This window comes from Pelobates fuscus, chromosome 8 (assembly GCF_036172605.1).
Source record: "Pelobates fuscus isolate aPelFus1 chromosome 8, aPelFus1.pri, whole genome shotgun sequence".
Lineage (NCBI taxonomy): Eukaryota > Metazoa > Chordata > Amphibia > Anura > Pelobatidae > Pelobates > Pelobates fuscus.
In genome coordinates, this window is record NC_086324.1 from 55,747,646 (window position 1) to 55,881,966 (window position 134,321).

Genomic DNA, 134,321 nt, shown 5'->3' on the forward strand with positions numbered 1-134,321 from the left:
CACGTCACTGGCAATGCCCATAAAGGTCAGGTCTAAACAAAAGAGGGACTGCCTATCTGAAAAAGAGGCATGATCACCTACTGAAGATGCCTGTCTGGCTGGTCCCCAACCTGCAGGACCATGCAGACAGCAAAATAGATAGAGGTACTCTCTGCAGGGTCCTAGTTGAGCATGTCTAATTATACACTTTTACCATCTTTCCCTGGGACATTAGGGAACTAAATCGAGATGGCAGGACAGATCCCCAAAATCGGGACGGTTGTGGACCTATGCACAGGTCTTTTATAACCATAGCTTCTGATGTCACAATAAGCTACCACAATTAGCTATCTACTAATTCCTAATTTAGACTGCAGAGTTATTTTTTTTTTTTTGTTATTGTTTTATTTATGATCATAATATTGCAAACCTTAACCCCTTAACGACCGCTGACGGTTCAGGACCGTCAGCGGTAAAACGTGCGTTTGGACCGCTGACGGTCCTGAACCGTCATAACGGTTTTGGGCTACTTACCTGATCGCCGTCGGTCCCACGGCGGCGATCAGTGCTCCACCCGGTCCAGGGGGGTTGCCTGTCTGCCCAGGCAGTCCCCCTTCGGCAGATCAGGACCCCACGGCCATGTGATCACTCGATCACATGACCGCAATAGGTGTCCATGTGTCTGCCTGCAGGGGGACTGTCTGTGCTGACAGGCAGTCTCCCTGCAAGTGAAAAATCCAAAATAAAGTGTAAAAAAAAAATCTGTGTAAAAAAAAAATAATAATATGTGTATATATATGCTATATATACATGTATTATATCTATATATACCTATATATAATATATGTATATATATCATATATATAATGTCACACTAAGTGTATTTTTATATTTATATATACGTATATAATTATAAAAATACACTTATATTTAAATTACACACGAATATATACAATATATATAATAACTATATATATGGTATATATATATTATTATAAAATACAAATAATATGTTAATAAAAATAAATAACAAAAAATAAAAATAATTTTTAATAATTAAAAAAAAATTATATATATATATTCAGTTTTATTCTAACAGTATTTTGATATTGATATATATATATTTATATCAAAATATACTTAGAATGTAATGATATATATATCTATGTATAAATAAATAAATAAAAATAATACGAAATATACATATGTCCACATACATAATTACATAAATAATTTCATAAATATACACGTAGACGTCAAATATATAAATATGTATATATATTAAAATTCTACGTGCATATTTATGTAATATTTTTACCTAATTAAGTAATTTTAATGATTGCAATTTGAGGGACCTGCCTGCCAACCCAGGCCAAAAGTCCAGATAATTTAATTTGCTAGCACTGTGTTTAACCCTGTAACTTTCTATGACACCCTAAATCCTGTACATGGGGGTACTGTTTTACTCGGGAGACTTCGCTGAACACAAATATTAGTGTTTCAAAACAGTAAAACATATCACAGCGATGATATTGTCAGTGAAAGTGAAGTTTTTTGCATTTTTCACACACAAACAGCTCTTTCACTGAGGATATAATTGCTGTGATATATTTTACTGTTCTGATACACTAATATTTGTGTTCAGCGAAGTCTCCTGAGTATAACAGTACCCCACATGTAGAGGTTTTATAGTGTTTGTGAAAGTTACAGGGTCAAATATAAGGCTTGATTTTACTTTTTTTTTTTTTATTGAAATTTGTCAGATTGGTTAGGTTGCCTTTGAGAGCGTATGGTAGCCAAGGAATGAGAATTAGCCCCATGATGGCATACCATTTGCGAAAGAAGACAACCCAAGGTATTGCAAATGGGGTATGTTCAGCTTTTTTTAGTAGCCACTTAGTCACAAACACCGGCCAAAGTTAGCGTTTTTTGCATTTTTAACACACAAACAAATATAAATGCTAACTTTGGCCAGTGTTTGTGACTAGGTGGCTACTAAAAAAAACTGGACATACCCCATTTTGAATACCCTGGGTTGTCTACTTTAAAAAATATGTACATGTTAGGTGTGTTTCGGGGATTTATGACAGATAACGGTGTAACAATGTCACTATTGATACATTTAAAATATATATATATTGAAACAGCAATTTCCTACTTGTATTTATAGGCCTATAACTTGCAAAAAAAAGCAATAAAGCATGTAAACACTGGGTGTTTTTAAACTCGGGACAAAATTTTGAATCTATTTAGCAGTTTTTTTCATTAGCTTTTGTAGATAAGTAAAAGATTTTTCAAGTAAAAGTCCAAAAACATGTTTTTTTTTTTATTTTTCACCATATTTTATTATTTTTTTTAAATACAATATATGACATAATATATATACTGGTATGTAAAGAAAGCCCTTCTTGTCGTGAAAAAAACAGTATATAACTTGTATGGGAACCGTAAATGAGAGAGCGGAAAATTACAGCTAAACACAAACACCACAAAAGTGTTAAAACTGCTCTGGTCCTTAACGTACAAACATCGCAAAAACAGGCCGGTCCTGAAGGGGTTAAATGCCTAATCTCATATACTCTCTCCTACCTAGCTTTATTTTCAAGCTAATTAATAGATCACACAAAATGCTTTTTAGTTTTAAATTCTTTTTTTCCCTTTATTGTCATGATGCACTGTAGAATGACAACCAAGATATTCACATTCAGTAATTTAAAAAGTGGTATAGTAAAGACTCATAAGGCAATATACATGTTTAATTGAATGTTTGCTAAAATTAGGTGCTAAATCCAAATGAAACAAAATGTTTTTTACTCATTCTTAAGTCTTCATTACACTTTTATTGACATGTAATTAAATATCATCAAAGGGCTAGATGGTGGTTTTAACATTATAGGGTCAGGAATAGAGGTTTGTGATCCTGACACTATAGTGCTCCTTTAATATATATATATATATATATATATATATATATATATATATATATATATATATATATATATGTGCCACGTTTCTGTTTTGGTATTCACACTCTCAGTAACTGTGAGTATATTCAGGCGAATTATAATATTATATTTTGTATATTGAACAATGTAGGGTCAACAAAAGGCACATGCAGGACTCAGCAGCATAATTTGACAAATGCAAGGACCAAAAATCACAGAATCTTTGTTTCCAATGCTTTAAAACCAATTTAAGAAAAAGGTTAGGGTAGAAATATTGCTCAACCCGTATTGCTCAACACTGTATGCTTTATGGACACACAGGGATATATTCACCAAATTAGTAATTGTGGGCAATTGAAAGGGATTTGAAATTTTAAGACCAGCTGAAATGGAAACATTATTAAACAAAGCTATTTTCCAATCTGGCTGTTTTGTTCTGTTATCTTCCGTGTTTAGTGGGAGAAATCTATGAGATTTGCAGAGATTGTTGAACTTTCAAAAAATTAAAATCAGCCAGTTTCTCTTTTTGTAATTGAGAATGCCAATACTGGTGGTACTTTGTATTTGTTGTAGATGCCCACTTCCCTCAGCATGTTAGAATTGTATTATAGTTTGCTAGAGAGAGTCATCTTCATAGGGTAATTTAGATCATTATAAATTAGTATGAGCACAACAGAATGTCCGTGTCAGGAATGTATTGGATCAGTAAGATATACACTGATCAGCCACAACATTAAAACCAACTTTCTAATATCGAGTAGGTCCCCCTCATGCTTCCGAAACAGCTCTGATGTATCAAGGCATGGACTTCACAAGACCTCTGTACATGGCCTGTGTTACCTGGCACAAAACATTAGCAGCGTATCATTGAAGGCCTGCAAGTTGTGAGGTAGTGCCTCCATGGATCAGATTTGTTGTTTCAGCATATCCCACAGATGCTCATTCAGATTAAGATCTGGGGAATTTGGAGGCCAAGGCAAGAACTTGAATTCTTTGTCGTGCTCCTCAAACCATTCCTTAACAATTTTGTGCAGTGCGGCAGGGTGCATTATCCTGGTGAAAGAGGACACTGACACCAGGGAACATCATTGCCATGATTCTTATATTCTAATAGCTGACACGGAATAGTCATTTCTGGTGGATATTCTTACACTTTGATATTTCACTGTTGTAAGAGTTCACAGTTCTCAGATATAGTAGATGCCATAGTTAATGTTATTTTTCAGACCTAACAAAACACATATTTGTTAAATGTGGGTGATTAGTCAACATACTATTAAAAGTCAGAAATCCTGGAATGTGTCATATTCCTTTTAAATTTTAAAATGTTTTTCCTAAAACACCATATTTTCTTTGTAGAGATAAGGAATTACAAAAAAAAAAAAAATATTTTAAGTAATGGATATTTTCATAAACAACTGCAAAATTTGCATAGATGAAAAAGAGACATGCGTTCATCATGTTGAGCCTTTCTCGTATTTATTTTTGCTGTTGATTTCTCATGATTCTCCTTGGGCCTGCTCCAATGGCTCTGTTGTCTGTGCTGGAGCAGGTAAAATCAGCTGTTTGCGAAGTTCTGATTTAAATGATGGCATTTGTTTGACATTCTCTTTCAGGAGTTTGAAATCTTTACCTGATACTTTGTCATTCAGATAAGTAAGGATTGTAATCAAATCTGTATCACTTGAAAGAAAACAAAAATACATAAATAAATAGCTGTTAATTATATAAAATAAAAACTGAAAAGCTTTTCATTAGAAAAAGACATATGTAAATGGTGAAAGAATAAATTAAACTAGCCTATATGTTTATTAAATATAGCTATATTTACATAGTTTAAGCTTAATCAGAAAGTTGCCATTTAAAATCTGGTGTACAATTATATACGATTAACATGAAAATCTTCTTTTAGTCTACAAACTTTTCACCTATTAAGAAAAGCGTAAATTTAAAAGTATAATACAAATAATACATCTAACATAGCCTTATCTAGCATTCTCTCTGCTTTCTATCGAAATTAATATGTTCCACTGTCCATTAAACTCTCAAAAACTATAATTTGTTGTAACTATTCCGAGTGTGTGCTTACAGATATACATATTGCAAAGCATTTGAAAAGCAGCCATTTAAAATGAATATTGAACATTTAGATAAGAACCTAGATGAAAATTCTGAAATTAACTTTAAATGTAGTGTAGCACTTTAATAAAACAGTTTTACTTATTCCTTAATGGAATATTTATTGAAGCACTACACTGCATTTTAAGATTATTGGTTTTATAAGGTGTTTTAAGTAAGCACTTAAGAGTGGATAGCAGATTGTTACATTTGCACACAATTTAACAGTTTTAAATAGAGGTTCTAAGCACCTTTTATACTTTGCACTTTTTTTGAAAGTGCTGAAATGTATATAAATCTGAATGAGTGAGAAGTTGCAGTGGTGGATTGGACCATCTGGATAGGAGGTGCAGGTGAGTAATTAAGGACCAAGTTCATCCCTTAAATAAAGGCTAATTCATTAATCTTTATACTGGTCTTAGTTGTCATAATACGAAAATTGAGATGATTTGTGTTCCTGGCAATATCCACAATATTCACTTACTGGCGAGTCTGTCCAGAATAGGGACCGGCCTACCCAGAAAAGGGGTAGACCAACCCACTGAAGTGGCCTGTCTGGCAGGGCAAGGGCCCCTCCCTGCAGGACCTTGCAGAGACAGCTGCTGAACTTCTAGTGCCTGTGCACAGCATGAACTCATCTAATAAGGCGATCATGCTGTGCTGCACGAGGACAGTACTCTTTTGTCCCCAGACACTAGAGGAGAGAAAAAAACAAACAAAACTAATCGGGAGGACAAGACAGCACCCATAAATTTGGACTGTTCCACCAATATTGGGACTGTTGGTAGGCATGGATATTCGTATGGACCCATGATGTTTCAGACTGTCCTATAACAAATCAGTGTCAGACAGACAATGGAATTACATTACATGCAATGTTACATAACACTGATCTGTGAGACCAAGAGGAAGAGGAAGCTTGGGCTGTATGATTCTAGAATGGTAAGAGTCTGTGCCTATAGAACATAGGAAACTCCAACCCTATAGCTAAGAGGATCAAACTACAAAGACAGTTGGGTCCCCTGCGTTAAAAAAAGTTCTGATCCAGTGAATTAATACTAAAAAGACCCCCCCCCAAAAAAAAACATAAGTCATAATATCATCACTTAGAAGTTTGACAGTAACCCAGCTAGAACTAATTATGATACCACCCAGCTGCATGCTTGTTGAACAAAGAATATAGAACCATAGCCAGGGCCGTCTTTAATATTGATTGGATCCTGAGCAAGCATGTGCTTGGGCCCCCTTGACCCCGCCCTTCTAAATAGGTAACTGTGCAAGGTGAGTGTGTTAGGGCAGAGGTGAGACAAAGTTGGGAGGTGAGTGTGATAGGCTTGGGGGAGGTTAAATTGACGCGGTGGTGTGACATGGTTCCGGGGTGAGTGTTACAGGGCTGAGGTGAATGTGGCATGGTTGGAGGAGGAAATGTGACATGGCAAGGGGAGGTAAGCGTGACATGATTAGGGGAGATTTATGTGACAGGGTGTGTATGACATGATTAGGAGGCATGAGTGTGACAAAGTTGGAGGGGTTAATGTGATTGGGTGAGAGTGGCAGGGTGAAAGGTGTGTGTGGCAGAGTGATAGAGGATGAGTGTGAGGGGTGAGTGTGGCAGAGCGAGAGAGGGTGAGTGTGACAGGATTCAGGAAATTAATGTGAGTTTTGTAGGGTGCAAGGTGTGCCATTGTGTGGAGGGTGACAGGAGTGTATGTGTGCAGTGTTGAAATTGGAATGCAGGGGTGTATGTATTGCCACACATAGGTACAGATGCAGGGGCGTATTTGTGTGCAGTGTTGGCATTGAAATGCTGAGATGTATGCACTGCCATATGCACAGATATGCACACACACACTCATAAACACACACATACACAGGAGCAAAAAAAACTGACACATAGATACACATACACACTAAAGCAAGTATACTGACACATAGGTACACATACACATTAATACAAGTACACACACAAACACATACACACAGGTATACACTCAGACACACAGGTACACAGACACACAGTACATATACACAGGTGCACATACACTATGACACAGATACACAGGTGCACATACACTATGATAAACAGGTGCGCATACACTATGACACACAGACACACAATCTCACATACACATAGGTACATACATAAATAACAATTTATGTTTCCTTACTTTTGCGGCAGAAGTATGGCTTCCCTGGGGTCCAGTGGGACCTGGCTGACCTAAGGTGATGGGAGTCAGCCTTCCTCAGAATGCCTCCTTTGTGTGTGCCACCACCTCTCCCTCCTACTCCCCACGTGGCTCTCTGTTAGCTGGCTGGGAGGAAGTGACCTGAACTCACTGCCTCCCAGCAGGCCATGGATGAACAAAGACACATGGGCCTGGCCACGGCCCGCAGGGAGACTAATAGAGAGGGGCCCGGCCACGGCCCGCAGGGAAACACTCAAAGAAGGGCCCGGATGCGGGGGATCATTGTGATAGGGACCCGGCCGTGGGAAACATAATGAAAGGAGCCTAGTCCGGTGAAAAATTAAAGGGAAGGGGTCTGGTCCGGTGAAAAATTAAAGGGCCCGCAGGGCTCAAGGGGCAGCTGCTTTGGGCCCCCCAAGAATAAATGAACCCGGGGCAGCTGCCCCTTTTGCCTTGCATTAAAGACGGCCCTGACCATAGCAATTTAATTGTCTAGTTACTGTACATAACCATAATAGAATGTGTTTATTAACAAGGAATAATAGTATGTATGTCATCCAAATAACAGATAACAATCAAAATGCTGTTAACCCAAAGAATGTGTAATATTATGCAATATTAGCCCAGAGAATTACTCACCATACCATAGCATATGCAATATGGTAAAGAATATGTAAAACTAACAGTATCGGAGTTATTCACTAAAGTCCAAATGGGACAAAACTATCCCACTGCATACAGGGCCATTCGGACTGCAACATTCGGACATTGTCCAGATTTTGTAGTTCAGGCCCCGAACAGATCTGAATTTGTTCCGGATTTCAGTTGGACCGAGAGCTGCCGGATGGCTGAAATCTGGACCAAATTAAATAAATCCGAGCATGGAGGCTTCAAATCAGGGTCCGAATTTAAAAAAAGAAATCAGAATCTTTTGCCTGCTGGCAACGCTAGCAGCCAGCGTGAAAATAGTAAAAAAAAAAAGAAAAACCTCTGTGGCGGCTGGTCACAAAATAAATAAATAAAAAGCTTGATTGAGCAAGTGTGCTGGATCTTGTATGAGCGAGTGCGCTGGATCTTGTATTAGCGAGTGCGCTGGATCTTTTATGAGCATGGTGTTAGTTTTATTGTGGAATACAAAACAAGAATACAACATTAATTGACTATAATTAAGGTCTCAGGGCCGAGACATCATATTCTTGTTTCGTCCTGTATTCCACAACAAAACTATCTGGTTCACCAGAACAGCCTGGGGCTCTTCACTTGTGGATATATTTTGTCTACCAAAGAGCTCTGGTGCCACTGATACCACTGTGCAACACTCTACTACATGTCTATTGTTTTAGGTATTAGTACTTTTTTTCCCAAATGCAACATTCAATAGTGTGTTTGGAATTGTAACCTCAACACCCGGCATATCCTTCTTTATGATTTAAAACAAAAAAATCCTCCCCCCCCCCCTTTTTTTTTTCTCTTCTCCTCTTTCCTCTTTCTCTCCCCTCCCTTCTTCTTCTCTCTCAGCCTCCCTCCCCCCCTTACCGCGCATGATTGACCCTACACTAACGTAGACCGGACAGATAATGGCCCCTGACATGTCACCGCAGAATGTGAGGCCTGGACCCCAGGGCTCGTACTTGCACCATCTATGACTGCATTTGGGTCATTACCCCAAGCCAAACACAGATGCGGGACGTAGGCGGGGGAGGAATTGAGCCCCTCCAGGGGAAAGAGAAAACACGATACCCCCTCCCTACCTTCCCTTATAAGTAAATATAGAACACGTTCTAAAGTTCAGTTTGCGCAGTTGCGCTTGGTTGTTCAGTTAACCACAGAGACGAGGTGGGGATATACAGGTGGGAAAATGTGAGTGAGCATTACTATATGTACGGTATTAGACTTGGCGTTTGTAAGAGCTATGCTTGTTTATTCTCTGTATACATGTATGTTGTGCTTCAATAAAAATGAAGATTGCCAAAAAAAATAAAAAAATTTAAAAAAAATATATTGGGGAAAATGGCATCTAAAAAGAAGGTTAGTAGATTCTGGCTTTGATTCACCAGATGTTTAATGCATAATTTAGAAATAATTAGCAATTGTTAATACTCACTAGTACTTGGGATCCTTTAAGGCCGTGCATAGGTGTTGAATATAAATGGAACCATTTTGGGGACTCCTTAAACAAGCATAATTTTCAACAGTGGCGAAAACAGTTAGAAAGTCTGAATGATATGGAAGAGACTCTGCCCCACGATCACATGCATATTCAGTAGAACTGGAGTCAGTATCATCAGTATAAACTGGTCTTTGTATATCTGAACCTTGGCAAGCTTGAATGAAGAAAATCTTTGGTTTGCCAATCATAGATCTGCAATGCTTGCCATCAAAATGGCTGAGAATTGTATTGAGTAATACAGATTCTCCATCTGTACCATATATGATTCCTGTGTCCCCATGGGAGAGGATGAAGCAAACAAAACTATCTTTCTCGTTGTGGTTCTCTTTGGCATATCGTTCTATGACAGACAAAATTTCTTTCCCAGTTAAGTTGTCGTGCTCTTCTGTGGTATAGTTGCGTGAGTGAAATACACTTTTTATCGCTTCTGGAGGTAGAAAAGTGCAAAGAACAAAAAGGTTTGTAAAACAATAGCTAAAACATGTAAGAAAAGACTTCCAATAAATAAAATAAATAAAAGGGGTACTTTACTGCTCAAACACAAAATAAATTAAATAAATAGGTATATATACCCCAATGCAATTGGGGTATATATACCTATTTATTTAATTTATGCAAAATGTATCCAAAGTAGATGCCAGTAAATGTTACCTTCTAAAGTTTACACAGGAGAACCCCAACCCCTGAAGTAACCCAATATTTTGGTAAAATAAACCAACCACCATAAAAAGGAACAGTTTTTCAGTATTTTTCTTGCCAATTACAGCCATACTGTCCTTATGTAATCCTTATAAGTGAATTACAAAATGCCTCTTACTGCTGGTATTTTCAAATGGGAAATCATGCCCTTGATAGGCATTGTGTACCTGCCTATTGAATGGTATCATATTGGTACACAGGTAACGGGAGCCTAGATAGCCTCTCACCTCCATCCCTACCTGTCTCAGTGATGTGTGTGACACTGACAGTTGTGTTGAATAATTTTTAAATCCACCTAAAGTAATGTGTATAGAGCAGGGGTTCCCAATTAATTTTTCCCGTGGAAACCGCCCTGCCCCCGCCCCCCGCCCCCCCCCCCCCGCCGGAATTTTTTTTTTTCAATTGCACCATTTTAAAAAAAAAAATTGTATGTGCCGGTGTGTGTCAAGGTGTGTATATCTGTGCTTGTATGTGCCAGTTGTATATCTTACACACAGATACACTCACACACTGGCACACAGATACACACACAGTGTGTATCTGTGTTTGTATGTGTCTGTGTATCAAGGTGTGTGTGTGTGTCTGTGTTTGTATGTGCCTGGTAGATAGTGGCACACAGATACACACACTGACATTTACACACACCTTGACACAAAGTGTGTATTTGTGTATGTATGTATGTATGTATCTGTGTGTCAAGGTGTGTGTATTTGTGTTTGTATGTGCCAGTGTGCATGAATCTGACACACAGGAGGCAAGCGAGCAAGACGTGCTCTGCTGGAGCTCCCGCCGATCGGTACACTCACGGCCCAAAATCTGAGGGTGATACGCAACAGGACCCGCACACTGCATTTCAGCAACCTGGGGAAACCAGCACGTACCTGCAGATACCCGATATGCCTCTCACAATGCTGGAGAACCGAGATGGCGACTTGGGGCCTACGAGATTAGGCGGGCTGGGAAGGCGGCCGCTCCCAGCTCCCAACTTCGGACCACAGACAAGCACCAAACCCTCCCTCCCCCTACGGACCGGGGGGGACATCCCGGTCCCCGCCACATGGAGCTGGCCCTGCTGCACGCCTGCAGTCAGAGCCGACAGCCGAAACCAGCAGGCTGGGGGTGAGGGCCTCCAAAATGGCGGACACTAGCGACAGTCGAACTCGAGGCAATCAGCAGCAGCCTGCAAAACCCATTCCCACCTCTAACGCAAACAAGATGAAGGTGAAACAAAGCGGGGCAGCAAATTCACATACCCTGTCAACAATGGCCACACAGCCTAAGCCTGAAATGCAGAGCACCAGCCTCAGGACACACAGGTCCTCATTGGAAATCTTTGATTGGCTCTGCACAGGCCTCAGGGAGGCTTTACACAACCGGGGAGTGACTCACCGCCAAGCTACATCAATAGTGGCCTCATGGATACGTCCTGCAGCGAGGCGCAGCCACGATGTGCAGATACCCCGTGCCTCCAAGATGGCCGTCCGGCACCACAGACTCCGCCGGGCCTTGAGGCGGGAAGTGGCACCAAACCCTCCGTGCGCACGAACCCAACAGCACACACGGCACAAGGGGGCACCGAACCAAACGACGCCCACACAGGCCCAACCTGACCGAAACGCCGGCGACAAGCGCAACACGACAAGCATCTCCCTATACCAGACAACACCGCAAGCGAACGCACGACCGCACCACATGGGGGACACCGCCGAAACAGAACCCCGAAGCGGAGACATGGCCCTGTGGAAGCAAAGATGAGCCCAGCGGACACAGAGCACAGGACTTACCATCAATGGGTATAGGCTGAAAGTCCTATAACACTGCCCCACAGGGGTATCCATAGTCTGAACTGCTTTGAACTCTCATTCCATCGAAGTACCCAGACGCAGAAATGTAAAGCAGGCCACAAGTGGGCAATACCCCTTTGATAACGCAGGACTCACTGCACAATGCTCTTGATGGTTTATTTATCTTTGATTTATTTTTTATCTTTTATTTATTTATTTTTTTTCTCACCCAGTTGATTAATGGCAAAGCAACGTTTCAAGCATTATGTTTTATGTTTAGTCACTCATGATTAGGACAGCTAGGATAGCCGGTATAAAAATTCTGACTAGCTAAACGACTCCACGCACTGCCACTCTGCACCTATGCAGATATAGCTAAATGATATGCATTTACGTTACTTGAATTGTTTATAGCGTGATTATAGCACCGTTCTAACATACTTATAATTCCAATGTGTTTAAAGCCAAATGTTTAAGCCTGATTTAAAACTAAAATATGTGTCACACACACACTAAAGCGAGAGATAACCTGTCACACACACACTAAAGCGAGAGATAACCTGTCACACACACACTAAAGCGAGAGATAACTTGTCACACACACACTAAAGCGAGAGATGACGGTACCAAGGCGAGTGATAACAATATTAACGCGAATCTACCTAGTATAACCTTGAACGTAGATTGTATGCTCAAACCTTGTTCTTCTCCTTTGTCTCTCCTCTACCAACTTTTCCATGATATGTACGTTTTAACCCCTTAAGGACCAAACTTCTGGAATTAAAGGGAATCATGACATGTCACACATGTCATGTGTCCTTAAGGGGTTAATAAGCAAAACTTTTAATAATTAGCTCGTTGTTAACGTTGATTGCACGTACTAGTACGCATACCTACTCACAAAAAATGTGCAGATTAAACCTGTCATGACGATGTTAACGTTGATATACCTGTGACTGCTGTCGTGGCATAACAGGATTGCTTGTAACTCATAAGGCACAACAAAAATAAAGAATTATAAAAAAAAAAAAAAAAGAATCTGACACACAGATACACACACTGACACAGATACACACACCTTGACACACAGTGTGTATCTGTGTGTGTGTATGTATGTATCTGTGTGTCAAGGTGTGTGTGTCTATATTTCAAAGTGTGTGTATCTGTGTTTGTATGTGTCTGTGTATCAAGGTGTGTATATGTGTTTGTCTGTGCCAGTGTGTATGTATCTGACACACAGATACACACACTGGCAGATAGTGGCACACAGATACACACACCTTGACACATAGTGTGTATCTGTGTGTGTATGTATGTATGTATGTATGTATGCATCTATGTGTCAAGGTGTGTGCATCTGTGTTTGTATGTGCCGGTGTGTGTCAAGGTGTGTATATCTGTGTTTGTATGCGCCGGTGTGTGTGTATCTCTGTGTCAGTGTGTATATGTATCTGACACACAGATATATACACACACTGGTACACAGATACACACATTTTGACTCACAAATACACACACACACACACACACACACACACAGATACACACAGTGACATACACACACTTGCACCCACAGACACACACACAGGCACATACACATACCTTGACACAGATACACACACTTTGACAGACACACATACACGCTCACTGACAAACACATACACTCTTTTACAGATACACATACAAACACATATACACTCTCATTGACAAAAACAGATACATTCTCACTGACAAACAGATACACTCACTGACAAGCACACATTCACTCTCACTGACAAACACATACAAACTCCATAACAGACACACATACAATTTTCTTTTTTTTTTTTTTTTACATTTTACTCCACTCAGCCCCCCTACCTTTAGGAGTGATGGCATGAAGTCCCTGGGGCGGCGAGGGAGCAGTGATCTCCCTGCTCAGCTCCCTCACGCGCGCCTCTTAGTGATGCTGGAGCGACATCATATTCCGGCTCCAACATCACCCCTGTGCGTGCTAGGGAGCTGAGCAGGGAGATCACTGCTCCCTCACCGCCCGCGGCCATTTTATTTTCAAATTTTTTGGCGGAACCCCAATAAGTTTTCCTTGGAACCCTAGTGTTCCGCGGAACAGCAGTTGGGAAATGCTGCTATAGAGTATATACACAACGAAAATCTTGGGGGTCTGGGGAATAACAGAGGTGGACAAAGTCCCTCCATGCCTCTTGGGTAGGGGACATTAGATTTGTAATGGATGGTGAACAGTTTACTGCCCACCCCCCGTCCCTATCCATGCTGCAAAAAAATAGTTCAGGCCCGCTGAAACCTGGCTTAAATTCTGACCAAACTCAGACCAGTTCTGGCAAACTACGGACATTGTTAAATAGTGTGAACAATGTCCAGGCTTTGCAGACCGAATAACCCTGTACACAGCAGAATGTTTTTTGCCGATTCAGTACAAGGCCATTCAGACTTTACTGAAAACCCCCCAAAGAGTTTAATCCCATACTGCAACATATCAGTCAAACCAAGTACGACTAAGAATATACTATTGTAATTGGTTTACTTTTTCAATCCTAGTTCCCTCCTCTCCCTTTCCCTTGCTCTGTTAGGTCCCATTTGCACCACCTCTACATATCGGGCATGCTGTACTTGAGTTGAGTTTGTCCAATATTTATACTTTTGTGAGTGAGAAATGTTCTCTTATGCTCATCATCAGCACCCAGCTCTGACCTTATTTGTATATGATTCCTTGTATGTCTTTGCTACCTTACCTACCTCTGTAATTCCTAGAGAGAACATTATTACAAGGTAGGGCCAGCTGGTCACTGAGTTAGATTTCTTTTCAGCCTTTTCTTTCAGAGTGCAGAAGCCTGTAACAGCACCACAGCAAGGTAGTGGCACTATAAGGTACTGCACCATACTGAAGAAATCAGAAAACTCAGGGGTATACATGGAATCTTGACAGAGGGCCAGTAATAAAATCTTTAACTCTAATATAATATAGCTGGTGTCCCTGTCCCAGTGATCTCTCAGCTAAACATGATCGCTCTCTTGGAAAGAAGCTGATATTTTATTTTGAGTTAGAGTTGCAGATCATAATAACCACCAAGAGTTGCAGATCATAATAACCACCAATACTTTATTACAGACACTTATTTTTAGTTTTGTACCTGTATCTTTATGTGATCCAAAACGGTCTTCCATGTTAAGTTTGAGAGACCGGGCTGCTTTGAAATTGTGATTATTTATTATCAAGCACTTGCCATGTGGATTTCTTTTTAGTTCATACACACCAATATCCTACAAAGTGAAATATTTGTTACATACTGTTTATATTGTAGTATAGAATACCTTACACAGTTTAGACAGTCTTACACAATCCATTGAAAATTACAGTTCTATAGCAGCAAGTTACCGTCTGAGAAGTATCCTGTTGGGATGTTGATGTTTTAGGTGTAGGTTTCATTTCTGACTCTACAATAGATATAATAAAGAGAAAACATTTTTGAAACATAGTATTGTTCATAGAGATCTTGCCAGACTTAAAATTATACTTTAGGCACCAAAACAACTTTAGCTAAATAAAGCAGTTTGGGTGAGTAGACCATAACCCTGCAGTCACACTGATCAATTTTCTGCCATGTATGAATTAAAACATTTTGTTTATGCAGGAATAGTCACCCCCTCCTGCATGTGACTCACACAGCCTTCCTAAACACTTCCTGTAAAGAGAGATCTAATATTTACACTTCCTTTATTGCACAGTCTGTTAAATTTAGAATTTCTTATATCCTGCTTTGTTAATAACATTCTGGACCCTTCAGGAGCCACCTGTGTGTAATTAAAGTTCAATTTACAGATGAGGATATAAACTCTTTTAACCCCTTAAGGACCAAACTTCTGGAATAAAAGGGAATAATGACATGTCACACATGTCCTGTGTCCTTAAGGGGTTAAAGTAAGTTACATCTGACTGCGTCAGTCACAGACATAGGAAAATGGGGTTAGGGCTGCATAAACAAAAACAAAAGTGATTTTACTCCTAAATGGCATAGAATTGAGCAGTGAAACTACAGTGTTATGATCTATACACAAAAATTGCTGCATTGAGCTCAAGTTGTTTTGATGTCTATAGTATTCCTTTAGGTTTTTGAATAAAATAAAAAATGAAATTATGGGCTACATAACAATCTACCATCACTAACCGCGTCAAAGCATTTTCTGACTTTTAGCCAGTATCATGTGGCAGCAATCTCAATTACATTAACCTTGTTTCTGACAGTAACTACGCCAATGTATTCAAGAAGTGGTTTCAGGCACTTACAGGGTTTAAATCCAGAACGGTTTTATTGTATAAAAATTTTATGAATCGAGTGTGATCCTTCCTCCTTGAGGTACATTTTGATCCAATAAAACTGCTCTGTATTTGAACCCTATGATTGCCTGACAGGGCCGTACTGGAAAGAAAATTTGGCCCAGGCATTTTTTAATAACATGCTTGCACTGTGTTTGCTTGAAATTTGTCTCTGGTGTCTCCATAGATGGGATACCAGGAGACAAAAATGTCAGGAAAGAGTATTGTGCAGTATGTGTGTGTGAGGGTGCAGTGTGTGTGTGTGAGGGTGATATGTGTGTGTGTGAGGGTGATATGTGTGTGTGCGTGTGGGGGGGGGGGGTGCAGTATGTGTGAGGGTGCTGTGTGTGTGAAGGGTGCAGTGTGTGCTGTGTGTGTGAAGGGTGCAGTGTGTGTGGGCTGTGTGTGAGTGAGGGGTGCAGTGTGTGTGAGGAAGCTGTGTGTGTGAGTGAGAATGCTGTGAGTGTCAGGGCTGCAGTGTGTGTGAGATGCTGTGAGTGTCAGGGGTGCAGTGTGTGCATGTGAGATGTGAGTGAGGGTGCTGTGTGTGTGAGTGAAGGTGCTGTGAGTGTCAGGGGTGCAGTGTGTGTGTGTGTGTGTGAGATGCTGTGAGTGTCAGGGGTGCAGTGAGTGAGTGAGGGTGCTGTGAGTGTCAGGGGTGCAGTGTGTGTGTGAGTGAGGGTGCTGTGTGTGTGTGTGAGTGAGGGTGCTGTGAGTGTCAGGGGTGCAGTGTGAGTGATTGAGGGTGCTGTGAGTGTCAGGGGTGCAGTGTGTGTGTGTGTGTGTGAGTGAGGGTGCGGTGAGTGTCAGGGGTATAGTGCGCCTGTGTAAGTGAGGGTGCTGTGAGTGTCAGGGGTGCAGTGTGTGTGAGTAAGGGTGCTGTGAGTGTTAGGGGTGCACTGTGTGTGTGAGTAATGGTGATGTGAGTGTCAGGGGTGCAGTGTGTGTGTGTGAGATGCTGTGAGTGTCAGAGGTGCAGTATTTGTGAATGAGGGTGCTGTGTGTGTTTGTGAGGGTGCTGTGAGTGTCAGGGGTGCAGTGTGTGTGAGATGCTGTGAGTGTCAGGGGTACAGTCCGTGTGTGAGTGAGGATGCTGTGTGTGTCAGGGGTGCAGTGTGCGTGTGTGTAAGTGAGGGTGCTGTGAGTGTCAGGGGTGCAGTGTGTGTGTGTGAGTGAGGGTGCTGTGAGTGTCATGGGTGCATTGTGTGAGTGAGGGTGCTGTGAGTGTGTGTGAGGGAGGTTCTGTGAGTGTCAGTGGTGCAGTGTGTGTGTGAGTGAGGGTGCTGTGAGTGTCAGGGGTGCAGTGTGTGTGTGTGAGTGAGGGTGCTGTGAGTGTCAGGGGTACAGTGTGTGCGAGTGAGGGTGCTGGTGTGTGAATATGTTTGGAGGGCTTGTGTGTTGTGGGGGACAGATTATTATCAATATATATTAATTAAAAATAAATGAATAAGCATTGATTGTATCCCTCCTCCCTTCTTACCTGGGAGGGGGGACTGTGCTGCCATCCCTGGTGGTCCTCGTGGTGAGTGAACTCTAGCCTATGGGGCTAGAGTTCACTCTTGCGAGACCCGGAGTGTTGCCATGGCAATGCTCCAGATTTTGTGAGAGGAACCCAGTGGAGCTGCAAGATAGAGCTCCTCTTGTCTCCTTCCCTCCCAGAAGGCAACCGCATGTAACTGCCGGTGGGCTGGTGAGGGAGATCTTTGAGGGAGATCGGTGGGGCCGGCGCTCAGATAGCATTTGCCCGGTGTGCCCGATGGCCAGTCCGGGCCTGGTGCCTGAAGCCTCTTTATGGATATATCGTATACTAAGGATTTGCTGGTCCTGCTTCAGTAAGTGAGTGTGGTCCTTCCTCCTTTTGTAGTATGTCAAAATAATGTTTTTTGTCCTATAACCAAACCTAAACTTTGAAAGCAGGAAAAATGAGCAAGTGATAAGATCTGAGTTACTTTGACAAGGGCCAAATAGTGATGGCCAGACGACTGGGTCAGATAATTTCCAAAACGGGAAGACTTGTGGGCTGTTCCTATTATACAGTAGTTAGTACCTACCAAAATGGGTGCAAGGAAGCTGGTGAACCGGTATCATTGATGCATGCGGGGAACGAAGGCTAGTCCATCTGGTCCGATCACACAGAAGAGCTACTGTAGCTCACATTGCCCAGCCCAGCCTAGTGGACCTGGTGTGGGCCCACTACCTTGGGCCCAGTGTGGAGATGCTGAAATCATCATGGTCTCCCTGCAGTGCTCCCTCTCGTGTCTTTCAGTGATGCCGGGGCCGGAGTGATGCCAGATCCTGGCATCCTGGCAGAGCGCTCGAGGGAGCACAGCAGGAATAGCATGAACATCAGAGTTTCCTTGCGGCCTGTGTACAGCCCCCTGGAAGCAGTTCATTTGGGCAGAGTAGGAACATGCCGTCCAGGTAAGCCAGTGTCTACTCTGCCTTACCGCCTAGCTGCCCTCCTTTGGGGGGCTCTAAGGTGGCCAGACGGCCATTTCCTTGGCCCCCCAAAGCAGGCAGAACACAAAGAGCCTGGTGTCACTTGCAACCTTAGCGACCCCTGTTCCGCCACTGGATGTAGGTTGCCTGGTCCCTGACGTAGAGCTAACTATATATACCAAATTTTGCGTGAATGCGATCTCTAGAGGGATCAAGAATTTGACAGGTAATTATAAAACAATTATTTTGGCAATCTCCTGACCCTATGATATTATTACCTGCAGGATTGGTTAGGGGCTACACACGTTATGGTGAGGTTTTGATTACATGCTTTTTTATTATTTATTATTATTTTTTAACTGTTTAGAAATACAATGAATTTCCACTAACCCTGCACGATGAATGCAACTGCCACATGGGGAATAAACTTCCTTGTTTGGAAAGGTGTATGGTGCCACCGAAATCAGCATATTTTATCTAAAATGTTTAATCCATAATAGGTGGCATTGCCATTCTTTATTTGAAACACACTCCATTGTGTGTTATACTTACATAGCAGATATATTTCCCTGTGATGTGAACTACACTTTCTCTAAATCTCTATATTCTGAATGCCAGACAGAACAAATTCTTATAATAATTAGCATTTTTATAGAATTGTGTAGCATTTACATTTTCTACAGTGCTTTGCAAATATACAATTGGTTTATTTAAAGGGACACTAGGGTCACCAGAAGTGTTGTTCTGGTCTGTTTAGTCTGTCCTGCAGGCATTTTAATGTAAACTCTGCCTTTTCATAGAAATGGCAGTGTTTACATTGGTGCCTAGGAACACCTCTAGTGGCAGTCACTCAGATGGCCACTAGAGGTGCTTCCTGGGTCAGTGCTGCACATTGTGATATTCAGTGTCTTTACGTTTTTCATGGAGATGCTGAACTTTCTCATCGAGATGCATTGTTTGAATTCCAATTAGATATGCCATTGCTGGGAGGAGGTCCTCAGACATGACCTCCTCCAAGAATGCATTCTCTTCTACACTTATCAAACCTCTGATAGATAGCTGATCACACTATTTTCAGCACTGCATTCTCTACTTATTTGTTTAACATTCTCGTTTTTACAGTTTTCCCGGATTTGGACCGTGTTCTGAACTGGTCACCCACCAGTAGTTATCTATTGCTCCTTTTATCGCATACATCTTAAACTTGTTTGACCAGGACTCTCTTCAAACTATTAATTAACTAATATAATTATAATCTATGCCTACCTTCCAAAGATATCTTCTCAATTTGTGCCTCAATCTCATTCTTCGAGAAGTCTGTAACACAAAATGTTAATGCAGTTGATATAGTAGTACGTTTTCCCCCTCTTATCTTGATTATATGATCATCACCTCTGTAGCTAAACTTCTTCAATTCCTACTTTATTCCTGGAGACATAAAGGATATACAGTAGTCATAAAAACACCAGACAGCCTATGTGCACCACAGAGTTTTGGTCTAGCAACCCACAAATAATTATGTAGGTAAAGGCGGCTTTCCTGTAAACATTCACACACCAATATTTTTTTTTATCTTCCTTGCTATCACAATTTGGTTTTCCCATAGGTCAAGGCAGACACCAGCATGGAATTATACCATTAGGGAGACAAAGGACATAAATCTGTGTTTTTTTATTTTGCCTCATTTAGTTGCATTTAAGCCTTGATCACTTGCAATAATGTCACTCAAATTTCCACTAATTGCTAACCCCACTTTGTCTGTGCCTTATTGTGATGTCTTTACGTATTATGGGTGATTGAGCAGATGTTCAGAAGTCAAAAAAGTGGGGGGCGTGAATTGGCCATATAATAAATCCTTCTGAGAGCGTGATGTGCATCATCATGTTTTATTAAATCAAAAATATTAAGTATCCGGTAAAAAAACTATCAGCTATCTACAACCCCAACATGGCAAGTATTCTTGGTCAATTAGGCTATATAAATCAGGTAGTGACCCCAGCATAAGCATCTGAGATGGTCTGCTGAGGAGTAAATGGGGTAATATTTGCTGTATCCCATATGTGGGCCGATATGGTAGCCCATCGTGACCCACTTTGCCGCAGAGAGTCCGGATGAAGGCCAAGGGTCTCCAGGAAAGCCACTTCTCCTTGCAAATCTTGGACTGGTAATGAGGAAATACCACAAATGACCATGAGAGTCCGGGATAGGCGCCATCTCTTGCGGATACCGTGTTTCCTAAGAAGTGAGGTAAATGGTTTCAGAGACCTCCGCCACAACAATGTGCCACTGAGAGCTCTAGATAAAACGTAACAATACACACTAATAGGAGAAAGTTTTCATTCAAATAGGGTGGAGCACCACCAGGGCCAGCCTTAGGCCTTTAGGTGCCCTGTGCGGAACATCTTTGCAGCGCCCCCCCTCCCCCGTCATCCATGTATAGTGTGTGTATAGAAGTGTAGTGATTGTATAGGGAATTAAGTAAATACATTTTGATGTAAAAATAAATAGTTACAGGCAGACAGTCACACACACACACACACACACACAGTTACAGGCAGACAATTACAAACACACACAGGTACAGATGGACAGTCACGCACATACAGCCAGCCAGTGTAACACACACACACCGCTACAGGCAGACAGACACACACAGGCAGACTGCCACACACACACAGGCAGACTGCCACACACAAGCAGGCAGACTGCCATACACACACACAGGCAGACTGCCACACACACACAAGCGACAGCCACACACAAACACACACACACAGGCAGAGAGCCATGCACACAGGCAGACAGCCACACAGACGTAAACAGGCAGATGACCACACACACACACAGGCAGACAGCCACACACACAGAGGCAGTCACACACACAGAGGCAGACAGTCACACAGAGGCAGACAGTCACACACACACAGTTACAGGCAGACAATTACAAACACACACAGGTACAGATGGACAGTCACGCACATACAGCCAGCCAGTGTAACACACACACACTGCTACAGGCAGACAGACACACACACAGGCAGACTGCCACACACAAGCAGGCAGACTGCCATACACACACACAGGCAGACTGCCACACACAAGCGACAGCCACACACAAACACACACACACAGGCAGAGAGCCACACAGACGTACACAGGCAGATGGCCACACGCACACAGGCAGACAGCCACACACACAGGCAGTCAGTCACACACACAGAGGCAGACAGTCACACACACACACAAACACAGACAGTTACACACACACAGGCACAGGCAGACAGTCACACACAGAGGCAAACAGTCACACACAGGCAAAAAGTCACACACACATACAGGCAAACAGTCACACACACACACATTCAGACAAGCACACATTGTTACCTCTATTCATTATGGAGGTGGAAGTAGTGCAGCTCCTGGATTCTGCTTGTTGGGGAAGCAGGGACTCTTTCCTGCTTCCCATGCAGCAATTGCCCGGTCCGGAACTTCTAGCCCCGCCCCTACCGCACGCTAAGCCCCACCTCCGCCGCAATGCTTTTTTTTAATCCCGGGTGGGGAATAATGTAATCCTCCACCCGGGCAGCCGGCAATGTGTGAGCTGTGTCGACCACAGGGCGCCCCCTGCTCAAAGGCGCCCTGTGCGGCCGCACAGCTCGCAAACCCCCAAGGCCGGCCCTGAGCACCTCTAATATCTAAGTATGACTAAAAGTAAAAAACTAATTCTTTATTGGAATAAATTAAAGTGAAAAAGAAAGACAACAATTAATGTGAACACAAAGGACTTTTGTTGGAGCTAAACAACCCAAGCCAATAAAGCTTAATGATCTTTAAAGGGACACTAGACCACTTCAGCAAATTGAAGTGGTCTGGATGCTGTGTCCCTTTTGCACCTAGTGCTGCAATGTAAAACATTGCAGTTCCAGAGAACTGCAATGTTTACATTGCAGCTCTAAGTCAGCCCTCAGTGGCTTTCTACCAGACAGCCACTAGAGGGCTTCCAGAATCCAAACGGACTTTTGATCCGTTGGTTATCTGACGATGGACGTCCTCACAGACCTCGAACGTCAGATTTTCCCCATAGGAAAGCATTGAATAATGCTTTGCTATGGGGAGGTCTAATGCTCGCGCGGCCATTGATGTGCATGTGCATTAGGTCTCCCCCGCCGGCTGCTGGCAGTGGGGGAGGAGCGTGGGAAGAGCCTGACCCAGCGCCGAGGGGTGGGGGGGGTGCGAGGGAGGGGGGCACTCCAGGAGTCTATAGTGCCAGGAAAACTGGTTTGTTTTCTTGGCACTAAAGGATCCCTTTAATCTGTGCAGACAGATAGAACTCCTATAGAAACAATTCTGATACAGGCACATGTATCCAAAATGTATTCAATTGGTAGGACTATCTATATGTGCTACAAAAAAAATCAGGTATGCTTACAACTGTAGCAAATAGAAGCAACCACAGACTGAGCTATCTCCACCTGACACTCTTTATAATTTAATATGTCTCTCTAGCAGATAACCAGGCAACCCTGCCTACTAGGCTAAAGGAAATGCTTGCACTCCCCAGATAGCTATAAAAAAAGAATTAATCTCTAGAGTGGTTTCTTAGGAGACCTTGTGAGAAAAATAAATAACTCCTAGAAAGAAAAATGCAAAGTCAAAAAAAATGAACTATCGACTAAATGTTGCTACTAAAAGAGTATTTCAAAAACCAAACCAGGAGCTGCACTCTTCAAATCCATAAACTTAGCTGCTACCGAACCAGAGGCCAGCACCAAGCCTCCAAATGTAATTAGAAGTCAAAGAAAGGTCCAGGCAATCCAAAGTATAAATAGGCAAATTTATTGGACTCAAGTGTCCAGCAACGTTTTGACCAGAAAATGCTTGAAAAGACCTGAGAATTTACACCTCTCTCTCTCTAACAGATATCCAGGTAACCCAGCCAAATATGCTGAAAAAAACCTCACATTCTCCAAAAAAACTAAACCTAAAAACTAGTTTGCCCATTGAATCTCTAGAGCAATATCCTAGAAGATCTTATGAGAAAAAATAAATAAGTAACCCATACAATAGAAAATAGCTTAAAATTAAATTTCTCCTTGTATAAATCAAGCTATGAGATATCCAAGGTCTAATTGGCCTGATACATACTTTTAATTATTCCATTTTTTTTTCAAATTGTAAAAAAACAGCATTCATGCATTGCCCTCATGCAGTTATAACTAAAAGCACCCTAGTGAAAATAGTGCCCCTTAGGAACAAAAAGAAGCTAAACTGGTCTAAGTCATAGCTACATATTAGTGGTGCTACTCCCTATTTGGAAGAACACTTTCTGCTACTAGTGTGTATTGTTCATTTACCAGGGTTACCCCCTTATTGGTTTGTTCTATGAGGATTCACACTGTTCATGTAGTCTCTTTATTTATCTTGCATAAAGGGTAAGTTCCATAGTTTCAAAAGTGAAAGAGAAGTCCACTTGAGGGTGGCCTGGACTGCAGGTTTTTCTCTGCTGTCTTGAAAGTGCACCACCAGATCTCTAGGTACTGCATCTGGAGTCTTGAGTGATTTGGGGATATAGAAGACACCTTTAAATATAATATTCTTGGCATGTCATGGTGACCGTACGGCCACCATCACTCACCTCAGAAAATGTGGAATCTCTGCCGCTGGTTTGTCCTTCATATACTCTAGGGTTGCAAAATGTTGCTTTAATATTTTCTGTTGCTGCTGCAGTTCTTGAACCATATTTTCAAGCGAAACAATCTTCTGTTCTTGACCTTCAGACCAGGCCTCCAAAGAACACAGTTGGGTAATAAGGCCTGTGAGATTGTTGCGGAGCAAAGCCACATGAGCATGGATATTTAAATGGTAATCTACTAACAGCTCCTTCATGGCTGCCATCATCACTGGCATGGAGTCTGAGCTCCGGGGGATCAGCTGGGAGGGTAAGTGAGCAGGTAGGTCCGTGTTCCCCTGGCCAAGCAACTACTTCTCCGAGGAGTCGTAGTAATCATCTAGATAGGTGGCCATCTTCGGCCAGATGCACAAAAGGCCCAGACACCCCCCCACAAAGGCAAAATCTATAAGATCAAGCACATAATCACATGTACCACATTGTTTGTGATATATAAACTTCAATACACAAGTGGCTTAGCATATATTGGTAAAAAGAAATGTAGAAGCAAAGTAAAGAATAAGAGGACATTGTTCCTTGATTTGAACTGCCTATCGTGAGGGACAGTTGGACAAACCAGTGGCCAATCACTTCCTGGAAACAGGCTACACTACCATTCTTAATATTTGAGACTATGCACAATATCCCTGAAATAGTGATATGTGTAAATAACTGTATCGATCTACTTAAATTTGAATGTTGTTTGGATTTTCAGTTTGGACGTTGTGGTCTCTAGGCAGCTTAATGAAAGGAATAACCTGAGCTGTTTTCTAGAAATGTACGTAATTTTGCTCTATGTTGTTGTAATAAAGACAACTTTAATTTGCTGCATTAAGTCCCATGAGTGCTCTCCTTCTGTACTTTTATACTTGTGGCCAGAGATTTGGCACCAGGGCAAATATCTTGAGTAACTTTATGTATAAGTTCCTACCTCCTTGAATTTATTCATAATTACCAACAGTAGGGCGGCAGTGCTACTATAACTCTGAATAAAAATGAACATGTAACAAACTATTTAGTAGTCTCACCTAGATCTCATCTTCTGCTGATGGAAATATGCCATAAAACAAAAAAATATTAAAAAAAAACATGACTGCAAAAATAATTTAAATATATCCACAGTGAAAGAAATTAATCTTGTTCTTCCTGCCCTGTTGCTGAATTGTGTTTACAAATGGTAACAGCATATGTCTCCTGAATTGTGATTAGCTAGCTGTTCATTGCATAACTAACATACTGCAAGTGTCTTGAAAAAGTCCTCCAGCTAGGACGAAACGCGTAGACGTGCTGTCTGCTACCTCACCACACCGCCGACGGATTTGAACTTCCCAGCCGATTCGTCCTTTACGACCCGCCATTGATTTTCGGCAAGCGACCTGGCGAGAACGGCCTTTTTCCTGCAGCCCTCACGGTTTGGAGTTTATGTGCTCCCAGTTTTCTCACCCGATGGTCGGACGGATAGGGTAAGTTGCTGAAGTGATATCCCCATAGTTTTCCATATCTGGATGTGATTTTTCACCTTTGGGGCCATCCCTATCGCTTCCCTCTTAGTCTTGACCAGGGTGTTTGGCTGGTGTTTGAGCTCCCTCTCCGTAAGACGGCTTGGTCGTCTGGGCACTATCCGTTTATCCACTTATATATTTTTTCACGGACTGGACTGGAGCCTACTGCTTGAACTTTTTTGAGTTCACATATAGTTTTTATGCTAATGTGCACATCTCGGATTTTTTACATCAGTCCTTTGTCGACAAGAATATGAATAAGGGGCCCCTTACTATTCATCACGATTACATCTGATACTGGACGTTTTGAGATGTTGTTTCATTTTTTATGATTGGTTTATTATACAATAAATGATATTTTGTTATACTCTTATATATATGTGTAGAGTATTCTGATTCAGATAAGACTCACCCAGTACATTCAATTGTGGTTTATGGTGGTCATTGTGGTGATCTCGGCGAGATTGGTCATTTTTAAGTTTATTGATATTTTCATCTTGATTTTTATGTAGATCTGCATAATTAATTGGAGCGCTCACATACCAGTTATATCTTTTCGGTTTCATTTAATAAGTCGCTCCCTTGTATGTGACGCAGCCCTACTGTTATTTCATCCCATTGGGTATATTTATTTCTCACTGTCAGTCCATATTACATTTACATTTTGTCTAGATTTGTTTGCCATCATCTATTAGTTTATCTTCTTTTTATAAAAGACCAAACAAACAACGTTGTGGAATTGTTTGGTATCTGTTCACTTACTGAATCACTTACCACGACATTTCTTTTCAAATTCTTCAATTTTCTGCACAATGTCATTTCGCTGTCCATTTATAAAAACAGTTTTCAGACATTTCATGTTATCTTCGCTTAAGTCTCCAGCCTTTTCCATTTCTACAATTATTTCCAACATGCTCACCTAGTAAAAACAAACACAAAAAAAAACACAGATATTAAAATTATATATTCTCACTTAACCATTTATATGGCTATTTTCAGGAAAGCTTCATTTATGTTCTGACTTACACCCTTCCTTATCACTTCCTGTAAAAATCTAATGTTTAGGCTTCCTGTATTGCACAGTTTGCTTACTTTAGGATTTCCTATCTCCTTCAATATTAATAGTCTGCTAGACCCTGCAGGAACCTATATGTGGGTATAGTTCAATTTACAGAGCAGTAGATACAAACATCTAAAGTAAGTTAAGATCAGATTTAAAAAAAGAACCACGTTATTTTCATTCAGGCTTTGTGAGTCACAGCTGGGGGAGGGGAGGTGGGGAGATTGGACCAGGACTGCATAAACAGAAATAAAAACTATTTATCTCATACATTTCAATGAATTGAGCAGTGAGACAGCTGGGGCATGATCATCTATACACTAAAACTGCTTCATTAAGCCAAAGATGTTTTGATACCTATAGTATCCCTTTAACCATCACGCAGACTGACTGTCTTAACTGTCTAGCTCTCCTGCTTAATTTGACGCTAGTGATTGTGAGCATAAGACATCATATTATTTTATCATATTTGTTAATCTATTTGTAGAAGGTAAGACACAGGCATATTTAAATTAATTATTAAAAATAATATACAGTTACATAAAATGTATATTTGTATAATGTAAATTCCTTACTGCTTTTGCAACTCTAGGATTTCTCTTTTCCAGCAAGAACTTTGCTGACTCAACATTTTCCTGGGTTGTTTGTTGTGAAATGGTGTACAGTAGAGACCTACAGATAAAAAATAAAAATAAAGGTGTTCTTAGCTCTGCTTTAGTAAATCTGACCACCAGGGAGCTCACTGGACCACCAGGCAGCCCACACTGGACCACCAGGAAAGAAAAGGTATGTTGTCTCCCCCCTCTCCCCATCATACCCCCCTTCCTCAGCATCACCCCCCCAACTATCACCCCCTCACCACCCTCAGCATCACCCCCTCAACTATCACCCCCTCACCACCCTCAGCATCAACCCCCCTCAGCATCACCCCCCCACTATCACCCCCCCACCACCCTCAGCATCACCCCCCTCACTATCACCCCCCACTATCACCCCCCCTTAGCATCAGCCTCCCACTATCACCCCCTCACCACCCTTAGCATCACCCCCCACTATCACCCCCCTCACCACCCTCAGCATCACCCCCCCACTATCACCCCCTCAGCATCACCCCCCCACTATCACCCCCCCTCACCACCCTCAGCATCACCCCCCACTATCACCCCCCCTCAGCATCACCCCCCCACTATCACCCCCCTCACCACCCTCAGAATCACCCCCCCCACTATAACCCCCTCTCACCACCCTCACTATCACCCCCCTTAGCATCACCCCCTCACTATCACCCCCACTCAGCATCACCCCCCACAATCAGCCCCCCTCACCACCACCCTCACTATCACCCCCCTCAGCATCATCCCCCCTAACTATCACCACCCTCAGCATCACCCTCCCCTCACTATCACCCCCCTCAGCATCACCCCCCACTATCAACCCCCCCTCACCACCCTCAGCATCACCACCCTCAGCATCACCCCCCTCAGCATCACCCCCCTCACTATCACCCCCCTCACCACCCTCAGCATTACCCCCTCACCACCCTCAGCATCACCCCTACTCACCACCCTTAGCATTACCCCCCTCCCTCAGCATCAACCCCCCTCACTATCACCCCCTCACTATCACCCCCTCCCTCACCATCACTCCCTCCTTCACCATCACCCCCTCTCACCACCCTCAGCATTACCCCCTCACCATCACCCCCCTTCCTCAGCATCACCCCCTCACCATCACCCCCCTTCCTCAGCATCACCCCACCACCACCACTCCCTTCCTCAGCATCACCCCCTCACCATAACCACCCCCTACCCCATCAACCCCCCTCCTCACTATCACCCACCCTCACCACCCTGAGCATCACCCCCTCCCTCAGCATCACCCCCTCCCTCAGCATCACCCTCAGCATCAGCCCCCCTCCCTCACCATCAACCCCCCTCCCTCTCACCATCACCCCCTCCCTCCCTCTCACCATCAACCCCTCCCTCTCACATCCGCCCCCTCACCCTCACATCACCCACCCTCACCCTCACATGACCCACCCTCACATCAACCCATGTCACCATCAACCCCCCTCCCTCAACATCAACTCCTTCTCACCATCACCCCCCACACCATCACCTCCCTCTCCCTGTCACCATCACCCTTTGTCACCATCCCCCTTTGTCACCATCACCCCCTGTCACGATCACCCCCTCTCCCATTCACCATCATCCCATCTCACCATCACCCACCTCTCCCTCTCATCACCCGCCTCTCCCTCTCACCATCACCCCCTCTCCCTCTCCCTCTCACCATGTGAATTTGTTACAAATTATTGTTCATATGTCTAAATATATTGCTGATTTATTAATGGATAATTACGAAAAAATAATATAACTTTATAATCAGAAGCGAAAATTTACTAGGCATGTGCATGGGAAAAAAAATTGGTTCGGTTCAGCATTCCGAAATTCGGGATTTTCACAATTCGGGACTTCGGCAATTCGGCACTTCAGAACTTCGGCACTTCGGAAATTCGGCAACTTCGGAACTTCGGCAACTTAGGCAACTTCGTCACTTCGGAAATTCGGCATTTCGGAATTTCGGGACTTCGGCACCTTGGGACTTCTCTTGCAGCCGCTTGGTAGATAACTCCCTAATTCCCACGGTATCAGGGAGTTATCTACCAAAAGGCTGAAAGACCTAAATTGGTCTTTCAGCCAAATTTACTAATACTAAGTAAACATTACTTAGTATTAGTAAATTTTGCCCCTACTCGCTATACCGCGAGTAGGGGCATGTCTAGTAAACAGTGAGCAGCCTGTAACTGCTCACTGTTTTAAAAAAAACAAAAATAGTGCCCCCCGGCTCCCACCCCTGAGCGGCGGGTGGGGGCCCTAAATACTAATAAGGGGGGGACCTCAGGGGTGGGGGCCAGGGTGGAGGTCATTAGGTCCCCCCTATTCTAGTTTAGGGCCCCCACCCACTGCTCAGGGGTGGGGGCCAGGGGGGAGGACATTAGGTCCCCTCCTTTTTATAATTTAGGGCCCCCACCCACCGCTCAGGGGTGGGGGCCAACGGGGAGGACATTAGGTCCCCCCCTTATTCTGATTTAGGGCCCCCACCCACTGCTCAGTGGTGGGGGCAGGACATTAGGTCCCCCCTTATTCTGATTTAGGGCCCCCACCCACCGCTCAGGGGTGGGGGCCGGGGGAGGACAATAGGTCCCCCCCCTTATTCTGATTTAGGGCCCCCACCCACCGCTCAGGGATGGGGGCCCGGGGGGAGGACAATAGGTCCCCTCCCCCGGGGAGGGCTTATTTTTTTTTTTTTGGTTGCAGTGAGCAGCCACAGGCTGCTCACTGTTTAATAGACATGCCCCCACTCGCGCTATAACGAGTAGGGGCATAATTTACTAATACTAAGTAATCTTTACTTAGTATTAGTAAATTTGGCTGAAAGACCAATTTAGGTCTTTCAGCCTTTTAGTAGATAGCTCCCTAATACTGTTGGAATTATGGAGTTATCTACTTATTCATTCCTGTCATTAAACTGACTGGCCAAGTAACTTACATTTTATATGAATGTATGCTACTTGATTGTTGTAAGTGTTGCAAATGCTTACAGGTGAATCCTGGCTATGTTTGTATACTTTTTATTTAAAATTGTATACAATGTAACATTCTTCTTCTTTCACTGGGTAAGTATATTAGTACTTAGGCAATACTGTCCTTCGGAACTACGGCAACTTTGGCACTTCGGTAATTTCGGAACTTCGGGAAATCGGCAATTCGGCACTTCGGACATTCGGAAGTACCCGAATGTCCGAATTGTCCGAAATTCGTCCGAATTCCTATTCGGACCGAAACGAATTGCACATGTCTAAAATTTACACATTTGTAAGAGAATAGTTGGTTATATGACTGTAAATATATATATATATATATATATATATATATATATATATGTAGTCTTCCAGATAAATAAAGGGAAATAAGATTTGGATGGATAGGTGTGACGGACCGCCTGGCACCCCGACCTGGTACCTCCGTCAATCGCTGCTTCCTAGTACTTGCGAGCACCATAAGCACTGTACTGGAACACCATAACCACCGTAGACCCCATGAACCGCCGCAGCTTGGTTGGGGTCTCGCCGTCCTCCACCCACCCTGAACCCAAGACCAGGATCCAGCTTCCAGTGGGTAGATCTTTCCTAGTCCAGAGAGCGTAGCAGCAACAGCTCTTATAGCTAGTGATTATACTCAGGGGAGTATAGTGATTATAGCAATCCCCAGAGTGAATGCAGTTCTCCAATCCCCCAAACATTAGCCAAAACTTCATGAAGGGGTAAACAAATCTCTCTTTAATGGGAGCCACACTTGGCCTTTTATGACAATCCTCATGCAAGGGGTACGTCCACATGGACCTTGTTGGGGACTCAAACACAATGACACAGACCAATAAGAGCAGTGATTATTAAATGCACGATACTCCCACATATAGCACACAATTCCCCGATCTGCTTGGGAGATAATTGGATCAGTAACTGTACTAATTCTAATCCAATATATCTACAAGCACAGAAAAAAAACAAATTTTTTTAAAATACCCCAAATGTACCCTATAAATACATAAAACCCCACAAATGTTACATCCCCTGATAGCCCTGGATGACCAACATATCCAAAATCACCCAGATCAGTTCAGGGGTTCAGAAATTTTATGGAAGTCATCAGGGCCGGACTGGCCCACCGGGATAACGGGAAATTTCCCGGTGGGCCGCATTAAGCTGGGGCTGGGATGACAGCCCTGATGATGATTATAATAAATCCTCCCCTCGGACTGTGCCAGCCTGTCAGTCCGAGGGGAGGGAGGAGCTGGGGACTGGTGTGGCTGCCAGCGACCGCAGGGAGACCTGTCAGTCTCCCTTCACAGTCTGAAACCATTTCGGCCGCATGCCCCACCCCCAAACGGAAGCTCCGCCTCCTGCCCACAAGCTCTGCCCCCACACATGGTGCTGGAAAGCTGCCCACCGGACCAACAGGAAACTAAAGGTGTAACGGACCGTTTCACTTACAAGAGGATAAAACCCAGTTTAGGCGATATCCCCCTTTCCAGATGCACAGGCAGCTACTGCAAACACCACTCTCCCGACTGGAACCACACGAACTCTGGAGTTAATTGGAGAAGTAATCCAATTATCCAGGACTAGAGGCAGACTCCATTAACCACATGGTTGCAAAACGACATAAAACACTTTAAAATACAGAAAGTTACTTTTAATCCATAACACACAGACATTTCACATATCCCCAGATAGCTGGGATCTGAGCGCATAAAACTACCGAATAGCGCGCAGATCCTATTCACACAGTACAATTGCCATGGAGCAAAAGTCTTTCCCATAGTCTTTCATTATATGAATAGGCTCCATGCTATAGCTATCTGGGGTATCACATTCCCATAAAGTCTGGTCCATAGTCCAAAGGCAAGAGGCGGGCAATCAGCCCCCTCCAAGGACACGTGGCGAGGTCGGTTTCGCCACAAAAGGTATTTACTTTTTTACTGCCCCCTTCCCATACCACAGCCCCCCTACCCACTATACTGCCCCATACCCACTATACAGCCCCCCTACCCACATCACAGCCCCCCTACCCACTATACTGCCCCCTTACCCACCTAACAGCCCCCCTACCCACATCACAGCACCCCTACCAACTATACAGCCCCCTACCCACCTCACAGCCCCCCTACCCACTATACAGCCCCCTACCCACTATACAGCCCCCCTACCCACTATACAGCCCCTACTCACTATACAGCCCCCTACCCACCTCACAGCTCCCTTACCCACCTCACAGCCCCCCTGCCCACTATACAGCCCCCTACTCACTATACAGCCCCCTACCCACTATACAGCCGCCTTACCCACCTCACAGCCATGCTACCACTATACAACCCCCTACTCACTATACAGCCCCCTATCCACCTCACAGCCCCCCTACCCACTATACAGCCCCCTACCCACTATACAGCCCCCTACCCACCTCACAGCCCCCTACCCACCTCACAGCCCCCCTGCCCACTATACAACCCCCTACTCACTATACAGCCCCCCTACTCACTATACAGCCCCCTATCCACCTCACAGCCCCCCTACCCACTATACAGCCCCCTACCCACCTCACAGCCCCCCTACCCACCTCACAGCCCCCTACTCACTATACAGTCCCCCTACCCACTATACGGCCAACCTACCCACTATACGGCCTCCATAGCCACCTCACAGCCCCCACAGCTGTTTATTGTCAGAGAAGCACTTGACAGGTTCCCCTATCCACTCATACCTCCCCAGGCCTTGTAGGCGGCCACTATGGGATAGATTCCAAAGAAATGTTGACGAGGAATGGAAAGTTGTTTTTTTTTTTGGTTTTTTTTCAAGAGTCTCAACTGGCCAGGCATCTCAGAACCAAAAGTCACCAAATTGGCTGTGAAATCAGTGTGTGGACGCATTGGTTCATGTAACTGGGAAATGGTGCGATATGGTGGGAATAACCTGGCCTCCTATTCCAGTGTGGTATGAACCTGAGCCATATGTGTAGGTCTGCTTACAACTAGTGCCAGAATGCAACTGTCGGTGGGAAGAAGACTCAGTGGTCAGGAAATAAATGTGCAGAATAATTCTCATGGCGAACTTCAATGTGCCCAGTAGGACTGTAGATCCATTCTCCCCCCCCCCCCCCCCGCTTGTTCTTTAGAAGGAAAGGTTCCCAGGACTCTGATGCGCTGTACCTTCTCTGTAGGTGGACATGTTCTGTAGCTTATTAGTGTCAAGATGAATGCCTAAGAAGGTCAGTTTGTGAAAGTGGAACCCATAGTGAGGAAAAGTGCCATCATCTTGTGAATACTAACCAGAGCGGATTGAGGGTGTTCTATCGCAAGGAAGTTGGTGACAGGTGACTGCAGGACATTCGCTAATATTGAGTGTTAGTCAACATAGTGTGTTAGCAAATAAGAAACAGCTTGGGGTTACTCTTTGCTCTAAAAGTTACACGTGTGGGAAATTCATGACAATCCCTCCATAAAATGCCATGAACATGCCCTCGGGATGGCTGAATAGGTAGAAGCTTGGAGGCATAGGAAATGTCTGTCTTGCCCACCCAAGCTCCAGTGAACCCCTTTGGCATAGTGCTGGGAGAATTCCTTAGAGGAAATCAATGAGTTGAGGCTAGGGGTGGGTAATTAATATGGTTGAATACATTCTTAAGCAACGTGATTGTGTTGCGGGGTCTATTAATGCGGACTGAAGGTTCTGACACTCGTGAATACCAGGCAGGAGTGTGACCAGACCTGTGTGGAACTGGTGTGTGGAAACCTTGATGTAGAAGTCGACTGAGTGACGGAAAGGATGTGCTTAGAGGTAAAACTCCAGGTTGTCGATGCAAACCTTCTCTATGGTGAGGAGAAGTAGAGGCACTTATGTCACGAAGGCTAGGATGAATTCTGGCATAGCGAGTTTCTGATTGAGTCTGGGATTCTGGTGTATAGAACGATGTACAGATCATCGTAGTAGTAAGACTTGTACTCGTGGGAGGCAATCAGTGAGGAGACTAAATTAACCTTTCCAGATGTCTTTGTGTATGGTCAGGGACACAAAGTACGAGGGAGTAATAATGTAAACCGATGTGCTAGGGGCGGGATTTAAAAGAATAACATAACCATGAGAGGGATTTGGGAGTCCTGTGGCTGGGATGTGCGTCAGTGCCTGTGGAGATTCCAGTCTCTGTAGTCCATCGTTGATGTTATGTATGGAGGCAAGTAGAGTGGATATCAACTGTTTGACTTCATGTGATTTGGCCTAGTGAGCAGGGGCCACTGAAAGGTGTGGCAAGAACGTTGGCCTCTCGGAGACTATAAAAAGAGTCAATATAAGAGGCCATGCTGGATGAGGCCATAACTCGTAACCTGGAGAGGTTGATGTGAGGCGTTAGCAATGTGTTGGGCCGAGGGGCGTATACCTCCAAATGCGGATGAAGATGGGTGTTGGCCTCACGGGTTTGATAATGATGAGGCTAGTTACTGGCATAGCTGGGAACCAGGCCACCAGTTGACATACCGGATCCGAGAATGGGATGGGTGATGGGTAGTAGCGAGGTGGGTAAACATACCTTGCTTGGGGTAGAATGTGGTTTCCTTGCCCGAGGAATGAGATATTGGAGAACCTAAAGGGAAATGATGGTGGGAGGCAAGTTGGAACTTGAATTGGGCTTGACTTAATGTGAACGAAATACACATAATCGGGGTGGTTGTTCTTGAGGCTGGTATATGAATAGGTAACCTGAGGACACAGTTGTTAGAATCCTGACCCTACGATGGTGGGTACAAGATTCATAGGACATAAATCAAATATCCCTATAAGTGAGTAGGGTGAGGATCCTATGCCACTACCAGAGACCATAGGGAGTGTTTAACCAATACTGCGACAATAATGGGGGATAGGCAGAGTCATGAGTGACTGCTAATTGGTCCTGTGACTTCTGTAGCTAAATACATATAGGGGGATATGGAATACCAAGCTATGAGGGCTGTTTTGAGCTATCCCGGTAGGACTTAATATATTTAGTTATGGTCGTGCCAGCATGGGAAGGGGGGTGTATGTGTGGGGAATTAAGGATCCCCGGGCGTGGGCCTGTGTACGGCCTGGCGGAGGAATTGCGTGCCAGCGTTGGCTGATGTAACATAGAACAGTTAGGAGTAGATTTGCTGTAGGTTTGGTGATACTATGATGCAAAATAGAACAAAAAAAGGTTGCGCCTAAAATATACAGTAAAACATATAAGAGTGTATATAATAAATAATATAAAATAATACAATTTAATATAGAATATTAAATGAAATATAAATGGATAATTGGCAATAGTCCAGAGCACTTATCATAAGTCCATAATGGTAGATGCCGTGTATAAGAACAGGGATCCTGAGGCGTAAAATGGGGTGTGTCTTCACAAATGGGTACTTGCAATCCAGTGAGGTAATATGTGAAGAAAAAAAACAAGAGGAACTCCAATGGCACAGTATATAGATGAATAAAATGTTAAATAAAATAAAATAAAAGTAGTCTTACTCACACTTTTCAGAGCTAGAACCTAGCTCTGATATAACGCACGTGAAGTGGAATAATCCCCACTCAAGGATATGCGGCGTAATATTGATTGGCGAGTATCTGGCTCAGATTCAACGTCCAAGTTGGTATTATTCGACCCAGGGAGATAAAATAAAGTATATAGTGCTCTCTGTATAGTAATTAAAAGGTATAAAAAGAGAATAAATATACTACTCACAGTATATAGAGCAGGCTTGTACTGCTCAATGTAGGCGCTTGGGTGGTATCATCCCCACCTAAGGATTCTTTAGGCTTCTCGTCAGGTAGATAGTATATGTATAGTCCAGGGAAAAAGAAATCAAAATGGCTATAAAATGTTTTATGCCAAAGTATTTTCTTTATTGTAAAATAATCAAATTAATATCTAAACGCGTTTCGCCGCAAGGGCTTCTTCAAGTAGATAATAGTAAAAGAGGGACACACCTGACATACAATGGTTTATATAAGATACAGTAATGTTTGTAATTTTGAAAATCCCGCCAAAATGACGTCATCAGTAGCATAATATAAAGATACAAATCAAATAACTGAATAAAACATAAATTATTGTACATATAAAACATATAATATAGGTACATTCATTTAAACACAAAAACGAAGGTTTAAAAGACTTAAAATATTTTAAGTCTTTTAAACCTTCGTTTTTGTGTTTAAATGAATGTACCTATATTATATGTTTTATATGTACAATAATTTATGTTTTATTCAGTTATTTGATTTGTATCTTTATATTATGCTACTGATGACGTCATTTTGGCGGGATTTTCAAAATTACAAACATTACTGTATCTTATATAAACCATTGTATGTCAGGTGTGTCCCTCTTTTACTATTATCTACTTGAAGAAGCCCTTGCGGCGAAACGCGTTTAGATATTAATTTGATTATTTTACAATAAAGAAAATACTTTGGCATAAAACATTTTATAGCCATTTTGATTTCTTTTTCCCTGGACTATACATATACTATCTACCTGACGAGAAGCCTAAAGAATCCTTAGGTGGGGATGATACCACCCAAGCGCCTACATTGAGCAGTACAAGCCTGCTCTATATACTGTGAGTAGTATATTTATTCTCTTTTTATACCTTTTAATTACTATACAGAGAGCACTATATACTTTATTTTATCTCCCTGGGTCGAATAATACCAACTTGGACGTTGAATCTGAGCCAGATACTCGCCAATCAATATTACGCCGCATATCCTTGAGTGGGGATTATTCCACTTCACGTGCGTTATATCAGAGCTAGGTTCTAGCTCTGAAAAGTGTGAGTAAGACTACTTTTATTTTATTTTATTTAACATTTTATTCATCTATATACTGTGCCATTGGAGTTCCTCTTGTTTTTTTTTCTTCACATATTACCTCACTGGATTGCAAGTACCCATTTGTGAAGACACACCCCATTTTACGCCTCAGGATCCCTGTTCTTATACACGGCATCTACCATTATGGACTTATGATAAGTGCTCTGGACTATTGCCAATTATCCATTTATATTTCATTTAATATTCTATATTAAATTGTATTATTTTATATTATTTATTATATACACTCTTATATGTTTTACTGTATATTTTAGGCGCAACCTTTTTTTGTTCTATTTTGCATCATTTCTTATCATTAGGGGATTATAGGGGACTCCCCTTTAAGGATTGCAGCCTTACTATTATTTTATTGTGTGGCAATCTAGCGCTGATTTTTTCTCTTTCCATTTTCCTTGGTGATACTATGCCTGAATAGCAAAGGGTCGGTCAGGATGATGAACTTGCTTGAGTAGAATATAGCAGCGATGAGTAAATAACCTTTTGCATAATACGTGATTATTTTGACGTAGAGTCAGGGGGAACATATGATGGTATGGTAAAGCCTGGTACACTAGGGTTTGTCCCAGGGAACATGACTATACATATACTGAACATAGGAGTGTGGCGTGTTACAAAAAAGGTTTAGCGAATAGGTGGTCGTCCGCCAAATAAGTAATATACCTATCATGGGAGCAAGTATGCAGATTGGCCATAACACATGGTAACAAATGAGATCGTGATGACTGCCTCAGAACAGTACCAAGTCCATGAGTGATAAAATAAGACATTTGCGATATATGATGGTAATGCAATATACGTAGTGAATATTAAACGCTTACCAGAGCTGAATTAGTAATGGGAAACTGACCATATCCGTGCACAATCGTAAATAATAACAAGAAATATAGCAAACATAACCGAACTACAGGGGGCATGTAAGGATAACTAGTAGCAGGCTAAATACTTTCAAAAAAGAACTTGGACATTTCATGTATCAGGGAACAGTGTAAAACTAACGAATTGGTACTATGATTGTGGTGGCTGCTAGATGGAAGCATGTAACTGAGATAGACTGGAGACTAGTTTGGTAGAAATTTGACGAAAAGAAACCAGCGAATAGCAATGGAACAAAGAGCAGGCAGGAGTAGGTGAACTGACTTAAGTCCTGAACGGGAAAAAATCCAGAATGGACGGTATGTAAGAACGTAAACGTTTGAACAATTGTGTGTTCATGGATTTGGCCCGTACAGGCTGACTCACAGTTCGTGGATTTGACTGGTACAGGAAACAAACGACTTGACCCGGAAGCTTGTGGTGAGGTGAGAGGTCAGCTATGCGGCTGGAAAGTACCCAGACTTTGTGGACACGGAGGTTTGGTCCAGGAAAAGGCCCTGTAGCCGGTAAGGGGTCTCATAGCGCCGGCGGGAACGAACGGCCAGTTCTGGAGAGGAGGTGAGTCGTCTCTGACTTTGTGTGGCTGGAACAGCGTCATGGGAGTTGTTGGAGCAGGGAGAACTTGGTCCAATCGGCATGGGAGTCTTTGACCGCATGTGGCTGGAACAGCATGATGGGAGTTGTTGGAGCAGGGATAACTTGGTTCGATCATCGTGGGAGTCTCTGACCGCATATGGCTGGAACAGCGTGATGGAAGTTGTTGGAGCAGGGAGAACTTGGACCAATCGGCGTGGGAGTCTCTGACCGCATGTGGTTGGAACAGCAGGATGGGAGTTGTTGGAGCAGGGAAAAACTTGGTCCGATCGGCGTGGGAGCCACAGTAGGCCCAGACCAGCTTGTTTGGAGTTTTAGGCAGTCTGTGTTGATGACCTTTGAACCGGAAGTAGAAATGAACCAGGCAGCATCAGCCCTGTGGTGTAGGGGGCCTGAGTTTAAATAGCCGGGTAACCCCTCCCACTTCAGGCTACACCTTCCAATATATATATATATATATATATATATATAGTGTTTATATATATATTACTCAATCATCTCGGGTGGCAACACATAGCCATACGTATTACATGTGACAATACATGGCGTAGTTACTTATGGGGCTCGCATTGATTTTTTCCAGGGCTGCTTTGTATTCCAAGTCCGGCCCTGGAAGTCATAGTTTTTACCGAATGCAGGCATGGTCCCATAGCCGAAAATAGTTCCATAGAATCGTGGCTAAGTGCCGCTGGAGGACCGACTGGGAACCACGAGATTTTCATCCCGAAAATAGTTCTAGGGCATTAGTGGCTAAGTCCCCTTGAAGTCTATTCACGGTTTTGGTCCATGCGAACAAGATGGCTGCCACCTTGTGGTCAGTCATAGGAATTGCGGCCACCCAGACGAACACTTAGACCACAGAGGTGCAAATTACAACGATGTATAAATTAAAGGAGCAGTATAATGCCAGGAAAACAAACTTGTTTTCCTGGCACTATAGGCTCATTAGGTGTCCCCCCACCCTCAGGGCCCCCCTCCCGCTGGGCTGAATGGGCTAAAATCCCTTCAGTCACTTACCTTTTTCCAGCGCGGGCTCCCTCTGTGCTGGGGAACTCTCCACCCCCTGCCGACGTCAGATCCGAAAGCCCATGCGTGGCAAGAGCTGTGCGCGCATTCAAACAGCCTATATGAAAGCATTACTCAATGCTTTCCTATGGACGTCCAGCGTCTTGTCACTGTGATTTTCACCGTGAGAATCGCGGAAGCGCCTCTAGCGGCTGTCAGTGAGAAACCCACTAGATACTGGATTAACCCTCATTGAAACATAGCAGTTTCTCTGAAACTGCTATGTTTTCAGCTGCAGGGTTAACACTAGAGGGACCTGGCACCCAGACCACTTCATTGAGCTGAAGTGGTCTGGGTGCCTATAGTAGTCCTTATAGTAGCCTATAGTGCCTATAGTAGTCCTAGTAGCTTAACAAGCTCCAGGGTGGTCTCCAGTTTGTGCGGCTGTTCGGTAAACGACCCATATAGTCCCAATTGCACAAACAGAGCCTGTTATAAGTTCAAGAGGCACAATTGGTGTTTCCATAGTCGCAGGGTAGGAGGCTGGCAAACAGGCCCCTCCAAGAACCAGTGACGAGGCTACTTTCGTCACAATAGGTAAAAAAGATTGTGTTTGGGCTAACATAAATCATAGGTACACCCATTGTGTTGATAAGATCAAGTTAACATTAAAGGGACACTCAAAGCATCCTAACTGCTCCAGCACAGCTTAGTGGTTTCTATGTTTAAAGGTATTCTAAAGTATTAGGAATACAAATCTGTATTTGCCCACTGTATAATGCCCTCAGTACCTTACACCCACCACCTCTGGAACATAAAGGGTTAAATAACCCTTTATTCACTTACCTGATTCCAGTACTGATCTCCCTTGGCACTGGATTCGCACTCCGTCTCCTTCGATGTCATCCGACAGGGGAAGCTAATGCGCATTTGCAAAGAGCGCTGTGAGCGCATTAGGCCCTCCACATAAGAAAGCAATGTCTCAATGTTTTCCTATTGGGTTTTCACTAACTCTGGATGTCCTCATGCAGAGCATGAGGACTTCCAGCGTCGTTTAATGGACTTAGAATCCTGAAAGAGCCTCTTGTGGCTGTCTGATAGAACCCCTCCACATTGCTAGGGTGGCCAAAAGGTAGATCCCCATCTGTCATACAGTTCCCACAATGCTATTCCAGCTGGGGATTTACTATTTGCCCATCCTTGCATAGTTGTATTTATGAAAAGTGCGTTTTAATATAATCATGTTTTTGTATGGAGTATGTGTGTGCATGTAGGAGTATATTTGAATGATTTGTTGCCACTAAAAATGTAGTGAGGTACTTCCATGTAATGTTTTTGTTTAAATGCAGTGGTCGGTTTGTGTGTAGTGTTAATCTTTAAAAGATCGTGTATTTTTGTGTGTAGTGTTGGTGTTTGAATGAAGGGGTGTTTGTATATAATTTTGACGTTTTATTACAGGGTATGCTTGTTTGTAATGTTTATGTTTGATTGCAAGGGTGTACTTGCATGCAGTGTTGTTATTTGCATTCTGTAATGTATGTACATATACACATACACTACCACATGCATACATACTTACACAGATATATATATATACACACACACACACACACACACACACACGCACACACATATGTATACATTCTTCACCAATGTATAACATAACATTTCATTAGTGATAGCAATAAGAGAAGCATATTGTCACAGATAATGCTCTACTAAACCTTGATAAATCAAATATTAATAATGAATAATTAAACAATAATTATAACAATAAACAAGTAGTACAGCTGACAATGCTCTGATTCGCTTAATAATTGGGAATTGGAAGGTGGTCTGCACTCGACCAGATGGACTGGACAACCCAGGTTTTTAGTGTCACACTTACTATGCCCTACCCTCAAAACATCATACACTTGTCATGAATGTAGTATAGCCCTACCAATGAATTTCCACATGAGAACGAGAATTGTTCATTTGAAATATACATGCACTTTATTTGCACAAAGAATAATTTAATATTTTATAAAATGTCCCTTGCATTTTCTTTATTTTTATTGCTTTTTAACATGGTATAATATGTTTTCATATGTGATTTGGGGTTTCAATTGAATTCCTTACTTCTAACATGTAGTTTTCCTATAGAATGTATAGGAAGATAGCCATTGTTTCTTTAGATTATGAGCTCGTTTGGACAGGAGCTCTTCAACTACTGTTCCCATATGTCATACATGTTTTGTAAGAATTAAATGTTTGTCTTATTTCCAGTTGCACAGTGCTGCTGAAAATGTTGGTACGATTGAAATAAGTGTGACTGTTATTTCTTTGCACCAAGAAAGAGACTGGTGTTAAGTTTTGGGTGGTATTGGCGGAATTGGAAACCAGTTTGGTAAGTTGCAGTTAGCAGCTCTAAAGAAAATTGTGGTAGCCCTTAACGATCGACTTTTAATAGCGGGAGCCAGTAACTCTCTGCCATAGTTTAAATTTTGTAGTCGGTAAACAGCTGCTACTAACTAAAAGTAGTGACAGGGACTTTAACAAGTAGTAGCTGGTTGCTAAAAAGTTGTGACAGTATTGGAAACAAGCCCCAAGATTCTATTTTTTATTTTTTTTTTACATTCTTTATTTTAAAATTTTCAGTGCGGTGAATAGTACACGTTGTAGTAATGACATGTAACATACGAGAAAATTGCAAGAGATATGCAGGAATAATCGTGATAGTCCGCACATTTTTCTTTTTAACAAGAGGAGTAGTTGAGGAAACAAACGTTGAATATCAAGTTGAACATACATGCCTAGTCCTAGCTGTTATCATAAGCTTACAATCTAACATGGTTGCCAAACATGGGGAAAACGGATTATGAAAAGTTGTGAGATTATGGTATGCACGGGTGTGTACGCTAGTTCGGATGGGACCTAGGATCATCTCAGCGAGCATATGCCATGGGGCGCAACATAGGCGGTCAGCAGCTTGCCAACAACCTTTAGGGGAGGGAACCACTGCTAGCCGAGATGATCAATTGCTTACTCTTGTGTACCCTCTGTAGCATTATGAATTTCAAGTAGTACGTCGTTTTTGCGGTGGCAAATTAGTAAAGACAATATTAAAGCACAAATTAATTTAAAACAATAACTAGAAAAAAATTGACAGTTGTCTTTTACAAAACATTTCCATGCAATATTTAAAATGTTTGACATAGTTCTGACAATTGGCAAGTATGTTAATTGACGGATTTAAAATCACATTCTCTAAATGAATGATGAACCCAAACCAGACATTTGGTATTACATTTAGTATTACATTAGATTATTGCTATTATTAAATTATTTTTAAACATATTTGTTTCATTGTTAATGAAACATAATTCAGTGACAATCACATGACAAATGTTAAGGAGAAGATAAGTAAAAACTATTTCTTAAGCATCTATGGTTATTATAATTTTTTAGCAAATAGAAAGTGGCTTCTTATCAGTGGCAGTGCTTTTATTATGACCATCAAGTTTCAGAGCTGTTTGTACTATGCACCCGTAACTTCATGCTTAAAGGAAGATTTCGAGCACTATAACCACAACCTGCAGTAGGGGTTATGATACCAGGAGTTTACTGGTTCTTTCCCATGGTAAACAAGCTGATACAAAGCAGGGGCACAGCTGTGGTTGACTGGCAGGAAAAGTTAAGGTTTCAAACTGTAAGAAAAATGGCTTGACTTCTTACCATGGGAAGGTGCCAGTGCACTTCTGGCTAAAAACAGATTACAATGGGCTGTCGTGGTTATTGTGTTTGGAGTGTTTCTTTAAATTAAAATTATACGACTGACTCACCTGTATGGAGATATTCGAGGAGAATTGTTGTGTAAATATGTGTCCATATCATTTTTTGTAGTTTTTAGAACTTTGAGAATGTCCATTCTTGTAATATGGTAAAAAAGCTCTTTTAAATAGGACAAGTCTGACTCACGTATTAGTTCTTTTTGTTCCAAACATTTGAAGAGTTGTAGCTTATTCTTAATTGTCTCTTTTTCATTGAATGTTATATCGGGTCCACAAAGAAAAATCATGTGAGCCAACTCTTCAGAACCTAGTTGGTTAGAAATATCATGCAGGAGTTTATGCATATCTTCCTCCATTTCAACTTGTGTTAGTGTTGAACCACTGTGAAAAGTAATATAGGATTTAGTTTGCTGAAAATGCCACACTTGCAACTTGTTTAAAGTGACATTCTATGTACCATAACCAAACAGTTCTCGGTAGTGTGGTGAAAAAAGTCTGTGGGTTCCTTCCACTTTTTATTGGCAAAAATAACGTCATTATCATTTATTCCCAGAGACTCCTACAAGGTTATATACAGAAGTGAGAATTTTACAGAATGCAGAGTGTATTTCAAATTTAAAGGGACACCAAAACAACTTTAGCTTAATAAGGTGGTTTTGGTGTATAGATCCCGCCCTTGTAGCCTCACTGCTCAGTTCTCTGCCATTTAACAGTGTCACGGTGCCTACTACTTATGCACTTCTGAGAAAGCATAACACTTCATCTATACATTGTGCTATCAGACTTGCTAGCAAATGCAGAGATCGATAGAAAAAAAACTATTTAAAAATAGTTCTTCTTCAATATATCAGTTAGTTCGCCACCGTCCAGTCAGGGCCCAAACAATTATAAATACATAACCCCAAACACTAACATTCGTGTGAATAATCCGTCAGAATATTGCAACAGACACCTTACTCCTTGCTTAAATGTAATTTACTAACAAATAACCAGAAAATATCCAAAAAGCAGGGAACTAGGGGGTATATCCATTATAAACAGGGGACATTATAATTATAAATAGAAAGACCAGAATAATCCAATAAAGATCACTTAAAATGTTGGAGACTGAAGGCAGGAGAGGGATACAGTTGCCCCATGGTAAATTAGGAAACTAACTATTACACATGTACACACTGCAATTACATGTCCCTTCTATATCAACTCCAAACTCAGTAAGTAGAGGGTAGGAGACGGAATTATACTGTAAATGAAAATATAATGAGAAGGGAGTGTGAGTAACTGGCATGTGCAGTGTGTATAGGCAATAAAAGTGGGGACTTACCCTCATCACCACATACATAAGTTGGGTACTTTGTGGGAGTTTGATCCATGATTGAGGCTCAGACTCATAAGAAAGTTCAGACTTTAAATTCACAAAGCAAAAAAGTTATAAAGCTGCTAGAATGTTAACATGTTTTATGTGCCGTGGTCTGGCGAAAATGTGGCTAGCCTGCCTGGCGTTTTGTATCAATGGGAGAACATCCTTTTATCCAGAATCTTGGTGTCTAGTGCTGCTAGAAGATTTGTGTAGAAGTAGGAAAAGCTCACACCACTAATTAGGTGGGAATGAGTGATCCAAGTCTCTCTCCCAATATTTTGTGTAATACGAGAGGTGACTCTTCAGAGGGTAAGGTAAAAGATGTGTACAATAGCGATACGGCATGGGAAGGGGTCATCACCTCAAAAGAGGGACTCAAAAGAGGTCAGCGAACGAGACGAACGTCTGGTAGGTTTGAGAGAAAAGTATAAGCTGATGGTAACGTAATCAAGTCAGCAGTCAGATGGATTGAGGTATGCTAAGATCCATTTTCAGGAGGAGATCCCCACCAATGTGAACATCTTTCACATGCATAGAGTAAGGAAGCACTAAGGAGGCTACAAACTGTTTGGATTGGGATGGCAAAAATCGGCTAATGGGGGATATAGATCCCCATAGAAAGCAATATGGTGCGAGCAGGATTAAATTCTCAATTGATAACTGGGACTCCCCTCTGTGAGGTCATTTAAAAAAAATATATATATATTTATTTAAGTAAGAATTTTCCGCATAAATAAACGGGATAGGCCTGCATCAAACAAGATATTACAGTTGTGCGCAATGATAGCATGGTATAGCTGAATGTAACAAAGGTGGTACAGTTGATCATGGTCAGCACAGTAAGAAGACAATACAAGGTAAAGAAAATGCCTGCCCGTGGTATCTAAGGTCTGCCGATGCATTCCAAGGATATGCTGGCCACAAGATTCTATTACATTTAGTGTATAGGAATTGCATGTTAACTGTAAGTCATACGCTGTGCACTGTAAGTCGATATTGGGTGGTCACCATGAAGGTGGGATAGGCTATTTGTGTTTCAATGCAATCTGAGTAAGGAAACCAGATTGAGTTTTTTGAATTGATAGAGTAGTTGGAAGGGGGGATGAACGCTTCAGAAAAATGCTCATATGAACCTGCATTATGGAGCGGTATAATATTCTCCCCAGGTATATACCATCTCCTGACTGTACGGGGGAACCCACCGGGAGGTGTGAATGCAAGGTGTCAGGTCATTTTTAATAGAGACCTCCAGACTGAACAGACCCTGAGAGGATCACTCTCCATGCCCCAATGCCATTGTGATCAGTGTTGGGCTTTGCCAGTTAACCAGCACCGATAACAGTTTAAGGGCAATTCATTTTCTGTTTGACATGATTTAAATATACCTAATATACTTAAAACTGCCATTAGATGGCTGCAACATACCGTTTTTGCCTATTTTATCTTATAATTCCTTTAACTAATATCAGTACTGCCATTAACAGAAGGAATCCCTTGGATTAGGGTTAAGATTAAATTAAGGTTTAAGATTAGGTTTAGTATTAGCATTAGAATTTGGATTAAGGATTAGGATTAGGTTCAGCAAAAGTAATCCTTCTAATGGTAATAATCATAATGGGACTTTAAGATGCATTTAATGTTGTAGTTTTGAAAGATACCCATGGACGCGATGCACCTGAATAAAAGTGTGTGCCATAAGTGTCACCACGCACTGTTAATGTGTTGTACTGCAAATTGCAAGCTTAACACTATTCCTCATCCTAAGTATAGTGTTCACGGGCCCCAACCTCCCCTCTACTGAAATAGAAGACAGAAAACAGAAGACCCTCTATTTACAAATAATGGTGGAGATCTCGGACTGGTTAAAGGACTTTGCTTTATGAATACTCCCTCAACCTCCTTTAAATCACAATAATCGACTCACCATGGTTAATGATTCGGTGTCACGTCTAAACATTTGTTATGAAGGAACACAACTGCAGATTTCTTATAGTTTGAATATTTATTATCAAAAGTAAAAGGTATTGACTTTAAGTCCAATTACAGGTACTGTAGCTTTAATTAATAAACGATAACTGAAGTCCACAATTACAGGCACTGTAGCTTTAAGTAATAAACGATAACTGAAGTCCACAATTACAGGCACTGTAGCTTTAAGTAGTAAACGATAACTGAAGTCCACAATTACAGGTACTGTAGCTTTAAGTAGTAAACGGTAGTAATTAGCAGACACTGAATCAGAAAGAGTCTCTTAGTAGTATTAATGAATTAGGTGATAAGAAGTTACAATAGCTGTTTCATAGACTTTAACTGAAGCGATACAGATGCAGCTAACTGAGATGAAGTATGAGTTGAAGTTAGCTGTAACGGTTTTGTTTTATCGAAGGACTTTGAAGACAGGAAATAACAGCTTTGAAATGCAACGCTTATCACAGAGGTTTTACTTAGCTTCCGGCACATAGAACACTGGTTCCCGAGATCTCCTCAGAGGCGGCTATCCTGGAAGGAGAGAGTTCAGCTTTAGTCGTGGAAGAGGAGAGGTGAAGGGAACTTGAAGTCTTCTAGTCCGGTCCGGTAACAGAGGGCTTTCACAACGATGTTGTAGCCGGTTCGTGAGTACGGAACGTAGTTCAATAATCCAGCGTCGATCAGCTGGTGCGGTCGGATTAAATAGGGAGACCGTGTCATAAAGGGGTGTGGCTAAGCTCCGTGGAACCAGGAAGTAAGAGGATACCATAGTTAAGGCATGACAGTACCCCCTCCTTAATGAGCAACCTCTGGGTGCTATTGACTTGGTTTAGAAGGGTATCGCTTGTGGAAATTGGAAATCAATTTGTCAGCATGAACGACAGAGGAGTTTTCCCAAGTATCTTCATCAATTCCATATCCTTTCCATCTGATGAGGTATTGTAAAGAGCCACAATGGATCCTTGAATCCAGTATACTTTGAATTTCGTATTCTTCTTCACCCTGGACCAATATGGGATCAGGAGAAGTAGTGACATTTCTTTGGAAAGGGTCAGGATGATGAGGCTTTAGTAAGGACACATGAAAAACAGGATGTAGCTTTAAAGTAGGTGGAAGTTTCAATTTAACAACATTACGGTTGATAACCGATAGTATTGGAAAAGGACCAAGAAAAAGGGAACTTAACTTCTTTGATGGACGGTTTGTAGAGATGTTTTTTGAGGAAAGCCAGACAAGATCACCGATTTTATAAGAGGGTGAAGGTTGTCTTTTTGTATCAAAAAACTTCTTTTGATTGGAGGAGGCCAATTCTAGATTTTCATGTAATTTCTTGAATAAAGAGGACATATGATTGGATCTTTGGCATACAGAACAAGATTTGACATAAGATTCAATAGTTTGGTCTTGACGAGGCCACCAATAGTATCTTTTAGACAATTCAAGGGTCTTTTTTATACCTGGATGACCTGCCAGAGGAGAATCATGAATAAATTCGAGTACTTTAATTCTGAAAGAGGGAGGTACGTAAATCCGGTCTTTAAAATAGTAGAGACCGTTTTTCTTGGATAATTTAATTGATTTAGGAAGTTCAAGAGCATCTTCACTGAGACCTTTAATGTCGTCAATAAGAGAAGATAAGATTCCAATGACTGTAGACGGAGGAGGTTCAATTTTGGTGTCTTTATGGATCCTGGAAAGGGCATCAGCCTTTTTGTTTCTAGACCCAGGTCTAAAGACTATTTGGAAGTTGAACCGGGAGAAAAAGAGATTCCATCTTACTTGTCGAGCAGACAGTGTTTTATTGGAATGAAGATATTCGAGATTTTTTTTTTTTTTTTTTTTTTTTAAATTCTTTATTTTATTTGTGCAAGGGTTCAACAAGTCATGCTTATCATGCCACAACAGCAAGGAAGACATGTAATGAAACATCATGTTACAATAGTCAGGCATTAGAGGGTTCTGCACATTTTATATATAATTGTCGCTTATCAAGTAGTTTGTCAGATCGTCTTATCTGAGAAGGTGTGATACAGGGTTAGGTCAAACATTACAACTTGAAACAATAACAGGTTAATATCATAGATTAAGTTAATGATTAGCTATTTAGTAACCACTGGGTATTTACTTTTATAGAATGTAGAAATAGCTTATTTTATACATAAATAATTCCTGGGCATGGCATTTGCTAGTTATGAACAGTAGGTAACATACTGAATTATCATAAGTGACAGGGAAACATGTTGGCGAAGACTAAGGCTGGATCAAAGTAATAAAACCAGTGAAAACCGTAAAACTAATATGGAAAGGAAATATAATTAAAGCACAGTTTCCACTGGTTGTACATCTGCATTGCCTTAGAGAGATACTGCAGAGGCATATATCCTGACTGTTAAGGGATGGAAGTAAAACACAGAGAGAAAAAAAAAAATGAAAAAGGCAACAACAACATAGCCTTGCATTAAAGCTTTGCATTAAGGGGCCTGTATGTCTCTGCCAGCGAGTGCTTAACCAATGCCTGCTGATGGTAGATTGTTAGCCTTGGGGGACCTGATTTGCATAGGAGGGTCTGGTAACTTGGGCACAGGAGGACATGTCAAGTCCACGTTCAGCCGACTCCTGATATTGGGAAGCGCTGGAAATCTGTGAGGCAGTCCCTCAGGGCCTTAAACACATGTAGAGGCCAGTATTGCTGGGCGGTCAACGGGGCTCCATGCTTGGTCTGTATTGGTACCTTCCTCTGGAGCAGTTTGTATGTTGCTGCACTTCGCCTGCTGTACGGTCGCCCCTGCAGGGGTCTCCCCTCCTTCAGTGCTGATCGCTCTAAGTGGTGGCGGCATGCTGGTGTGGGTAGTTTGCTCCTCGTGTTTGGTCGCTGCCGGCGGGCCTTTCTTTTAGTGACTCTCAGCCCAGAGGGGTGTTTGTTGCTTGGGTCTGGTGCTGGGCGCCCTTGGACGCCTCTCGGCGGTCCGCGGCCATTTTGTGCCTTCCGCCTCTGGTCTTGCGCCTGGGGTTCCCATTCGGGGCTCACCAACCTTGCAGCCAGCTTTGCCCAGAAGGCCTCCAGAATCGCATCCAGCTTTGCCGTTAGGCTCCTCTGGGGCTTCGGTCTGCTGTCGGCGGTCAGCCACTGTGTTTGGCTGTGGTTGGTGAGTGGGTCCGCCATCTCGTGCGTCGGGTTGCCTTCCATGCTCTTGCTGTGCTGACTGTCGGGGACTGTCCCCATGTTAGACAGTAGAGTGTGGACCGGGATCTCCCCCCCGGTCCAGGGGGGGGGGGGAACGGGATTCTCTGTGGTCCAGCCGGGGGAAGAGACACGGGGCGGGAGACCGGCCGACTCCCCCGCCCGTAGCCCCCGCCAGGCCGCAACCACGCTGCAGCGCTTTTGGCAGCCGGCATCCCGGTTTTGCGGACCGGGGCACTCCAGCCGCCTTCCGTGACAAATGTATCGCCGTTTGGGTCAGGTCGCATGCCGCTGGAGTCTCTATACGTCGCTTGGGCCAGCATCTTGCTCGGGAGCTCCAGCAAGCTGCGACCGTCCGCCATGCCGGTCAGGCCCCGCCTCGATATTCGAGATTTTTATGGTCAGTATATACGATTAAAGAGTTCTGAGCACCTTCAAGAAGGTGTCTCCAGGTTTCTAAAGCCACTTTAATACTTAATAATTCTTTTTCCCCTGTAGGATAATTCTTTTCGGCAGGAGATAATGATCGTGAGAAGAAGGCGACAGGATGAAGAGGTTCTTGAGGAGTTTTGTGTTGAGAAAGGACAGCTCCAATTGCAAATTCCGAAGCATCCGTTTCAAGGACATAAAGATATGAAGGATTTGGAAGTTGAATAACAGGAGCTGTTGTAAACTTTCTCTTTAATTCATTGAAGGCAGTTTGAGCCTTCTCGTTCCAATTGAAGGGATGTTTTTTTACTGTTAAGTTGATTGAGTGGGTGAGCTATCTCAGAGTAGTTTTTAATAAATTTTCTGTAGAAGTTGGCGAACCCTAGAAATCGCTGTAATTCTTTTACTGTAGAGGGAACAGGCCAGTTGATGATACAATCGACTTTTGAATTATCCATAGGGGCACCAGGTATGAGGTCTATAGGACAATCGTAGGTACGATGAGGTGGGAGCGTTTCAGCTTCTTTTTTACTGAATACATCTGAAAAGTCTGAATAACAAGAAGGTATAGTTGGTTCTTTGGAGATCTGAAGAATAGGAATTTGCTGTAAACATGTTTCTTTACAATAATGTGAGTTAAAGGTGAGAGAGAAAGGAGACCATGAAATTTGAGGGTTGTGGTTCCTTAACCAGTTGATCCCTATTATAACGGAATAGAGAGGTGATGGAATAACATCAAATACTAGAAATTCAGTATGAATATGATTGGTGGTTACCTTTAGAGGGATGGTTTCATGAAGAATCGGTCCCGAGGATATAAGGGAGCCGTCAATCACTTTAATAGGAACAGAAATGGCTTTTCGAACACAAGGAATTTTATTCTTTGTTACAAAGGTTGAATCTATGAATACTCAATTTGCACCAGAATCGATGATAGCTTCAGTCACAATTCTCACCTTGTCCCACTGTAGTATAAGGGATATAGGAGTGAACTGAGTGGTTGGTGTAGAAGGGAGTGCACTGAAGATCGCAGAGGTATAGGTTTGCCTACCGGCCTTTGTCCGTTTTAATAAGGGACAATCAGAAACCAAATGATCTTGAGAGGCACAATACATGCATAGGTTTAATTGACGTCTTCGGTTCTTCTCTTCAGGAGTGAGAGGACTTCTTATTACCCCTATTTCCATAGGTTCACTTGGTAAGGAAGTCTTTTCTGGAGCTCTTGAGGGAGTGAAAGGTTTGAGGTCTTTAGTATGTAAAAGGGCTTTTTCGGCCTTTCTTTCTCTTAATCTTCTGTCAATGCTGATTGATAGGCGAATTAGAGCGTTCAAGGTAGTAGGGAGTTTGTAGATCTCTGACATAAGTGAGAATCCTTTCGTTAGTAACTTGCAGGTCTTGTACACCTTGGGCTAGTGTATTAACTCTTTGATTCAGCATAGTTATCGTAGAATCGAAATCTGCTGGATCCATTACAATGGCTGGATTATTCTGTCACGTCTAAACATTTGTTATGAAGGAACACAACTGCAGATTTCTTATAGTTTGAATATTTATTATCAAAAGTAAAAGGTATTGACTTTAAGTCCAATTACAGGTACTGTAGCTTTAATTAATAAACGATAACTGAAGTCCACAATTACAGGCACTGTAGCTTTAAGTAATAAACGATAACTGAAGTCCACAATTACAGGCACTGTAGCTTTAAGTAGTAAACGATAACTGAAGTCCACAATTACAGGTACTGTAGCTTTAAGTAGTAAACGGTAGTAATTAGCAGACACTGAATCAGAAAGAGTCTCTTAGTAGTATTAATGAATTAGGTGATAAGAAGTTACAATAGCTGTTCCATAGACTTTAACTGAAGCGATACAGATGCAGCTAACTGAGATGAAGTATGAGTTGAAGTTAGCTGTAACGGTTTTGTTTTATCGAAGGACTTTGAAGACAGGAAATAACAGCTTTGAAATGCAACGCTTATCACAGAGGTTTTACTTAGCTTCCGGCACATAGAACACTGGTTCCCGAGATCTCCTCAGAGGCGGCTATCCTGGAAGGAGAGAGTTCAGCTTTAGTCGTGGAAGAGGAGAGGTGAAGGGAACTTGAAGTCTTCTAGTCCGGTCCGGTAACAGAGGGCTTTCACAACGATGTTGTAGCCGGTTCGTGAGTACGGAACGTAGTTCAATAATCCAGCGTCGATCAGCTGGTGCGGTCGGATTAAATAGGGAGACCGTGTCATAAAGGGGTGTGGCTAAGGTCAGTGGAACCAGGAAGTAAGAGGATACCATAGTTAAGGCATGACATTCGGTCTCCGGATTACTCCCTCTTCTCAATTGATAACATAATCACTGACTTGGACTGGTTAATGGACTTTGCCTCATTCCTACTCATTCTCACCTCCTGCTACCTAACTCAGCTTGTATCATCTGGACTCTGCTTCCTGTCTATACATCAAAATACTGATTGCCCTCACGTTGCCAAACTTAGACCGGACTCTTGGTATCTGCTTTCTCTACTTATCTACCAGATGGATAACAAATTGCCAGATCTGATTTTCTCCTAGGATTACACCTACTTACTCACAACTCTTCCTAAATACTGACCTGGATACACAACTTCTTCTCCAAAACCAGCCCACTCTGGAATTTCCAAACAGATTCGCAACAGGACTGGCACCCAGGAATAAAACGTCCTGTACCTACTCTATCCAAAGGAGTTCCTCTAGGTAAAGGTAAAATGCTCATGTTTACCTTTTTCTATATTAATGTAATATTTCAAATTCCTCAACAGGATTTATTTACCACCTTGATCAAAAGCTATTGCTACTCACCTTGAATAATAGTGAATCCTCCCCGATTGTTTTGAAGTTCTGGAAAAGAGAATGACATCGAAAAGGGTTTTATAACATATTGTCATTAAGTATTTCACTATTTTATTTATTGTTCATCAATAGCAGGACAATTAAATTAAAATTAACACTAATACTATTGCTGAGTTAGGATTAAGATTAGGCCTCAGGATTACTGTTAGATTGGGATTGGGATTTGGTTTAGAATTGGGGTTTGGTTTAGGGATAGGATCAGAGGTGGAACCAGTGGCCTGAAGTTCAGGTGGTCCTATTGGGTGGACCATGCACTCATGGCCACCCGATGGCCGCATTTGATCAGGGGCCCAGTTAGTTAGCGCAGCCCTTTAACATTGCAGCTGTGCTTCTTTTAGAAGTGAAGCCACAATGCTGGGAGGAAGTGAGTAAAGTCATTTTCTCCCAGCTTACCAACGAGCCACATGGGACAGAGGTTAGGACCAGAGAGGAGGGAGAGACTGGGCCAGACTCCCATCAGACTCAGCAAGATGCCACTGGACACCAGGAAAGCCACCCTTCTGTTACCTGTGTATGTGTATATGTGTCAGTATGTGTATATATGTGTATTATAAGTGTGTGCATACATCCCATAAAATGCCAGTTCTAGATACAAACACATTTAAACACAAACACTATACACATGTACACCACTGCTTTCAAATGGCAGCAGTACAAAGAAACACACAACTGCATTCAAATGCCAGCACATAAATACATACATACATGCAAACACACAAAAACATGCTTTCATTGAAACAAACACTGCTCACAAATATAGCTCTTCAATGATGCACACATGGTAGATTGCAAGGTATCTTTTGGCTATGCTAGCACTAGAGGGGGGACCAAAACAATTAAGGGTCCTCTATATATTAGTTTTACCACTGGTGAGCATTAAAGGACCACTATAGGCACCCAGACCACTTCAGCTTAATGAAGTGGTCTGGGTGCCAGGTCCAGCTAGGATTAACCCTTTCTTCTATAAACATAGCAGTTTCAGAGATACATGTCTACATGGGACGCAATGTCACATAATGTTATATAACATCACATGTTTGCTGTTTGTGGCAATGTGTCCTCTCCTACAACTGTCACCAAAACAAAACACTATGTCCTCAGTGAATGCTATCCTAGCAACCTACTTTTTTACCCTACCCATACCATTTGTGTCACTATGCCCCACTCCCTTGAGCATGTAATCTCAGTGAGCAGGGCCCTCAACCCCTCTGTTCCTGTGTGTCGTACTTGTCTGGTTACAAATACATGTCTGTTAGGCCACCCATTGCGGAATTTGTTGGCGCTTTATAAGTGATAATATTAATAATAATGTGTCATTATGCATATAACATGACTGATTGTGGGTATAATATTGTGTTGTGTGTATATGGGTAATGTGTCTCGTGTATACTGCCTTGATCAATTTGTGTAGTAGTCTTTGCATGCTTTGAGTGTGTGTGTTTAGCAGTGTGTGCATATTGTGTGTCTGTCCTTACACAAATTATTTTCACTATTTCGCTAAAGTCACTACCATCTTTCTTACTGTGTCACAACTTTCTTCTTAACCTTTCTTACTAAGGGATTATTAACCTTAAGAGATTATTAACACAGATATTGGTCAATATATATTGTTTTTTTCTAATATAAAATATTCCTTTCAGAGTCAAACATTTAATTATACAGTAAGCATACTCACATGCAGACATAGACCATCTCACTGACATCCGCAAGCTCATTGATACACAGCGTCATAGACAAACAATCTCACTGATATATATAAGCTCATTGACATAAATACACAAGTTTACAGATGCAAATAGGCTCACTGACATGCACAGACAAGCTTATTGGCATTCACACACACAAATGTAGTACAGACAAACTCTGACACGCACAAGCTTACTACAGACAAGCTCACACACACACACACACACACAAGCTCACTCACTAGAATGCACAAACGCACACACACACATATAATATGTATTTATATATGACTCAGTCATCTGGGGTGGCAAGACATAGCCGTACGTATTACATGTGACAATACGTGGCGCAATGACTTATGGGGCTGGCATAGATTTTTTTTCCAGGGCTGCTTTGTATCCCCAGTCCGGCCCTGCACCCATGTACAGATTTTATAGTGTTTTACAGAGTCAAATAAAGCACTTCCTATTTGAATTATATGGTTTTACATATCAGGACATAATAACAATCATCTGTTTTTTTAGCAGGCGTTAAAATTAGGTGAATACAATCATTCTCCCCTGAGCTCTCTCTGCCCAGCTCCCTCGCACGCACCGCAGCCAGAATATGACATCACTGCGGCTCCGGCATCAGTAAACGGCGCGCGAGGGAGCTGAACAGGAGGATCAGTGCTCCCTCGCCGCCTGCAGTGACCGGCCGCCCAGTAGCCCCACTGGATCCCAGGGAAAGAGATGGAATTCCCTCAGCACTCCCAAAGGTAGGGAGGCTGGGGGATTAAATAAAAAAAAAAAAAATTTGAGTGTGTATGTGTGTTAGTATTAGTGTGTGTGTGTCAGTGAGTGTGTTACTGTGTGTGTGTCTGTTACTGAGTGTGTTAGTTTGTGTGTGTGTGTGTCTGTTATTGAGTGTGTGTCTGCTAGTGAGTGTCAGTAGGTGTGTGTGTGTTACTGTGTGTGCGTGTCTGTTACTGAGTGTGTTAGTTTGTGTGTGTCGGTTATTGAGTGTGTGTCTGCTAGTGAGTGTGTTAGTTATTGTGTGTCAGTGAGTGTGTGTGTTACTGTGTGTGTGTGTGTCTGTTACTGAGTGTGTTAGTTTGTGTGTGTCTGTTATTGAGTGTGTGTCTGCTAGTTAGTGTCAGTGAGTGTGTTAGTTTTTGTGTGTCTGTTAGTGAGTCTGTTTGGTGTCTGTTAGTGAGTGTGTGTTTGTCAGTGAGAGTGTATGTTTTGTAAGTGAATGTGTATATGTGTCTGTCTGTCAGTGAGTGTGTATGTATGTCTGTCACTGAGTGTGTGTCTGTCAGTAAATGTGTGTGTCTGTTATCTAGTGTATATGCGTCTGTTTGTGAGAGTGTGTGTGTATGCTTGTCTGTTAGTCAGTGTGTTTGTTAGTGAGAGTGTATATGATTTTGTCAGTGAGTGTGTATGAGTGTGTGTCTGTATGTGTGTGTGTGTGTGTGTGTATCTGCATGTGTGTGTGTGCGCCTGTATGTGGGTCTGTATGTGTATCTCTTGGTCTGCATGGGTATCTGTTTGTTTGTCTGGATGTGTATCTGAATGTTTGTCATTAAAGGACCACTATAGTGCCAGGAAAACAAACTGCCACTATATAGTCCTTAGGTCCCCCCACCATTGTGGCCCCCCTCCCACTGGGCTGAAAGGGTTAAAACCCCTTCAGCACTTACCTTTCTCCAGCGCCAGGCACCCTTGGCGCTGGGGGTCTCTCCGCCCTGATCCGCCTTTCAGCTCTGAATGCGCATGAGCGGCAAGAGCCGCGTGCGCATTCAAACCGCCCATAGGAAAGCATTCAATGCTTTCCTATGGACGTCCAGCGTCTTCTCACTGTGATTTTCATAGTGAGAATTGCGGAAGCGTCTCTAGCGGCTGTCAGTGAGACAGTTACTAGAGGCTGGATTAACCCTCAGTGAAACATAGCTATGTTTTCAGCTGCAGGATTAAAACTAGAGGGACCTGGCACCCAGACCACCTCAATGAGCTGAAGTGGTCTGGGTGCCTATAGTGGTCCTTTAGGTGTATGTGTATCTGCATGCACTGGCATACATACCGCAGTCGCAGGGGTCGCAGGCATGTGACCCCTGTGACCAGGTGTGGGCCGCCATGTGTTGTGGCCCTGGTCCACGCAGTGTAAGCACCAGGGGGGCCCATGGATCAGTTTTCGCCCCGGGGCCCTATGGATCGTGTATACGCCACTGCAAATACAGGCGCTTAATATGAATACAGTATAGTGGAGTTTTTCAGTTGCTAAGAACTCTCAGTTTATATCCCAATTCCACTATAGACAGGTTAAAACAAACAGACTAATTGTTTAGGTGATATCTATGCCCCACCACCTGAACACAAAAGTGCGAGTGCAGCGCTATATAAATTCTTACTTACCCCTTCAAATTGTATGGGGTAAAATCACATGTAAAAGAAGGGAGAGATATACAAAATAGCTCAATATAGTTTGTACATATACAATAGGAATGAGTAAATCTATATATGGTCACACTCACATTTGTTAGAGCCTTTTTCAAAGTGGTATAGGCTCTAAACACTGTAGCTTTTAGGGACATTTCAGGTGGCTCCTAGACCTTCTTCTGTGGTGATTTTTCTTTTACAGATATATATGAATAGGAAAAAAAACACAGCAATCTGGGTGCAGATTGTATAAACCAAATGGATAGAAATAACCAAATATAGCAAGAAATTTGCTCACCTTTTTTTGGAGCCTAATTATATAACTGGCTCCCAACTCTGCGCACAGTGTCAGATTATAGGGTGACACTTCCCTGTGGGAACCTGGAATTCCAAAGTAATAAAGTTCTACAATCTGTCAAAGATACACAAAGTTAAAAAAAAAAAAAACACCTGGGAGACCAATTGTCTCTGGAATAGATTACATTTCCAGCAGACTATCAGAATATAATGCAAAATGTCTCCAACCCATTGTACAAACTACTGCTAGCCATCTAAAAGATACAGTCAACATTTTACAAATTCCTGATAAAATTAAATGGGGGGGGCGGGGCCGGACCGCCGACGGGATCAGACACGTTTTGTCTGAGCTCCCGCTTTGAGGCCCGAAAACGGAGCAAACTGGGGGCACAAATCTTAATAGCCACCCGCACCAACTACCACCCTGATCCCCAGAACCTGGGGTTCGAGGGGATACCCCACAAGCTGCCCTCCGTAACCCGATGAAGGCCCGAGGCGTGAGGAGCTTGAGCCGGGACGAGACGGCCGCTCTCCCGGGTCTCCAGCCGGTGTCCGGCGTCCCCCCCCCCTCTGGACCGGGGGGGTCATCCCGGTCTGCCCGCACAAGCAGCAACTCCTGTCATGTATCCGACACGCGGGGACGAAACAACCACCCTGCTGCAGACAACTCACCAGCGGTATTTCCCAAAATGGCCGTCACCCGCCGGCAACAGGTACGAGCTGGAGCGGTCAAAGCTGACTGACGGGAGGCCCCCACTGAGGAGACTGTTCAGGCAGTGTGGTTCAACGACAGGCAAGCTGGCGCAGAGGCATTAGCTGTCACTGACCACAAATGGATCCCTTTTGACCACTCTGCATTTCTGGCCTCCACATGTGCCCAAAGTCCTAACCCCACAAGATGGCGGATCATCGTGCAGGTGCACCACAAGACACCCAGACGCAGTGCAGCCTCCTACTCTTAAGAAAGGTGCATATCTGCATGAAACATGCCCATTGCAGAGCGATCGACGACCTCCCCATAGACTGGGCATTGAATGCAGGGATATGAAGACCCGGACGGCTTGCAGGCAAGTTCCAGTGATGGCGCTGGCAGACCCGGTTTAACCTGGCGGTCACCTGATATGATCCAGCTTACATGGACTTAAGTTTATATTCTCTCGATCATAAAATTGTTACTATCTTGTTATAATGTACCAAAAAAGTGCAGCTTCTCTGAGTACCACACTGTCAGTACCAGTACCTAATTCATGTGCGATATTGTGGACTCTTGTAGGCCTGTCTCACAAGCTTGTTAATTTAGCATGATATACAATATGATCAGGCTTTTCAGTCCACTAGGTTGGCGTTTAGCGCAACACCGCGCCCCACACTGGAGACTCGCTAGTCTGGCTTAGCATGTATACCTAACCGCCACTTTTAAGCCCTCATCATTTTCTAATACTAGCAACATGGCATAGGGATACACTAATAATCGTTCTTCGACCCTAGCGGCTTGTTTGCACACACATCCACTAAATAACACGTATAACCTGTCAGTTCAGTGATGTTGTGTAACTAATTTACATAGACCTTCGGATACCTGTTGTCGGTAGCGTTGACTACTAGTAATACCTAACGTTGGCAGCGCTTGTTACCACTATTGAAAAGCTATCTTATAATCTATAATACGACTAAATAGCATGATCTAAGCCTGTTCATAAATCTAAAAATAGTGCATTGTACTACCATACCCTAATGCTTTCCATGTTGTCACTCTTTGTTTTAGAAACATGCATGCGGATTGCCTTTGGGGTACCACGTGCCTGACTGTTACCACTATATGCACTGCAAAAATAAAGAATTAAAAAAAAAAAAAAATTAAATGGGAACTAGACTATTTCCTGGTGACATCAGATATGAGTTCCCTGTATACAATAATCAATCATAAAAAAGGATGTGAAGCTACTGAATTTTTCGAAATCACAAAAATGTCCTAATGATCAAATAAATGTTATCATGCAGGGGATAAAGTTGATTTTAAACAACAATTATTTTTGGTTTCAGGAAGATTTTTATCTTCAGATCTGCGGTACGGCTATGGGAACCAGATTTGCACCCATCTATGCCAATCTTTTTATGGCATACTGGGAAAACTCTTTTTTACCAAAATAATAGGTGGAGTGGAAATCGGGTCTCATAACATAGATATATCAATGATATCTTTTTCATCTGGAAAGGAACCGAAGAAGATTTAAATCTATTTTTACATTATTTAAATAACAATGATTGGGGTATAATTTTAACAAGTGTTTTTAGTGATTTAGAAGTCAATTTTCTACACATTTAAATTTTTATAGAAATCAATAAAATTAATACCAAGACGTTTTTAAAAATCGGTTGATGTAAACAATTATATACAGCTCAATAGCTGTCACTTTTCACCTTGGCTGAAAACGTGCTAAAGTCACAGTTTCTCAGAATAAGGAGAAACTATTCAAATATGGATAATTATCTCAGTCAAGCAAACAAAATAAAAGGCAATTTTATAGAAAAGGGATATGATCCAGCCCAGTTAGAAAACTCAATACAAGATATAAAAAGCAAGGACCGAATGTCCCTTCTAAATTACAAATCTAAGGCACAGAGTGGAACCAAATTAGAAGTTCCCTTTATATGCAATTTCAACAGGAATGAAAAGCAAATTAAGAGAATAATAGCCAAATTCTGGCCAATATTAAGAAGGGATCCTACATTATTTAATATTCTTCAAGAAAAAACGAAAATTGAGTTTAGAGGAGAAAAAAGTTTGAAGCAAATTTTGTTAAAAAAAACATATAAAAGCTAATGCTCCAAAAAAATTCTTACAACAAAAAGGTTTCTTCAGGTGTGGACTTTGTTTAGCATGCAGAAATACTAAAAGTAAGAAGACACACATAAAAAAATTTGAAGATCCACATGATAAAAATAAAGTTTATAAAATTCAAGACACGATCACCTGTTTTTCAAAAAGTGTCATATACCTTTTAACCTGCACATGCCACTTATGCTATGTAGGGAGAACCAAACGCCACCTAAATGTAAGAATGAATGAGCAACATAGTGTTTCAAAAGACTTCAAAGAAGTGCATAATATTGATCCTCAAGTTTTTAACTTTAAGGCTATTCAGAAAGTCAAATATAACTGTCGAGGAGATGATAATATAAAACAACTGGGAAAGTGGAATTTTCAACCTCAACACTTTACGTCCATCAGGCTTGAATGAAGATTTAGAATTATACCATTTCTTATAAAGTTTTATAGTGATCAACAATGTGTATTTTATATTTTTATACCATTAAGGTATTTTTAAAGTGGAATTCTTATTGTTTTTATGTTAAGAATAAATACTCTGTACTTAGGTTACAAATGCTTTTATTGTGATGTCCTTATTTTCAAGATATGTGTCAATTAATGGTTTTAATGTATCTTTTCTCTTTACGTTGATACATACATATGGATCTATATATCCCTGAGAATATAAAATTAACTGATTTTGCGATGTCCGAGCAACCGGATATGAAACACAGGGACATCTAGACCGGAGCGATATGGGTAATGTAGTCTTTCAGGACGAAACACAATTATACGTCACTTCCGGGTTGAAGTGAAAGATACAAACGCCCAACGAATATATATCATAATGACGAACTCCCCAATGATAGGAAGAATGGAAGATAAAGGAGGAGCCACCCAGCATTTATAAATGAAGCCGGGAACGACTGATTATACACCAATTGAAAAAGCCTTAACGGCGAAACGCATCTTGGACAAATTCTGATGGAAAGGACTTTATTATTTATTGTTTTTTTTTTTTAAGTGTTAGTATTTTTTATGCTCTGTTTTAAACCTTTTTTATTACGGAATACATTTCCTCAATAAGTCCCTCTCTCCATCTTCACTTTAATACATTGGAATTCTGGGTTCCCACAGGGAAGTGTCACCCTACAATCGGACACTGTGCACAGAGTTGGGAGCCAGTTATATAAACAGGCTCCCAAAAAGGTGAGCAAATTTCTTGCTATATTTGGTTATTTCTATCCATTTGGTTTATACAATCTGCACTCAGATCGCTGTGTTGTTTTCATTTCCATATATACATGTAAAAGAAAAATCAGCACAGAAGAAGGTCTAGGAGCCACCTAAAATGGTCCTAAAAGCTACAGTGTTTAGAGCCTATACCCCTTTGACAAATGTGAGTGCGACCATATATAGATCTACTCATTTCCTACTGTATATGTACAAACTATATTGAACTATTTTGTATATCTCTCCCTTCTTTTACATGTGATTTTACCCCATACAATTTGAAGGGGTTATTAAGAATTTATATAGCGCTGTTTTGTGTTTAGGTGGTGGGACATATCACCTAAACAATTAGTCTGATTGTGTTACTCAGACCTGCATTCTCCAGACCAGCAAACTGATAAAACTTCGACATTTGTAGCGATGGCTACACTTGCTGATGATTAATGAATCAAGGTCATTTGATTAGCAGCACCTGTCTTCCTCTTAACTCCTATGGAAGCAGTAAGGGTATACTTAGTTTTTCACACACGGTGTCGCCATTTTGACTTTATTTTTGTTAACTATACCATTACAGGGTGTTGTTGCTCATCTGAAGTTGTATTTACATAATTTTAAAACAGATATAATATTACCACACTCAAACATAATGAAAAAACAAAAGGAATGTAAAAAAGTATATAAAACAGAAAAATATTTTTTTTTAAATAAAAAAAATCAATGCCCAAGATAAATAAACTCATTGCTAGCTAGCAATATAAACTACATGCCACGATGTAAGGATTTTGGTATGTGAAGGGGGGAAGACAAGCACATTTGGCAGCAGCCCAGAGTTCCAGAGCTTAAGGAGGTTAGCCCACTGACTACAAGAGATTCATCCCTTTGCTTCAAATATCATATAGGAACAAGCGTTACAGCTCCTAAGGGCTTGGTGAGATCCAAGTCATGATAACAGTATTCTAATCTATCTCATACAACAAAAGCACTATTTCTAGTATTTCTAGAATATTTTTAAAATTTCTTAATGCTCTACAGTTTTTTGTTTTTTCGTTTTTTTTTTGTGTATCGATGTAGGTCTTATATGTCAGTCGCTTCACATTTTTCATTCTTTTCGGTTTTTACAAATGTGGAATATAACTGAGGGACATTACCTACAATCCGCATACACAAATGATAACACATACAAGAAACTACATAACAAAAATGAATCTTCCTTAAAGGAACACTATAGTCACCTAAATTACTTTAGCTAAATAAAGCAGTTCTAGTGTATAGATCAGCGGTTCCCAAAGTGTGGGTCGCGACCCACTGGTGGGTCGCAGGGCGATCCCCAGTGGGTCGCGCTGACCCACACATCCAGGGCCGCCGGCAGTCAGGCAGACTGACACCAGGAAGGAGCCCGGCGGTTTGCCCTGTATGCCGCCGGGCTCTCTCCAATCAGTCTGCCCAGCAGCTCCGGTCTGCAGCTCCGCCGGGTGCAGAGCTGCAGACCGTGTGATAGAAGTCTCGCGAGCTCCCAGAGCGTTACCATGGCAACACTCAGGGAGCTCGCGAGACTTTTATTACACTGTCTGCAGCTCTGCACCCGGCGGAGCCGAGACAGGAGAGTTACCCCACCGGACCACCAGGGAGACACTGGACCACCAGGGATGTTTAAAGAAGGTAGGGCACAGAGCCCAAACAATGCCCCCCCACTCCAATGTAACCCCTTCTCTGTCTACCCCCCACCCTCCACCCACTGTAACCCCTTCTCTGCCCCCCTCCCCCTGTAACCCCTTCTCTGTCTGCCCCCCTCCCCCCGTAACCCCTTCTCTGCCTGCCCCCCTCCCCCCCCTCCCCCCACTGTAACCCCTTCGCTGCCTGCCCTCCCCCCCAATGTAACCCCTTCTCTGTCTGCCCCCCTGTAACCCCTTCTCTGCCTGCCCCCCTCCCCCCCAATGTAACCCCTTCTCTGTCTGCCCCCCTCCCCCCAATGTAACCCCTTCTCTTTCTGCCCCCCTCCCCCCCAATGTAACCCCTTCTCTGTCTGCCCCCTGTAACCCCTTCTCTGCCTGCCCTCCTCCCCCCCACTGTAACCCCTTCTCTGCCTGACCCCCTCCCCCCCAATGTAACCCCTTCTCTTTCTGCCCCCCTGTAACCCCTTCTCTGCCTGCCCCCCTCCCCCCCAATGTAACCCCTTCTCTTTCTGCCCCCTCCCCCTGTAACCCCTTCTCTGCCTGCCCTCCTCCCCCCCCCACTGTAACCCCTTCTCTGTCTGACCCTTCCCCCCAATGTAACCCCTTCTCTGCCTGCCCTCCCCCCCACTGTAACCCCTTCTCTGCCTGCCCCCCTCCCCCCACTGTAACCCCTTCTCTGCCTGCCCTCCCCCCCACTGTAACCCCTTCTCTGCCTGCCCTCCTGCCCCCACTGTAACCCCTTATCTGCCTGCCCTCCTCCCCCCCCACTGTAACCCCTTCTCTGCCTGCCCCCCACTGTAACCCCTTCTCTGCCTGCCCCCCTCCCCCCACTGTAACCCCTTCTCTGCCTGCCCCCTCCCCCACTGTAACGCCTACTCTGCCTGCCCTCCCCCCCTGTAACCCCTTCTCTGCCTGCCCCCTCCCCCACTGTAACGCCTACTCTGCCTGCCCTCCCCCCCTGTAACCCCTTCTCTGCCTGCCCTCCCCCCACTGTAACCCCTTCTCTGCCTGCCCTCCCCCCCTGTAACCCCTTCTCTGCCTACCCCCCACTCTAACCCCTTCTCTGCCTACCCTCCCCACTGTAACCCCTTCTCTGCCTACCCCTCCACTGTAACCCCTTCTCTGCCTACCCTACCCACTGTAACCCCTTCTCTGCCTACCCCCACTGTAACCCCTTCTCTCCCTGCCCCCTCCCCCACTGTAACCCATTCTCTGCCTACCCCCACTGTAACCCCTTCTCTGCCTACCCCCCCCCACTGTAACCCCTTCTCTCCCTGCCCCTCTCCCCACACTGTAACCTTTTCTCCCCCTGCCCCCCCCCCACTGTCGCCTTTTCTCCCCCTGCCCCCCCCACACTGTAACCCTTTCTCCCCCTGCCCACCCACTGTAACCCTTTCTCACACTGCCCCCCACACTGTTACCAGTACACACACTCCCTCCCACACTGTCACCCTCACCTCCTGTCTCTGCGTGTCCTTTTGTGACAGTGTGTGTGTGTATTTGTGTGTCTGTGTGTATCTGTGTACATGAGTGTCTGTGTATCTGTGTGTGGGAAACTAAGTGTCATTGTGTGTATCGCTGTGTCAATGTGTGTATTTGTGTGTCTGTGTCTGTGTGTATACACTGCACACATACTCCATACAAAAACCATGCTTACATTGAAACACACATTGTGTATATGTATATTTTATAAACACAATATACACACACTGCATCCACTACACACACACACACACTGCAATCAAACGCAAACATTACATACAAATACACCCCTGCATTAAAACACTAAAATGATCTACAAACACCCCTTCATTCAAACACCAACACTACACACAAAAAGCACACCTGCATTTAAAGTCCTACACTACATATACAAACACCCCTGCATTCAGATGCAAACATTACAAACAAGTACACCACTACATTCCAATAGCAACAGTACATACAAATACACTCATACATGCACACATATACTTAATACAAAAACATGCATTCAAACACTGCTCACAAATATAACCCTGCAATGATGTGCAAATGGTAGATCTCCATCTGGCATATTATTGTTGAAGTTCTCCGACAGATGGAGATCTACCTTTTGGCCACACTTTCACTAGATGGGGGCCCAGAAAACATACTTGCACCACGGTCCTCTCTACATTAGTTCCACCACTAGGATAATCAACGTGAGGTGCCTGGATGAAAGAGCAGGACAACAAAATTTCTGATTCTGAGTTTGTGAGTAAGCAGTTGTATGTCTCTAAAACTGATTGCCACTGTAACGGATCACCTGGCACCCCGACCGGGCACCTCCGTTAATGGATGCTCCTAGCGCTTCCTGAGGGCTCCAAGCACTCTGGCAGACACCATAATCACCGAATCCGAGAAACCTTTAAATTCTCCCAAGCGTATGAATGCTGTAGACCATTGAATAGGAACCATACGAATAGGCTTGTACTCCTAGCAGTCAACTGGAACAGCATACATTAAATCCTTCCCCCAATAATGAGACGACACATCACTTTGAGGGTAAAACAGGAACTCTGGACTGGCTCATCCAGCCTGGCTTTTATTACACTTGTACACTTACAGGCCACACCCAGGGGGAGGCATAAAATCACCAATCACACATCTGGTGCAACCCACACATTCCCTCCCCTCAGATAAACAGTTAAACCAATTATTACATACAATAAAAATACAGTTTTTACACACACACTGTAACTTTAAAACCATACATCCAATTTCAATAAAAGTTGCATATTCAGACTCAGCATACATCAACCATAAACACTTCCAAAAATCAGCCAAATCCCTCCAGTGGATCAAAAGTTAGCTGGAAGTCCCTTTATGACCGACCGCAAGCACAATTTCCTGCCCAAAACAGTTCCATAGATTTGGGCTGTGCGGTCGGTCAATTTCATGCGAAAAAATGACTAAGTCCCATTTCGAACGGGACTTAGTCTCTGGAGCTGCAAGTTCCGTATGGGAGAAGGTAAGGGTCAGCGGTGTTCGGCAGAATGTGTAGCCGATTTTAGTTCCACAGAATCTTTAACATACACCGCTGACCGCATTCGAATGACCAAAATGGCCGCCGCCACGTGTTCGGCTGCCGAATGGCGGCCACCCAGCGCTCGGCAATTAACCTGCAGTAACCTCACAGCCTGGGAGGTAAATTGCCTGCACACTTTAACTTCTGGGTGGTCCGCCTGTGTGGTACTTGGTTCAGTAAGCCCTATTTACTGAACCAAGTGGGGGAAAGCCAGGAACAAGTTATTTTACAGGTCTGGGGACATAGTCTTAAAGGGACATTGTTCACCAAAGTTACAAGATGTCCCCAGCCGGTTCTTAAAGGGCCATACACACCAAATAAAAGTCCATACGTTTTCAGGGGCCATAGTCTTAAAGGGTATTGTTACCCAAAGTCTCAATATGTCCCCAGACAGTTCTTAAAGGGCCAGCAGCAGTACAATAGAATACCATTCACTGTGCTTAAAGGGCCAGTAGCCGCCATATAAAGTACAATATGCCCCAAATAACCCAGGGGCCATAGTCAGTAGGTAGGAGGCTAGCAAACAGGCTTCTCCAGGGCCCAGTGGCGAGGTTGGTTTCGCCACAGCCACGATGTGTAAAGTTTCTGCCTCTAAAACTGCCATGATATATCAAAATTATGCCTCTAAAACTGCCATGTTATGCCAATTTTATGCATCTAAAGCTGATTGCCATGGTGTGCCAATTTTATGCATCTGACTGTTTGCAATGGTGTGCCAATTGAATGCTTCTGAAACTGATTGCCATGATGTGCCACGTTTATGCATCTAAAGCTGATTGCCATGGTGTGCCAAGTTTATGTATTTAAAGCTGTCATGATGTTCCAATTGTATGCCTCTAAAACTGATTGCCATGATGTACCAATTTTATGCATCTAAAACTGATTGCAATGGTATGCCAATTGTATGCATCTAAAGCGGATTGCCATGGTGTGCCAATTGTATGCATCTAAAGCGGATTTCCACGGTGTGCCAATTGTATGCTTCTGAAGCTGATTGCCATGATGTGCCAAGTTTATGCATCTAAAAGTGATTGCCATGATATGCCAAGTTTATGCATCTAAAGCTGATTGCCATGGTGTGCCAAGTTTATGTATTTGAAGCTGTCATGATGTTCCAATTGTATGCCTCTATAACTGATTGCCATGATGTACCACTTTTATGCATCTAAAAGTGATTGCAATGGTATGCCAATTGTATGCTTCTGAAGCTGATTGCCATGATGTGCCAAGTTTATGCATCTAAAAGTGATTGCCATGATATGCCAAGTGTATGCATCTAAAGCTGATTGCCATGGTGTGCCAATGGTATGCATCTGACTGTTTTCCATGGTGTGCCAATTGAATGCTTCTGAAGCTGATTGCCATGATGTGCCAAGTTTATGCATCTAAAAGTGATTGCCATGATATGCCAATTTTATGCATCTAAAGCTGATTGCCATGGTGTGCCAATTGAATGCTTCTGAAGCTGATTGCCATGGTGTGCCAAGTTTATGTATTTAAAGCTGTCATGATGTTCCAATTGTATGCCTCTAAAACTGATTGCCATGATGTACCAATTTTATGCATCTAAAACTGATTGCAATGGTATGCCAATTGTATGCATCTTAAGCGGATTGCCATGGTGTGCCAATTGTATGCATCTAAAGCGGATTTCCACGGTGTGCCAATTGTATGCTTCTGAAGCTGATTGCCATGATGTACCAAGTTTATGCATCTAAAAGTGATTGCCATGATATGCCAATTTTATGCATCTAAAGCGGATTGCATTGGTGTGTCAATTGTATGCATCTAAAGCGGATTTCCACGGTGTGCCAATTGTATGCATCTAAAGCGGATTGCTATAGTTTGCCAATTGTATGCCTCTAAAGCGGTTTGCCATGGTGTGCCAATTGTATGCCTCTGAAGCGGATTGCCATGGTGTTCACTTTTTTAAAATACGCATTAAAAGCAAGTGGGTCTCGAAAAATTACCATTTTGAAAAGTGGGTCTCGGCCCATAAAAGTTTGGGAAGCCCTGGTATAGATCATTCCCCTGCAATTCACTGCTCAATTCACTGTCATTTAGGAGTTAAATCACTTTGTTTCTGTTTATGCAGCCCTAGCCACACCTCCCCTGGCTATGATTGACAGAGTCTGCATGAAAAAAAAAACTGGTTTCACTTTCAAACAGATGTAATTTACCTTAAATAATTGTATCTCAATCTTTAAATTGAACTTTAATCACATACAGGAGGCTCTTGCAGGGTCTAGCAAGCTATTAACATAGCAGGGGATAAGAAAATCTTAATTAAACAGAACTTGCAATAAAGAAAGCCTAAATAGGGCTCTCTTTACAGGAAGTGTTTATGGAAGGCTGTGCAAGTCACATGCAGGGAGGTGTGACTAGGGTTCATAACAAAGGGATTTAACTCCTAAATGGCAGAGGACTGAGCAGTGAGGCTGCAAGGGAATGTTCTATACACCAAAACTGCTTCATTAAGCTAAAGTTGTTCAGGTGACTATAGTGTCCCTTTAACCCCTTAAGGACGGAGAATGTGGCGAAACCAACCTCGCCACTGGGCCCTGGAGAAGCCTGTTTGCTAGCCTCCTACCTGCTGACTATGGCCCCTGGGTTATTTGGGGCATATTGTACTTTATATTGCTGCTACTGGCCCTTTAAAATCAGCAATGGATATATTGGGACTTTTGGGACTACTGTCCCTTTAAGACTGTGGAGCATATTCCAGTATACTGCCGTTAATATTACATATGTATTTATGTGTTGAGTTTAACCTGGGATATGTATGCAGCATTCACCTGATTGTTCGGTAGAATCACTCCATTCATTATATTGAGTGAAACTACCGAACAACCAGACCACCCAGGACTAAGTGTGCCTCCAATTACAGTTTGCAACAATGTTGCAAACGGGTAATTGGCAATCAGTGTAATGTATTCTTTGTCCTCTGGGTGGCCGCCATTCGGGAAACAAACACGTGGCGGCGGCCATCTTAAACTACCGAACAGCGATGTTTTGCCGTCGAGTGTCTGGAACTAAAATCGGACACTTGACTAGGCAAACACCGCTGAGACCTCCATACTTCCAGAAATTCGTATAGAAACTACCGAATGACCCGCCGTTCGGTAGAAAGAACCCCACAAACAAGGGAATTCATTCAAACCCTCTCCAGGCTCTATAACACAGGCAATTCGCCTGTTTTCATTCCCTTGTTTGTGACCGACCGCAGGGCCAAAATGCATGGAACTGTTTTCGGATACTTTACCCATGCGGTCGGTCAAATCTTTGGAACCTCATATCTCCCGAACCATTCATCCGAATTACTTGAATTTTGGATATGTTGTCCCCCTGAATAAGGGCTATCCAGCGATGCTGGATTTAAAGGTGTACCCCCGGGTTTTGGGGTACATCCAGAACTTGGCTGAAAAAGTGTACCGGATAATTGAGTTTAATGTTATCTGAGGGGAGGGGATGTGTGGGCTGAACCATGTATGTGATTGGTTATTTTATGCCTCCCCCTGGGTGTGGCCTGTATGTGGATTAGTGTAATAAAAGCCAGGCTGGATGAGCCAGTCCAGAGTTCCTGTTTTACCCTCAAAGTGATGTGTCGTCTCATTATTGGGGGGAAGGATTTATGGCATGCTGTTCCAGTTGACTGCTAGGAGTACAAGCCTATTCGTATGGTTCCTATTCAATGGTCTACGGCATTCATATGCTTGGGAGAATTTAAAAGGTTTCCCGGATTCGGTGATTGTGGTGTCTGCCAGAGTGCTTGGAGTCCTCAGGAAGCACTAGGAGCATCCATTAACGGAGGTACCCAGTCGGGGTGCCAGGTGATCCGTTACAGAGTCAATTGTACAAATTCTTATCAAAGCAAAATCTGGAATTTGGGGGCGTGGCCTGGACGCTGAGGAAGATGGCAGCATAGACCTAGAGCTCCCTGTAAGGCTCCGCTAAATCACCGCCTAAAGCACACTTTCACCCCGAAAATGGGCAAAACAAATAAACCCTCTCAACCCCCTAAGCAAGCGGACATCCCCAGGAGGTCTCAAAACCCCTCCATGAGGCACTTCTTGACCGCACAAGCGGACGCAGACCCTCAGGCCTACACGAGCCAAACGGCCCCAGAGGACCCGCTCCCACTTACACCAAGCGGAGACGGGACCATGGCGGACAACCTGCCTACCGATCCAGCCGCCCACCACCCAGACTGGATGGAAATGCTACGCAACTTGCCCACAAAGGCCGACTTAAAAGCGGCCAACTCGGAACTCCGCACCTCCATCTCAACGGAGCTCCAAACGCTCAAGGAGGAAATCCGAGGCCTACACCAGCGAGTAGCCCAAGTGGAGGCGGATTGCGACCACATGTCAGCGGCGCAATCTGCGAACACGGACACGCTACGACTCCACACCCTCCAACTACAGCAAATGGCGGGCCACATGGAAGACCTAGACAATCGCGGCAGGAGGCAAAATATTAGAGTCCGGGGGATCCCCGAGGAAGCGGACAACTCCACCCCAGTACAGACCACGCTGACCGGTCTTTTTAACTCCATACTAGGCCGCACACAACATGATCCCATTGACTTTATACGGGCACATAGGGCTCTACGGCCCAAAGGTCCGGAAGGGACCCCACCGCGCGACATCATATGCTGTCTGATGAGTTACCAACTCAAGGAGGACATACTCAGAAAGGCCAGAGACGCAGGAACGGTACACCTTGGTGATACCGAGGTACAACTCTTTCCCGACTTGGCACCTGCCACGCTGGCTTATAGGCGAGCATTACGCCCCTTCACCAAACAATTACAAGCAAATAAGCTGCGCTACCGCTGGTGCTTCCCCACGGGGCTACAAGTACAGACACCAAATGGCCCCTTCCTGATGAAGGACAGACAAGACCTAAATGCCCTAGCAGCAGAACTCCAAATCACGCCGGCACCCTTACAGTGGCCGGACCCGTTAGCACCATACACGCCTGCTCGAGGGGCTCCACCCCAACCACAGAATACGCAGACCCGGAGAACTACGCGGCAACAGGCGCTGAGGCCCTCGGGGGCCCAACTTTGAAGGGACCGACGACACGCGCCAAGATGGCGGACGACATCGGCCGACCACCACCAGTAGAGACTCCCCTACCACAATAGCAGAACTCTAACCTGACACGGACTATCACAACTCACATGGACTCCCCATACCTGGACACGAGGAATACCCACCTTGAAGATAATACCTAACGATCTGTCTAGAACTTTGACACCCCTCCTCTGGAGACACCCGCCCTCGGAACTATGAAACCCCGGGTGCGGCCCGGACTTTGCAAACCATTCGATATATCACAGGACTGCCGCCCCCGGCCACAACCGAGACGACGCCCATACCGAAGGACTCGCAAGTATATGCTGGACTTTTGGCAAGGGACTAGCCCAACCACTTGGGGAGGGAGCGAGGGTTGAAGGGTAGGAAGGTAAAGCCCGAAAGTAACAGACTACGCAAGGGCCGGGAGGGAGACGGGCACAAGATGGGGCCGACTGGGCTGGGCAAACGCTTCTCCTACACCGACCCGTGATGAACCCAGCAGGAGCGGGCGGGAGAGGAGAGGTGTGGGCCCGGCTCACTCGGGAACTGACAGGGCCGCTATCGACCCGTAGAGGAGGAGGATAGAGGAGGGAGGAGGGGGGGACATTCCATGAAGCCTAGAGAGCAGATACACAGGAAAGGGGACCGCATGTCACCCCATACGGACCACCTCACACATAGGCTCCAACACATGCCCAGACCACTCAAGATACCCCTCCAGAGCACGGAAGAGCTGACAGGGCACAGGGGCACCTCTCACCACGAGCTAGGGTCACTGGGAATAACTGGGGGCAGGGAGTGATTTATAACCAACTTTGTAGGTATTTGCTGCAGCAACACCATGGTATTACGGCACCACTATCTTAAGGTGGAGGGGGAGGGTGAGCGGGGGGGTCGGCCGGCCCATAAAGCCGCGCAGAAATAACTTGAATGTTTATGAAGGTTTACTTGTGTTATTTGTATTCTCCAATCATTTCAGAACGCGCTACCTCTCTGACCAAACTATAACGCTCTGTATAGACATAATTCTATAGCGCGGCATTGGTTTTATTTATTGTATAGACATTGCAAGCTTGAGGGTAAATAGAATCGTTTAATGTATGATTTATTGTTTCTTGTTCTTATGTTATTTGAAGATATGCCCAGGGTGACGACCCGACCACAGAGACGTCCAAAGGCGGAGACAGCCACATACGATCACGACTTGAGCCAATGAACAGGGAGGCACGGGAGGCAGACATCCCCAGACCACCTAGACTAGGAAGAGATCGAGACCCGGACCACCTGGGGGAGGAGTTTCCCACGTGGTCACGACATTTCTCGGTGTTCCTCCCACACCCCGACGGGATAGGCGCCACATCCAGGTGAGTGGGGCACTGGGCGCGCAAAACGGCCCGGGCCCACACATACACCTCGACGCCATAACCCTAACGTCACCCAGGTGACGGTTATTTCCTACACCTACTTACCCCCTTACTTCCCGACACCCTCCCCACCTTCCCCACCCCCCCTCCCATCCTACGCCCCGAGACTGACCGACTGCAGACGTAGACACACACACTACCACACACCAAACATGTCACTCACACCAGCAAACCTCACATTAGTGTCCATCAATACCAAAGGGCTTAATAAACCTGAAAAGAGGTCGACTACACTACGCGAACTACACACTCTAAAAGCGTCCATAGCATACATACAGGAGACCCACTTTAGAGAAGGGGCACGACCCCGCTTCCACGACCACAGATTCCCGAAGGGGTTTTATAGCGACTTCCAGGGGGGAAAGGCACGGGGGGTCGCGATCCTCATGCACAAAAGAGTCCCCTTCATAGAAGAAGAGATACTGACGGACAGGGAAGGCAGGTACTTATTCGTGAAAGGGAAGATTGTAGACCAAACTTACACTTTTGCTAACATCTACGCCCCCAACCAGAGACATTATAGGTTCCTATCCCACATGTTGCGCAAACTTCAGAAATTTGCGGAAGGAATACTCATCCTAGGAGGTGATTTTAACGTAGCTATGGACCCAAGATGGGACACCTCATCGGGGACATCTCACATCCCGACCCAACACTTAACAGCACTTAAAACTCTCCTATCTAAACAAAAACTAATTGACTGCTGGAGGGCGCACCACCCAGATGAAAGAGATTATACTTTCTTCTCCCACCCCCACAACACCTACACCAGGATTGACTACTTCTTTATGACTCACTTCCACCTTCCCTTAGTGGAGCGAGCGGAGCTAGGCACAGTGACGTGGTCGGACCATGCACCTATCTCCATCACGATAACATCCCCGATGCACAGACCAAGGGTGACCAAATGGCGCCTGAATGAACACTTGCTAACACAACCGGACATTAAGGCAGACATTGGCACCATACTAAGAGAATACTTCACCTTAAACACACCCGAACAAACGACACCGACCATACTCTGGGAGGCACATAAGAGTGTAGTGAGAGGCCACTTCCTCCAAAAAGGAGCCTTGCTGAAAAAGCGAAGGGAAGCGGAAATATCCGCAATACTCACCGAAATCCAGGAGATAGACACACAAAACAAGGGCACCCAAACACACGCACTACAAGACAAACTTCTTACACTCCGCAGGGCACTGACCCAACTCCTACTGAAGAGACATCTCAGGGACGCATTACGACACAAAGCGTTTTTTGCACTGCATGGCGACAAGAGTGGCAAACTACTCGCTAGGATGCTAGCAAAACGCAGACAGCAGACATACATAGAGCGCATTAGAGACGATAAAGGCACACTACACCGACTACCCATGAAGATCCAAGACATAATTAGAACATACTATGCCAACCTATACGATCTGCCCCGCCCACCGACACAGGCTGCCGACGAACGCCTGATGAACAAAATAAATGACTATCTCACTACACAAGACCTACCATCACTAGACAAAAACACCGCAGACCTTCTAGAGGAGGAGATCACGCTAGAGGAACTGGCCCTCGCAATAAAACAGACGAAACCGGGCAAAAGCCCAGGCCCCGACGGCTTATCCCGGAGCTACTACAAAACATTTGCGGACATACTTTACACCCCACTAGTCGACACATACAACGCTATCAGGGCAGGCCACCACTTCCCCAAACAATCACTCGCAGCTCACATCACCATCCTCCCGAAAGAAGGTAGAGATGGGGACTACTGCGGAAACTACCGACCCATCTCTCTCATCAACTGTGACCTTAAATTTCTGGCCAAAATCCTGGCCAACAGACTGCAACCACACGTGCCCCACCTGGTACACCCGGACCAGGTGGGATTCGTGTCAGGGAGAGAGGCACGGGACAACACTATGCGCACCCTCACTCTGATACACAGCCAGAAACACGCTCACGGGGGCCTCCTCCTGCTGTCCACGGACGCGGAGAAGGCCTTTGACAGAGTCGGATGGTCATACATGTTTCAAACACTAGCGAGAACTGGCATGGGCCCCAGAATCAGAGGCTGGATAGAGGCCCTATACACACAACCATCCGCACAGGTAGTGGTGAACGGGGCACTGACTACGGCATTCGATATTCGAAATGGCACCCGCCAAGGATGCCCCCTATCCCCATTACTTTTTGTCCTTGCACTGGAACCACTCTTACAGGCCATCAGGACAAACCCAGACATCACAGGGGTGATGGTGGGAAAGACCCACCACAAAACTGCGGCATATGCAGACGACATGCTGTTTTATGTATCGAACCCGGAGGTCTCTCTTCCCAACATCTTGAAGGCACTACATGACTTCGGGGCCATATCTAATTTAAAAATCAATAACACAAAATCTTCCATACTTAACATCAGCATACCGGAACACAGGACAACACACATGCGACAAAGCTACACCTTTAGGTGGGCAGCACACAAGATCCGCTATCTGGGCATCTGGCTAACTAGAAAGGCGGGGGACATGTACGGGGAGAATTTCACACCGATGCACGCCCAACTACACGCAGACATGAGGGAATGGGCATACCCACACATATCCTGGCTGGGCAGAATACAGGTGGTCAAGATGAACTTCTTGCCACGCCTGCTGTACCTGTTCCAGACCATCCCCATAACAATTCCTCGCAAGTTCTTCACCACATTACGCTCCGCTCTGGGCAGATACGTGTGGGACGGGAAAAGACCCAGGATTAGCCACAACACACTTACCCTTCCCAAAAACAGAGGCGGTCTCGCTCTCCCGGACTTCCACTTATATTACAGAGCCTGCCATCTCCAACGGATACTGGAATGGTCCAAGGAGGGGGTGCACAAGCTCTGGAAGCAGGCGGAGGAGGGGGAGGCAGGGATACCGACAGCGATAATACCATGGATACCACCAGGATCAGGGAGTAAGACGCTCACACAATCACAATACATGAGAGCCACCATCCAGGAATGGCAGAGGGCGAAGGGCAAACACAACCTGTCAACGCACCCCTCACCCATGCTACCTCTGACATACAACCCTGAGTTCCCCCCAGGCCAAGACCCGAAAGCTTTCAGGGACATAATTCCAAACCACATACCCAGGCTCAGACATATCCTTAGACACAACGGCGTTAAAACCCTAAGGGAGCTTAGAGGAGAGACACCAATCACATTCCTGACGCAATTCAAATACCGACAGCTATGCCATTACATTGCCACACTCCCTCAGGGCACATCGCTCACGAGAACCCCCACAGCATTCGAAAGAGAATGCCTGGAACCCCAACCATTAGCACATGGCGTCTCTTTCCTATACAACCTACTGCTGACTCACACACCAACGACCACGCCAGGCTTCATGGGAAAATGGGAGGAGGCACTAGGGCACACACTGGACGAAGTAGCATGGGGAAAAATCTGCTACCTCACACACCACTGCGCTAGCTATAGCAAGACTCAGGACACGGCATACAAAATCATGACACACTGGTACCGCACGCCAACGACTCTACACGCGATCTCCCCGACACACTCTCCACAATGCTGGAGATGTGAAGAGGCAAGGGGCACACACATGCACATTTGGTGGGAATGCAAGGGAATCATCCCATTCTGGCAGGGAATCCACAAAATGCTGCAACTGTTCTCAGATGACCCACCCCCCCTTAAACCTGCAGAAATGCTCCTGCACCATACTAAGATACCAAGATCTGCATACAAAAAATCGCTGTCCATACGAATACTGAACACGGCCAAATCCATTATCCCCAAATATTGGAAACAAACCACAACCCCACCACTGACCACCTGGTTCGCCCATATGGAAGACCTCCGAATCCTAGAGGAATTCCAACACACAGCAGCAAACACACAACAGACATACTTTAACACATGGACACACTGGATATTACAGACCTCGAAACCAGACTTTATGGACCGCTTGAGACTGATAGACAGAAACGAACCATAAGGGACTACAGACGCACCCGACACCCCCCCCCTAATTCCATGACCCTAACCCTCTATCCTCGACCTCTCCCACTCACCCCGACCAAGAAGGACCAAGTCCACGACCTGGAAATAACAGACAGGCCTGACGGGAGTAGCGGACCGACCTAGAAGCTAGCACAGGCAACGGTGGCCATGGGCAGGCCGACGCTAACCGACACCTCTAACCAGACGCTCAGAGAGAGCACAGATGGGACTGGGACTGGCACGGCCAAGCCGCGCGAAAATAGCTGTTCCACAAACATCATGAAACAGAGTGTTAACCAAACCAGGGGTAGTACAGGTTTTCCTATGAGCTGCCGTTCCAGAGACCTGAAACGTCTAGATATGTCGAATATAATAGCATCCTACTGAGATCGGTCTGTCTCTCTATTAACATTTTACTTATGAAGATCACTTGAGGCCTGCGAGCCAAAATTAAGAACAGACGATAAACGGGCCTGCGTGCCCATGTATACATATGTGAGCTAGAGACCTGCGTGTCTCCATGTTAAATTACTACGTTTGACAATACTTATTCCAATAATAATAAAAATTATATTTACAAAAAAAAAAAAAAAAATCTGGAATTTGAGTGATATGTCCGTTCAACCATAACTTACCTCTTTCATATTAAAGGGACACTATAGGCACCCAAACCACTTCAGCTCATTGAAGTGGTCTGGGTGCAATGTCCTATCACCCTTAACCCTGAGCAGGTATTTATTGCAGTGTTTAATAAACTGCAATAATTACCTGCTAGGGTTAACTACTTCTCTACTGGCAGCCTACCAGACAGAACCTAGAGGGACTTCCGGGTGCTTAGGCGACTTTTGGTCGCCTAAATGATGCTGGACGTCCTCACGCTATACATGTGGACTTCCAGTGTCACCGGAATCCCCATAAGAAAGCATTGTATAATGCTTTCCTATGGGGAAATTCTAATGCGCGCGTGGCCATTGCTGCACATGCATATTAGGTCTCCCCCACCAGCTGATGTCAGCAGGAGAGGAGTAAAGGCGGATCCGAGCCAGCGCCGACTTACATCGGCACTGGACCCAGGTAAGTGACAGAAGTTTTTTTTTTTTACCACTTCTGCACCATAGGGGGGGAAGCTATAGCCAGGAAAACAAGGTTGCTTTCCTGGCACTATAGTTTCTCTTTCAGTGCACCCACACTTATTATATATAATTTTGTTCAGGAGAAACAGAAATTTATTTTACATCAAACACTATTTATTTGAATAAAATCTAAAAAACAAAGTGTGAAAAATTTAGAAATGTTGTTATTTTCTTAGTTCTGCATGTCATTTTAATTGTGAATGTCAGAACACTGTTAGATTTTACTGAAATAAAATTCACATATTTGCATTTAGCGATGTCTCCCAAGTATAACAGTACCCTCCGTGTCTGTGGTTTGATGGTGTCTTGGAAAGTTACAGGGTCAAATATAGGGCTTTCCCTATTTCAGTTTTTACGCATGGAAATTTGCCAGATTGGTTATATTGCCTTTAAGACCGTATGGGAGCCCAGGAATGAAAATTAACACCATCATGGCATAGCTTTTACAAAAGTAGACAGCCCAGGGTATTCAAAATGGGGTATGTCCAGTCCTGTTTAGACTGCCTGACAACCCAGACAGTCCCTCTACTGGCAGAGCACTGGACTGCCATTCCGGCCAGAAGGACCGGGTTTGCTGCATGGAGATCACCGTAATGGCGTTAAGGGGTTAAAAGGGACTTTCATATGGTGGAACCTGATCACAAATTTAATCTCAAGGCTTTCTCCTGAAATTTGAATTAACTGTTTACTGTCCTTCCTACTATTGCTGCTCCATGTAATATGTTGAGTATTTTAAAGATCATAGAGATTCTTGTATGTACGTAGTGGGGAATCGCGATGCAGCCTAGAACAAAATCTAACCCCATTAAACCCCCCAGTAACGACAGACCACTTAGTATGGATGAAACAGGCCACAGCATTTATTATCACAACTAAATTACTGCATAACACATCCATAACTTTATTTCTTAAATCTCTTCTTTTCTGTAACCAAAACATTAGACATAAATAAGCATAAATTAACATATATACATATATAACTCCACCCATAGTGTTATACAGTGACCCAACCGTCCTTGCCAATAAAAACCATGGAGTGGTTCCTAATCACCACTCCCTCTCACCTCCCCCCTCGTCATAAAAAATCCTTCCAATGCCTGCCATCAGCCGACCTTATCCACGCTCGATGGGCACGAGACCTCAGGCAACCTAAAGTTTAACCTTTGGAGCAGGGGAGGTTTGAGACCTTAAAAACTTGTTCATCTCATTCCATATACTTAAACGTAACCTCAAACTCAATTGGCAAGGACATACCCCCGCCACAACCCCACTGTTTTACGCCTAAAATCAGCGGGGGACCCCACCACAACCAGCCATGGCCTGTTCCACCACTTCTCGCAGCGCTAGAGTAACAGAGGTCAAGTCCGACCTCCAGCAAGCGCACCCTTCCCTCGAGATAACTAAACCACATTTAGCCAAACCCAAAAGGCGAATTGGAAGTGTTTACGTTTTATTTATTCATTTTGTCAATTATGTGTTTAGTCATTTTGTTATGGCCATGACAAACCTAGAAACCCATCTAGTCCGATGACCGACGGCAGCGCACCAGGGCACTCACATTGCGGAGCGCACTGCCAACAGGAGAGGGCGATAGGCGCAGCCTAGCCCCTGAGAACCTCGGGTAAGAAACATAATGCATAACATGTCCAGATCGAAGAACACCCAAGTCCTAAACCGTCACCGACCCATGACATTCCACCCAGGGATAACAAAAAACCCCTGGTAACCCCCATGAGGCGAGACCGCCGACCCCGTAGGAGGAGGAGCCACACCCCTTTCATGTATCCGGTGCCAGACCACCGAACCTCCGCTCCCGAAGGTGTAAGATCCAACCACGCGCCCCTGCCTCCTGGCCCAAATTACATACGAAAATCCTACCCTCCCCAGTCCGGGGGGGGGGGGGGGGGACCGTACCGCGGAGATAAGCCCAGTCAGAGACCACGGCGAACCCAAAGAACCCACCACCCTGACTCCCACCAATCGAGCCTTCTGAACCAGTGGCGCAGGCACGCCAAGTTCGCGCCGTCCATAGCCGCTACCAACCAGAATAAACGCTCCTTGAATTCCCCACCACCATTATCCAGGAATTCGAGCCCCCAAGCGGAATACCCCAACTAAATGGACGCGGGGGCGAAAACACGTCTTCGAGAACACCAAGGGGTGAAGAGGCCGAATAATCCAGTGGATGCAGACCACTCATCCAAGGAAACAGGACAAATGACGGAACCCAGCACTACCCCTGATCGGAATAATCTAAACTAGCCCGGGAACCTAGTACATCATGCCAGGAGCCCAATTATTACCTTGTGCAGACCATCTACCCCAGGAGAATGCGGAAGGGCAAGGTTATGTCAACCCCGCAACATCCAATAAATGAACAGATTCCATTGAGGAATTAGCCAACCGCTACCAAATGACCCTTCCCGGAGTCAACAGCCGTCAAGCGGCGAAAACCAAAGGAAGTCCATACACCCTTCCACCTGCAGACGACCGAACATGACGGGCAGCCGAGCCCTGCAAATCGAAGAATTCACGAAGAACACACCCCAGCCCTCAACGCCCTGATGGGACGGAACAAAACAGGTAGACGAGCAGTCCAATCCTGGAGCCCCAAGAAAAATGCTCCCATCCGGCACGAGCACTCACATCTTACTGCAGCGGGCCCCACGCCGCCTCAGAGACTGACCCACGGACCAGCGTCATCAGTCCGCTAGACCAAGTGACCACATCTCCACTGCCCTATAAATAGGCCCCCACCCGAAGTATGTCCCACAGCGACCAATATAGAGCATCGGCCAGTACATCGTGAAACCCCCGGGATAACACCGCCCAACCTGTTACTTCCCAAACTCAAACAGCGCCGAGCCAGGCACCGCAACCAGAGTACCACCGGGGTGGAGGACACCGTCACATGATAGACAGCCTTCACCACCCCAAGATCGTCGCAACGGAGGAACTACCCACCTGTTCATGAGTAGGGAATCCCACACCAACCATGCCCCCAGAAAGGGGAAGAGCTCCAAGCCAGCCAGAGGCTGCAAGAGCCCCGATGCTTGCCAGCTTAATTGGCAAAAGACAGCCCACCATGGAGAGCCCAAAATGGCCCCAAGACTTTCCGCAGCGGTAAACAGGCGGAAGTCAGTGGAAGGGACCCACGGGCCCGTCAGCACAAGCTACCAGTCAGGGGCCCACAGCAGCAGAGCGCGGATGTGCGACACCGACCGCCCCACACAGGAGCGAAAGTGGGAGCAACCCTTGTGGGGGCATATAGCCATTTAACCCGGCTGACAGAGATACAAACTGGAAAAAAAAAAAAAAAACCCGACGGGTGCACCGGCAGCCGAATCCACAGCAGCCGCCATCAGCGAGGCCACAGGGCCCCGCAGCCCTAACCACTCGGACCACTCCGTCATGCCACACCACCCCACACCTAACCGCTCGTATGGAACGACAAGTAAGGAAACAAGGAAGCAGGTGAACTCGCCCCCACCCCTCCCTTGGCCCCATGTCCCAAGGGGGTGGGAGGGGGTGGGGATCAGACTTCTGAGACACACTAAAAACGGTCGGGAGGTAAGCATATCAAGTTATGCGGTAAGTTGCTCTTGAACCCCCCGATGGAATACTCACATGGATCGAAAATCCTGCACGGAGAGCACCTATGTCCCCTATCCTGACAGAGTGCCCGCATGAAACCATGGGAGACGTGAGGGGCCCTCCTGCAACCTGAGCCCTCGTGCTGGAATGGCATGAGGACTCCATTTACCGCGACCGTCCGCGAATTTACCACCACCGTCTAGCCTCCGGCCGGGTGGCCAGGGAGGAGGAGGGCGTACCCCCACCGCCTCCCCCCCCAAAATGATGAAAAACGCGCCGTGTGAGACATAAAGGGAAACCAGAGGCCCAAGTCCATCCGGTCTCAGTCCAAGAAGGGTCGCACGCCAAACGTGACGAAACGTTCCTCCACCAAACCCTTCGACGCCTGGACACAATTCCTGCACATCGTGGGGCGTATCTGAGTACTGTAGTTTTAGTTTCTTTTGTCTTCATGCCCCTCAATCAAGGGACCCCCAGCGACATGGGGAACCCCTCTCCAATTAACCGTCCCCAATCTGCTCCCTAGTATATCGCGACAAGCGCCAGCCCAGCGGGCTATACTAGCGCACAGCAGACAGCGCCTGAGCCACATGAAGTGCCCGCCTCCTGGGAGGCATCGCCAGCGCTACTAGCTGCACGGGACACTGCAGGAAACTGTACTAACGCACGCAATAAATATTGAGAATGGAGGGGGGAAATAATCATGGTGGACCACCTGGTAAGCGGTGTCCACGCATTTTTTTTTTTTGTTAGCAATTTCCATTTTATTTATTTAGTTCATGTTATTCATCTTCCTCTATTTTTTATTTTTTTTGTTGTTGACAATTTGTATTTTCCATTTATTTGTTTATTTTCTTCCTTTTTTGAATTCATTTTTTTTTTGTGTCATTTATTTTATTTGCTTTGTATTTTTGTATTTTTTGTGTGCTCGTGTATTTAAGAAAACACTTACCCGTGAAAAGCCTGGCGCTCCAACCGCGGCACCGCAGGCACAGAAGGCGAAGCAAATAGACAGGAAAACCAGTGTTCACTGTGTTCATCCCACGCGTTAGAGGCGCCACCTGCTGGGCAGGCCCAGTAACAGCAGCCAGGATCTGTGAGAAGAGCAGAGGTGAGCCCACGCTCCACACCAGGAGGCAGCCGAGGTAAGTGACCAGCAGGAGGGACACAGACACATAGAATAGGGACACACACACCTAGAACAGGGACACACACACACATAGAATAGGGACACACACACACATAGAATAGGGACACACACACCTAGAACAGGGACACATACAAAAATATGGACAACACAGCCAGAGTAGGAACACCACACACAGAGAGGAAGGGCACATAGAACAGGGACACACAAGGGGGAGGGGAACGAGATCCACCCAGAGAGAGCAGGGGAAGAAGAGGAGGGCAGAGGGGAACCCTCAAGAAACAAGGAGCCCACCAAGGAGGAAAACGAAACTGAGGGGGGGGGGGGGAGAAGGACCCAGCAGGAGGAGGTGGGGGGGCTCCCCGAGCAAGCCGGCACCCCCCAACTGACAAGGGAAGTTTAAGCGACAGAGGGAGGGGGAGCAGGGGAGAGATATGCAAGGGAGCCTACAACACCGGCAGAGGAGGCTCCCGGACCACTAGAGGGCCCCCCTTGGCCACGAACGCCGGGCCACCTTACCGTTGGGGGCCCTTCACACAGCCCCGCCGTCCTACCAGCCGCAGGGGGATTAGAAACGGCCGCCAGGAACGTGCAGCCCGCCTTCCACTGGACCCCGGGCGCGGATGCAGGCCGGGTAGGCCGCGCCTCCCACGCGGCACATGAAGGCCGCAGAGCCACGGAAAAGTTGCAGGCCACGTGTCTGGAGCCCCCAGACACGTGGGCCTGGTGATGCCCCTGGCCCAGGCTCCCACCACAACCGGGCCTGGGGAGGAGTGGCAGGGTACCCACTTAAAGGGACAGGGTACCCCCCTGGGGTGGCAGGGTACCCCCTTAAAGAGACAGGGTACCCCCCTGGGGTGGCAGGGTACCCCCTTAAAGGGACAGGGTACCCCCCTGGGGTGGCAGGGTACCCCCTTGGGGTGGCAGGGTACCCCCAAATGATCCTGTGCCCCCATAATGCCGGCCCCCAGGAGCAGGGGACACAGGGAAGGCCCCAGAGAGAGAAAGGCCGCGGGGGAGGGGACCCACGCCGGCAGCCATAGCTGGGGGGAGGATATCACCTGAATCATGGAGTCGCCGGCCACCATCCACGCTGCAGCAGCCCTGAGGGAAGCCATAAAGCCTCAACCATCAAGCTGTGTAAACCTGCAGGCCCAGGCAAACAGGAGCAGGAGGACAGGAAGCTGTTTGCTGGCCCGAATCCCAAGTGGCACTGAGGTAAGACCTCCCCCACACTGTCTTACACAGAACATAATCACACCCACAGACTCTTCCCAACCAATCCCATGCATCTATCCCCACACTCCTACATGTGCCCTTGTCCGCTTAGGTGCGCTATCTCCCCAGGGCCTTGTTCAGGGTCCTGCATTTCTATATGATTGTGTGTGTATATATTTTTTCATTAATGATCATTATTTTTTTCTTATCTTTGTACACGGATAGTCAGTTGAGTGCCAACATTTGTGTATTGTTTCACCTAATTTTAAGACCTGCTAAGAAACAGATGATTGTTATTATGTCCTGATATGTAAAGCCATAGAATTCAAATAGGGTGTACTTTATTTTTCCCCATGACCATATATATATATATATATATATATATATATATATATATATATATATAAACTCACATATATATACAAAAGTATGTCATTTAGTTCTAAGTGTAGTTTGATGTTAATATATATGTAATTATAGAGTTATAGTTAGCATATATATCGGACATACACAAATAAACCACTAGAAACAAATAAGTAGCAAGCCTACTAAATAGTGTGGCCTCTAGAACACCAGAAAAATAGTATAATATATATCGGACAACCCAGGCAGTTCCCTTGTGGCCAATCCAGTCAATCCAAGTCATATGATAGTGATGTCACTGCTATAACATGACTTGGATAGGCTGTATTGACTGCCCTAAATTCAGAAACGGGTTAACATGCGCACGAATTGAAAAGTGTTCACCTTTAACCTTCGAATTAAAAGATTGGCTTCTTAAAGAAAAGCTGAAAGATTTATAAGGATAAGAATCATATAAAAACTTTTATACCTCAACCAATCACTACTGACAGTTAAAGATCTCTTTCATTAACCCCTTCACGACGGGTGACGGACGAGGTCCGTCATCCTGGGGATGGCCTTAACGACGGGTGACGGACCTCGTCCGTCACGCGGTAAAATTAACGCCGCGATCGCGCAGTGCCGGCGATCGCGGGGTTAACGCTGTTGCTGGGTCCCTCTGAGTCAGGGGCAGACCAGCAACAGCAAATCGCGATGTCCCAGCACATGTGATCGCTGTAACAGCCAGTCACAGCGGTCACAATACTGCTGGGATATCTGATCCGCCTCCCTCCACCTCGTGTGGGTTTGTGAAGTGGAGAGAGACGGATCGTTGCAACCAGGGCCGGACTGGGATAAAAATTCGGCCCGGGCATTTTTTTATCACAGCGGCCCACTAAGAAGGGGCGGGGCAGAGAGGTGTGTTTTGTCGTCACTAACAACAAACACACCCCCTTCTCAAAGTGCAGGCCAGGGCAGACCATGCGCAGAGCTCTGCTAAAGAGCTCTAGCATGAGAAAAAAAGCCCTGTATTTGTTCTGCACAGTGCAAGCAAATTTAATAACATGCTTGCACTGTGTTTCCTTGCAACTTGTCTCTGGTGTCTCTATAAATGGATACCAGGAGACAAAAATGCCAGGAAAGAGTATTGTGTTGTGTTTCGAGCCTGCTTGTGGGATTGTGTGTGTGTGTGTATAGAGTGAGCTGATTGTGGTGTGGTATTGTGTAATAAGGTCGGTTTTAGTCGTGTTGTGTTTGTGGTGTAAAGTAATGCATATGTGGCTAGGGGCTGTAGAGAATGTGTGTATAGGGGATGTAGCAAGTGTGTGCATACAGGCTATAGTGTGTGTGTGTGTATATGTGATGTAGTGTTTGTAGAGAGTGTGCGTTTAGGGGTGTAGTATGTGTTTGCTTACAAGGAATCTAGTGTGTGTATAGGGGATCCAGAGTGTGTATGTCAGGAATGTAGTGTGTGTGTGCGCGTGTGTATATATATATATATATATATATGTGTGTGTGTATGTATGTTTGGAAGTATTGTGTATGTGTGTGGTGCAGTGTGTTGGGGAGGTTCTGTGTGTATGTGAGGGGTGCAGTATGTGTGTATGATGGATGCTGTGTATGATGTGTGTGAGGGTGCTGTGTATGAGGGTGCTGTGTATGAGGGTGCTGTGTATGATGTGTGTGAGAGTGCTGTGTATGATATGTTTTGTGAGAGTGCTGAATGTAATAGTGCTGTGGATGATGTGTGTGAGTGCTGAGGGTGATGTGTGTGAGGGTGCCGAGTGTGAGAGTCATGTGGATGATGTGTGAGAGTGCTGTGTGTTATGTGTTTTGTGATAGTGCTGAGTGTGATGTGTGTGAGAGTGCTGTGTGTGATGTGTTTTGTGATGTGTGATGTGTGTGAGAGTGCTGAGTGTGATAGTGCTGTGGATGATGTGCGTGAGAGTGCTGTGTATGATGTGTTTGTGATAGTGCTGAGTGTGATGTGTGTGAGAGTGCTGAGTGTGAGAGTGCTGAGTGTGATGGGTGTGAGAGTGCTGTGTGTGATGGGTGTGAGAGTGCTGTATGTGATGGGAGTGAGAGTGCTGTGTGTGATGGGAGTGAGAGTGCTGGGTGTGATGGGTGTGAGAGTGCTGTGTGTGATGGGAGTGAGAGTGCTGGATGTGAGAGTGCTGGGTGTGATGGGAGTGAGAGTGATGGGTATGATGGGTGTGAGAGTGCTGGGTGTGATGGGAGTGAGAGTGATGGGTGTGAGAGTGCTGTGTGTGCATGTTAGAAGGGATTGAGTGTTGGGGGGGTAAAATAAAATAAAAAAGTAGGTATTATGTCTCCCTCCTCCCTCCTCCCTCCTCCTCCTTCCTCCCTCCTCCTTCCTCCTCCCTCCTCCCTCCTTACCTTTAGCCTGGGAGGTGGGGGGGACCGGCACGCTGGTGAGTGAGAGCCCGGCACGCTGGTATCTTCCCTAGTGGTCCAGTGGGTGAGTGAACTCTAGCCTGCGAGGCTAGAGTTCACTCTCGCGAGATCCGGTCGTTGCCATGGCAACGCGCCGGATCTCGCGAGAGGAACCTGGCGGAGCTGCAAGATAGAGCTCCGCCGGGTCTTCTCCCTCCCTCCCCAGCCGCAGGTCTATTAAAGTGGGCCGGTGAGGGAGATCTTTGATCTCCCCACCGGCCCTTCATGGCACACAGCGGGCCGGCGCTCGGATAGTGCCGGCCCTGCATAGACCGACAGGGGAGATCCCTGTGCATTTGCCCGGTGTGCCCGATGGCCAGTCCGGGCCTGGTTGCAACATTGTGTTCCAGAAGAATAGTGAATATCTTTAAAAAGTTCCTAATCCCTTTCCCCTTCCTTAAAAAAAAATATTAACCCTTTCCCTGCTGCTTGATCACTGCTAGCAGTGATCAATATACAGGTCACAGTACTTTACTGTGATCTATTTTTTTTTTTACACTTAAGGGTTAAATTTTATTTTTTTTGTAACCCTAAGGGGTTAAATTTTATTCTTTTATTTTATTAATTTGTGATTTAGTTAGTTGGTGGGTGGAATTTAGTAGAAATTTGGGGAATTTAGTTAGGGGTTAAAAAAAAAAAAAAAAAGTTTAGTTATTTAGTTAAAGTTTTCTTAGCTGTGTTAACTGTATTAAAAATGTTGCGAAAGTATAGCGCAGAGGAGGCTTATGCCCTGTTAGCCGCCGACTCAGAGGCGACCGACACTGCCTCAGAGAGTGACGCAGGGAGTGACGCAGGGGACAGGGACTATGTGCCAGATAGTGCAGTAACATCAGAGGAAATCGCTGATTCCCCTAATGTTCAATATGGCGCAGATGACTGGGTACCCCCTAATCATTTTTCGCCAGACATCCCAGTGTTCACTGCCAATCCTGGCATACAGGCTGACCTGTCTGGCTATAATGCGCTGGATTGTATGGAGCTGTTTTTGGGGGATGATTTTTTTGGGGAGGTAGTTACCCAGACGAATCTGTATGCGGAGCAATATCTTGCACGCAACCAAGACTCCCGAATCGCCAGGACAGAGAGATGGTACCCAACCAGTGTGCCAGAAATTAAACAATTCTGGGCACTGACCATGTTAATGGGGGTAGTTAAAAAGCCCACAATTAGAATGTACTGGACTAAAAATCCTATTTTTAATACCCCCATTTTTTCCCAGACTATGCATAGGGAGAGATATGAGGACATACTGCGTTTTATGCATTTTAATGACAATATGAAGTGCCCCCCAAAAGGTCATCCGCAGTATGACATTCTTTATAAAATACGCCCTCTAATTACCCACTTAAATGAAAAATTTGCCACTATTTACACCCCCAAAAAACAAATTTCAATTGATGAGTCCCTCATGAAATATAAGGGAAGACTGGGATTTAGACAATACATCCCATCCAAAAGATCCCGGTATGGGATAAAATTCTATAAATTATGTGAAAGTGGCAGTGGCTATGTATACACCTTCCGTGTATACGAAGGAAGGGATAGCCACCTTGATCCCCCAGGTTGCCCAGATACAGTAGGGACAAGTGGGAAAATTGTCTGGGACTTAATAATGCCATTACTCAACAAAGGTTATCACTTATACATCGATAACTTTTATAACAGCATCCCACTCTTACAAATGCTGTACTGTTTTGAGACCGTGACCTGTGGCACTATCAGGAAGAGTCACACAGGTTTCCCAAAGGCTCTAGCAGAAAAAAAATTTAAAAAGGGGGAAACAGCAGCTCTCTGCCAGAATGAACTGCTGGCACTCAAGTACCGCGATAAAAAGGAGGTTTTCATCCTAACTACGATCCATGGGGAAAACACTCGCAGGGTCGCAGTTCGTGGCAGAGAGGAACATAAACGGGTGCCAGTCTGCATTCAGCAATATAATCGGCACATGGGGGGAGTTGATCTATCCGATCAACTAATGCAGCCGTATCTAATCATGCGCAAAACCAGGGCATGGTACAAAAAAGTGGGCATATATATAATGCAGACGGCAGTCCACAATGCCTTTATTATTTTTAAAAAGGCAAATGCTGAGCTGAAATGCACATTCCTTTCATTTCAATTTCAGCTCATTTCTGGGTTACTTGAGTGCCACAGAGGGGGACCATCAGTGGAGCCTAGCAGAAGAATGGAGGCAGGTCACTTCTGCTTTAAGATTCCACCAACCCCTAAAAAACAAAATCCCCAGAAAAGGTGCAGGGTGTGTTACAAGAGGGGCGTAAGAGTTGAGACAAGCTATTACTGCCCTGATTGCCCCTCTCAGCCCGGCCTATGTATTGGCCATTGTTTTAAAGTTTTCCACACCCAGGCCGAATAAGCACACCCAGGCCGAATAGTCAACTGTCTGGTTACCAAATCTTGGCTTTGTCTCCCGTTTATCCTGTCTTCTCTGATCCTTGACCTTGGCTTGTCCTATCGTTGTTCCGTTTCTCTTTACCCCTTTGACTTCGGCTTGTACCTTGACTATTCTCTGCTTGTATAGCCCGGCCATTCTAAGGACCGGTATTACAAGTTTCTCTCTCTGTGTTCTCTCTCTTTGTGGTCTGTCTGTGTTTTGGAATCCGTGACAGCGTTGCCCGTGACACATTGTTGCACTAAGAGGACATAGCTGAGCAACATATTAGGTGTTATACTGCCATAGCACACATAAGGATTGCAAAATATACAGTAACATCTCCAAGTGTGTGTCAAAAAGGCAGAAAAAAATGCTAATTGCAACTAGACTTGGTACAAACTAACAAAGAAATGATTCTACGCTAAGGTTTAAAATATGCCTTTTGAAATGCCCTGGGGTGTCTACTTTAAGAAATGGTAGGCCTTTGTGGGGTAGTTTGAACTTAAAACCTGCTAAGATGCTTGGAAATTGCACATGGGCCGAGCGTCAAAATTCAAAGTTCGGTAAAAACTGATATGGCTTGGTCTCCAATGTGCCCCTTCAACATCCACATATCCCCAAAAAGGGTACACATGGGGGTATTGCTGCACTAAGAGGACATAGCTGAGCAACATATTAGGTGTTCTACTGCCATAGCACACATAAGGATTACAAAAAATACAGTAACATCTCCAAGTGTGTGTCAAAAAGGCAGAAAAAATGCTAATTGTAACTAGACTTGGTACAAACTAACAAAAAAATGATCCTACGCTAAGGTTTAAAATATGCCTTTTGAAATACCCTGGGGTGTCTACTTTAGGAAATGGTAGGCCTTCGTGGTTTTTTTTTTTAACTTTCCAACTGCAATAATGCCCCAAATTGAAGCATAGGCCAATTAAATCCATCTCTCAAAATTGTACTGTAAATACTGAAATGGATAGGTCTCCTATATGGCACTATAGCTTCACGAAATAGTGCCAAAGACATACAATGGGGGTGTCATTTTACTCAGAAGACTTAGCTGAGCATAATTTGGGGGGTTTGAACTTAGTGGCAAATGTGAAATATACAAAATGCCTAGCAAAAATGCAATCCATATGTAAAAAACGCACAAAATTATTTTTTACCACATACTTTGGCATATATTGGTGAAAAAATGGGGGCATGTTAAGGCACAATATGCACTTTATGAGATACCCTGGAGTGTCTACTTTTACAAATGGTAGGCCTTTGTGGGGTTTTTTTGAACAGTCAAACTGTTATAATACCCCAAATGGACACATAGGCTCATTAAATCCGTCTCTCAAAATTCTACTTTGAATACTGAAAAGGACAGGTCACCTAAATGGCACTGTAACTTCACGAAATAGTGCCAAAGACATACAATGGGGGTGTCATTTTACTCAGAAGACTTAGCTGAGCGTAATTTGGGGGGTTTAAACTTAGTGGCACATGTGAAATATACAAAATGCCTAGCAAAAATGCAATCCATATGTAAAAAACGCACAAAATTATTTTTTACCACATACTTTGGCATATATTGGTGAAATAATGGGGGCATGTTAAGGCACAATATGCACCTTATGAGATACCCTGGAGTGTCTACTTTTACAAATGGTAGGCCTTTGTGGGTTTTTTTTGAACAGTCAAACTGTTATAATACCCCAAATGGACACATAGGCTCATTAAATCCGTCTCTCAAAATTCTACTGTGAATACTGAAATGGATAGGTCTCCTATATGGCACTGTAGCTTCACGAAATAGTGCCAAAGACATACAATGGGGGTGTCATTTTACTCAGAAGACTTAGCTGAGCATAATTTGGGGGGTTTGAACTTAGTGGCACATGTGAAATATACACAATGCCTAGCAAAAATGCAATCCATATGTAAAAAACGCACAAAATTATTTTTTACCACATACTTTGGCATATATTGGTGAAATAATGGGGGCATGTTAAGGCACAATATGCACCTTATGAGATACCCTGGAGTGTCTACTTTTACAAATGGTAGGCCTTTGTGTTTTTTTTTTGAACAGTCAAACTGTTATAATACCCCAAATAGACACATAGGCTCATTAAATCCGTCTCTCAAAATTCTACTGTGAATACTGAAATGGATAGGTCTCCTATATGGCACTGTAGCTTCACGAAATAGTGCCAAAGACATACAATGGGGGTGTCATTTTACTCAGAAGACTTAGCTGAGCATAATTTGAGGGGTTTGAACTTAGTGGCACATGTGAAATATACAAAATGCCTAGCAAAAATGCAATCCATATGTAAAAAACGCACAAAATTATTTTTTACCACATACTTTGGCATATATTGGTGAAATAATGGGGGCATGTTAAGGCACAATATGCACCTTATGAGATACCCTGGAGTGTCTACTTTTACAAATGGTAGGCCTTTGTGGGTTTTTTTTGAACAGTCAAACTGTTATAATACCCCAAATGGACACATAGGCTCATTAAATCCGTCTCTCAAAATTCTACTGTGAATACTGAAATGGATAGGTCTCCTATATGGCACTGTAACTTCACGAAATAGTGCCAACGACATACAATGGGGGTACCGTTGTACTCAGCAGAAGTAACTGAACACATAATAAAACTTTGTACAGGAATAGCACACACCAACTTTACAAAATACATTTGAGAAGTTCTTTGTTATAAGTTTGTGTGCGAAAACCCCCCAAAAACACAATTTTACTCCAATATTTAGCAGAGGTTGGCGGTAAAATGGCTACGTAGAAAGTGTCAAAACAACCTTAGGTAAATAGCCTGTGGTGTCTACTTTATATAAATATATACTTTTGTGTGGCAATTTTGTTTTCTTTTATGGCTATTAGGCTTACAAGACAAACATACCAAATTCTAAAATCGCTCCACATTAAAATTTTATTTTACTCCTTGTGCTTTGTGACCTGTAACTACCAAAAAAAACTTAAAATCCCAGACACATTATATATTCTGTAAATCAGAACAAATAAATGAATTTATTTTTAATTACTTTCCTTAACCTGCACTAATTATGCACACATTATTATTGCAAAAACTGTAAAAAAAAACAATATTTTTCATTTTTTTTGCATTTTTCTGTATTTTGTTTATAATAAGTATCGTATATTCTCGAGTATAAGCCGACCCGAATATAAGCCGAGGCCCCTAATTTTATCCCAAAAAACTGGGAAAACGTATTGACTCGAGTATAAGACTAGGGTGGGAAATGCAGCAGCTACTGGTAAATTTCTAAATAAAATTAGATCCTAAAAAAAATATATTAATTGAATATTTTTTTAGTGTGTGTATAATGAATGCAGTGTGTGCGTATGTGTGTGTATGAGTGCAGCGTGTGTGTATGAGTGCAGCATGTGTGTATGAGTGCAGCGTGTGTGTGCATGAATGCAGTGTGTGTGTGCATGAATGCAGTGTGTGTGTGTATGAATGCAGTGTGTGAATGCAGTGTGTGCAGGGCCGGTGCAAGGATATTTGCCGCCGTAGGCAAAACATTTTTTGCCGCCCCCTCCCCCCCCCATATGTCCTGACTTCCCCTCCTCCTCCCTCAGTGGTCCTTACCTCCCCACCCCCGTGTTCCTTCACCCCCCCCCCAGTGGTCCTGACTCACCCCTCCCCTAGTGGTCCTTACCCTCCCCTCCCCTAGTGGTCCTTACTTCCCCCTCCCCTCCCATAGTGGTCCTTATCCCACCCCCTCCCTCTCATAGTGGTCCTTATCCCCCTTCTCCCTCCCATAGTGTTCCTTATCCCCCCCCCATCCCTCCCATAGTGGTCCATATACCCCCCCTCCCTCCCATAGTGGTCCTTATACCCCCCCTCCCTCCCATAGTGGTCCTTATCCCACCCCCTCCCTCCCATAGTGGTCCTTATACCCCCCTCCCTCCAATAGTGGTCCTTATCCCCCCCTCCCTCCCATAGTGGTCCTTATCCCACCCCCTCCCTCCCATAGTGGTCCTTATCCCACCCCCTCCCTCCCATAGTGGTCCTTATACCCCCCCTCCCTCCCATAGTGGTCCTTATACCCCCCTCCCTCCAATAGTGGTCCTTATCCCCCCTCCCTCCAATAGTGGTCCTTATCCCCCCTCCCTCCCATAGTGGTCCTTATCCCACCCCCTCCCTCCCATAGTGGTCCTTATCCCACCCCCTCCCTCCCATAGTGGTCCTTATCCCCCCTCCCTCCCATAGTGGTCCTTATCCCCCCCTCCCTCCCATAGTGGTCCTTACCCCCCCCTCCCTCCCATAGTGGTCCTTATCCCCCCCTCCCATAGTGGTCCTTATCCCCCCCTCCCTCCGATAGTGGTCCTTATCCCCCCCCCCTCCCATAGTGGTCCTTATCCCCCTCCCTCCCATAGCGGTCCTTATAACCCCCTCCCTCCCATAGTGGTCCTTAACCCACCCCCACCCTCCCATAGTGGTCCTTATACCCCCCCTCCCTCCCATAGTGTTCCTTATACCCCCCCTTCCTCCCATAGTGGTCCTTATACCCCTTTTTTTTGTTATTATTCATTTTTTTTTTATTCTTATTATTTTTTTATTATTTCTTCTTATTTTATTTATATATTTTTTTTTTCGTCCCCCCTCCCTGCTTGATACATGGCAGGGAGGGGGCTCTCCTTCCCTGGTGGTCCAGTGGCAGTTCAGTGGGGGGGAGAGGGGGGCTGGCAGAGCTGTAACTTACCTGTTCTGCAGCTCCTGTCAGCTCTCTCCTCCTCTGCGCCGTCCGTTCTGCTCTTCTGTCAGCTCACACTGTAAGTCTCGCGAGAGCCGCGGCTCTCGCGAGATTTACACTGGGAGCTGACCGAGGTGCTGACCGGACGGCGCGGAGGAGGAGAGAGCTGACAGGAGCTGCAGAACAGGTAAGTTACAGCTCTGCCAGCCCCCCTCTCCCCCAGTCTGTATTATGGCAATGCAAATTGCCATAATACAGACTCTGACTCGAGTATAAGCCGAGTTGGGGTTTTTCAGCCCAAAAAATGGGCTGAAAAACTCGGCTTATACTCGAGTATATACGGTAAGCATTTATATATATATATGTTATATCAAATTAAAGCCCCTTCTGTCCTTTAAAAAACTGTATATAATATGTTCCGGTGCAATAAATGAGAGAGATGCAAATTGCAGTTGAACGCAAACAGCAAGAAAATGCAAAAATTGCTTGTGTCATTAAGCGTAAGTCAAGCTTCTGAAGCTCTGTCCTTAAGGGGTTAAAAAAGAGGCTTTGGGGGGCGTGGCCTAGCAGCGGAGCGGAATGGCTGCCTAATCTCTGAGCTCCTCCGTACTCGCCCTGCAAATCGCTAGAAAGCTGCCCCAAACGCAATTATGGGGAAACACACTAAGGCTGGGGGTACCCCCAAACCAGCGGCCACCCGCCCACCTGCAATCCAGGCATCGGTCAGGCAATACATGACCACACAGCCGGACCTATCATCCCAGGCCTCCGCTGAGGCCTTCCTGTACTCGGAGGCCTCATCCATGAGTCCGAACTCCCAGGTCGGCGAAGCAAGTGGAGAAACCACAGATCACCCACCGGCAGACTGGATGGCCCTGCTGAGAGCACTGCCCACCAGAGCTGACCTCACCCAAGCCACATCAGCCCTCCATGCCTCGATCCGGGCCGACCTCCAACTGATGAGAGTGGACATGCAAGGTATGGCAGACCGCATGGCGCGGCTGGAGGAGGAACAAGACAACCTCACTGTGGCCCACACAACCACAGAGTCCACGCTTCACGGCCACACTGCCCACATGCAAGCCATGGCGCGCCATGTCGAAGATCTCGACAACAGGGGCCGCAGAAACAACCTGCGGATCCGAGGCCTACCTGAAGGCGAAGAATCCTCAACCCGGCTCACTGACACACTTACCATCTTATTTAACGACCTTCTAGGCCGTCCTACGGACACGCCGATCGACTTCGTCCGCGCACACAGGGCACTAAGACCCAGAGGCCCTGAAGGAGCGCCGCCAAGAGATGTAATATGCTGCTTAACTATCTTCTCCCTCAAAGAAGACATACTACAGGCGGCTCGCAATGCGGGATCCATCACCCATGAGGATCACCCTATCCAGATATTTCCTGATCTTTGCCCGGCCACATTGGGCTACCGCAGGGCTCTGAAACCCCTCACTCGAGCCCTGACGGCTCAGAAGGTGAGATACCGATGGACTTTCCCGACTGGCCTAATTGCTCACACTCCCAACGGTCCCATGCTGGTACGCAATCAACAGGACCTGCAAGACCTCACTGTCGAGCTCCAGCTACCACCCTTAAACATGACTTGGCCGGACCCGCTAGACTTCTACGTTGGCCCACCAAGGCCGGCACGAGACGACCCGCTGCCACAAAGAAGAACCAGATCCAGAATGGAGACGGCACGACCAGCCGGCAACCCCCGTTGAGTCCCGCGGCTCCTGAGAGACTCTGAGACCCACCGATTGAGGTATCTGTCTACGAACTATGACCCGCTGGGGAGCTTCCCATCAGGTACCTCACTAACCACACTGAACTGCCGGACTCCCTTTCTTGTTTCACTTTTGGGTGGGGGGCATAAACGGGGGATTTGACGACCCTGCGGCCTACGCTATGCTCCGACTACCACTCCGATAGGGACCATTCTCTTGACCAGCTGAGCTGCCGTAAAGGGATTGACTCTGTCACATCACCAAACACAAGCCACAGAGACGTGGAGACTCGGTGCCACCGACACATTTTGTGAATACTGGTAACGGAGATATAGGGTCTTTGTCGGAGGGCCCAACATCTCCCTTTATCGAAGTGGACGGGTATATAACATGAGGAAGGGTAGGCAGGAGGGGGACACAGCCACCACACGCACACTTGCCGCTAGAGCTCATGGCCACACCACGACACGCCACCTAATTAGACACGCCATGAAGCTCACACACACACACGACTCATAAGGCTTGAAGCCTGGTCCACACGACACGCATAATTTTTCAGATACCCCACTCACAAGATCTCGGATAACCTAGGGGCTAGAGTACTCTTTGGGCGGGGCGGGTAGGGGGAAACCAGAGGGGCCTTCCACGTGGGAGTTTTTCTTTTTTCGTTGTCACCGCTATAGGTGACCCCGCGGGGAAACACCCCGTTCTTTTCCCTTTCTTTTTTTTTCTTCTTTCCTCTCCCCTCTCTGAACCGGGACCCTGGTGAGGGACCGGGTATACCCGAGAGGCATTTGGTAACCAGTAGGCCACGTTCCCACCTGGCCGGGGTGTCAGGAAGAAAGGCAAGGGGACTCGACCGAACCGCTAGTACGGACGGGACGACTCCACCTCGGCCTACACCCGAGCCATTACTTTGTATATATTTTTGTTTATTGTTCACATAGTGTTTATTTTATTTTGTCTCTGTACCTACTCCTAGGCACTCAAAGTCCGGCTGCGGTGTCCGCGAGGGGACTCGGGAAGGGGCCTCATCAAGGACCATCCGTCCAGGTAACACCCTCTCCCTACACCTCTGACTAGCACCTCCCCTGCACCCACCCAACACCTGGGTAGTAACACAGCCCGTAGGCCCACCACTTATCTGCCCACATTACCCCTGACAGAGAGGTCAACCGGAGTTCCCGTCATGCAGACCCCGAAACCGCTAGCCAGGGCAGACATCAACATAATCTCTATTAACGCCAAGGGCCTTAACCAACCTGAGAAACGATCACAGGCGCTCCGCCACTTTCACAGCCAAAGAGCCCACATAGTATTTATACAAGAGACCCATTTCAAGGAAGGTTTGACACCTAGAATGACTGACAAAAGGTTCGCCCAATGCTATCTCAGCAACAACCCAATAGGGAAATCCAAAGGCACGGCCATCCTCCTTCATAAATCCCTTCATTTCACACCCACAGCAACCCTGAAAGATGACTGGGGAAGGTTTATATGCGTTAAGGGAACGATAGCCGACCGTACGTACACGCTAGCCAACCTGTATGCTCCTAACACTGCTCAACACCGTTTTATGACTAAATCGCTGAAAGCCATCATGGCCTTTACGGAGGGTTGTCTGATCATGGGAGGAGACCTTAATGTGGCCCTACAACCAAGCCTAGACACATCTGCGGGCACCTCGACGATACCCAGACATGTGTTGACTACTATCAACAAAACCCTTAGAGACCAACGCCTGACCGACTGTTTGAGGGCGACACACCCTGACGACAGAGACTTCACCTTCTATTCTAATCCAAACAAGACGTACTCCAGACTGGACTACTTTTTCCTACAACACTACTACCTGACAGATGTTAAGTCTGTGATGATTGGAACCGCGACATGGTCAGACCACGCACCACTCACCATGACGCTGACATCTCCCCTCTACAAACCGACGTGCAGCAACTGGCGACTGAACGAAGCCCTACTTAATGACCTAACAGTGACCACGGAATCCCGAACCAAACTTACTCAATACTTCACTGACAATGTTACTCCAGATGTGACACCCCTCTGCGTGTGGGAGGCCCATAAATGCGTTATACGAGGCTACTTCATAGCTAAAAGCGCAGCCATGAAAAAAGCAAAGGCTGCTAGACTGGCGACCATAATCGCGGAGATACAGGTGGTAGAGGCCAGGCACAAACTTACACGGCTCCAGCGCGATGGTGCCAAGCTACTGACACTACGCAGGGAACTGGCGTCCATCATGAACGCCAACCTCCAAAGGGCGCACCTACGTACCAAAGCCTTCTTTCATACACACGCCAACAAATGCGGGACCTTGTTGGCCCGTATGATCGCCAAAAAGAGAGCAGAATCCTACATACCTAAAATTCGCGACAAAGACGGACGACTGAAACAACTCCCGGGAGACATGGCGGAGGCTATACGGGAATACTACGCGGAGCTTTATGCCATACACCCCGACAGGGAGCCACCGCGCCAGGGCGACGTCCTACCAGAGACTAGACAATACCTACACACACGCATACAAAACCGACTTCCCCGGGAAGCCACGACTGCCCTTGACGAACCGATCACACCTCATGAGCTAGCCTGGGCCATAAAAGAGTCGAAATTGGGCAAATGCCCGGGCCCTGACGGTCTTCCCACTAGATACTATAAAAAGTTTGCTGACGTATTATCCCCACACCTCCTGACCGCCCTTAACACCCTACGTGACGGAGCCAGCCTACCCACACAGACTCTAGCGGCCAACATCTCCCTGATCCCAAAGGAAGGTAAAAACCCGGAACTCTGTGCAAGCTACAGACCTATCTCCCTACTAAATTGTGACCTTAAACTCTTCACAAAAATACTAGCCCGCAGACTACAAACCTACCTCCCTGATCTCATACATAGGGACCAGGCAGGGTTCACGCCCCAGAGAGAAGCGAGAGACAACACCATCAGGACACTCGATCTCATTCACAGGGCACAAGACGGTCAGGAAGGCCTCCTCTTGCTCTCCACAGATGCGGAGAAGGCCTTCGACCGCATAGATTGGGGCTACATGCTGGCGGTATTAGAAGCGATAGGTCTGGGCCCGCATATGATGAGCTGGATACGAGCACTGTACTCTAAACCCACAGCAAGGGTATGCGTGAACGGGTTGTTCACGGACCCGTTCCCCATCCGGAACGGCACAAGACAGGGATGCCCCTTGTCCCCATTGCTGTTTGTACTGGCACTGGAGCCCTTTCTTAACTCTGTCCGGGACAACCAAGCCATAAAAGGGATACAGATAGGACGGACGAGACACGTAGTGGCTGCCTTTGCAGATGACCTGCTGTTTTATGTCACTCAGCCTGAAACATCAATGCCAGCAATCATGGCAGAGTTCCAGCTCTACGGCCAATTATCGAACTTCAAAGTTAACCTCGCCAAATCCTCGGTTCTGAATGTCTCGATCCCACCCAATAGAGTAGAAGCCCTGAAACACACACTCCCATTCCAATGGTCTGACACCACTATAAGATACTTAGGCACCTCCATACCAAGAGACCTGTCACAAATATACACTGCTAATTTTCAACCCCTCCTGACCACAATACGCAGAGACTTGGAGGAATGGACTAAAGTCCGTCTTTCCTGGTTTGGATGCATTGGAGTATTGAAAATGAACATTCTACCCAGGCTGCTCTACTTGTTCCAGACACTACCAATTCACATTCCTGAGACATACTTCTCAACGCTGCGCTCCATGGCACTAAGATTCACATGGCACAACCTACAGGCATGAGTCAAACACGACACTCTCACACTACCAAAACGGAAGGGTGGCCTGGCCCTCCCAGACTTCCAGGTCTATTACAAAGCAACCCATCTCCAGAGGGTGATGGAATGGTCCAAATCGGAGGTCCACAAGTTGTGGAAAGAAATAGAGTCAGACCAAATATCCAGACCGATAGGGCTCTTACCGTGGCTAGACCACCACCAGGGCAGACAGCTGGCTAACCCACACCCGCTAATTAGAGCGACCTTAATGGTTTGGCATAAAGTGGGGACACCCTCCTCCCTCACCACACCCATTTCCCCACTCTTACCCCTGACTCATAACGACGCCTTCCCACCTGGACTAGACGCAGGCCCGTTTCAACAAATGTTAGGAAACTCGCTACCTAGACTCTGCCACGCTACCACCAATGGCACAATACGGACTCTTGAGTCCCTGTTGCCCGTGGAGAGACCGACGTTCATGATGCAGTTCAGATACAAACAACTATCTGCCTACCTACTAATAATCACCAAAGACGTCCACACACACAGGCCGCTCACAGACTTTGAAAGGCTCTGCTATGACCCAAGCCCACTGGCCAGGGGACTGTCCATACTCTATAGCCTCCTCATGGACGCAAAGAGACTTCCCCCACCGAGCTTCATGAGTAAATGGGAAACTGACCTGGGTACTACACTCTCGCCAACCCAATGGGAAAAGATCTGTACCCTGTCCCTTCACTGTTCAACGTCCAGTAGCATACAAGAAACGGCCTATAAGGTACTATCTCGCTGGTACCGCACGCCACTGGTCACCCATTCCTACGACCCAACCGCCACCAACAACTGTTGGAGATGTGAGAAAGCCCTAGGCACTCTCCTCCATATCTGGTGGACATGCCCCTTGATACAACCCTACTGGGCAGCGATCCACACGATCATCACCAAATTTTCTGATACTCCCCCCCACTTAGACCCAGCAGCCTTCCTCCTACACCACACCTCCACCCGTAGCTCATCCTATAAAAAATCCCTAACGATCAGGATATTAAACACAGCCAAGAGCCTAATTCCCTTATACTGGAAACAAAAGACCCCACCACCTGTGTCGGCCTGGTTTAAACGCATGGAAGAGCTCAGGGCGCTAGAGGAACTCACCTCACACGCAGAGGGGCGAGAACAGTCGTATATGACGACCTGGACACACTGGATACTGGCTACGACGAAACCCGACTTCCAGACACTTATCACAGACTGAGTAGACAGCAGTGGGAACATGAACCGAGACCATGGGTAGGGGTGACAAGGAATGACCGAAAAGACAGCGCACGTCATACATAGAGCTACCACAGACAGAGATTAACACGATAATTTTAGCCCTGACGGGGACGAAGGGCCACAGAAACCCATGGGGCAGGGAGGACGCTTTCCCAAACGCTGAGGAATCCCCCCCCCAATCTCTTCTCATCCCCCCCCCCCTCCCCCCGGCCCGGGCGAACTTGCGGGCCACGCAGCCGGACCAAGATACAGCGGACCACAGGTATGCCACTAAAGGCTTAAATGCACATGTTTTTGACCTGGAAACCTGCGCGTTTCCCTGCATTATTGTACCGATACTTATGATTCGCTAATACTGTGCCTCATAACTTGTATATGCCATTTATTGGAAACCTGCGTGTTTCACCGAACCACTCTTGAGACATTTACTTTTCTTGTTGTTTGCAAGTTTATTCTTGAAAACCTTAATAAAATTTAATTCATAAAAAAAAATATGCCAGCTGTGAATAAAGCCAGTTAGTTGACTCCCAAAAAAAAAAAAAAAAAAAGAGGCTTTATTTTTTTTTGTTATGGTATATACATGAAAATGTATTTAGATCAGGGATGCCCAAAAGGTAGATCCCCAGATCTACAACTCCCATGATGCTTTGCATTCCTTTACAATGCGTTTAGAATGGCAAAGTTTAATTGCAGTTGTAGTTTGAAAACCTCTAGGGATCTACCTTTTGCGCACCCCAGATTTAGATGGTTACTTTGTATATACAACAGGTCCTGCTATCGTAATTATCGTAAGACATTTAGTTGCTTGAAGTGTACTACATTCATGGATAAATAATCTCCTGGATTACAGCATTTCTCTTTCTCACTTCTATTTTACCTATTTTTACTTCTTTATTCTTCATCCTCACTCGGATGTATGCTGGGTATATAACTTAAAGGCTCTTCTGCACAGGTCTTTTTGACTTTGTGAGGTTGAGCTCTGGTATTTACGTCTACGTTTACCTGCTCACGTCTTTTCCTCCACAGCACACCTGTGTTTCACTTTCACCCTCGTTTTTATTGTCATTCACCTGTCATTTGGCTTATTACGTGTGTAGTATGTGTTGATTAAAGTCCTTACTGTCAGACTAAAATGCTGATCACTTTTTTTTGTATATGCACTGTCACTGTGGAAATTATGTAAAACCATATGAATGTGAGGTAGTCCCAAAATCAGATGAATGGATGAATATATTTTGAGATACATTTCCTTAGCTGTGCTTGTTATCTAAACATTATAATGAGAAAAACTGTGAAAAAGTTATGAACTTGTTTGCCACAATAAATTAGTTACAGGCTAATATAATATTTAACGAGAAAGCCAAAAGACTTCGAGAAATTACTTAACAAAAGTGTAAAATTGTCACTTGCCGTTAAAGTACAAAGCAGGCTTGAAGATAGCAAAGCGTTAACACAGATTTTTAAACGATGATTTACTTCCTGCTTAATAAAAATTCTGTGTTAATATTTTAACTCTTTCTGTAATAGACGGTTGCCACTCATTCCTCCTCAGCACATGACGCTTACTGGGTTAACAAAACTCTAAATGAATGTGAAACCTGTTTTTTCCCTGTGCTAACATTTCCTGATTTGTTTCAAACAATGTAAAAATTGCTGACTTTTGTATTTAAAACTACCAACATATTTTCAATTAAGTACAGTTTTATGAACTAATTTAAACATTTATTTAAACATAGATTTTTAGAAATTATTATATTATTTAGTAAGTAGACTTACATGGAAAAGAGACGACAAGTTTCCTGCTTCTGTTTCAAAGAAATGCAAAATAATGACCCAACCTCTTCCTCTTTAGTGGACGCCTACCTCCATATAGTGCAGGATGAGTAACTACAAAATAACTGATTGCTTATCTATGTGTATAACTCTATCTTTTATCACTGTATGGCGATAGAGGCTGAAAAAAAGACAGCTTTTACATTCTTACTTCTGTTAAAGCTGTAATAAAGCTAAAAATTATCTATTGATCATTCATTATTAGTTACATTTAAAGGATCAGTATAGGGTCAGGAACACAAACATGTATTCCTGACCCTATAGTGTTAACACCACCATCTAGCCCCCCTGGGCCCCTCATGCCTCCATAAATATAGTAAAAATCTTACTGTATTCAAACCTGAAGCTGTAAATCTGCATGCTGTTAGACTCAGAAAATCAAGCAGTCTGATGACATGTGGTAGCCTGATCTAATCACAGTGCTTCCCCATAGGATTGGCTGAGACTGACAAGGAGGCAGATCAGGGGCAGAGCCAGCATGATTCAAACACAGCCCTGGCCTATCAGCATCTCCTCATAGAGATGCATTGAATCAATGAATCTCTATGAGGAAAGTTCAGTGTCTGCATGCAGAGGGAGGAGATACTGAATCACAGGATGCTGTGCACAGTGCTGCCCTGTGCTCTGCTGACAGCAGATCTGAGTGGATGGAGGTATATTATGCCTCCATCAACTCCGAAGTCCCTCTGGTTCACTCTGAGTGACTGCAACTGGAGGTGTTCCTAGCTTTCAGAAAATACAGTGTTTACATGAGAAAGGCTGCAGGGAGCTATAGTTCTCACCTGAACAACCTCATTAAGCTGAAGTTGTTCAGGTGACTATAATGTCCTTTTAATTATTAGACTTGGACATTTGGATTCAAATCTATGTATATTTGTCCAGATTTTGTTTTTTTATTCTTTATTTTTGATGTGCAAAAGAGATTACAAACACGCCTGCAGTGCCATGATAGCAGTAACAATCATATCAAAGCAAACAGTATCATGATATAGGGTTAAACTGCACAATTTTTTTATAAGTAAACAGAATGGTGCTATTCATGCCAGAAGATGAGAGGCCATTTGCTCAGACATCGCATTTCAGACTAGGAGCCTATAGGTAAGTATGATTTATCAATGCTAGGCTATAATAATTATAGCTTCTGGGTAAGGCCACGCATTATAAAAGGTAAAAACATCTAGGATAATAATAACAACAAGCTGTTATACTACTGGGTATAAACTATAAGACATAACGTGAAAAACAAAAAGAAGGAGCATAAATCTCTGCTCATAAGACATGAGCTGTGATCACACAAATGCTTCGGCAGCCGGGATTCACCCGACACGGCAGGTAGGCCAGAGTGTTAAGCCAGTCTCTACGTCAGGTAGATTTATGCTCTCCATCTCCGCGCCATGCCTGAGATTTAGTTGTGCTTTATATAAGCATTTAGGACTAAGTCCGCAATGTCGCAACTCCGCTTCTCCTCTAGCCCAGGCTTTGGTGGGGGCCTTTGCCCTTTGTCCTTGGTCCAGGAATCCCCCTACTCATGGTGGCAGGAGCTTTTGTGCATGAAGAACCTTTTGGGTAGGCTGACGGTGGGGTGGAGGTACTTGCACATGGGCCCCCGGCCCAGATTAGGGACCATGCGTCAAGTTGTCGGCTTGGGTCGGTAGTGCAACAGGCATGGCAGAGGTGGTGGATTGTCTGTTTATGCATTGCCAGAACGCTCATCAAACTTAGTTTCAAATATTTCCTTTAATGTTTGTCCTGCCTGGATCTGTGAAGGCTTCAGCGCATATCTTGGACACGCTGCACGATCGTTAGTGTAGCAAGTAGCAATTGCAGGGACGTTAGCTCTCCCAGTGGGGACCGGGATATCCCCTACCGGTCCAAGGGGGGGGTAGCAGGGCTGTGGATCGTCCGCTGTGAGGAGGGCTCTCAGAACCAGCAGACCAACCGTTTATCCTAGCCTTTTGTGCATCTACCCCAGTAGGCCTCAGAATGGTAAGTTCCGCAGCAGTTCGCGAAAAACGGTCCAGAAGAGGTGTGTGCAGGGTGTAGGTCTGCTTTCTGTATGTTTGAGCCACACTTGGAGAAATTTTCATCTTGAAAAGCTTGATTTTAAACGAAGTTTAAGCAAGATCAGACAGGAGCTAAAACTATGTGCAAGATTTTTAACTATTTTTTCTTTTATCTGGAATTTGTACATTCAATTCGTTATTCATTACCAACATATGATGCCTCATTTCCAGAGCCCAGTTTAAATAGTCACACATAGGCAGCAGGTGAGGGGTTTAGGACTGTAGGATGGGGACAAACAGGTAGGAATAGGGAGAACTTGCCAAAATCCCCCTCCCCCCTTTCCAGTCCCATACTAGCGGAGGGAGACAACAAAGAAAAAGGAGTGTGGTCACTGCAGTGCCAAAACAATATCTATACAATTCATCTAAAGCAGCAAAAGTGTATAAGGTTGATATGGTTCATCAGCAGCAAAATGTTACAGCATAAACAGGAGGTAACACAATGCGCAGCTTAGTAGATAAGGCACACTTTTATTCGAAGAGCATACGAAAGATAAATGTTTCGGGACCCTTGTCCCTTCCTCAGTGTACAAATCCCCTTGGTGAACTGCCCTAGGGCATTTGTACACTGAGGAAGGGACAGGGATCCCAAAACGTTTGTCTTTCATATGCTCTTAGAATAAAATTGTAATTCCACAAGCAGAGGGAGAAGGTAAGATAATGAGGACCTTCATTAAGTTCCTCTGCTCAATTGACTGGCATACAGTAAGCGGGCAGAGGGTGCAGAGAATTGACAGAACGTCATAGTCAGGTTTTTTCGGCCACTCGCTGCAGACGGCTTCTTGTCAGATTTGGTAGAAGAACATCAACATCCTCTTCCACAGTCCAACACAGCCACACCACTGTACTGATAAGTGGGAATTAACAGACGTAAAGGGCATATAGCGGTGGGTTCAAAAACACATAATGGAAAAGGGGGATTTAGAAACACTGAAAGGGAAAGGAGAAGTTAAGAGACATATAAAAGGTAAAGAGTGTTAAGAGACGTACAGAAGTCAAGAGATGCACACAAGTGAGTGTCAAATACAGGAGTACCAACAAAAATGTTGGTGCGCTTACACAGCTCAAAGCATGAGTGCCTTCCTCAAGTCTACCCACAGGGCTCGCTTCCTATGTTGGCTGGCCCTGAGTTTGCCAACAGGGCCCATCCCAAGTCATATATGTGGTCATAATAACAAAAAATATGGATATACATTACGGTAATTTAAAAAAATAATTATTATTATTTGCAGTTTTACAAGTACACATTATACAAATTTGTGTTAAGTCATGCATTCATATATCGCAGTTTACAACAATATCCAGCACACGTGTTTAAGTTGCAAGACAAGACTCATTGTTATTAGGCAATTTTTGAGAACTTTGCTTCGCATTCTGTCTCGTGAAGAATTACATTACATTTGCGTACTCCTTTTGTTTTTCTATTTAAGTACCTTAAACTCTAGTCTACATTGTTAACTGGGTAGGTGGGGGGGGGAAGAGAGGGGATAGGGGGAAGAGAGGGGATAGGGGGAAGAGAGTGAGTCTTGGCATTCGTGTCCATGGGCCTTATCCGGGCCATAGTTCTCGGTACATGTGTATTCTCTCCCGCCTTGGACTGTGTGGGTTATTGTCTGGTTGTATGTTTTGCTGTTTGCTGCTTTCTCGTTCCCCTAGTGGGCATCTGGCATGTTACTAGTTTTGTCTGGGGTCATCCCACATTTTCCAGGCCTCGTCCCAGAACTTTTGGGGTGCAATCCTGGATCTGGCCATGACTTCATAACTTCGTGTGGAATGCGTGATGTGAATGCACACCTCTATGTGGGGGGCTTCTGGCTTCAGCCAGGCCCTACCTATGGCAGTGAGGGCTGCTGTGAGGATGTGGTAGATGAGGTTTTGTTTGGCTTTGAGGATGTTATTTGGGATAAGTTGCAGTATGTATGTTTCTGGGAGCCGTGGGATGTCAAACCCTGTGCATTGTCGAATAAGGTTATGGATTTCATTCCAATATGTGTATAGTTTTGGGCATGACCACCAGACATGGAGCATAGTACCTGGAGATCGACTGTATCTCCAGCAAGCATAGTTTTTCGTGGGGTCAATCCTCGACAGTTTAGAGGGTACCATATACCATCGATATTGTAGTTTTCTCGCTATCTCAGTGTGGGATGTGCATAGTGTAAATCTCTTACTTGCTTTAACCCTTTAAGACCGGAGGGCGTACTATTACGTCCTTTTTAAAGCGGCTCTAAACGCCGCAGGACGTAATAGTACGCCCTCTGGTTTTTCCTTACTTACCCGGTCGCCGGCGGTCCCACGCCGGCGATCGCGGTTGGGGGGACTCCCAGGGAGCCCCCCCGCGGCAGATCTTCCTCCTCCGGTCCCCCCCGGTCATGTGAGAGTGAGGTCCTTGCGAGGACCTCACCATCACATGGCCGGGATAGCTGGCTTCTGTATTGCCAGCAGGGGGACTAACTGTAATGACAGTTGGTCCCCCTGCTGGCTGAAAATAAAATAAAATAATGTTAAAAGTGTAAAAAAAAATATATATATACTTAGATCATATATATATATATATATTATATATATATGATCTAAGTATATATATACACATATACACTGTGTGCAGAATTATTAGGCAAATGAGTATTTTGACCACATCATCTTTATGCATGTTGTCTTACTCCAAGTTGTATAGGCTCGAAAGCCTACTACCAATTAAGCATATTAGGTGATGTGCATCTCTGTAATGAGAAGAGGTGTGGTCTAATGACATAAACACCCTATATCAGGTGTGCATAATTATTAGGCAACTTCCTTTCCTTTGGCAAAATGGGTCAAAAGAAGAACTTGACAGGCTCAGAAAAGTCAAAAATAGTGAGATATCTTGCAGAGGGATGCAGCACTCTTAAAATTGCAAAGCTTCTGAAGCGTGATCATCGAACAATCAAGCGTTTCATTCAAAATAGTCAACAGGGTCGCAAGAAGCGTGTGGAGAAACCAAGGCGCAAAATAACTGCCCATGAACTGAGAAAAGTCAAGCGTGCAGCTGCCAAGATGCCACTTGCCACCAGTTTGGCCATATTTCAGAGCTGCAACATCACTGGAGTGCCTGAAAGCACAAGGTGTGCAATACTCAGAGACATGGCCAAGGTAAGAAAGGCTGAAAGACGACCACCACTGAACAAGACACACAAGCTGAAACGTCAAGACTGGGCCAAGAAATATCTCAAGACTGATTTTTCTAAGGTTTTATAGACTGATGAAATGAGAGTGAGTCTTGATGGGCCAGATGGATGGATTGGTAAAGGGCAGAGAGCTCCAGTCTGACTCAGACGCCAGCAAGGTGGAGGTGGAGTACTGGTTTGGGCTGGTATCATCAAAGATGAGCTTGTGGGGCCTTTTCGGGTTGAGGATTGAGTCAAGCTCAACTCCCAGTTTCTGGAAGACACCTTCTTCAAGCAGTGGTACAGGAAGAAGTCTGCATCCTTCAAGAAAAACATGATTTTCATGCAGGACAATGCTCCATCACACGCGTCCAAGTACTCCACAGCGTGGCTGGCAAGAAAGGGTATAAAAGAAGAAAATCTAATGACATGGCCTCCTTGTTCACCTGATCTGAACCCCATTGAGAACCTGTGGTCCATCATCAAATGTGAGATTTACAAGGAGGGAAAACAGTACACCTCTCTGAACAGTGTCTGGGATGCTGTGGTTGCTGCTGCACGCAATGTTGATGGTGAACAGATCAAAACACTGACAGAATCCATGGATGGCAGGCTTTTGAGTGTCCTTGCAAAGAAAGGTGGCTATATTGGTCACTGATTTGTTTTTGTTATGTTTTTGAATGTCAGAAATGTATATTTGTGAATGTTGAGATGTTATATTGGTTTCACTGGTAAAAATAAATAATTGAAATGGGTATATATTTGTTTTTTGTTAAGTTGCCTAATAATTATGCACAGTAATAGTCACCTGCACACACAGATATCTCCCTAAAATAGCTATAACTAAAAACAAACTAAAAACTACTTCCAAAAATATTCAGCTTTGATATTAATGAGTTTTTTGGGTTCATTGAGAACATGGTTGTTGTTCAATAATAAAATTAATCCTCAAAAATACAACTTGCCTAATAATTCTGCACTCCCTGTACATACACACACATACACCGTCTAGGTGTATTTTAATATTAATATATATATATAATTATATATATATATATTAATATCAAATTACACGTAGACTGATACTGATTAAATATATATATAATTATTGTTATATATATATTTATATAGAATATAAAAAATAAATATGTAAATACGTAAAAAAATAAAATTAAAAAAATAATTAAAAATAAAATATTAAAAAATATATAGATGTGTTTTATTTCGTTCTAACTGTATTGTGATATTAATATATATATATTTATATCAAAATACACATAGAACGAAATAATATATATATATCTATATACATAAATATATACGTATATATCACTATACATATACCTATATATAAATGAAAATATTTAAAAAAAATTATATATATATATACGTATATATACACATATGTATATATATAGACAATGAAAGGAAGATAGCACTCCCAGGACTTGTAAATAAAGTAAAACTTAACTTTTAATCAAAACAGCAGAAGGTCGACGTTTCAGTCTGTTAACCACAGACTTTCATCAGGACTAATGCAACATAGCATAAAATGACATATATATACAATCAGTACATAATGGTAATCAACTTACCCACCACCAAACCAATTACTTCTCCCTATCAGCTCCGGCTGGGTTTGCCGCGGGTTCCGCCGACGCCAGTGCGTGCGTCGCAATGACGTCATTACACGGCGCCGGCGTCATCACGCCACGTGACCACACGCCCGTCGGCATCATGGGGAGTGTTGTCATGGAAATAAACTCCATGGCAACCAAATAAAAACAATAATGAACGGCTGAAACGGCATTGAGAAGAACACATGGACAGTATTAACGAACTGAATACAGAAATGTAACCACTATCACTATATAGCCGGGAGATTCAAAGCTTTAAGTACATACAGTTCTAGGCAGATAAATTTGATCGATAGGACCCTGCAGGGATGAACTCTATAGGAAGCTCAATGTTAATTACAGATTAGATAGACAGGTCCATAATATCAGTATAGGGAAAAAGACCCTTAAATCCAGCAAAGTGTGTACAATATATACACTATATACACTATCTACAATCACAGCGCCTACTAGTCAAATAGATTGTCTTGGTAGCCCAACAAATTTAGTGACTAAGAAAACAATTCAAATGGACCAACCAATGTCCAGGGTACTTAGACCACGATATCAAAATCCATAAGGAGACCAGGTAGTGTCCCAAATGTACAATAGCCAAGATAATAGGGTATATCTACTCGGTGGCTTGTAAAAATAATATTTAAATAGCCTGTTATGGTACAACCTATTATAAAACATCTAGATAAGTAGAATTAGAGAAAAACACACATGGAGAACCCACTATATAAATGGGTACCCCTGCCAGTCCAATAGCTATACTAGTAATTATTACTTATAGAAAACATAGAAATATGAAACATATAGGGTTATGAAGCAAATGACCATCCTCGAAACTGAACAACCAGGGAGGTAGCTTAACCCCAAGGGCGGGCTCCCAACACCTATGTCAGTATACATCAGGTCATTCAAAATATTAGATCATAAGAACACAGATAGTGAATATTTTTCATTCAGTCCAAGAGGGTGGACCGTTTGTAAAGTCCTTATCCAGAACAGTTCTCTTTGTAGGAGCATTCTTTTACGATCTCCCCCCCTCCTAGGTGCAGGTACATGATCGATAGCCATGAGCTTCATAGATGGCAAATTATGGCCCAGTTCAAGAAAGTGCTTCGCTACCGGTAACTCCGACTTCTGGTCCCTATAAGCTGTTCTAATGCTGGACCTATGGTTTCGGATACGTTCCCTCAGGGGCAAGTCCGTTTTCCCAATGTACGTTAAACCACAAGGACACATGAGTTTATATATCACGAAGTCACTGGTACAAGATAATCGATGTTGGATGCGGAAACTAGCCCCCGTGTGTGGATGTGTGAACGTCTTTCCAGGGATCATGTGTCCACAAGTCACACATCCAAGACAGCGATAACATCCCAGGTTCTGTGGAGTATTACCCTTCGTATAGCAGTGGACTGGATCGGTGTTAACTAACAAATCCCTCAGATTCTTGTTCCTCTTGTAGCAAAACATCGGAGGATTCTGGAATATTGGAGGTAATGTTACATCGTTACTGAGTGTTCTCCAATTTGCCTCAATGATTTGTTTGAATTTAAGAGATGATGTTGTGAACGTGGTGGGGAAGACCAATCTGTCAGTCTTTGTCTTTGGAGCAGGAGTGTCAATTGTAGCCAACCCTCGGTCAAGTGCCTTCTGTAGGATCTGGCATGTATATCCACGTTGTCGAAACTTCTCCCACATTAACCCCAACTGTTCTTGGGCTCTCAAAGGATCTGAGTTGTTCCTCAAGACACGCAAAAATTGCGAGTAGGGCAGAGAGTTTTTTAATGAACCAGGGTGAAAGCTATTGGCCTGAAGTATAGTATTTCGGTCCGTCGGCTTGGAGTATAGAGTATAAGCCAGCTTCATCCCCTCACGGAGTACTCTGATGTCCAGAAAATCAACAGTTGTCTCATCCATTACCGCTGTAAGTTTGATGTTACTTGTGCTTAAGTTGATGGATTGGACCATCTCTTGGGCCTCAGCTATGGTACCAGTAACCAGCATAAAGATATCGTCGATATATCTTGCATATTTCAGAATGCGGTCTTGGTAAGGTTCCAATATAAATCTATTTTCGAATTCGAACATATAACCGTTGGCATACATGGGTGCCATGGCTGCACCCATGGATGTACCGGCGATTTGTCTGTACCACTCCGTCTCGAACCTGAAGTAATTCTGGGAAAGGACTATTTCCAAGAGCTCCAACGTGAACTCTACAGGAGGACCTGTATAGTGCGTGGACTGCGATAGTATTGATCTCATTGCGTCTATACCCTCCTGATGGGGTATCACGGTGTATAGACTTGACACGTCGCATGTCAGTAGAACAACCGGTTCAGAAGGTAATGTTGTCTCGGATAATAACCTTACGAAACTCGGGGTGTCCTTTATACAGGTGGAAAGGTGTTCAATGGGTTCTTTAAATAAGAAATCAAGCCACTTAGCCAGAGGTTCCAGAACTCCCCCAATCGCTGAAACTATGGGGCGGCCCGGAGGTTTGTCCAAATTTTTATGGACTTTAGGTAATGAATAAATTACTGGGGTTCTTGGTGACGTTGCCTGGAGGTATTGATAAAGTTCCATGGAGATATAGTTGGAGCGAAGCCCTCTTGATAGACATTCTTCAATCTGGTTAATAACCAGATCCGTAGGATCCTTTGATAGTTTGACATATGTGTTATGGTCCGACAGTTGTGATAGGATTTCAGACCGATAGTCTGAATAATTTTGGATGACGATGCCACCCCCTTTGTCGGCCGGACGGATGATGATCTCCTTATCAGCAGATAAGGATTTGATAATGGCTCGTTCATTCTTTGTACAATTTGAATGATGTGGATGGTTGTGTTTCAAGTGGTCAGACGATTCCTTCTGCACTGAACGTAGGAAGGACTTAATGGATACTTGATTGGGCATGGGGTCGAATGTGCTTTTCGTTCTGAATTTGTTAATAGAATTCGTTGTATCCTTAGTTTTGGTCTTAAAAAAATCTTTTAATCTTAACGACCGACCGAATTTATAAAGTTCAACTTCCCAATCCAAGGGCTTAACTCCAGACGTAGGGACAAATGATAAGCCTTTACTGAGCATACTGGTTTCTTCCGATGTCAGAGCTCTAGAGGATAGATTGAAAATTGGGGCTATCTCTGTTGACGGGGTGGCCGTCCTCTTGCCCCAGAAGGTACGCCCCCTCTGGCCACATCTAGTGATGTACCTCCGCCTGCTACTCCGTATCTGCTCTGGTACCGTGTCCGTATAGACGGTTCTTCGGCTGCTGCCCTGTCTAAAAAAGGTTGTGCAGTGCTTGATGAGCTGTCTGTTCTCCGTGTTGAAAAAGAATCATGTGGTAGTTCAGACTCAGAGGTGGATTCTCCTGAAGTTCTATCTATTGTGAACTGTCTAGGTTTACGGATGGGTCTGCGTTTCTTAATGAAGTACGGTGTATCCGACTTTCCACTGAGCCATCTATATACCCGATGCTCCTTATAATCCGCTGTCACCCTCTCCTGTTTTTCTCTTTTGAATCTCACCAGGTCAGTTTTGTAATTCTTAATGTTGTCCTCCAGTTTTAATAGGGTAGTTGCCGATTCCGGTGCTGATAGTAGTACCGCCTGTCTTGTTTCTAATTCGGAGATCCTCCTCCTAATTTGAATTAAATCTTCTTTAACGTCCTCAATGATGATGAGCATCAGGTCTAGTGAACATTTATTTAGAACTGAGATCCAGCGTTTACAGACCTGTGGCTTCAATCTACCGATAGTGGGGATATTCTTGACCCGAAAACCTCGTGGAATCTGTAACTTGCGGTGGTATTCAGACAGGAAGAGCCCATGCAGGTCCAAATCAGTCTCTCGTTTTCTAAGTCTTAATAATTCAAAATAAATGTCCCTTAGAGACGTGGTATTAGGTAAATCAGATGTAGATGTAGCCCACCGTATCCTATCTGCATCCTCCTCACTGTACTGCCATGTTTCCGCCTGTTCAACTAAACCACCAGCCAATGTAAAAAAATCTTCCATAGATGAAAAAAAATGTGGGATAATAAATTGAATCCAATATATACAATTATATATAAGTACTCACTATGGTACCAAAATAACGTTCTCCAAAAGAGCAGTTGAATATAAATCCAGGAGTAATTCGAACTCCAAAATCAGGGTGCATAGAAAGCTGGCTCCTGCCACTGAGCCATACATACAACGAAGCAAAATAATCCTGCACTCCACAATCCAAATGTAAACGCCCGGTGCTTGTCCAGCAAAATACAGACAATGAAAGGAAGATAGCACTCCCAGGACTTGTAAATAAAGTAAAACTTAACTTTTAATCAAAACAGCAGAAGGTCGACGTTTCAGTCTGTTAACCACAGACTTTCATCAGGACTAATGCAACATAGCATAAAATGACATATATATACAATCAGTACATAATGGTAATCAACTTACCCACCACCAAACCAATTACTTCTCCCTATCAGCTCCGGCTGGGTTTGCCGCGGGTTCCGGTCTGAAATCCTATCACAACTGTCGGACCATAACACATATGTCAAACTATCAAAGGATCCTACGGATCTGGTTATTAACCAGATTGAAGAATGTCTATCAAGAGGGCTTCGCTCCAACTATATCTCCATGGAACTTTATCAATACCTCCAGGCAACGTCACCAAGAACCCCAGTAATTTATTCATTACCTAAAGTCCATAAAAATTTGGACAAACCTCCGGGCCGCCCCATAGTTTCAGCGATTGGGGGAGTTCTGGAACCTCTGGCTAAGTGGCTTGATTTCTTATTTAAAGAACCCATTGAACACCTTTCCACCTGTATAAAGGACACCCCGAGTTTCGTAAGGTTATTATCCGAGACAACATTACCTTCTGAACCGGTTGTTCTACTGACATGCGACGTGTCAAGTCTATACACCGTGATACCCCATCAGGAGGGTATAGACGCAATGAGATCAATACTATCGCAGTCCACGCACTATACAGGTCCTCCTGTAGAGTTCACGTTGGAGCTCTTGGAAATAGTCCTTTCCCAGAATTACTTCAGGTTCGAGACGGAGTGGTACAGACAAATCGCCGGTACATCCATGGGTGCAGCCATGGCACCCATGTATGCCAACGGTTATATGTTCGAATTCGAAAATAGATTTATATTGGAACCTTACCAAGACCGCATTCTGAAATATGCAAGATATATCGACGATATCTTTATGCTGGTTACTGGTACCATAGCTGAGGCCCAAGAGATGGTCCAATCCATCAACTTAAGCACAAGTAACATCAAACTTACAGCGGTAATGGATGAGACAACTGTTGATTTTCTGGACATCAGAGTACTCCGTGAGGGGATGAAGCTGGCTTATACTCTATACTCCAAGCCGACGGACCGAAATACTATACTTCAGGCCAATAGCTTTCACCCTGGTTCATTAAAAAACTCTCTGCCCTACTCGCAATTTTTGCGTGTCTTGAGGAACAACTCAGATCCTTTGAGAGCCCAAGAACAGTTGGGGTTAATGTGGGAGAAGTTTCGACAACGTGGATATACATGCCAGATCCTACAGAAGGCACTTGACCGAGGGTTGGCTACAATTGACACTCCTGCTCCAAAGACAAAGACTGACAGATTGGTCTTCCCCACCACGTTCACAACATCATCTCTTAAATTCAAACAAATCATTGAGGCAAATTGGAGAACACTCAGTAACGATGTAACATTACCTCCAATATTCCAGAATCCTCCGATGTTTTGCTACAAGAGGAACAAGAATCTGAGGGATTTGTTAGTTAACACCGATCCAGTCCACTGCTATACGAAGGGTAATACTCCACAGAACCTGGGATGTTATCGCTGTCTTGGATGTGTGACTTGTGGACACATGATCCCTGGAAAGACGTTCACACATCCACACACGGGGGTTAGTTTCCGCATCCAACATCGATTATCTTGTACCAGTGACTTCGTGATATATAAACTCATGTGTCCTTGTGGTTTAACGTACATTGGGAAAACGGACTTGCCCCTGAGGGAACGTATCCGGAACCATAGGTCCAGCATTAGAACAGCTTATAGGGACCAGAAGTCGGAGTTACCGGTAGCGAAGCACTTTCTTGAACTGGGCCATAATTTGCCATCTATGAAGCTCATGGCTATCGATCATGTACCTGCACCTAGGAGGGGGGGAGATCGTAAAAGAATGCTCCTACAAAGAGAACTGTTCTGGATAAGGACTTTACAAACGGTCCACCCTCTTGGACTGAATGAAAAATATTCACTATCTGTGTTCTTATGATCTAATATTTTGAATGACCTGATGTATACTGACATAGGTGTTGGGAGCCCGCCCTTGGGGTTAAGCTACCTCCCTGGTTGTTCAGTTTCGAGGATGGTCATTTGCTTCATAACCCTATATGTTTCATATTTCTATGTTTTCTATAAGTAATAATTACTAGTATAGCTATTGGACTGGCAGGGGTACCCATTTATATAGTGGGTTCTCCATGTGTGTTTTTCTCTAATTCTACTTATCTAGATGTTTTATAATAGGTTGTACCATAACAGGCTATTTAAATATTATTTTTACAAGCCACCGAGTAGATATACCCTATTATCTTGGCTATTGTACATTTGGGACACTACCTGGTCTCCTTATGGATTTTGATATCGTGGTCTAAGTACCCTGGACATTGGTTGGTCCATTTGAATTGTTTTCTTAGTCACTAAATTTGTTGGGCTACCAAGACAATCTATTTGACTAGTAGGCGCTGTGATTGTAGATAGTGTATATAGTGTATATATTGTACACACTTTGCTGGATTTAAGGGTCTTTTTCCCTATACTGATATTATGGACCTGTCTATCTAATCTGTAATTAACATTGAGCTTCCTATAGAGTTCATCCCTGCAGGGTCCTATCGATCAAATTTATCTGCCTAGAACTGTATGTACTTAAAGCTTTGAATCTCCCGGCTATATAGTGATAGTGGTTACATTTCTGTATTCAGTTCGTTAATACTGTCCATGTGTTCTTCTCAATGCCGTTTCAGCCGTTCATTATTGTTTTTATTTGGTTGCCATGGAGTTTATTTCCATGACAACACTCCCCATGATGCCGACGGGCGTGTGGTCACGTGGCGTGATGACGCCGGCGCCGTGTAATGACGTCATTGCGACGCACGCACTGGCGTCGGCGGAACCCGCGGCAAACCCAGCCGGAGCTGATAGGGAGAAGTAATTGGTTTGGTGGTGGGTAAGTTGATTACCATTATGTACTGATTGTATATATATGTCATTTTATGCTATGTTGCATTAGTCCTGATGAAAGTCTGTGGTTAACAGACTGAAACGTCGACCTTCTGCTGTTTTGATTAAAAGTTAAGTTTTACTTTATTTACAAGTCCTGGGAGTGCTATCTTCCTTTCATTGTCTGTATTTTGCTGGACAAGCACCGGGCGTTTACATTTGGATTGTGGAGTGCAGGATTATTTTGCTTCGTTGTATGTATATATATACATATATTAATTCTACACATATATTTATGTAATAATTTTACATAATTAGGTATCCTAATTAATTACAATTAGCGGGACCTGCCTGACAACCCATGCCGAAAGTATAGGGAATTTAATTTGCTAGCACTATATTTAACCCTATAACTTTCCAAGACACCAGAAAACCTGTACATGGGGGGTACTGTTTTACTCGGGAGACTTCGCTGAACACAAATATTAGTGTTTCAAAACAGTAAAATGTATTACAACGATGATATCGTCAGTAAAAGTGAAGTTTTTTGCATTTTTCACGCACAAACAGCACTTACACGGACGATATTATTGCTGCAATACTTTTTACTGTTTTGAAATACAAATATTTGTGTTCAGCGAAGTCTCCCGGGTACAACAGTACCCCTCATGTACAGGTTTTATGGTGTTTTCAAAAATTACAGCGTCAAATATAAGGCTTGTGTTTCATTTTTTTCACATTAAAATTCGCCAGGTTGCTTACGTTGCCTTTATGACCCTATGGTAGCCCAAGAATGAAAATTACCCCTATGATGGCATACTATTTGCAATAGTAGACAACCCAAGGTATTGCAAATGGGGTATGTCCAGTCATTTTTAGTAGCCACTTAGCCACTGGCTTGTTTATAGCGGAGTGCAGCCTCCCCTCGCAGCCGCCCGCGGGGTCCTGACACTGACAGCACCATTATGGAACCAGCAGTGGAGGAGTTTGACAGTATGATGTGGTTGCAGCTGAACTTCTACAGACCCAATCCACCTGAGAAATCCGTGAAGTTCGTAAGGAACCTGGTGTTCAAGACCCTGCTATACCAGGCAGAGAGAGAGAGAGGGACGGCTGGCACGATGGCTGGAACTCCACCTGCAGGTATATTGGCGGGACAGAGAGAGCCCAGTCTCCTCTCCCCAGCAGCAGGGTGATCAGCAGGGAATAGGGAGCCCAGTCTCTATTCCCCAGCGGCAGGGTGATCAGCAGGGAATATGGAGCCCAGTCTCCATTCCCCAGCGGCAGTGTGATCTGCAGGGAATTGGGAGCCCAGTCTCCATTCCCCAGCAGCAGTGTGATCTGTAGGGAATAAGGAGCCCAGTCTCCATTCCCCAGTGCCAGTGTGATTTGCAGGGAACAGAGAGCCCAGTCTCCTTTCCCCAGCAGCAGGCTGAGTTACAGGGGGCAGAGACAGTCGGTCCTATCCCCCAGCAGCAGAGTGTATTATTGGAAGAGGAGAGCCTTGTCCTCCCTCCCGAGCAGCAGATACAGCAGGGAATAGAGAGCCCAGTCTCCTTTCCCCAGTGGCAGGCTGAGTTACAGGGGGCAGAGACAGTCGGTCCTGTCCCCCAGCAGCAGAGTGTTTTATTGGGAGAGGAGAGCCTTGTCCTCCCTCCCCAGTGGCAGATACAGCAGGGAATAGAGAGCCCAGTCTCCTTTCCCCAGCGGCAGGCTGAGTTACAGGTGGCAGAGACAGTTGGTCCTGTCTCCCAGCAGCAGAGTGTTTTATGGGAGAGGAGCTTGTTACACCCTCTCCCCAGCAGCAGCTTAACGTACCAGGGGGAGACAGTAAGCCCCACAACCGTGCAGATGGGACCATGGTCTCTGCACTTACAGCACAGGTGGTAGGGACAGTCGGTCCTGTCCCTCAGGGTCCCAAAGGGGAGACAGTCGGTCTCCCCCCACAGCAGCATGGTGGTTTGTCCAAAGGGGAGACAATCGGTCTCCCCCTCCAGCAGCAGAGCTGTGTATTCAAAGGGGAGACAGTTGGTCTCCCCCTCCAGCAACCAGGCTCAAACCAGGCTACTTCCGTGGTAGTGCTGGCACAGGGCAGAGTACCGCTGGTCTCTGCCCACTCAGCAACCCACCAAGGCAGCCTACCAGTCCCCCACACAGCCGTGGTTAAGGCACCTGGACATGGACAAGTTTCTCCCTTACTCAGGTGTAGTAACCATGTATTGTGGGTGGGCTGTACTGCTGTTTCTGTTTTGTGGGTGGGCTGCTGGACTAACCAGGGCAATGACCGGCAGGAGGTCAGATACCCTGTTAGTCTGTTTGGAAAAGGGGAGAGATGTGACGAGACCAATCCCGCCACTGTGCATTGGAAGAGCCTGGTTGCCTGCCTGCTGCCTTTTGACTACGGACTGACATTTAAATACTTTATTTTCCTATGCAGAAAGGTCTATTCATGTATTTCTGCCCGGGCGTTCGGTAGATTCTATCTACTGAACAAACAGCCATGTATTGGCCTCCCAGGAGCTGTGGTTAGCTGGCAGGCGCCGTTAATTGACCGCCCAGAAGCCGGCAAGCGCCGCCAATTGACCACCCAGAAGGCACGGTTAGCCACGGCTTAACGAGCGTGTGTCGTCAATTGAACTCCCAGTAGCTGCGGTTAACCGCAGCTTAATTGACTATACCAGGTGGCCGCAACTACGCCTACTGAACACTGGATGGCAGCAGTCTGCAGTTCACACGCGGGCGGTTCATTCACGGATTTACTGAATGAACTCATTTAACCCAGATAGCTATGCCATGGAGCCTATTCGTGTAATAAAAGACTTTGGCTCCATGGCAATTGAACTGTATGTGTGTGGTCTGAGCGCCATTCAGTAATAATGTGCGCTCAGACCTAAGCTATCTGGGGATATGTTGAATGTCTGTATCTTATGTAATAAATGTAACTTTGGGTATTTTATTGTATTTTACTGTCTTTTTACTGCCATGTGCTTAATGGAGTTTTGCCTCTGTCCTTGGAGATAATTGGATTACTTCCCAATTATCTCCAGGATAGAGAGGAGGGATTGTGATGTCATTGTGGGAGTGTTTATCTGTGTTGTATGTTTTGATTGGATGTTCCAGAAAACCCTGTGGGTGGGACTTTGTCTGTAAAATGTGTATATTAGGCCAATAAAGACACAGCTCAGCCTGTTCCTGCTTGACCTTCAACACGGATCCTTGTCTCGTTCTTGGGGGGGGGGGGAGAGGGGGGATTTATTGTATGCTGTTCCAGTTCGACTGCTAGAAGTGCAAACCTTTCGTATGGTTTTTCCTATTCGGCCTTTTACAGCATTTGTATGTTTGAGAGCTTTCTTATGCTTCTCCGGTTCGGTGGATTGGTGTCTACAGTAGCTGTCTGTATATCTGGAAAGGAATATCTCCTAAACGGCTGTTAACCCCTTTTATGCCTGGGGGTGCCGTTACACTTGTTATCCCATATATATTTGTTAAGTACTCTTTGTGCTTCTGAGAGGAAGGTGGCGGGTAGGTGTATTGGCAGTGTGCGAAAGAGGTATTGTAGTTTGTACATTACGGTCATTTTAATGTGATTATTGTCAGATGATTGGAACTGTTTCTGGAAGTGTTCTATTACTTTTCCTTTGGAAGTGTTTGCAGTTAGGGGGAGGGGCCAAGCTGCTTAGACATAGTCTTTACGTTTTCTGTTTCTTGTTATTAAATACCATTATTTCCTCATCAGCTAAGGAGAACATCCCAATGGGAAAATGGAAAAAACATTGCTGAAATGGTATAATATTTTAAGGGTATTTTGTTTGTCAGAGTTGAGAAATATGTTGTTCTTATTTTTACAAAATGGTGGATGTAATGTGATCCCACAAAATGGTGGATGTAATGTGATCCCACAAAATGGTGGATGTAATGTAGATTATGTTAAAAAAAATAAAAAAAATATTAAATATATATATATTTTTTTTAAAATATATTTTAATTCTTTATTTTCGTAGTGCATGAGATGACAATCAACTTTCAATGCCACAATAGCAATAAAAAGCATTTCATCAAAGGCAGACAGTGTCGTTATAAAAGGAAAAACTGCAAATTTTTTCAAGTAAAGTAAACAAAAATTTCAGTCTGTTCAGACATGCCTAACTACTAAATAAAATGCAGGCTAAACATAGGTATGTAAGACTAGTCAGTCATACTGAAGGGAAGTAAGTTAGAGAAGTTGGAAATCACGCTAGGCTATGCTTAAATAGTACGGCACACAGGAAATGTGATAACGGGGTACAGGGGTATACAGGCTTCGCTTAACCATGTGTGAGCTAAGGTAGAGAAGCATGTGAGGAACATCTCCTGGCTCAGTCTGCCTCACTTTTAGAGTATATTAAGCAGGCTGTGTAAGCATATCTAGTCATTGATTAATTCATAAGCATATAAATGGAGAAAACTATCTGATCAAGTTGATAACTAGTAGCTTACTATTACTAGAAAGTCAGCATGCAATAACAAAAAAAAAAAAAAAAACACAGGGTAAAGACAGCATACAAGATCAAGCAAACAGAATATCTGCTGATCTAATGCTATTATCAGGAATTGGTAAGGATTCTGCCTGGGTCAGTCAGCTGATGCCACATATGGTCCAGGGTAGATAGGTCAGCTTGATACCGGGCTCCGCTTCTATCCCCTGCGTCCTCCTCACTCAATACAGATATATGCAGGCCTGGAGAATTTGCGTCCTGCATACACGAGAGAGGACTCCGGATCAAGCTGGTAGCACTGGGGTTGAGGGATCCATTCGAGGTGAACAGTGGCTAGTACGTGGGTGCGTTAGAGGGAGTGCAGCTAACCTCCGCTTTGGCTTCTTGTGCCTTCTTCTTCCAAGCACCATTTTGGGGAAACGAGAGGTATGTGAATGCATGTGGCTTCGATCGGTGGGACAACTTTGGGGAGCCGTGGCTTTGTCTGCAAGCTTTGCCCAGAACAACGCACTAATGCAGTCAAATGCCTGGATTAGCGGTTGCACGTTTGGATGACTGCTGGGAGGTACTCATGGCGGCAGGCCCTAATATGGCGGTCATCTTGACTGCTAGGCCTCAGCTCTCCAGGTCTCTGATAGGCTGTGGATTTCGCCAAGACAACTGTGGAGACAGGGATATCCCCCACCTGTCTAAAGGGGGGAGGAACAAGGCTGCAAACTAGAAAGCTCGAAGTCAAGGACAAGGATCAGCCGCCTCCCTGTCCTCGAGTATAATAACAGGCCGTAGGTAAGTCTAGCACAGGCAGTGTCTGCCGATTGCAAGCAGAAGAGTGTCAGATGATCAGTAGGGTGCTCCCCAGGGTTAGATGCAAGATTTCAGCCAAAAGAAGAGCAATAAAATCCAATATTAGACCCAATTAGGGGATTTCCCTGAGGCGCTCCAGCACCATGCGACTTCCTCGGTCGGCTGTCAGACCCCGCCCCCCTTGTGTTTAAAATATTTAATCACTTTTGTTTCTCTTTTATATATATTAAGTAATTACTTTACAGCGTTCCTGTACTTTTCCCCCAGAAGGAATTCTGTTCTTGCTGAAGAAAAAGTAGGCAGGAAAGCACCAGCCCAGAAAGGACTCTCTGTACCTTAATGGGCTGGTGGGGAGAGCAAACATCTCCCCCACTGGTCCTGCAAAATTTATAGTGGGCAGAGGGAGGAGGGAGGTAGCTGCAATGCAAGCCTCGGATTAACTGGCTCCCAGGTGGCTGGTTCCCCGTACAGCTACAGGTGGCGCTGTGCTGGGAGGAGGTGATTACATTTCATAATCAATTCCTCCCGGGTCTCAGAGAGCAGCGTGGGGGAGAGAGACAGGGAGGAGGAGGCTCAGCTCTGCACAGCATTGGGGAAGATGAGACATCCAGGCAACTGCTGATGCTTGTGCACTCTGTGTAATGTTTTTTGTTGTCTTTTTGATGAGGCGTATGTACCAATAAAGCTCGGATGCCACTTAACATAGAAACATAGAAACATAGAATGTGACGGCAGATAAGAACCATTCGGCCCATCTAGTCTGCCCAATTTTCTAAATACTTTCATTAGTCCCTAGCCTTATCTTATAGTTAAGATAGCCTTATGCCTATCTCACGCATGCTTAACCCCTTAAGGACACATGACATGTGTGACATGTCATGATTCCCTTTTATTCCAGAATTTTGGAAAACTCCTTTACTGTGTTAACCTCTACCACTTCAGCTGGAAGGTTATTCCATGCATCCACTACCCTCTCAGTAAAGTAATACTTCCTGATATTATTTTTAAACCTTTGTCCCTCTAATTTAAGACTATGTCCTCTTGTTGTGGTAGTTTTTCTTCTTTTAAATATAGTCTCCTCCTTTACTGTGTTGATTACCTTTATGTATTTAAATGTTTCTATCATATCCCCCTTGTCTCGTCTTTCCTCCAAGCTATACACTTGTGGTTAAACGGGTGTCAGTTTATTGAAAACAGCAGAGAGGTTACTCACAGAGAGGCTGCATAATTCCAACTGTTTTAACTGAAGTGAGATATGGTAAAAGTAATCACACATATTGTATACTGTAAGTGTCAGTGTGTGTATGGTTCAGTCAGTGTGTGTGTATGGATGGGTCAGTGTATGTTTGCACTGGTTAGTCTGTGTGTGTATGATCTGTGTGTATCTGTACAATGATTCTATATGGAAGACCGCAATTGCATTACACATGTGCACATGACGTCACGATATGTAACGGAATGAGAGCAAGGTAATAAGATCAGGGCTGCCATCATAAATATTGGGACCCATGACACAATCCAAAGTCTGGGCCCCTAGGGCCCACCCTGATCCGTGCCCACATGGCCCGCTCCAGAGCCCGCCCACAATGCTGCCCCTGAGTCCACCCACAGGACCCATTTCAAGTCCACCCACAAGGATGAAGTGTTTGTGTACTGAATTTGGTGTGTTAAAGGAAAACTCCAGTGCCAGGAAAACAATCCGTTTTCCTGGCACTGCAGGTTCCCTCTCCCTCCCACCCCCCAATCCCCAGTTGCTGAAGGGGTGAAAACCCCTTCAGTCACTTACCTGAGGCAGCGACGATGTCCCTCATCGCTGCCTCCTCCTCCGCGCCGCTCCTCCTACTGACTCCGTCGGCCGGTGGGCGCGACTGATCCAGGTCTAATGCGCATGCGCGGCAATGCCGCGCATGCGCATTAGGTCTCCCCATAGGAAAGCATTGAAAAGATTTTCAATGCTTTCCTATGGGGAATTGAGCGACTGCAATAATTACACCTGCAGGGTTAAGAGTAGTGGGAGTTGGCACCCAGACCACTCCAATGGGCAGAAGTGGTCTGGGTGCCTGGAGTGTCCCCTTAACCCCTTAAGGACCAAACTTCTGGAATAAAAGGGAATCATGACATGTCAGACATGTCATGTGTCCTTAAGGGGTTAATAGTGGATGTAGAATGTGTGTAGGGTATGCAAAGTGAGTGAGTAAAGTTTGTGTAGTGGATGTATCGTGTGTATATAGTGAATGCAGAGTGTGTTTGTGTAATGGATGTAGGGTGTATAAAGTAAATGCAGAGTGTGTTTGTGTAGTGGATGTAGGGTGTATAAAGTAAATGCAGAGTGTGTGTTGTGTAGTGGATGTAGTGGATGTAGTGTGTGTTTGTATAGTGAATGTAGTGTTTGTGTGTATAACGAATGCAGAGTGTGTGTTTGTGTAGTGGATGTAGTGTGTGTATCGTGAATGCAGAGTGTATGTTTGTTTAGTGGATATAGTGGTTGTCTGTATTAGATGCAGTGTGCATAGTTACTACAGAGTGTGTATAGTGAATGCAGAGTGTGTATTTGTGTGTATTAGATGGTGTAGTGTAGTGGATGCTGTGTGTATGTTGAATGCAATGTGTGTTTTAGTGTAATGGATGCAGTGTGTGTGTGTGTGTATAGTAAATGTAGTGTATGTTTGTGTAGTGCATGCTTTGTGTGTAGTGGATTCTGTGTGTGTTTGTGTAGTGAAAGCAGTTTGTGTAGTGGATACTGTCTGTGTTTGTGTAGTGGATGCAGTTTGTGTGGTGGATGATGTGTGTGTGCGTGCAGTGTATGTGCCTTTATGTTGGACAAATGCTGTGGGGGTATTTTTTTTAGAAATGTATGTATTACATTTTTTTATTAATTAAAAAAAAATTTTTACCCCTCTTACATGTAGCCAGGGAGGGCGGGACACTGGATTCCCTGGTGGTCCATTTGCTCAGCTGGTTGGGCCAGCAAAGAGGGGCCCTGCAGTCTCCATCTTTCGGCAGCCAGTCCCCAACTTCTGTCGTGAGCCTGGCATGCATTATGTGCCGCGGATCGTTGTCATGGCAACCCGCAGCAACGCTTCACAGCCGCGGCTCGCAAGAGTGCCTGAGGAGGAGGTCAGTATGTCCTGGGCCCCTCTTGGAAGCCAACATATCCCGCAGATACATATATGTATAGTGGTACTCGCCATATATATGCACATTGGAAGGCGGGGGGCCTGGGCACGCCGAGGATTACCAGTGAAATCCAGGCCATCCATCATGGTTGTCACCATCTGATGGCAGTCCTGGCTCTTATACCCAGAGGGCTTTGAGGTTTTAAGGAGTTTGCTATTAGATATAAATTGCAAATAATCTACTTGAGTTATTTACTACAAGATGTAAATCGCAGCAGAGGATGTGAAAAAGCCTCAGGCAATTCAAAATTCCAGCAAAAATGTAAATTGCTTAATTTTTACTACAGGAATAAATAGGGCTGTAGAGCAGGCCAGACTGGCATAGTACACTGTATTTAAACTAGCGAACTTGCTTGGTTAATGCATTAATTTCAGGTGCTTTATAACTACATAGTGTTGGCTAATGTTAAACTCTTGAAGAGAGATATTTATGTTGATGACTTCCTCAGGCAACATAAAAGTGGTGGTAAAAAGATTTATACTGCACTTTGTACAGAGCATCTGGATTGGGCCTACCTCATATAGGGTGTATATATGTATGCAGCTCATTTGTGCCTGTTTTAGGCCATTCACTCAGCCTATGGTATTCATTGATAGGTGCATTTGGAGTCCTCCTTGATACCTTCAGATCTCACTTAATTTTCCTCTGGTCAGAATCATTAACTCTATACTTCTCTATTCCATATCCAAAGTGTGATTAGAAAACTAAATTAAGTACAACTTGGCCTTGCTGATCTCCCCTATTACATCCATATTCCATTATAAGGACTTTGTACTTGGGCTTCAACCTAAACCCTTCACAAAGACACTGACATTCAGTGGCAGAACTAATGCAGATAGGGCCATGGTGCAAGAAATGATTTTTGGCTCCCACCGAGCGCCAACATATTCTGCAGTGATGTAAGCAAGTTTGTTTATAGAGTATGTAGTGTTTGTATGTAGTTTTGATGTTTGAATGCTGGGATATATGTAAATATACAAATATGTGGGCACACACAGTGACACAGAAACACACTAACACACATGTACCCACACTGACACACAAATATAAAAAAATATACCTGCACAGACACATACACTGGCACATACACAGATACACACACACATAAACACTGGCACACACACACAGGTACAAACATACCTACAAAGGCACATACACACACTGGCACACATTCAAACATATACCTACATACACATACATACAAACACACACTGGCACAAACACACAGATACAAACTGTAGAATATTGCATATTCTATGTTTCTATTAATTATTTATGGATGTCTGTATTGAGATAAGTAACAGATGGTATCAATAAATCACAAGGTTTTCTTGTATGAGAACTCTGGAATGTGGGTTGGGGGTCTTGTCCTTATATGGCTAGAGTTATACTCTGATGTCAGTATGGGCACATCTATATAGTAACTGAACAAAGGGACACGGGGTCTCTCTCTTGGCTCTATTTCCTGTAAAGCTATGTATTATTATTATTATTATTATTATTATTATTATTATTGCGATTTATATAGCGCCAACAGATTCCGTAGTGCTTTACAATTTATTTATTTATTATTATTGCAATTTATATAGCGCCAACAGATTCCGTAGCGCTTTACAATATTATGAGAAGGGATTTAACTATAAATAGGACAATTACAAATAAACTTACAGGAACAATAGGTTGAAGAGGACCCTGCTCGATCGAGCTTACATTCTATAGGAGGTGGGGTGTAAAACACATTAGGACATGAATTTGCAATCAAATCAGGTGGACTGCCCTTTAGGAGAGGGCAAGAGACAGGTATGTGAGGTATTGGTTAGTCTTGGAGGCCATAAGCTTTCCTAAAGAGATGGGTTTTAAGGCACTTCTTAAAAGATGCAAGACTAGGGGAGAGTCTGATGGCGGTAGGCAGGCTATTCCATAGGAAGGGAGCCGCCCGCGAGATTAATGCATTAATATAATTAGAGGGGGGGATTTAACTATAAATAGGACAATTATGTCACGACTAGTAATGTGGTCCAGCACGCAGAAACTATGTAAACATATACATAAGTAAGAAAAGGAAAATAACAGGATAGAGCGTAAACCGGACCTTAGAATGGCCGGACTAATACGCTAGAGACAGAGAATGGTCAAAGGGAAAGCCGAGGTCAAGGAAGCCAGAAAATACTCAATACCGATAAAACAAGCCAAGTCAGGGAAACCAGAGATCAGAATAACCAGGGAAACGCCAAGGATCAGGATACCAGGAAATCAGAAACACGAGAATAGCACTTTCAGGAAACCAGGAAACTGAAACCACGACATGGCAAAGTACTGGGGTGAATTAGGGGTTTAAATACCCCTCTCTAAGCTATGATTGGTCAGAGGGCGACCTCTGACCCCAGAACGTGCGTGTGCGTTGACGTCGTGACGTCACGCACACGTTAGTATAATTCTCGGGGGCGGGGCTATCCATAGACGCGACCACGTGGTCGGCGCCATATTGGATTCGGGCGTGATGCCCGGAAGAACTACGTGCGCGGTTCCCGGCTCGCCGACGAGCAGGTAAGCTCGTGTAGTCGGTGCGGTCGTGCCGGTCGGGCACGGCCGTGAGGCTCGGCGGGCCGATGACCGCAACAGTACCCCCCACTCGAAGACCGCGCACCGGGCGGGAAGGACCCGGCTTAAGAGGAAAGCGGTTGTGAAATGACCGGATAAGACGGGGCGCATGGACCCGGTCAGCAGGAACCCAACAACGTTCCTCGGGACCATAACCCTTCCAGTCAACGAGATAGGACAAGAAACCTCTGGATAATTTGGAGTCCATGATAGAACGGACTTCATATTCTTCTTGATCACCCACTACCAAGGGCGGAGGAGGAGTGGATAAGTAAGGGGCTTGAGCAGAGACACATGGAAAGTATTCGCAATTCTCATATGAGCCGGTAGTGCCAAAGAATAGGTCACTGGATTGATACGTTGGGTAACTCGAAAGGGACCTATGTACCGAGGGGCAAATTTCATGGACGGGACCTTAAGTTTGATATGTTTTGTGGAGAGCCACACCCTGTCACCTGGAAGATATACAGGATTAGCGCCCCGTTTTTTGTCAGCTTGGGCCTTTGCTCGTAATGAAGCTTTTTGCAGAGCTGAATGGACGGAATCCCAGGTATCATGAATTGATTCTAAACGGGTGTTCAAGGCAGGAATTTCCGTGTCTGAGAATTCAGAAGGAAAAACAGCGGGGTGATAACCCTGATTTACAAAGAATGGACTATGATTAGAAGATTCATGAGTGGCGTTGTTCCTGGCGAACTCAGCCATGGGTAAGAGCTCACACCAGTTAGACTGATTGGCATTTATAAAGCAACGTAAATAGGCTTCTAAAGACTGATTCGCCCTCTCTGCTGCTCCATTTGTTTGAGGGTGATACGCCGACGAAAAGGAGAGTTCGATGCCCAATTGCTTACAAAAGGAACGCCAAAACCTAGAAACAAACTGGGTACCTCTGTCAGATACTATGCTTTTGGGTACACCGTGCAACCGAAAGATCTCTTTCAAGAATATTTGAACTAGATCTTGAGCAGATGGTAATTTTTTAAGGGGGACAAAATGTGCCATCTTTGTGAATCTATCGATAACCATAAGGACTGTATTAAACCCAATTGAACTGGGTAGATCCACGATGAAATCCATGGCTAAGTGGGTCCAAGGAGCACTAGGTATGGGCAGTGGTTGTAACAGTCCAGGAGGCGATCTAGGAGGAACTTTAGAAACGGCACATATTTGACATGCCCCAACATATTCTTTGATATCATTTCTAAGAGCAGGCCACCAAAACCTCCGGGAGATGGCAGAGAGAGTTTTATGGACTCCAGGATGGCCTGCTGTGAGGTTGTCATGGAACAAATCTAGTACCTTCTTTCGAAACTGAGGTGACACATACAGTTTGTCCGGAGGTTTTCCCACAGGTGCCTGAGTTTGATCTGCTATTATGGCACAGAAGAGTGGAGAAGACACTTCGGAAACTGTAGTGGCAATGAGGCATTCAGGAGGTATAATAGGATATATCACCTGTTCCGGAACTTCATCTGTCTCAAACTGCCTAGAAAGTGCATCTGCCTTGGTGTTTTTAGTACCAGGCCTGTACGTAATTATGAAATTGAATCGGGAGAGGAACAATGACCATCTAGCCTGACGAGAGGACAGTCTCTTAGCGTCCCCAATATAAGCCAAATTCTTATGATCAGTAAAGATCAAAAGTGGCTCTTTGGAACCTTCCAAGAGATGCCTCCATTCCTTAAGGGCAAGTACAATGGCCAAAAGTTCCCTATTCCCTATGTCATAATTCTTCTCTGCAGGTGTGAGTTTGCGAGAGTAAAATCCACAGGGATGTAAAGGTGTATCAGGACTTTCTCTTTGAGACAGAATGGCTCAAACTCCTGTCTCTGATGCATCCACCTCTAGGATAAATGGTTTGGTTGGATCAGGATGGGTCAGGACAGGTGCTGAGGAAAATAAAGATTTTAACAGTTCAAATTCCTCTCTTGCTTCTTTGGGCCAAGATATACAATTTGCTCCTTTTTTGGTTAAATTGGTTATAGGGGAAATCACGGAGGAAAATCCCTTTATGAATTTGCGGTAGTAATTCGCAAAACCTATAAAGCGTTGAGTGGCTTTAAGGCCCTTGGGTAATGGCCACTGTAAGACTGCCTCCAGTTTGCGGGGATCCATCTGGAAACCAGACGGAGATATAACGTATCCAAGGAATTGTATCTCCGTTTGGTCAAACTGGCATTTCTCCAGTTTACAGTAAAGGCCGTTCTGTAACAGGGTTTTCAGTACAATTCTCACATGTTCGTGATGTGTCTCTAGGTGTGGGGAATAGATGAGAATGTCGTCCAAGTACACTAGAACGAACATGTGAAGGTACTCTCTTAGGACATCGTTAATAAAATCCTGGAATACCGCTGGAGCGTTACATAATCCAAACGGCATAACCAGGTATTCGTAATGTCCCATTCTGGTGTTAAATGCGGTCATCCATTCGTGACCGTCCTTAATCCTGACTAGATTGTATGCACTTCGGAGATCGAGCTTGGTAAAGACTCGAGCTCCCTTCAATCTGTCAAACAGCTCTGATATAAGGGGAATAGGGTAGGCATTTTTTATGGTAATCCTATTCAAACCCCTATAATCAATACAGGGGCGTAGGTCTCCTTCTTTTTTAGAGACAAAGAAGAATCCAGCCCCGGCTGGTGAGGAGGACCTATGGATATGACCCTTTCTGAGAGCATCCTTAATATATTCCTCCAAACAACGATTTTCCTAGGGGGACAAGGCATAGACTACTCCCTTGGGAGGCATAGTCCCTGGTAATAAGTTTATGGTACAGTCATAAGGTCTATGAGGAGGTAACCCTTCTGACTGGACCTTGTTAAATACCTCTTTCAAATCCATATACTACGGTGGAATTTGTGTGGTCAAGGGAGGTGCAACAGGAACATTAATGGTACCAATAGGTTGTGGGATTTGCTTAAAGCAAACACCTTTGCATCTCTCACCCCAACTCACAATCTCTCCTTCAATCCAATCCAAACGTGGATTGTGTTTCAGGAGCCAAGGGAAACCGAGTATTATCGGAACTGTAGGTGAAGATATGATTTGAAAGGTCATTTCTTCAGAGTGGAGAATACCCACTGAAACAGTGATTGGCAGAGTTTCGTGTGTGATGAAAGGCTGGGTAAGAGGCCTTCCATCAATGGCCTCGACTGCTATAGGTTTCTCTTTATGTCTTAAGGGCAGGAGATGTTTTGCAGAGAATTCTTTGTCTAGGAAATTCTCCGCTGCCCCAGAGTCAATCATAGCCTCACACTGAACAGTAGTGTTCTTGAAAGATAAGGTTACTTTGACAAGGAAACGGTTCTTAGTCAATTTAGGGGACATATACATCACACCTAAGGTCGGTCCCCGTACGTGCCTTAGGTGTGCAAGTTTTCCGGCCGAACCGGGCATGACGATCTTAGATGTCCCTTCTTGCCACAATACATACATAACCCCTCGTTACGTCTGTGTTGTCTCTCTGCCTCAGTGAGTTTAGCGCTACCCAATTGCATGGGTTCAGGTTCTGGAAGAGGCGTTTGGCTACTCACCACTGGGTTAGAGAAACGAGGAGCTATGGACAAATTAGAACGTCTGTTACGTTGTTTGTTTTTCTCTCTCTCTCTGAGCCGGTTATCAATGTCTATCATGTAGGCAATAAACTCATTAAGATTAACCGGAAGGTCTCTAGCTGCAGTCTCATCTTGTATACTCTCAGCTAGACCTTCAGAGAAAGCAGCCACCAGACCACTATTGGTCCAATCAACCTCAGACGCTAATGTCCTGAACTCTATTGCATAATCGGCTACAGAACGACTGCCTTGCTTGATTCTCATAAGGGCTTTGGCAGCGTTCTTCTCCCTGCCTTTAGGTTCAAACGTAGCCTTAAAGGCCGTAAGAAAGGTACTGTAATCACGGGCTACTGCGTCACCACTTTCCCATAAGGGGTTAGCCCAGGTCAAGGCTTTTCCAGTTAATTGGTTCATCAGATAGCCTATTTTAGATCTATCTGTTGGGAATGAACCTGGGGAGGCCTCAAAGTGGTATTCAATTTGGTTTTAAAAAACTCTGAATTCCTTAGAATCACCTCCATAGCGAGGGGGCGGTGACAAGGTTATGGACGGTGGTTTATGTGGTACGGGAACCACTACAGGTGGCGGAACCACAGGTGGTACAGGAGGGACCTCTAAATAGGCAGTCCTCTGGAGCAAGGTCTGAAATGCCTGGGCAAATTGGTCTAACCTGTGGTCCATATCCTCCACCCTATTTTCACAAGCGATCATATGTTTGCATAGTTCTGCAGGATCCATGGCCATGTCGTAATGTCACGACTAGTAATGTGGTCCAGCACGCAGAAACTATGTAAACATATACATAAGTAAGAAAAGGAAAATAACAGGATAGAGCGTAAACCGGACCTTAGAATGGCCGGACTAATACGCTAGAGACAGAGAATGGTCAAAGGGAAAGCCGAGGTCAAGGAAGCCAGAAAATACTCAATACCGATAAAACAAGCCAAGTCAGGGAAACCAGAGATCAGAATAACCAGGGAAACGCCAAGGATCAGGATACCAGGAAATCAGAAACACGAGAATAGCACTTTCAGGAAACCAGGAAACTGAAACCACGACATGGCAAAGTACTGGGGTGAATTAGGGGTTTAAATACCCCTCTCTAAGCTATGATTGGTCAGAGGGCGACCTCTGACCCCAGAACGTGCGTGTGCGTTGACGTCGTGACGTCACGCACACGTTAGTATAATTCTCGGGGGCGGGGCTATCCATAGACGCGACCACGTGGTCGGCGCCATATTGGATTCGGGCGTGATGCCCGGAAGAACTATGTGCGCGGTTCCCGGCTCGCCGACGAGCAGGTAAGCTCGTGTAGTCGGCACGGCCGTGAGGCTCGGCGGGCCGGTGACCGCAACAAATTACAAGAAAACTTACAGAAACGAAGGGATGAAGAAGGCCTTGCTCAAACGAGCTTACAGTCTATAGGAAGTGGGGTATAAGACACGTTAGGACAGGAAATAGCAGTCAAATTAGGTGGGAGTGAAGCAGAGCTGGAGGAGAGAGTAGAGTGCTGCCCTTTAGGAGAGAGCAAGAGACAAGTATGTAACGATGTAACTCTCCCTTCAGGAGTCCAGCAATAACCATCTGCTGTTGAACATCCATGATCATGTAATATCCTTTGTTGTTTTATTATGAATCATTAAATAAGAATAAAACAGAAGAAACCGTAAGTCAGATTGCGTATTAGTACTTTTCATTAATATAGACGTATATTAATGTACCGAGCCTTTTACCCAAGACTACAGGGAGTGCAGAATTATTAGGCAAGTTGTATTTTTGAGGATTAATTTTATTATTGAACAACAACCATGTTCTCAATGAACCCAAAAAACTCATTAATATCAAAGCTGAATATTTTTGGAAGTAGTTTTTAGTTTGTTTTTAGTTTTAGCTATTTTAGGGGGATATCTGTGTGTGCAGGTGACTATTACTGCGCATAATTATTAGGCAACTTAACAAAAAACAAATATATACCCATTTCAATTATTTATTTTTACCAGTGAAACCAATATAACATCTCAACATTCACAAATATACATTTCTGACATTCAAAAATAAAACAAAAACAAATTAGTGACCAATATAGCCACCTTTCTTTGCAAGGACACTCAAAAGCCTGCCATCCATGGATTCTGTCAGTGTTTTGATCTGTTCACCATCAACATTGCGTGCAGAAGCAACCACAGCCTCCCAGACACTGTTCAGAGAGGTGTACGGTTTTCCCTCCTTGTAAATCTCACATTTGATGATGGACCACAGGTTCTCAATGGGGTTCAGATCAGGTGAACAAGGAGGCCATGTCATTAGATTTTCTTCTTTTATACCCTTTCTTGCCAGCCACGCTGTGGAGTACTTGGACGCGTGTGATGGAGCATTGTCCTGCATGAAAATCATGTTTTTCTTGAAGGATGCAGACTTCTTCCTGTACCACTGCTTGAAGAAGGTGTCTTCCAGAAACTGGCAGTAGGACTGGGAGTTGAGCTTGACTCCATCCTCAACCCGAAAAGGCCCCACAAGCTCATCTTTGATGATACCAGCCCAAACCAGTACTCCACCTCCACCTTGCTGGCGTCTGAGTCAGACTGGAGCTCTCTGCCCTTTACCAATCCAGCCACAGGCCCATCCATCTGGCCCATAAAGACTCACTCTCATTTCATCAGTCCATAAAACCTTAGAAAAATCAGTCTTGAGATATTTCTTGGCCCAGTCTTGACGTTTCAGCTTGTGTGTCTTGTTCAGTGGTGGTCGTCTTTCAGCCTTTCTTACCTTGGCCATGTCTCTGAGTATTGCACACCTTGTGCTTTTGGGCACTCCAGTGATGTTGCAGCTCTGAAATATGGCCAAACTGGTGGCAAGTGGCATCTTGGCAGCTGCACGCTTGACTTTTCTCAGTTCATGGGCAG

General features: G+C 44.4%; 1 protein-coding gene across 2 annotated transcripts; it reads right to left on the reverse strand.

Annotated features, from left to right (window-relative positions):
* Positions 1–2,967: 2,967 nt before the first annotated feature.
* Positions 2,968–102,689, reverse strand: LOC134571530 (caspase-8-like). 2 transcript variants are annotated; one of them, XM_063429858.1, is made up of 9 exons: positions 102,662–102,689; positions 43,654–43,983; positions 27,459–27,555; positions 26,598–26,742; positions 19,920–19,970; positions 15,276–15,334; positions 15,031–15,160; positions 9,333–9,825; positions 2,968–4,607 (listed from the first exon to the last, which is right to left on the reverse strand). In XM_063429858.1, the coding sequence occupies exons 2-9, from the start codon at positions 43,956–43,958 to the stop codon at positions 4,424–4,426; spliced, it is 1,464 nt and encodes a 487-aa protein (XP_063285928.1). In that variant the 5' UTR covers positions 43,959–43,983; positions 102,662–102,689; the 3' UTR covers positions 2,968–4,423. The 2 variants fall into 2 exon arrangements, with proteins under 2 accessions (XP_063285928.1, XP_063285929.1); XM_063429859.1 differs by lacking the exon at positions 102,662–102,689 and adding an exon at positions 60,663–60,725.
* Between the last annotated feature and the right edge of the window lie 31,632 nt (positions 102,690–134,321).

Excerpts from the sequence above, each read along its gene's own strand:
- LOC134571530 (XM_063429858.1), bottom strand. The coding sequence starts at position 43,958 with ATGGAGGAAGATATGCATAAACTCCTGCATGATATTTCTAACCAACTA. Across the intron at positions 19,971-26,597 it reads ATTTGAAAAGAAATGTCGTG|ACTTCTCGAAGAATGAGATT; the intron begins GTAAGTGATTCA and ends TTTGTGTTACAG. Across the intron at positions 15,161-15,275 it reads AACAGGATACTTCTCAGACG|GATATTGGTGTGTATGAACT; the intron begins GTAACTTGCTGC and ends TTCACTTTGTAG.